The sequence below is a fragment of the Periophthalmus magnuspinnatus genome, chromosome 16, assembly GCF_009829125.3.
Source record: "Periophthalmus magnuspinnatus isolate fPerMag1 chromosome 16, fPerMag1.2.pri, whole genome shotgun sequence".
NCBI classification, from domain to species: domain Eukaryota; kingdom Metazoa; phylum Chordata; class Actinopteri; order Gobiiformes; family Gobiidae; genus Periophthalmus; species Periophthalmus magnuspinnatus.
This window is the reverse complement of record NC_047141.1, coordinates 1,936,413-2,080,591: the sequence shown is the minus strand read 5'-3', so window position 1 is coordinate 2,080,591 and position 144,179 is coordinate 1,936,413. Positions and strand designations below refer to the sequence as shown.

The 144,179-nt window shown below is 43.3% G+C and overlaps 1 protein-coding gene and 1 pseudogene across 1 annotated transcript in view; both read right to left on the bottom strand.

Annotated features, from left to right (window-relative positions):
• Positions 1-22,974: 22,974 nt before the first annotated feature.
• LOC117383429 (late histone H2B.L4-like) lies at positions 22,975-66,246 on the bottom strand (annotated as a pseudogene).
• Positions 66,247-87,601: 21,355 nt separating this feature from the next.
• The window catches only part of grik2 (glutamate receptor, ionotropic, kainate 2), a 280,443-nt gene continuing 223,865 nt past the window's right edge, over positions 87,602-144,179 (bottom strand). The window contains exons 14-16 of the mRNA XM_033980607.2: positions 134,791-135,016; positions 119,988-120,238; positions 87,602-87,804 (exon numbers count right to left, since the gene is read on the bottom strand). Of these exons, the coding sequence (XP_033836498.2) occupies positions 87,637-87,804; positions 119,988-120,238; positions 134,791-135,016 (645 nt within the window). The 3' untranslated portion in view covers positions 87,602-87,636. The remainder of the gene's footprint in view (positions 87,805-119,987; positions 120,239-134,790; positions 135,017-144,179) is intronic.

Below are 144,179 nucleotides of genomic sequence, written 5' to 3'. Positions count from 1 at the left end.
AGGCTATAGTCAGTAACTTCCTGCACACAGAGGCTAATGCCATATTTATCATTGTTCTGTCAAATGAAGCTAATAGCGGGTGACTGGACCGTTTCATTCACGGAGAAAACAGAAGTTAGCATCACCAGCGTTTCAACTCTCACTGAAACTGGACTAAATATATCGCCCGTCTCCGGCCGCCGTAACCTGACACCACGCTTTATGAGATATAAACAAATTGGCCCGGGGGGATTGGAGCTCCGTCTGCGAGGAGATGCTTGTTCTTAAGTAAGTAGTCCACAAAGTAGGTCATGAATCTGAAAAAGTGCAGATTACCATTTCCACTGTGAATCGCATTAATCAAAGCTAACGCCACCGCCGCAGCCGCCACCGCCGCGTCCCCGCAGAGACGACAATGAGGAACCTCAACGTTACATTACAATTAATCTATTAATCAAACCAGAAGGGGGCAGCGTCGTGAAGGCATCCGCTGGGTATTATAATGAGGAAGTACTTCAGCCTGTATGCAGTACTAGTACAAATGCTACTACTTATACTGACAGACCAATACTACTACAACAGAATGAAACTACAGTAAAGAAACTACTATTAAGACGACGAGCAGCGGCACAAGAGCTGTTTTTATGTGGAGTTTGTGTGTTCTCTCTGTGTCTGTGTGGAGTTTGTGTGTTCTCTCTGTGTCTGTGTGGAGTTTGTGTGTTCTCTGTGTGTCTGTGTGGAGTTTGTGTGTTCTCGGTGTGTCTGTGTGGAGTTTGCGTGTTCTCCCTGTGTCTGTGTGGAGTTTGTGTGTTCTCGCTGTGTCTGTGTGGAGTTTGTGTGTTCTCCCTGTGTCTGTGTGGAGTTTGTGTGTTCTCTGTGTGTCTGTGTGGAGTTTGCGTGTTCTCCCTGTGTCTGTGTGGAGTTTGCGTGTTCTCCCTGTGTCTGTGTGGAGTTTGCGTGTTCTCCCTGTGTCTGTGTGGAGTTTGTGTGTTCTCTGTGTGTCTGTGTGGAGTTTGCGTGTTCTCACTGTGTCTGTGTGGAGTTTGTGTGTTCTGCCTGTGTCTGTGTGGAGTTTGTGTGTTCTCTGTGTCTGTGTGGAGTTTGCGTGTTCTCCCTGTGTCTGTGTGGAGTTTGTGTGTTCTCTGTGTGTCTGTGTGGAGTTTGCGTATTCTCCCTGTGTCTCTGTGGAGTCTGCATATTTTCTCTGTTCTCTGTGTGGAGTTTCAATGTTCTCCCTGTGCCTGTGTGGGGTTTGTGTGTTCCATCTGTGTCTGTGTAGAGTTTGCGTGTTCTCTCTAGGTTCTAAGTGGAGTTTGCATGTTCTCCTTGTGTCTGTGTGGCGTTTTTAACCCAGAGACACTGAAGAACGGTTCAAAAGCAGAGGACAAATTTGACATGCTATTGATTCTGAGGGAGACGCAGGAGTTTATTAGTATCTGGTCAAATCCTGAAGGAGAAGCATCTGCATCTGGAAATGAAAAAGTCTTTTATATTAAATGTGTAACGGAAACTGGGCCATAAATCTGTTTAAAAATGTGAGTGAAGAGAAAAACGCAAAAGAGAAGAAATATGTAAATCCGCCCTGTTCTTCAATCTGTTCTGTTCAGATGTTTCTCCATGTTCTAGTCGTTTCTTCTCATTGAGCCTCTGAAGTTGTATTTGGAGAGATTCATGTTTGAAGAATCTTTAATCCACTATTTTCAAGACGCCATTTTGACGATTTACCCCCGTTTAATCTCCCACTGTGACACGCCCACTGTGACACGCCCACTGTGACACGCCCACTGTGACACGCCCACTGTGACACTCGTAGGTACTAATGCTACTACTGACCTTCTCAAATTATGTTTTTTGACTAAATGTAAAAATCAGCAGAATCTTTTGTTTTCTTCGTCTTCCTCGTCTTCCTCGGTCTCTTTAAATACAGGAGGAAGGTTTCAGTGCACTTTTAATTGTGAGCTAAGAATGGCTCCACCCTCAGGACTCATGTGGAGGAGTGGGCTGAGAGCTGTCAGTCAAAGCTCCGCCCGCGCGCCGTGGCATCAGGGCTAATATGAGACTCACAGCAGCAGTTACACAAATGACCAGCGAGCAGAATAACAGGATGGTAAGAGTTTTAGACCCTGGAGCGCGGCCTGGGAGCTCAAGTAAATACGTTTGAGTTGAAGCAGGAGCGACGTGGAGTTTGTGAACGGAGATAACTGACCGTGTAAACTCAAATGTTAATGATAGAACGTTTATCATCTCTGTGGGTCATTATGTTTAAATCGCAATATTCATCTAAAACGACTTAATAAAAGAAACGACTCCGCTGACTTCCCTGATAGAAAACTGTGGTGTCCAATGGGAGCTGACGTCGCCGTAAACGTCATCACAACAAAGCGCCACATGCTGTCGGCGCCCCCTATGGACAGCTGCACATCGCACTGGAGCAGCACATTTTTTTTCACAATGGGCGTGTCACAGTGGGCGTGTCACAGTGGGCGTGTCACAGTGGGCGTGTACCGGTAAAGGTGAAAACAGGGGTAGGTCTGATTTAACAGGAAGTCCGTGGACATGTTTCTTTTACTAATGTGTTTTTGGATGAATTTTGTAGTTTACAATGAGCAGAAAATAAAAGGAGGCTCTACGTAAAGTAACCAGAGAGAAAAACAAAGTGCGTCTTCTTAACATCAGCTCTGAAGTTTTCTAAGTATAGTCTTCAAACTCGGAGTGACTTTTGTCTCTGGGAGAGTTAAAGGCAGATGGAGCATACTGATGTTCAGACGTGTAATTACAGACGTGTGAGTGGATGGATCACGTCAAGACGCTCCTAAAGCCACATTAAGTCTCACTGTGAAAAACAATGGCACTCTGAGAAACGGAAAGGAGAGAGAGAGAGGGGAGAGAGGGAAGAGCGGGGGGGGAGAGAGGGAGAGCGGGAAGAGAAAAGAAAGAGGGAAGAGAGAGGGAAGAGAGGGCAAAGAGGGGGGAGAGAGGGAGAAGAGAGAGGGCAGAGAGAGGGAAAAGAGGGAAGAGAGGGGGACGAGAGAGGGAAGAGAGAAGGAAGAAAGAGGACAGAGAGGGGGAAGAGAGAAGGAAGAGGGAAGAGAGAGGGAAGAAAGAGGGCAGAGAGAGGAAAGGGAGAGTGAGGGGAGAGAAAAGAGTGGGAAGAAAGATGGAAGAGAGGGAGGAGAGAGGGATAAGAAAGGGAAGAGAGAAGAGAGAGGGCAGGGAGAGGGAAGAGGGAGGGTTGAGAGAGGGGAGAGAGAGGGAATCGAAAGAGAGGGTAGAGAGAGAAAAGAGAGAGGGCAGAGAGATGTAAGAGAGAGAAGACAGAGGGATTCAAGAGAGGGAAGTGAGAGGGCAAAACAATGTCATTCTGAGAAATGGAAAGAAACAGAGAGGTGAGAGAGAGGGAAGAAATAGGGCAGAGAGAGGGAAAAGAGAGAGAGTTGAGAGAAAGAAGACAGGGAAACAAAGGAGAGGGCAGAGAGAGGGAAGAGAGAGGGGAGAGAGAAGAGAGAGGGAATCAAAAGAGAGGGAAGAGAGAGGGCAGAGAGAGAGGGCAGAGAGAGGGAAGATGGAAGAGAGATAAGACAGAAGGATTCAAAAGAGAGGGAAGTGAGAGAGCAAAACAATGCCATTCTGAGAAATGGAAAGAAACAGAGGTGAGAGAGAGGGAAGAAATAGGGCAGAGAGAGGGAAAAGAGAGGGCAGAGAGGGAAAAGAGAGGGGAGAGAGGGGGAAGAGAGAGGAAATGAAAAGAGAGGGAAGAGTGAGGGCAGAGAGTGAAAAGAGTGGGAGAGAGGTGGGGACAGAAGAGAGAGAAGACAGAGGGAATCAAAAGAGAGGGAAGAGAGAGGTGGAGAGAGAGGTCAGAGAGAGGGAAGGGAGAAAATGAAGATAGAAGAAAGAGAGAGGGGAGAGAGAGGGCGAGGAGGGGGAAGAGAGGGAAGAGAGAAGGGGCAGAGAGAGGGAAAAGAGGGGCAGAAAGGAAAGAGAGAAGAAAGATAGAGAGAGGGAAGAGTGAGGAAAGAAAGGAAAAAGAGATGTGAAAAGAGAGGGGGAAGAGAGAGGGAAGAAGGGTAAGAGAGGGGGAAGAGAGAGAGATGAAACAAGAGGGAGGAAGGAGAGAAGGAAGAGAAAAGAATGAGAGGGAAGAGAGAGGGCAGGGAGAGGGAAGAGAAAGAGAAGAGAGAAGGGGTAGACAGAGGGTAAAGAGAGGGAAGAGAGAGACGAGAGAGGGAATCAAAAGAGATGGAAAGAAGAGAGAGGGAAGCAAGAGGAAAGAGAGAGGGTAGAGAGACAGAAGAGAGAGGAGAGAAGGGAGAGAGGGGGAAGAGAGAGAGAATAGAAAGGGAATTAAAAGAGAGGGAGGAGAGAGGGAAGAGAGAGTGAAGACAGAAGGAATCAAAAGAGAGAGCAGAGAGAGGGAAGAGAGAGAGAAAAGAAGTGGATGAGACGAGGAAGAGAGAGGGAGGAGACAGGGGAGAGAGGGTGAAACAAGACAGAGGGATGAGAGAGACAACACAGACAAACATAGCCCCTGTATCTGACCCCACATGGCTCCTCTTCCTCTTCTTCCTCTTCTCCCTTCAGCTCGAATAAGCCCCAAACACCCTCCTCCCCTTCTTCTCCCCCACCCCTCCCCCGCAGTCCAAAGATAGCATTGATCCGAGCATGTGGGGCCTTATGCCATCACCGTCGAACCGGAGACCAGAATGTTAAAGAGAGAGACGTGTGTACTAGTACGACCTGATGTTCTGAACAAAGAGAGAGACCTGAGCCCTGTCGGACCTGGTGTTCTGAACAAATGGAGAGACAGAGAGAAAGACCTGTCGAACCTGGTTTTCTGAACAAAGAGAGGGAGACCTGAGCCCTGTCGGACCTGATGTTCTGAACAAAGAGAGAGAGAGAGAGAGAGGCCTGAGCCAATTTTGACCTGGTGTTCTGAACAAAGAGAAAGAGAGAGAGAGATCTGAGCTCATTTGGACCTGGTGTTCTGAACAAAGAGAGAGAGAGACCTGAGCCCTGTTGGACCTGGTGTTCTGAACAAAGAGAAAGAGAGAGACCTGAGCCCTGTCAGACCTGGTGTTCTGAACAAAGAGAGAGAGACCTGAGTCCTGTCGGACCTGGTGTTCTGAACAAAGAGAGAGAGACCTGAGCCCTGTCAGACCTGGTGTTCTGAACAATGAGAGAGAGACCTGAGCCCTTCGGACCTGGTGTTCTGAACAGAGCCACTCTGAGGCTGTTAAATGAGATTAATGACAAAAACACGTCCGTTTTCACAGCGCTGCCATAATGAGCTTATTTACGCCGACACCAGAGGAGACAAACAGAACAAGGTGAGATGGGACCAGACCTGCCTCCAAATCATATTAACTTGTTTTTAGAGTGTGGACAGAAGCCGCGAGGGGTCATAAGGCCGGTACAGCGTTCAGTCAGTGCACAGCCCACGGGTAAATGTAGAAGGTGCACTGAGGTAGGGCATCTGGCATAAAAAACTAAAACTTAAACATGCATGAAAAAGATGCATTGAGAACTAAACATCAAATGGAAATAGTGACCACTGAAGCGTCAGTGACAAAGTAAAAGAAGTGAAGTACTGGAGTATATTTGTACTTTACTTAATTACATCCCTCACCCGGGGTGTGGGAAGTCTGGGAGTCCCTGCTTAGACTGCTGCCCCCGCGACCCGGCTCCGGATAAGCGGAAGAAAATGGATGGATGGATGGACTTAATTACATTTTGAACAGGACTGCAATTTTTTTTTTTTTTATTATTGTGTGAGACCTGCTGAAAAGGCTGAGAGAAGACAGAGGGAAGAGAGAGAGGAGTGACGGCAGAGAGAGGGAAGAGAGAGGGGAGAGAGGATAGAGAGAGGGCAGAGAGGAAAGAGAGAGGACAGAGAGAGGGAAGAGAGAGAGCAGAGAGGACAGAGAGAGGGAAGAGAGAGGGCAGAGAGGATAGAGAGAGGGCAGAGAGGAAAGAGAGAGGACAGAGAGAGGGAAGAGAGAGGACAGAGAGAGGGAAGAGAGAGGGCAGAGAGGATAGAGAGAGGGCAGAGGGGAAAGAGAGAGGGAAGAGAAAGGGCAGGGAGAGGGAAGAGAGAGGGTAGAGAGGGAAGAAAGAGGGCAGAGAGAGGGAAGTGAGAAAGCAAAGAGAAAAGAGAGGGAACAGAGAGAGGGGCAGAGAGAAAAGAGAGTGAAGAGAGGGAATAGCAAGAGGGGGCAGAGAGAGGGTAGAGAGTGGGAAGAGAGAGGGCAGAGAGAGGGCAAAGAGAGGGAAGTGAGAGCACAGAGAGAGAAGAGAGAGGGGAGAAAGAGGGAACAGAGAGGGCAGCGAGAAAAGAGAGAGGGAAGAGAGGAAACAGAGAGAGGAGGCAGAGAGAGAAGAGAGAGGGCAAAGAGGGAAGAGAGAGGGTAGAGAGAGGGGAGGGGACCTGTTGCAAAAGGCTGAGGGTTTATTTTGAACACATTCATAATTTGAACAAACAAAAATATACAAATAAAAATCCTGGGGTTTTTATTTAACTATTTTGTCTCTCAATCAAGGTGAACATTAATACCCTTCATTCCCAGAGGTCGCTAACACTAGCGTTAGCAACAGGTTTGATTGATAGCATTGCCAAGTGCCCGCCCCTTGCCAAACCAGCTGTGTGGGCAAGGAGGAGCGTTACCGTCAACAGCCTCGCTCCAGATTGACTCTTTGGTTACTATGATACATCCAAATATGGAACTCTGCTCCAATTTGGCCTCTATAACTGCTCTGGCCTCAGTGAGCTTCATTTGGAGCTGAACGCTGTGGGTGACGTCACACTCACTTAGTCCACTTCTTCATACAGTCTGTATTTTGGTTTCCTATGGTAGCTCCACGTAAACATACCTACTTAGCTCTTTTGCCATTCTGTATTGTCATGGTTACAGACACTATTTTAAGCCTAACTTCGCCCCTGAGTGTCTGCACCGCCTCTCTCGTGGGACTCTGGATCACTGCGTCTTGTGCCTGTGATGGTGGGACTGTCTTTGCATCGTCCCGTTCGGAGATGACAGTTATATAAATACGCTTTTCCACAGGGACCTAAGACTGTGAACCCGTCCCAGTGCGGAATGATCCCGCGATCCTTGTCCTCGGGCGGCTTCTACGCTCTGAACGTTCTGAATGTTCTGAACGCTCCAAACGCTCCAAACGCTCCAAACGCTCCTAACGCTCCTAACGCTCCTAACGCTCCTAACGCTCCTAACGCTCCTAATGCTCAAATGTCAAAGAAAACAGCACTGGATGTTCGGGACATTAGCCATGACATTAGCGCTAATGATGTTAGCGAGACAGCATCAGAAATCACTCCTCAAATGCGATTGTCTTTGTGTTGCTCGTTCAGATGATAAAAGACGCCAAATATTTGAATCCACAAAGACATTTAAGCTTTTAATAGCTCTTTTCTCCAAGATTATAATGACGTCCTCAGAGCTGACGGATGGAGAACTTCAGGCAGATTCAGATGTGTCCTCTGCATTCAGACCATTTTTAAATATTTGTTTGGAGGCAGATATAGAAGCTTGAGGAAGGGACGCAAGAGAGAGTATTTTACTTCTATGGGGTATTAACACATAACATTTAGATCACCATGTTTCTTTTTATTGTTTTGAAGGCAAAACAAGTTTATTTGTATAACACATTCACAATACATCAAATCAAAATATAAATAATCACAAATAATCATCATGAAAGAGAAGAGAAGAAGTTGAATAAAACACTCACTTCACTCACATGCAGCTAAACAACCGTTTTGAGCTTGGATTTAAACATTGTCAAAGTAGAGGCCTGTCTCACATCTTCAGGAAGACTGTTCCAGGTTTTAGCTGCATAAAACTGAAATGCAGACTCCACATGTTTAGCTTTGGTTTAGTCCTGGCTTATTCCTGGTTTAGTTCTGGTGTAGTCCCGGTTTAGGTTTAGTCCTGGTATAATCCTGATGTAAACCTGGTTTAGTCCTGGGTTAGTTAAGTGTGAGATGGGTCATGTGGCTCTGTGGGAGATGTTCTTTGGTGCTGGTTCATGGAGAGACTCGTTCACAAGCAGAGCGGCTTTAAAGTCTATTCTCTGAGCCATAGGAGCCAGAGACCTGAGCCACAGGACTTATGTGCTCGTACTTCCTGGTTCTAGTCAGGACCTGAGCAGCAGTGTTCTGGATGTACTGTTCTGTCTTAAGGCTCGTTTGGAGAGGCCAGTGAGCAGGACGTCACAGTAGTCTAACCTACTGGAGACAAATGCAGGATAAGTCTCTCTAAGTCTGAGTTTGACAGTTTACCTTTGATTTTTCTGTTTTTAGATAGTAATAACTGCAGATGTAATTGATCTGATGTTACTGTTAAAATTCAAGTCTGAGTCCATTATTACCCCTAGATTTCTAGCTTGATTTGAAGATTTTAGAGAGAGAGAGAGAGAGAGACTGGAGGTGACTGCTGACACTTTCTCTGTGTTTCTGTGGCCAAAGATGATGACTTCAGTCTTGTCTGAGTTTGGCAGAAGAAAGTTGTTTTTCCTCCACACACTGATCTGTTGATGCAGTGAGTGAATCCACTGGTCCATATTCACCTGCTGCAGTGAGACATAGATCTGAGTGTCATCTGCAGAGTTGTGGTAAGACACATTATTGCTGTGTATTAGATGACGTAACGGCAGCATGTAGAGATTGAACAACAGGGGTCCCAGGTTGACCCCTGGGGCACCCCACAGGTCAGAGACATTTTTATCTGAGACACATTTTCCAATTTCAACAAAGTACTCCCTGTTTTCTACATACGTCTTGAACCAGTTTAGTGCCGTACCAGAGATGCCCTCCCAGTCCTCTAGTTTCTCTTAGACGATCCCGTGATCCACAGTGTCAAAAGCAGCACTCAGATCTAACAGGATCAAGACTGAGACTTTGCCTGAATCAGTGTTCAAGCGGATGTCATTTGTCGCCTTGATAAGAGCAGTCTCAGTGCTGTGGTGGGCCTAAAACCAGACTGGAAAACATCAAAGGAGTCTCCTCTCCCTTTGCTCTCTGTTCTAAGTCACTCCCCCTTGTACAGAATCTTACAGCTAATCGTAAGAAGGGTTTGAATAAGGCCTGGGAAAGATCACTAGATTACTCAAACATGCATGGATGACATCTAGAACCTCTTCAGGTGTGTTCTTGATGAGGGAACAGTGTTAGAAGATGGGAAAGAGGAAAAAAAAAGAATAGATGTTGCTTTATACTGTCTCTCTAAAATATTGAAAAGGATACGTCCCAGTTAGAGCAGCTGTATTTATTTTTATCTTCATTCTTTAAAGCACATGTGTCAAACTCAAGGCCCGTGGGCCAAATGCGGCCCGCCATGTCATTTTATGTGGCCCGCGACAAAGTAAATTAAAAGGTATGACTGTTTTAAAATGTCAGTTTATCATTAGATACACAGTTAAACAGCCATTTTTCATATCTATACAAATCCATATGCAATATTTGTAACTGGAATAGATAATAAATATAGAAATGGTTATTTAACAAGATTCAAAAGTAGTTGCATTTATTTTACATTAAATTTGGTTACATTTAGTGACATTTATCTTACAGTTGGTTACATCTGGCCCTTTGAGAGAGACCATTTTGTTGATGTGGCCCTTTGGGAAAATGAGTTTGACACCGCTGCTTTAAAGGGTAAATTACATTTTATTATCCTCATAAGGAAATTTGTCCCCTGTATTTGACCCATACTAAAAAGCCCGGATCCCTGGGGGCCATCTTCAGGTCTTGAGCTGGTGCTGGTCAGGTCTACCGGAGCTGGAGATAGTACCTGTGGAGAGTGAGGTTTGAATCAGGTCGATGTGTTAATAGAGACTCAGATATTTTGTGTACAGTGGTCTCTCGCTATATTGAGGTGCAGTTTTCCATGCTATTTACAGCGTCTGAACGTGCATTGTGTTCTGCGTCCTGATTGGTTAAGGGACTGTAGACCATTGTCAATCAGTCTCCTCTGTGCCTTGTTCCTGTACAGTACAGAATTCACTTCCAAATTTACACTACAGCAGAGTGGCACCAGGACGAAGAGGCACTGTCAGAGGAACTGTGGAAAGTGCTTATAAACTCATCATGGTGAATAATTAGGCCAGTGAGAAGTAACTCTGGACCAAAGCAAACTGTTTAACATGAAGTAGTTATGTATTTCAGATGGTAAAAACCCGGTACGGCGCCTTTAAATCTCAGTCTATCCTGAGCAGACGCACATTTGAGCATTATCGTCTTTAGAAGCACATGAAAGTCTTGGCAGTGAAGAGCTGTGACTTTGAGCTGACTGTGACCAGGGCACAGTCATAATTGGACCCGTTTCCTCTCTCTGCGTTTGGACTGAAACCTCTCCAGCTCCTTCTCCCCGTCTCCGCCTGATCAAACCACCGTCCTACTCAAACGCCTAATGACTGTGATAATGGTGAACCCAGAGCTCTGCCTCACCTCTGCCTCTGGTTTATGAAACAGAAGGATTCATGATGGAGACAGACAGGAGATAATTGGCGGTAGAGTTCTCATATCTGCTGATGTTGTTTTGGTTGTTGCTGTTGGTTGGATGCAGTTTTGATTTTGAAGTGTAAATGTTTATAACGAGCGAATGTGTTGGGCTAAACCTGAGTATGCTGAGCAGGTTTGTATATTATTTTATATGTGATTATTAAAAATATATGGCAAATATCCACTTCTCCATGTTGGTAAGTCCCACCCAAGTGACGGGCCTAAACATGTCTGCCGATTGAAAACGATGGACTGTGGTCAATGGCGCATGTCGCGAGATTTGTCTGTTGTTAATGTTCAGATTTTGCGTTACGGACACAGTGGTGAAGTAAAAATACAACAATCATGTAGAGCGGGTTAATACAAAAAACATTTAAGACCAAAATGACGAGTCTGACAGCAGCAGTTACAGAGAGAGGGGACACAGTTTTTACACAAAAAGTGAATTGGAGCCAGAGTCGATGGAGCCGGACGTGCGCCCATGATCACTTTCTGTTTGGAACACGCCAGCTAGCAGGTTAGCTATGCCCATTTAAATATACAGTGGTCCCTCGCTACATCACGGTTCACATTTCGTGGTCTTGCTGTTTTGTGGATTTTTTTTTTTTTTTTGTGCACATCATGTCAAACTCAAGGCCCGCAGACCAAATGTGGCCCTCCACATCATTTTATGTGGCCCTCAACAGGGTAAATTTAAAGGTATGATGGTCTCAAAATGTCATTTTATCAGGAGATACGTAGTTACACAGCCATATTTTTACATCTAGGCAAATGCATATGCAATATTTGTAACTTGAATAAGTAATAAATACAGAAACAGTTAATTAACAAGTTTAAAAAGTAGATTTAAGATCGATTTAACTAGCTTTTTTACAGTGTATGAACGTGCATTGTGTCCTGCGTCCTGATTGGTTAAGGGACTGTAGACCATTGTCCATCAGTCTCCTCCGTGCCGTGTCTCCTGTACAGTACAGAATGTGTTCAGACAAATGTACATAAACGTTGGATCTCAGTGTGACTCTGAAGTGCTGTGTGTTTGCAAGTTTTCTCCCCGACAAAACCCACAATGTCGATGAAACGTTCAAAACTGACAAATTTTAGAAATGCTTTGGACTTAAGTGTTTCTCTGTGGATACCACTGGAGCAGAGACACATGAACAACACATTTATAGAGATCATCGAGGAAGAGGAATATAATCTATTAAGGTTTGAACTTTGAGAGGGTTTAATCAAGAGAGAAATGTGAGAAATTGTTAATGCCTGTGTGAGAAAAGTGTATAAAGTGTGTGGAGAGGGTTTTTATAGCCTTAAAACATATGTAATAACTGTAAAAAATAAAGCTGACAACTTCACGGATTTTGCCTATTGCGGGTTATTTTTAAAACTTAACTCCCACGATAAACGAGGGACCACTGTATCTAGTTTTGATACAAGTTTCAGTATTAATTAGTGTCTGATTTTTGATACAACCCTGGCTCAGAAAACAAATCACACTTCTAAATCCATCTGCAGTGTGGCTCAGTGGGTAGAGAAACAGCACATATGCAACACTGTCCTGTCTTCTCATTTGTACAGTTCATATTTCGTATTTTCTCGTCCATCTTGTGACAGATCGATTCGTGTCTGATGTCTCTGCAGAGTCCGAGGAGGTCCACTCTAATCCAAAGCCTGTGTGAGCGACTTGATGACAGCGGAGACAAACCGGGCCAAAGGGTAAGTGGTTTCAAATCGAACTCCGGACTCAGCACAATGTAATTATCAAATCAGAAATCAGATTATCTCTTATTATATTGAGTCTGTGGCTTTCACTCTGAGCTAACGGCTAAATGAGCCTTAATTACATTTGTGCGAGGAGCTGATGGGACCGTTTCAATGTAAATGTGTATATTGATAGTTTGCAGTGACGTCACTTTGGGGGGTGTTCCACATGGATCTCTATGGGGGAATGTTCAACAGTTATCATAGAGATACAATCAAGCCCCATCAAAATCAATGAGCCGTGCTCAATGCCGCATGTCGCTAGTTTAGCCTTTAGCCGCTCATGTTGTATCACGTGAGCGGTCTAATCAATCAGAGCTTGAGCTTAGCCAGAGGAGACGGAGAGTGAGGACGAGGAGACAACAGATGGATTTTGAGCTCAGAAAAAGTTTATGATCTGAAAATAGGTAAAAGTCGCCACAAAATGTGACCTTTGTGAAAGCTGTAGGGGCACTGTCAGTCCCTGTCAGCCAAACATAAGCAGGTTGTGGTTACTCTGCGCTCTATGAGAAAAATCCTTTCTGGGCAGGAGGGTTTTTTTCGTTGTAGTACCAATGAGACACTAGTCCAACTGGAGAGTACTCTAAGCAGCAGGACCCTCCAATAATTTGAATAGATCCATGGACATGATATATACATTAGCAAACACAGTCAAAACACTTTTAAGATTGTCTGAAAACTCAAGAAAAAAAGTTTTCATTTTCCTGTGATCAACCTGAGCGTTCATTGTCCTGTTTAGGAGTTTGATTTTCAGCAAAAAGATGAGAGTGGCTAACTGAAAAACTGTTGGCTAATGCTAATACTAATGCTATCTAGCTTGTGACTGTAATGTTGTTTGAGAGGGAGTTGTTTAACAGCACACATCACCTGTCGTAGTTCAGCTCTTTATGGTCAGATTGTGTTAAAACAAAGCTCAGATTAAAGTCGAATAACAGAACTTCAGACAGAGCAGTGCTTACAGTTAGCATCACACCCCCAGAGAATGTTGAATATTTTTACAGACTAAAGTGTATCATAATATTCATGTGCTTCAGCTTCTTGTTTATGCAACATTTTGAGGACTTTTTCCCATTCAAAAGATAGAATATTTTGTTTTATATTGTTAATTACTATAGCAACAGTCCTCACTTTTCACTATTCTGGATCCAGAGAATGTTCCACCAGTATGGCATTAAAGTTATCCATCTCCATGAAGCCAAGCAGGCGACTCCAGTTACAGGTCAGGTCTGTGGAGAGAGAACCTTATTTTTAGCATTACAAATATATGGAAGTGAATAACAACATGCAAGGCAGAAAGTTTAAAGCCATACTCTGGAACATCTCAGGAAAAGTAAAGAACATCACGGACAAGCAGGTGGCACCGGAAATGTTACATAATGGATGTTTAAATTTAGAGTATTAATCTCTAGCTTCACTTTGTGGCTTCTCTCATATGAAATTCTGAAACTCTGTGTTCAAAAAGGTGAAAATACGGTTCAGTGTTATAGTGAGAAACAACTGTGTTTATTTTTCACAGGTATCGATACTAAAACAGTATAAAACCACATACGTTTTACACTGATACATTTATATTCGAGTGGGTCCAAGTGGGTCCCCAAATTTCTGTCGACGGGCCTGTATAGACTTGATTGGGTCCTGTTTAGTCGTAGTCCTGGTCTAGGTTCAGTCCAGTTCAGTCCGAGTTTCGATGTGGTGTGTGCGTAAGTGCAAACTCGTAAGATTGATATTCTGAAGTCAAGTCATTCAATTTGTCAACTCATTTTGATGGATTTATTTTGTGCCGTATTAGCAGAACAGTAGTCACACACGCGAGGCCGTTAGCATGCTAAACGCCACCGTAGCTCCACTCCGCTCCTCCTGTCGCGAGCCTATAATTCACCCGGGTTAATACAAGACCACGGCTCGTCCTCCCAGCGCCTTTTTAATCAAGGACTGAGGAGGACGAGCACACATCGCAGGGCCATCAAAATATTAAGCCTCCCAGGACAACCTTGGCTTAACTTTGGTCTGAAAACGATGGGTTGTTGGCTGTTATGAGCGCTCCATTTAACGCTGTCTGGATGAGTGGAGGAGGAAAAACGCCTGATGACAGATAGGAGACGGGGGACTGGACCGAAAAACAACGGATTTTTGGACAAGGTTTGAATGAATAAAAAGGGAAGAATGACAAAGATGGAAATTATGAGCAATAAAGAGATATAACTGACCACACAGGGGTTTAAATGTGTATATCACTGGGTTTCAGATGACATCACAACAAAAATAAAATTAATATTAAATGAAGATTGTTGTTGTATAAAGAAGTGGAAGTGTGCCCATGATTACTTCCTGCGTGGAAGGCGGGATTCGAACCACCAACCTTCAGATCAGTGGACAAATATTACAAAATGAGCTGCTGTCACCCTCTGAACTATCTTGGTAAAAGATCACTAGAGACGTTACTGAGGTTGGGGAAGTGTTTTGGGAGAGGGAAGATTTCAAATGAAGGACTAGAGTTTGGGATTAAATCAAAAACTTGAAAATGATGGGAAAAATCCTCCATGTTTGTTATAAATGTCTGTTGAGATGCAGCACTTTGTTCCATCTTGTCATATTATGAAGTGGTAGTTTTGTTTTTTTTTTTATTTTAGAAATGAAGGTGTATGGAGTTTAAAAACACAGTGGAGCACTTCTTGTATTACCACATGATGACATCACAAGGTGGAACAGAGTGTTTTCAGTTTGAAAGAAGAACTAAATATGCAGAGTTTGTGTGTTAAACATGTGTGAATGAAACAAAACACAACTCCAGGTCTGTTTGTGATGAGGAAACAACATTAGAAGACAGATAATAGTGTAACATGTAACCCTTTAAGTTTCTTTGGCGCTGACGACACAATCCCGACAGAATGAAAATTAAGAACCAGTGATTTGTGAGAATTCTCTTACATTTATTAACTCTTGGAATCTGTGCTGGAGTTCTGACATCTTTCCATGTGGAGATAATAACGTCACTGTGTTCTGTAAACAGTGTGACAAGCCCCGCCCCCTGATCTGCTGCTGTCTCTGTAAACTGAACCTCGGATGTATCGTGGCTTTTCTTCTTCTTCTTCTCTTTGATTCTCTGCGTTCTGTGGAAACCCGCTGTGTCGCCGCGGCAACTCTTCAAACCCTGCTCTGAAGCTGAACAAGTCGTACTCCATAAATCCTCCGCTCAGCCGCTTCGAGTCCTGAGTCCTGTTTTATATGAGCTCAATGTTTTCCCAGATGCTACAGAAGATGGAGATTACAGAGGCAACACTAGAGGGCGACAGCGGCTTTGTTGGTACAGTTTTGGAGTGAGGTTGGTGGTGCGATTCCAGCTCCCACAAACAAACGCTGCCATTGGTAAACGGTCATGTTTTCATTTAGACGTCTTTGTTGTTGGGAGTCTGTGGCTAAAATACAGAGACGTTTCGTGTCCCCCTGATTCATTTGTTTGGATGATTTTATTCGAGGGAGGTTGTAGAAAATTGTTGGTTTCCAGGATTTGACATTGGCCGGTGATGAGTCTTCAACAAAATGGCGTCTCTTTTGTTGTGGTAAAATGGTAAATGGTCACGTTTTTACACCGCACTTTTCCACCTTCAAGGCTCAAAGGTGTTACATCAAGAACTGATTCACACACAAATACACCAGTGCACACAGACACTGGGGGCGAGGGGAGTGAAGTGTCTTGCCTAAGGACACAACAACAACAGTATTCATCTGTCACTGGATCTGACCACTCAACTGATGATATTTTATGTCAAAAGTGGGATTTGAACTGCCAACCTTCAGATCACTGGACAAACACTCAACCAACTGAGCAAGACACTCAACCCCACTCACCCCATGTGTGTGTAAATGTGTGTGAATGTGTGACCTTTTACTCTGTCAAGTATCACAATATCGATTTGACACTAATGTGATTCATATTAAAAGACATTTAAAGTCCTCCACCCGCACGGGCCTTTATGTGATCTTAACTCCACCTAACTAAATGTGTCCTGCCCCAGAACAGATGTGTGTACGAGCGGCTCTGAGGTCAAAATAAGTCCACTGTGTGCTGTCTGCATCTGAATATAAAGCTTTTTATTGTCTAAGAATGAGGAAGTGTGCAGTTAGCATGCTAGTTGTTCACAGTATAATTCTGGTCCGTGAGAGTGTGAAAAGACACTCCAGAATTAAAGGGCCCATATCACACTATTCTCTGATCTGTTCTAATGTTGTTTCCTCATCACAAACAGACCTGGAGTTGTGTTCTGTTTCATTCACACATGTTTAACACACAAACCTGCATATTTAAGTTGAGTTCTTCTCTCAAACTCATGTGGTAATACAGGAAGTGCTCCACTGTGTTTTTAAACTCCACACACCTTCACTGGAATCATTTGGATCATTTCAGACCTGGAATTGGCCAATCTACTACTGAACTAAAGGTAAAGGACCTGTTGACTTGAAAACTACAACTTGATGACATCACAAGGTGGAACAGAGCATTTTCTCATGTAGCGGTGGCAGACGTGCCTCTGGAGCGGGGGCAGACAGGGGCAGACATAGCTGTGGGTGGGGTAGTCCCTCCTCTGGAGTGATGCCAGCGTGGACACAGGGCCATCTGCTCATCACAGCAGCACAGACCAGGGCCGTTATGACGGGACCGGAGCCAAAAACACAACCTCTGCAAAAGGGAAATATTTCTGTTTCAGTTTGAAAGCTGCTGTTTGGGACTTTTTTTAAAAACTTTTTCACTTTGGATGAACTTTCCTACTTGTCTAATATGGTACAGCAGCTGTTATTAAATAAACATAGATTAGTTTAAAGGCACACTGCGGAGCATTCAGGCAGAGGAGAGTATGTTCTGTTGCTTTGCAGTTTTGATCTAAACAGAGAGAGCAGCTTTACCTGTGAATATCTTCCTCTTATTGAACAGAAATGTGACATCTGCTGCAAATACATCCTTGTTTGTTTATTACCACGGGAACACAAACTTCTCCAATACTTTATGAAAATAAGAGAAAGTGAATCTCCTAGAGGGGCGTGATTGACAGATGGATCAGCCAATCAGAGACATGCATGGTCTGTCTGTATCAAAACAAACATGGCGGCTAATGACCCCTGACCCTGGGGACCCAAAACTTTAGAGTCATATTTTATACTGTCTAACACGTCCAGGTCATAGACTGTCTATATAAATGGACATAGTTAGCCTGCTATCCACCACGTTCCAAACAGGAAGTGATCATGGACACACTTCCGGCTCCATCGACTCTGGCTCCAATTCACTTTCTGTGTAAAAACTGTGTCCTCTCTCTCTGTAACTGCTGCTGTCAGACTCATCATTTTGGTCTTAAATGTTTGTATTAACCCTCTACATGATCCTGGGGTTTTTATTTCACTATTGTGTCTGTAAATCAAGATATGAACATTAATAACAGACAAATCAGGTGCCTTCTTTCCCCGAGGTCCTTAGCAACAGGTTTGATTGACAGTGTTGCCAAGCGTCCGCTCTGTGCTAAACCAGCGAGGCATGAAGGGGGGCGTTCCCTTCAGGAGCATCACTTCTGACTGGTTCTTTGGTCCAAATTTGCCGCTATAAGTGTTAGCCTCGATGAGCTTCATCTAACCAAAATATTGACTGTATTTTCCAGACTACAAGTCACACTTTTTTTTCTTTTCATGGTTTGTCCGGAGGTGTGACTTAAATTCAAGTGAATATAATTTGCATGTGAGTATATAATTTCACATCTTGGTTACACCGACAACCTCACAACATTTGTTTTCTTCATTATTATACATTTATTGACTTATACTCCAGAGCGACTTATAGTCCAGAAAATACAGTATATCATTTTACAAAGTTATCCAAAATGGGAAATTTTACGAAAATGAAATGAAACGTTCAACAAAAACATAAATTATCTATCACGCAGCTATCATTAAGCTGAGTTTTAAAATGAGTAACACATTTAGACCCAAACACCTCGTGAAAAAACATCACAACATGGAGGATTTCTGCAGAATCTCTAAGTGAAGCTGAACTGTTAATAAGAGAAATGTGATTTTATTTGTAAAAGATTATGACCAATGAGTTGCTTCGTTTCACACGTGTCACTGGAATGACCTTGAGCGTGTTTGTGGCTCGCCGCAGAGAGCGTGTGTCTCTGTCCTCATCTGTCTGGATTTGCAAAGTTTTGGTATAGATGGAAACTCAAAATAGGAAAAACACATCATTTTTTAAAGTTGCACAGTGTTTGTGAGATTCTTGTGGAGCTGTTTTCTTTGCATTAAATGTATTTTTCGAGCTTCAAATCGGCATCTGCCAGACTCGCTTTGTGACGTCCGTCCTCAGAATCTCGATGGGAGTTTGGGCTCAGACAGATGGCTCTGTTAAGTTTAACTGATTATCTCTAAATGAGATAAACGTCATGACTCTGAATCAGTGAATGGAGCCCATCAACACAAAGGTTCTGGAAACCGCATGTTGTGTCATTGGGCAAGACACTTTATATCTATTCACTTGAATTGTTTTGAAGCTGTGCAATTGCATAAACGTCATTACTTTTAAAGTGAGTCTGAATAAGTGATTAAGTCCCATCAAAACGAAGGTTCAAGCAGCGGTGTGTGTGAATGTGTGTATGTGTATCTATGTGGGTGTGTGTGTGTGTGTATATAGATAGATAGATAGATAGATAGATAGATAGATAGATAGATAGATAGATAGATAGATAGATAGATAGATATTAATTTAAACACTGCACAAAAACTTTGAACAAGGTTTACCCTTACCTATTTTAATAGAATTTGTTCACGTTCCGTGAACCGTATTAAGAAGCCCCGTGTGTGGCCCCCGGGCCGTAGTTTGCCCATGTCTACCACAGACTGTGTAAAGAAGTGGACTAAGTCAGTGTGACGTCACCCATCGGCTCCAAATGAAGCTTGTCAAGGCTAGCTGTTATAGCGGCTAATTTGGAGCCAAGTTCAATATTTGGAATTTTGACCACAAGTGTCATAGTGACCAAAGAGTCAACCCTTTATTAATGTGTCTGTTATTAATGTTCATATCTTGATTTACAGACACAATAGTGAAATAAAAACCCCAGGATCATGTAGAGGGTTAATACGAACATTTAAGACCAAAATGATGAGTCTGACAGCAGCAGGTACAGAGAGAGGGGACACAGTTTTTACACAGAAAGTGAATTGGAGCCAGAGTCGATGGAACAGGAAGTGCACCCATGATCACTTCCTGTTTGGCAGCTAGCAGTCATTCATATAAAAAGTCTATGGAAAAGACACTTCACACACGTTGTCTACATGAGTGTGGTCTGAGTGACGGGTCAGAGGGGACTGACAGTCACACTTCATCATGTCATCTTGCCCCAGGGCAGTTGTGGCTATAGCACTAGATAACCACCATCACTAGTGTGTAGCGCTGGAGCAGCTTGTCAACTTTGTAAATCTATCTGTTTCAAATGTATTTATTTATTTAAAAGAGACAGTGCATATTAATGAACACCTGTACTTAAAGTGTGAGTATGCTACCTTATAGAAAAGATGCTAATGTCCATCTGCTGTCCTTATAGTTAACATAATCAAAAAACACAACCACTGGCGACAGGAGCTCAGGCGGTAGAGCGTTTGCAAACTGATCCAAAGGTTGGCGGTTCAAATCCCTGTTCTTGATATAAATACCATTGGTAGAGCGGTCAGATCAACTGACCTACAGGTTGGTGGTGTGATTCCAGCTCCCTCTATCAGTAAATGAATGCACATTAGTCCTGCACACATCTGCAGCTGCCTGTCCTGGTTTAGGTCTGGTTTAGCCCTGGTTTAGACCTGGTTAAGTCCTGGTTTAGTGCTGCTTAGTCCTGGTTTAGGCCTGGTTTAGACTTGGTTTAGACCTGGTTTAGTCCTGCTTTAGTTCTGGTTTAGCCTTGGTTTAGTCTTAGTTTAGACCTGGTTTAGTCCATGGGAGTGGATCTCTCCTTCACTGTGGTGCTCCTCAAGGTTTCTCTTTTTTCCACTGGGTTTTTTTGTTTTTCCTTGCTGAGAAGGAGGGTCTAAGGACAGGGGGCGCTCTGGGACACTTCTCCATTTGATTGTTTTTTCTTGATTAATTTGTTTGTCTGCTTCTGTTTCATTGTTGATTTTCCAACTTTCTGTTCGATAATTCAATTCTCAAGTTCAGCCCAAAAAGAGGTGACTGCTGTTGTGAATTGAATTGAATCAAACTGAATGCTGTTGTTGTGTCCATGGGCAAGACACTTCACTCCCCTCGCCCCCAGTGTCTGTGTGCACTGGTGTATTTGTGTGTGAATCGGTTCTTGATATAATGCCTTTGAGCCTTGAAGGTGGAAAAGTGCTGTGTAAAAACGTGACCATTTACCATTTTACCACAACAAAAGAGACGCCATTTTGTCGAAGACTCATCAGCGGGCAATGTCAAATCCTGGAAACCAACAATTTTCTACAACCTCCCTCAAAGAAAAACATCCAAACAAATGAATCAGGAGGACACGAAACACCTCTGTATTTTAGCCACAGACTCCCAACAACAAAGACGTCTTCTGGGCAAATACGAGCAGATAGCATCAAAGTCACTCCAGGAGAGACACGCCGGCTCTGTGGAGTAAGACGCCATAAATCACAGGACATTTTCAGTTTGGGCTGCTTAGACTGTGTTTTAAAAGCATCCATCGCGGCTCAGAGCGCAGCGCGTTTCTCGGGCTCGTTGTTTAATCACTTCTCCTGACACCTCGCTTCCATTTGGGGACTTAAAATTGCAGATGCGCTCTGCGTTTGTTATGAATCTCTCCTGTTCTCTCTTTCTTTGTGGAGTGATGATGATGGAGGGATGCTGCTCTCGTTCAGTCCCGTTCAGACTCATTCATCTCCGGGGCCGAGGGGAGAGGAAGAGGCGGGACGCGACCACAAAACGCCAGTCCCTCCCAACTGTACATTTATTATAACGGCCGGAGGGTTTGTACAAAGGCAGCTGAAATGTGATAATAGTTGTCTGGGTTTAGACTTGGTTTAGTCCTGGTTTAGACCTTTTTTAGACCTGGTTTTGCCATGGTTTAGTCCTGGTTTAGCCCTGGTTTAGTCCTGGTTTAGTCCTGGTTTAGCCCTGGTTTAGTCCTGGTTTAGTCCTGGTTTAGATCTGGTTTAGTCCTGGTTTAGCCCTGGTTTAGACCTAGTTTAGTACTGGTTTAGATCTGGTTTAGCCCTGGTTTAGTTCTGGTTTAGTCCTGGTTTAGCCCTGGTTTAGCCCTGGTTTAGCCCTGGTTTAGACCTGGTTTAGCCCTGGTTTAGATCTGGTTTAGCCCTGGTTTAGTTCTGGTTTAGCCCTGGTTTAGTCCTGGTTTAGTCCTGGTTTAGTCCTGGTTTAGATCTGGTTTAGCCCTGGTTTAGTCCTGGTTTAGTCCTGGTTTAGCCCTGGTTTAGTCCTGGTTTAGTTCTGGTATGACACGTCACACACTATGTCTCTGTGACAAATAAAACTGTTGCTCGTTGAAAGCCAAAGTTGACAGATTTAACGTTGGCTTTTACGATGGATCAGACCTGGATGACTGAGGGATTACGCCGACAGTGTTACTAGTTACCGTATTTTTTGGACTATAAAGCGCACTGGATTACAAGGCGCACTGAACGCTGTAGGTGACATCTCACTCCTTTATACAGACTAAGCACACCTGGATCTCTCTCGTCAGTATCCGGGTCAGGCTCGTCTGTTACTTAGCTGTTCAGTGATGATTCTGGCCTTCCCGAAAGCTCGGACGACACTTGAGCTGCTCACTCATCTTCACCTCGTCCATCCATCTTTTTGCATTAGCCTTGATGATGACGCTGGCCAGCAACTTTTCTTTTGGCAAAGTCTTCCTCTTGAAAATGACCATGGGTTGTAGTTTCAGTGATATTCTTCTTGCCATTTTGGTCTAACTACACACATATTACTCTGCGAGGCTCTTGACTACGGTAGCTGTAATACTCCAACAATCCATCAAGTGGTGTGGCTTCGTAGCTTATACATAATGCACTGCCTGGCCAAAAAAAAGTCAGCACCTGGATTTAACTCAGCAAATAGGTCTGAGCCTCCTGCAGTTGGTCAGGTCTAGGTTCAGCAACAGTCTGTGCTCAAAGAATGAGGTCAGCTGACACCTGAATATACTGAATGACCAGGTTATTCCATCAGTGGATTTTTTCTTCCCTGATGGCACAGGCAGATTCCAAGATGACAATGCCAGGATTCATCGGGCTCAAACTGTGAAAGAGTGGTTCAGGAGCATGAGACATCATTTTCACACATGGATTGTCCACCACAGAGTCCAGACCTTAAGCCCATTGAGAATCTTTGGGATGTGCTGGAGAAGCTTTGTGCAGCGTCAGACTCGACCATCATCAATGCAACATCTTGGTGAGAAATTAATGCAACACTGGATGGAAATAAATCTTGTGACATTGCAGAATCTTATTGAAACGATGCCACAGCAACTGCATGCAATAGCTAAATGCGGTCCAGCCAAATATTAAGGTGTGTGACCTTTTTTTTGGCCAGGCAGTGTACATAAGGTGCACCGGATTATAAAGCACACAGTCGATTTTTGAGAAAATTAAAGGATTTTAAGTGCACCTTATAGCCCGAAACATACAGTAGGTTTATAGCTAATTGTAGACATGTTCAATCACTTACTGGAAAGTTAGTGGTTTAATTCTTCAGGAGCACTTTACTTGGAGCTGGTGTACTTGGTGATGGCCTTGGTGCCCTCGGACAAGACGTGCTTAGCCAGCTCTCCGGGCAGCAGGAGGCACACAGTGGTGTTGATCTCCCTGGAGGTGATGGTGGAGAGCTTGTTGTAGTGCTCCAGGCGGGAGGCCTCTCAGCCAATGCACTCAAAGATGCCGTTGAGAAAGAGTTCATGATGCTCATGGAGATGGCGGTATCGGGTTGGACCTGCGTCAGCACCTTGTACACGTAGATGGCATAGCTCTCCTTCGGACTTAGCGGGTTCAGGCATATTTCTGATGGAGATCAGCACACACTGTACCTGTTATATATGCATTGTTATGGTAAAAATACGGTTTGTGCTGAGATTAACTGTTACGTCAGCCAGTGTGGCATTTATGCATACGACTTTTCCATTGAAACAAGCAGGACAAATTATTGATCATCACGATTATATAAAAAACAACAATTATTGTCAACTCTTAATAATAAATGATATTTTTTATCATCCCATAGTACACGCCCACTGTGATGTAACGCCCACTGTGACGTACACGCCCACTGTGACACGCCCACTGTGACGTACACGCCCACTGTGACACGCCCACTGTGACACGCCCACTGTGACGTACACGCCCACTGTGACACACCCACTGTGATGTACACACTTCCTTTTCCAGTTTTATTTTGGTCATACTCGACTCAGCAGTGTTGCGTTGTTATTTTGTTACAAATGAAAAAAAAAAGTGCTGCTCTAGTGTGATGTGCAGCTGTCCATAGGGGGCGCCGACAGCATACGACACTTTGTTGTGATGACGTTTATGGCAATGTCAGCTCCCTTTGGACTTGTATCTTTTATTAAGTGGTTTTAGATGAATATCGTGATTTAAAATGTGTAAATTATAACATAATGATCCACAAGTGTCAGAGATGAGGACCATAGAGACACAAGCACAACGGGGCACATTTAAACCCTGTTGTTGAGTTAGTAATAAAGGCTTTACTTCATAGGGACCTGGTCCCCATGATGCGAGTGTGTGTACAGATTATAGTCCCCACATTGTGATGAAGACCCGTCCACACACATGTACACGTTCGCCTGTCTAACGAGCTCGCCAGTGTCAGAGGAAACGCCACCGCTGTTCTGACGATGACAAACTGAGGAGCAGTCTGTCACCATCACTGAGGCCAGAGCAGGAGCAGCAGGAGCAGCAGGAGCGGCAGGAGCAGCAGAAGCGTCAGGAGCGACAGGAGCAGCAGGAGCGACAGGAGCGGCAGGAGCAGCAGACATGTAGTTTTCCCAGATCCCAATGATGACGGATGTGTGGGAAAATTGCTGAATGGTCACACAGTTAAAGGAGAAGCAGACAAGACAAGTACTCTGGGGAGCGGCGATGAAGAGGAGGAGGAGGAGGAGAGGAAGAGGAGACAGAGGAACTAATGTAAAGGCAGAAGAGGACAGGAGCAGGGGAGGGGGGGGAAAGAAGATGTGTCACTTTGAGGAGACAGAGGAAAAAATGCGAGGCTTGTACAAAGGAAGAGAGGAGAAGAGGATGGAGAGAGGAGAGGAGGATGGAGAGAGGAGGATGAGGAGAGAGGAGAGGAGGATGGAGAGGAGGATGGAGAGGAGGATGGAGAGAGAGGAGGATGGAGAGAGAGGAGGATGGAGAGATGAGGATGGAAAGAGGAGAGGGCAGAGGAGGATGTAGAGAGAAGAGAGAGGAGGATGGAGAAAGAAGGGAAAGGAGAGGAGGATGGAGAAAGGAGAATGGAGAGAGGAGGATGAGAAAGAGAGGGGAAGAGGATGAGAGAAACAGAGAGAAAGAGAGAGGGAGAGAGAGGTTGGGGGGGAAGAGGAAGAGGAGATGTGTCGCGTAGAGGAGAGGAACAAATGTGAAGCTTGTAGAGAAGAAGAGAGAGGGGGAGAAGGTTCTTTGATGCTTATCTTTGGCTGGACTAGACCAGGACTAAACCAGGACTAAACCAGGAGCAGCCAGCAGGGAGTGTCTTGTCTGCAATTCAGCATTTTAATGTAAGTGAAAGAGTATGTATCACACATGTGAATTATGTGTGTTGTTTTTGTTTGCATTTACACATGTCATACCTAAAAGTCAGCTGTTAAAGCTCCTCTATCACACAAAATGGACTCCTGTGAGTTTTAAGTCATATTCTAATGCTGTTTCCTCCTCAAAAACAGACCTGGAGTTGTGTTTTGTTTCATTCACACATGTTTGAGTAACACTTTATTATTAGTCTGTTACATCTCCAAAGCTCTAAATTCTCTATTCCACCTTGTGATGTCTCAAAGTGGTAGTTTTACAGTTCCTTTTACCTTTAGTTCAGTAGAGATTGGCAATTCCAGATCTGAAATGATCCAAATGATTATAGTGAAGGTGTATGGAGTTTAAAAATGCAGTGGAGCACTTCCTGTATTACCACATGATGACATCACAAGGTGGAGCAGAGTGTTTTCTCAGCCTAAATATGCAGGCTTTGTGTGTTAAACATGTGTTAATGAAACAAAACACAGCTCCAGGTCTGTTTGTGATGAGGAAACAACATTAGAACAAGCAAACCTCCAATGACTCTTTCAAATGTTTCTCATCTGGTTTTGTAAATGAACTCTTCAGGTATAAACCAGTGCTTCAATATCCTTCTCTTCCTGCTCCTTCACCTTTTTCCCCATCGCAGCTCAAGTCTCAGATCTATGAATCATCCCCGCACACACATACACAGACTCCCAAACAGACTAAATGACTCTAAACACACACACACACACACACAACAAAAGCTTTGAAACAACAGCTCGGCGTCGTGCTCCTCGCTCTCCTATCAGACGCCATCCATCAAACCCACTGCGCGTTTCTATCAATAAGGATCTTCATACATTTTTCAGTATTCAAATACCTGTGGGCTCTGGGGAGAAGGAGGCCCCGTCTGTCTCCCGTCTCTCCCACAACAAAAGCTCCATTCATAAATATTCCATGTTCTGCTCTTCTGACGCGCATTGATCTCGCTGATTTACTCTAGGACTTTGGCGAAGGCGGCCATTTTTCACGCTAGGATGTGTTAGCGTTTATGAACTGTCTCTCCCCCTGTCTCGTTGTTTTTCCCCCGGGAGTGGATGGGCTTTTCTTGGTCATTAGTTCAACACAGGTTTATCTATTTAAGGCGGCAGAGCTCGTTTTGTGTCGTATTGACGCTGTTGTGTTTGAGAGAGACGGAGATGTCAAAACAGAACGTCAGGAGGAGGAGGAGGAGGGAGCGCTGTCAGGAGAGCACCATCGATTTATAAACATTCTGTCATTCGGGGGTCATTTGCTTTTGTCGTTCTCTGTTACAGATCGTGTTTGTCATTGTCATAGTTGAGCGCTTAATAAAGACGAGGCTGGATTTACAGAAACCCACAGACTGTGTGGACTCCAAATGAAGCTCATGGAGGCTAGCAATTATAGCGGCCAATTTGGAGCCCAATTCCACGTTTTGAATTCCGACCAGGAGTATCATAGCAACAAAAGAGCCAATCTGGAACCTTTTTGTTCAAGGTAAAGCCTATTCCCGTCCACACCTCAGGTTTAGCAACGCTGTCAATCAAACCTGTTGCTAACGCTAGCAGGAACAACCTCGGGGAAAGAAGGCACCTGATTTGTCTGTTATTAATGTTCATATGTTGATTTATAGACACAATAGTGAGTATTAATCCTCAGCCTCTTAATACCTGAGGAGTATTAAGAGGCTGAGGATTTCTACACTCACCGCCAGATCGTCAGTGTATCCTCATTTTCCTCTCATTTTTTGTACCACGTTTTTTGTACTCAGTTGGACTTTCTTGTTCTTTGCCAGATTTTGCTCCTTGAGCTACCCGTGCACCGCAGCCTCCGATCCAGCTCACTTTAACCCATGATAGAACGCCCACCCCCGACCCACTTGCTCCAATAACTACTTTTCACATTTTGTATTGTAAATAAACTCTGTTGAACTGTTTTTTTCCAAGTCTACATCTTTGGTCCCTCCAGACGTTACAACACAGGGTTAACAAAAATGAATGAAACAGGTAAATATTATTATTACTGTTATTATTATTATTATTATCCATCATCCATTTTCTTCCTCTTATCCGGGGCCGGGTCACAGGGGCAGCAGTCTAAGCAGGGACTCCCAGACTTCCCTCACCCCGGACACTTCCTCCAGCTCCTCCGATGGGACCCCAGGGTATTCCCAGGCCAGCCAAGAGACATAGTCCCTCCAGTGTGTCCTGGGTCTTCCCCGGGGCCTCCTCTCGGTGGGACATGCCCCGAACACCTCCCTAGGGAGGCGTCCAGGAGGCATCCTGAGCAGATCCTCAATCTGTAGGAGCAGCGGCTCTACTTCGAGTTCCTCCCGTGTGACCGAGCTCCTCACCCTATCCCTAAGGGTGCGCCGGGGCACCCTACGGAGGAAACCCATTTCGGCCGACTGTACCCCTCCCTGAACAGCCACCTTAATGTGGTGGAGGGGTTTGAGCACCCGAATGATCCTGGGAGCTATGTTGTCAGGGGCTTCATGCCTCTGGTAGGGTCACCTATGGCAAACAGGTCCTGGGAGACGGGTCTGACTAAGAGCGGTTCAGAAGCTCCACATGAGGAGAAAAACAACAAGACCAGTTACGTTGCCCGGACTGGCGTTACCAGGGCCCCACCCTGGAGCCAGGCCTGGGGTGGGTGCTCGGCAGCGAGTGCCTGGTGGCCGGGCCTTTCCCCACGGGGCCTGGCCAGGCCAAGCCCGAAGCAGCAACGTGGGGCCGTCCTCCCATGGACCCACCACCTGCGAGATGAGCCATGAGGGGCAGGTATAGAGAGATCCGGACATGGAGACTAGCTCTGGGGACATGGAATTATTATTATTATTATTATTAGTAGTAGTAGTAGTAGTAGTAGCAGTAGTAGTATTAAATTTCTTTATAAAGTCCATTCACTGGTTTTGATGGATCTTAAGCTGGTTCCTTGGTTAAAAAGGTTCATTTTCATTAGGAGATAGGACGTCCAGAACCCTGAGGTCATGTCTGGACTTAATTAAAGATTCTTTATTAAAAATGTGATTGACTGATGAGATACTTTACTGATCTGAACAGACATCAGGACTAAAATGTCACCTACAGAAAGGCCTGTAGTGGCTCTTACAGCTGAAGAAATAACGGCTCTGTCTGTCACGTGACCGGTCGAGTCCAGTCGAGTCAAGTCCACAGAATCAAACAGGTTCTGAGGGATTGTAACAACTGTTAAATCCACATATAAACCTAAAATCCTCTTTATACTAACAACTGTAGTGTTTCAGTCGAGTCACATGGGTTTTAATCCCAGATCACACTTAAGTCTGGATTGAGACCAGTCTCTCAGGAACTTGTTCAAGTCTAGTCTGAGTCCTTATGATTAAAGTCATAGTCATTAAATTAAAGGGTACATTATATATATATATATATATATATATATATATATATATATATTTATATTTATTTTTTTTTTTTTTTTTTTTTTTTTTTTACATAATTACAGTTCAAACCAGACGTTTACATAGACTTTATAAAAAGACACATGTTTTTGTTTCTCTTAATGTCTGACATGAAATCAGAAACCAGATGAATGAATGACGTCTGGACATTCTAATGATGTTTATATTTATGTATAATTGTTGGAACAGATGAACGTGAACCTTCAGGCATCTGGAAACTGCACCAAGGGTAAATCAGACATGTGCAAGTCCACAATTCTCCTTCTGATATCTTGGCTGATTTCTTTTGACTTTCCCATGATGTTATACAAAGAAGCAGTGTGTTTCAGGTGTATTTCTGATGAACTCAAATATTGTCAATAAACCAATCAGAAGCGTCCAAAGACATGACATCATCATCTGGGTTTTCTCAACTTGTTTAAAGTCATAGTAAACTTACTGTATGTAAACTTTAGATTTTGAAGAAAGTAAATTGTCTAAAAAAAAAATCTTTCTTTCATTATTCTGGCACTTATCAATGGAAATAATTTTGTTAATCCTAATTGACCTAAAACAGGAAAAGTTTAATCTGATTTTGTGTCAGACAGTTAGAAAAAAAAAGCATGTGTCTTTTCATATCGTGTATATAAACACTTTTTACAAGCTTATTTTCACAGGCTCATCGAGGCGTCTCAAAGCGCCACCACCGACACTCACGCACTGCATTCATATTAGGTCATATGGGTGAAGTGTCTTGCCTAAGGACACAATAACAGAACTTGGTGCGAACTTTGCCTCACAGTCTGACCATAACCCTCTAACCCAGGCACGAGGCAATCATCTTTTTATTCAAATATAATTCAATTTCACCTTTCATTTTTGATCTGTAACCATTCCAGCTGGTCTCTCATCCTTTTGCCTTATCTAGCATCTTTTAACTTGAGCCTATGACATCGCTTTAGCTCCGCCTCCGCTGCTCTCCCGCCCCAAAGCTTACTGATGGTCTGGAGGCGTTGACATGGCGACCGGCGTTATGAATCAGAGCGGTTAAAGTGGTGCTCCATCAGCGGCTCTGCTCGGCCTCGTGTCAGCACCGTGCAGAGGGACGCAGACGCAGTGACTGTAATGACCTGAGGAGGGCGCTGTCACCGGGCACAGACGGGCCGGAGACAATAGGGATTAATGAGAAGTGAAGGAGTGAGGACAAGGACTCCAGACGGATGTGGTGAGGCTGCCAGCGCCAAGAGGGACACATGAGAAAGTAAAGGGAAGGCAGACCAAATACATTTTATATGCCATATTTTCTGGACTATATGTCGCTTTGGAGTATCAGTCGCACCAGCCAAAAAATGCATAATAATGAAGGAAAAAAGACATATATAAGTGGCACTGGACTATAAGCCGCATTTTTGGGGGAAATTTATTTTAGAGGCATTTTTGTTCAGTTTTTCTCAGTTGTCTTTTAAATGACCGTAATGATGAAATTTTACATTTTCAGTGGTACAGGAGTAGTAGATACTGGTACACAACCCTGGAGTGCCCTCGTGCGGTCGTCAGTGTGACATTAATCAAAATGTGAAATTATATATTGAATAATTTCTCATATAAGTCGCATCTGAGTATAAGTCGCACCCCCGGACAAACTATGAAAAAAGTGACACTTATAGTCCAGAAAATACAGTATATATTAAAATAACTAAATATATAACTTCTTTTACTTGAGATAAATAACAGTTTGGTATTCCACGTATTGATTTTTAACTTAAGTGGCCATATTTGTTTTTTTGCCAGAACAGTGTATGCGTCTCTGTGATTGGTTAATCCGTCTGTCATTCACATCCACAGTCTGTATAAAGAAGTGACTGAGTGTGACGTCACCACAGCGTTCGGCTCAGAATGAAGCTCATCGAGGCTAGAGCAGTTATAGGGGCCGACAGCAAGTATCATAGCAACCAAAAAGCCAATCCAGAGCCAGGCTGTTGAAGGTAAAGACCCTTCCCGCCTGCAGGATGAGGCGCCTTCTTTCCCTGGGGTCGCCCCTGCTAGCATTAGCAACAGGTTTGACTGACAGCCTTGCTAAGTGCCTGGTGCCTGCGAAACCATTATTGTGAGCTAGAAGGAGTGTTACCTTCAACAGCCTCGCTCCGGATTGGCTCTTTGATTTTATTGCTATGATACTTTCGGTCAGAATTCCAAATATAGAATCTGGCTCGAAATTGGCTCCTACACAGTTTTCCCTCGCTATATCGTGGTTCACCTTTCGTGGTATCGTTGTTTTGCGGATTGTTTTTAGTGCAATTTTGTATGTTTTTTTTTTACAGTGTATGAACGTGCATTGTATTCTGCGTCCTGATTGGCTGTTGGACTGTAGACCATTGTCCATCAGTCTCCTCCGTGCCGTGTCTCCTGTACAGTACAGAATGTGTTCAGACAAGTTTACATAAATGTTGGATCGCAGTGTGACTCTGAAGTGCTGTATGTTTGCAATTTGTTTTCTCCCCGACAAAACCCACAATGTCAATGAAACGTTCTGCACCGACAAAGACGCCTACGAAGGTTTGAACTTTGAAAGAGTTTAAACAAGAGAGAAATGTGAGAAAATGTTAATGCCTGTGTGAGAAAAGTGTATAAAGTGTGTGGTGAGGGGTTTTACAGACAAAAAACATAGAGAATAATTGTAAAAAATAAAGCTGATACTTCACGGATTTTGCCTATTGCGGGTTATATTTAGAACGTAACCCTCACGATAAACGAGTGACTCACTAAGTGAGTGACTAAGTGCTCTGGCCTCATTGAGCTTCATTTGGAGCTGAACACTGTGGTGACGTCACACTCACTCAGTCCACGTTTTTACACAGTCTGTGGACAAGACTCATTTAGCTCAGATACATGTGAAAAACAGGTAGAGTGCTTTTAAAAACTTCAGAAGTGAGTTTTGCAGAACGTCGTCCTGTTTGCATATGGTCCGATTACATTTACTGCAGAGCCACACTGATAGAATGTTTGATCGAGCGTTCTCCCCGCTCACCTGCAGAGCCCAGCACGGAGGAAAAGTTTGATGTGATATTTTCAGTGAAAGTGAGAAGGATTAGCCGCTCCTCGGATCGATTCCGCCGGCTTTGATTGGCCGATGTGAGTTTTAATTAATCATTGGGGTAATCAAAATGGCTGCCATATTCGGGCCTCAGTGCGGAGTTTTGGGAGTCGTCCGAGAGTCTATCGATTTACAAGCTCTGCCTCTTTCCTCTAAGAAGCATCACATTGACCTTTGAGCGGCACAAACACACCCAGAGCCCGGGTTTATCTCTTTCACCGAGAGGTTCAAACTGATCTAATGTACGACATCATAAGGTCAAACTACAGCCACATTGAGGGCAGTGTTCTGGACAGGGATTTACAGATATATATATATATATATATTATGTAAACTTCACTCCTGTGAGCTTTAAGGCATGTTCTAACGCTGTTTCCTCCTCAAAAACACACCTGAGTTGTGTTTTGTTTCATTCACACATATTTGAGTAACACTTTATTATTAGTCTGTTACATCTCCAAAGCTCAAAATGCTCTGTTCCACCTTGTGATGTCATCAAGTGGTAGTTTTCAAGTTAACAGCTCAGCCTAAAGAGGGAGGAGACGAGGAGGAGACGGGACAAGAGAAGGAGAGGAGACAAGAGGAGGAGAGACAAGAGGAGAAGAGGGGAAGAGGGGCAGTGGGGGAGAGGAGACAAGAGGAGGAGAAGAGATAAGAGTAGAAGATGGGCAGTGGAGACAAGAGGAGGAGAGGCAAAAAAAGGAGGAGGAGACAAGAGGAGGAGAAGATACAAGAAGAGGAGAGGAGAGAAGAGGAAAGGAGGGGAAGAGAAAGAGAGGAGAGGAGGACAAGAGACAAGAGGAGGAGAGGGGGAGAAGAGGACAGGAATCAAGAGGAGGAGAGGAGAAAAGGGGAGGAGGAGGCGAAGGAGGAGAGGAGACGGAGAGGAGACAAAAGGAGGAGAGGAGACAAGAGGGGGACAAGAGACAAAAGGAGGAGAGGGGGAGAGGAGGAGAGGAATCAAGAGGAGGAGAGGAGACAAGAGGAGGGGAGGAATCAGGGGGAGGAGAGAAGAGAAGGAGTGGAGAGGGGGAGAGGAGACAAGAGGGGGAGAGACAAGAGGAGAAGAGGGGGAGAGGAGACAAGAGGAGGAGAAGAGACAAGAGGAGGAGAGGAGACAAGAGGAGGAGGGGGGAGAGAAAGAGAGGAGAGGGGGACAAGAGGATGACAAGAGACAAGAGGAGAAGAGGGGCAGAGGGGGAGAGGAGACAAGAGGAGGAGAAGGGGAGAGGAGAAGAGGGGGAGAGGAGAAGAGGGGGAGAGGAGACAAGAGGAGGAGAGGAGTTTTCAAGTGAACAGCCCCTTTTACCTTTAGTACAGTAGAGATTGCCAATTCCAGGTTTGAAATGATCCAAATGATTCAAGTGAAGATGTGTGGAGTTTAAAAACTTGAGAGTGGAAAGACGCTGTATAAAAATGTCTTGAACATGTGTTTTTCTTGCTCCTTCAGACACAATGTAGTTTATCTAATTTATGAGTTTATAGTTGGAAAAAAATAAAAAATAAATAAATCAATAAAATTCTGCATTATTTAAATGTTTTGTACTTTAAATTACATTCATTTCAAATTATAAATCAGATGTTATGTTTCAACAGTTACTCTTTAAATTGTCATCGTAAACGTCATCACAACAAAGCGCCCCCTATGGACAGCTGCATGTTACTCCTACTTGAGTCATTTCTTGGACTACTTTGTACTTGTACTTTTAGGTTACTCTTACTCACGTACACTTTTCGTCTTCTCCACCACCTCTGCTCCAGATGCTAACAGTCCCTCCCTCCTCCACTGTCAGAAGAGCGCGTCCTACCCCCCGCCGCCGCCCTCGCTGCCCTCGCCTCTGTGTCCCTGATAATAAGTCCAAAAACACCACATCAAAGGCCTTTCAGAGCCACTTTGGGTCATTTAACTGCAGCTTTCATCTGCGGCACCAGCAGCTCCATCAACGCCGGACAAAATGTGCCCCTAATCACACCACTATCCCTGCCGCTGTCCCCGCCGCTGTCCTCGCCGCTGTCCCCGCTGTCTGGGAGGCTCCATTACACGTGTGCCTCTGGATTTACTAGAGATATTACAGAAATAAAGTTCTGATGCTGTGAAAATGAAATGATATATTCACCCAGAGATAAAAGAAGTGTATGAACATGAGATGAGCTCTACAGTTCAAATCTGTGACAATTCTGTTATAATTTACGCATTTTAAATCACAATATTCATCTAAAACGACTTAATAAAAGAAACAAGTCCAGTGTCTTTCTGACGTCTCCGTAAACGTCATCACAACAAAGCGCCTCATGCTGTTAGTGCCCCCTGTGGATAGCTGCACATCACACTACAGCTTTTACCTTTTTTTTTTGTTTGTACCAAAATGACGACGTGATGCTGCCGAATCCTACGAGTGTCACAGTGGGCGTGTACCACTGGAGGTTAAATGGGGTCAGATCGAAAATAGTGGATTAAAGATTCCTCAAACATGAATCACTACAAATACAACTTCACAGGCTCAATGAGAAGAAACGACTAGAACATGGAGAAACATCTGAACAGAACAGATTGAAGAACAGATCTGATTTGAAAGACTAAAGTATATTCATGTATTTTCAAACTGTATTCTTCTATTCTGAATGATTCAAAGTGATGGTTCCAGTAAAGGGAGGAGGAGGGAAGAGGGTAAAAACAATAGCCGCTAATATCACTCACTCAAGCCTGTCCTAGATTAGCAACTACACAAATCAAAAATAGATTCTGTAAAGAGAACAAAAGTGAATATGTTCTTCCACTTATGCAAACTGCTTGTTATATCTGTTTGAAGGGAGGAGCTAACTACCCTGAAGCTAACACATGCTAGTCGTTTACAATATAAGGGTCATGTCTCAATTCGCCAAAATACCCTTAGATGCACCATTTGAAGTGTGCGTCAAAGGGCAGTTACGTAACTTCAATGAATGAGCCCAACGAATGCGCCCTGCGTTTTCAGCGTTTCCACGGAGATCGGCTGTAACCGAAGCATGCATCCATGCAGACATCACACACTGCTATATCCCATCATGCACCGTGCCTATGCAAAAAAAACAGAAGAAAATGTAGTCCACTGCGCAATATACGTTCAAATGTTCGTACTGATGTAACTCACCTACAACAACGTGACATGAAACTGTTAAATCTGAATAAAGATCTGTACAGTGTGTGAGTTTGAGGATTGAAAAGGAGGGGAGTTACATTGAATAAAGGAATGTGCAGTTATTGCTAAACAATAATGATAATGTGTATGTGGGGAGGTTCCTTCTTCTAATCCGCATGGCATCTTCATAAGGCTCACACTGGTCTGCACAACATCTTCATGAGTTCCGGTACATTCCATAGGTCTGTGCCCCCTGGTGGACACGTGTCATTTACCTTAGCCTTAGTAAAGGTAGATACCAGTTTGATGTCGTGCTGCAAAGCTAGAAAATACTGGAACAGCATAGACGATAAAGAGCGCCCTCTACTGGTATGAAAGTGGTTTAGCCACAGATCAAATTAAACCTGGCCCAAATACAGAATTGTTAATCTGCAATATCCCACTTTGTGTACAACTACTCGAAGTGTTCTCTGGTTTATAGACTATGAATGTTTAAATGATCTTGGTTACCTCAGTCTCTGTTACTCACAAGGTAAGGTCCGTGGTCTAGGCCTGTTCCATTTCGGCAAGATGGCGGCTACACTGAGGACTACCTATTCTTAGCCGGGTACTTCGAACAATACTTCGAGGAGTACTTCGAATGGTACCTTTGAATAGTGCATTTGACGAATTGGGACATGGTGAAGGTCTGTTTGAAGGGAGGAAGCTAAAGCTAACACACGCTAGTTGTTTACAATATAAGGTCCTTTATCACACAAAGTTGACTCTTATAAACTTTTAGCCATGTTATAATGTCAGTCGAACCTGTTGCTAACACTAGCAGGAGCGACTTTGGGGGAAAGATGGTGCCTGATTTGTCTGTTATTAATGTTCATATCTTGATTTGCAGACACAATTGTGAAATAAACTGTCACTACTTGTTTGGAACACGGTGGTGACCAGGTTCTCTATGTCCATTCATAAATACAGTCTTTGTACCTATGTCTCCTTATCGACTCAGATTTGATCTGTTACCAGGACAGATTTTAAACACCAGCCTCACTCATGTTTAGCTCGTTTTAAGAAACTCTGCGGCTTCTATTAATATTTGAAGTAGGTCAGGCTCAGTGTTTGTGCGAGTGATGAGAACAAATTGGCGCACGGCTCAGTGATGATTCTCCTCGCTTTTAAAAGGAGCCACAGGAGCTGCCAAGTGCTGTGTGCATGTGGAGCCCGACCAATGCACAAATATACAAACATGATGGAGAGGGTCGGGGGGAGGCGGGGGAAGGTGCAGGGGAGGCATGGGGGAGGCGCGGGGGAGAAACAGGGACGGATATATAGGGTCATGTCCAACTGAGTCAAATTAAGACTTCAAACTTCTATGAGGTATTAAAGAAGGGGTATTACACTTGTATGGGGTATTAAAAATGGGATATTTACTTCTATTGAGTATTAAAGAGACGGTATTTACTTATATGGGGTTTTAAAGAGGGGGTATTTACTTATATGGGGTTTTAAAGAGGGGGTATTTACTTATATGGGGTTTTAAAGAGGGGGTATTTTCTTCTATGGGGTAATAAAGAGGAGGTATTTACTTCTATGAGTATTAAAGAGAGGGATTTACTTCTATATGGTATTGAAGAGGGGTATTTTACTTCTATAGGGTATTAAAGAGAAGTATTTACTTCTATGGGGTATTAAAGAAGAGGTATTTACTTCTATGGGGTATTAAAGAGGGGGTATTTACTTCTATGGGGTATTAAAGAGGGGGTATTTACTTCTATGGGGTATTAAAGAGGGGGTATTTACTTCTATGGGGTATTAAAGAGGGGGTATTTACTTCTATGGGGTATTAAAGAGGGGGTATTTACTTCTATGGGGTATTAAAGAGGGGGTATTTACTTCTATAGTGCATTAAAGAGAGGGATTTACTTCTATGGGGTATTAAAGAGGAGGTATTTACTTCTATGGAGTATTTAAGAGTGGATATTTACTTCTATGGGGTATTAAAGAGAATTTCGTTTTTGACGCTCTGATTCTCCCCTCCCTTTGCTCTCAGCACCAAGTCACTCCCCCTTCAGAGCACTATCACAACACAATCAGCTGCATCCCCCTAATGAAACAACTGCACATCACATCAGGTTTGTGAAGTCATATTGTACAGTTTTGTATCATTTTTTTTTATTTTTATTTTTATTTAATTTTTTTGTATTTATGTAGGATTATTGTGTGGGAGCATGGGTGATGTTGGCTTGTGGGCGGAGACTTGTACAGAATTTTACAGCAGGGTTTGAATAGGGCCTGGGAGACATCTCTGGATTACTCAAAAATGCATGGATGACTTCAAGGACTTCTTCAGACATTGAAAAGTACATTTTGCGTATCACCCATCTGTAATAAGAGCCTGTGTGTGTCCCTCAGTCGTCCAGGTCGGGTCCACCGCAGACGGACATTGAATTCACTCAACTGGACAAACGTTTACGACTCTGGGACAGTTCACACCTGAGTAATTCAAAATAATAGGTCCACCTCATTGTAAAGAACTTGTGTGTGTTAGCGTCCGTGTTGTTAGCTCCTCCCATCACACAGATATGAAGCACAAACCTGGTCTGATCTGAAGAAGCGTCTGAGGTGAGGAGTAAAACGGTTCCCTCTTAAAGACAAGACGATTCTAGACGAGACAAATACAAGTTCTTATTGTCAACTCAGTCCTGTTGTCCTTGTGTCTCTGTAGGTATCATCTCGGACCCCTATGGATCATTATTCATTTACACATTTGAATCACAATTTCACAGTGGGCGTGTCACAGTGGGCGTGTCACAGTGGGCGTGTCACCGTGGGCGTGTCACAGTGGGCGTGTCACAGTGGGCGTGTCACAGTGGATTTGTATGTGTCACTCTAAATATAACTGTGACTCCATCAAACTTGTTTATAACGTGGCTGTTAATGTCGTCGTTAAATGTTTAAACTCATCTGTTCCAGTATCTCTGAATCCTATTATCTGAGTCTATTTTGATTTCATTCCTCCGCTCCTCCCTCGCTCTGTCTCTCTCCTTCGCTCATCCCTCCATCTCTGTGTGAACAAAGCACTTCCATCACAAACAATGCATATGTAATGAGAGGAGCTGCTCTGAGGCGCCATCTTCATCTCACCTTCCTCTTTCTTTGCTCTCTCTTTTCTTCCTTCCTTACATCTATTTTCATCTCTCTTTTTCCTATCACTTTCCCCCCCTCTTCTGTCCTGAACCTCTTTTTCTCTCCCTTCCCATCCTTCTCCCTCTTTCTCTCTGTCCCCTCCTTCTCTCATCTAAACCTCTTCTTCTTCTCTCACTCCTCCCTACTTCTATCTCTCTCCCATCATTACTCCCCTCCTCTCTCTTTATTATTTTTCTTTCTCTCACCCTTCTTGTCTCTTGCCCCCACCCCTCACCTCTTGGTCTCCCTCTCACTCTTTACCCTCTCTATCCCTCATCACTCTCTCCTCTACTTGCTCTCATTCTCTCTCTCCCTCTATCCTCACCTCCCCCCCTCTCTCTTTTTGCTTCATAGTGTTCTCACTCTCCCCTTCTCTCCTCCCACTCTCCTCTCCTCCCTGTCCCATCTCCTCCCTCTCTCCTCCCCTCCCTGTCCCTTCTCCTCCCCCTCTCCTCCCTCTCTTCTTCTCTCCTCTTTCTATCAGAGCATTCCCAATCTCCTCTCCTCCCCCTCTCTCTCCTTTCCTCCTCCTCTCCTCTACTCTCTTTTCTCTCCTTCAGAGCATGCCCCCTCTCCTCCTCTCCTCTCCTCTCCTCTCTCTCCTTCAGAGCGTTCCCTCTCTCCCCTCCGCCTCGTCTCTGCTTGTCTCTCCTTCAGAGCGTTCCCTTTCTCCTCTCCTCCTCCTCTCCTCTTCTCTCTCCTTCAGAGCGTTCCCCCTCTCCTCCTCTCCTCTACTCTCCTCTCTCTCCTTCAGAGCGTTCCCCCTCTCCTCCTCTCCTCTCCTCTCTCTCCTTCAGAGCATTCCCCCCTCTCCTCCCCCTCTTCTTCTCTCTTCTTTCTATCAGAGCATTCCCACTCTCCTCTCCTCTCCCTCTCTCCTCCTCTCCTCTACTCTCTTCTCTCTCCTTCAGAGCATTCCCTCTCTCCTCTCCTCCTCTTCTCTCTCGTGGAGCTGTCAGTTTTTCTTCTAATTACTGTAGATCTGTTTCGCTCTGGTGCTGCTGCTCTCCAGGCACAACTCCTCAAACTTTGTGTAAATGCAGTGAGGGCTGTCTCCTCTCTCTCTCCTCTCTCCTCTACCTCTCCTCTGCCTCTCCCTATCTTCCTCGTTCTCTTATACTTTCTCTCTCTCCCTCATTCTCTTATACTTTCTCTCTATCTTCTACCTTTGCCTCCTCTCTCTCTCCTAACTCATTTCATTTTTCTCCATCTCTATTTTGCTCCCGTTTCTTGCTCTCTGTTTATCTTTCCTTCTCTCTCTCTTAACTCCTCTACCCCTCTGCACTTTATTGCCATCCTTCTTCAATCTTTGCTCTCTCCTCTTAAAGCGCTCTCTCTCTCTTTCACTCTTTCTCCCTCCCTTACTCATCTCTCACGTCTCCTTGTCTCTCTCCTCTCTTTCTGTTTCTCTTTTTTCTTATTTCTCCCCCCTCCCTCCTCCTCCCTCCCTCTCTGTCATTCTCTGTCTCCCTCCCTCTTTCCTTTTCTCCCTCCCTCCCTTTCCCTCCTTCCCTCTCTCTCCCTTCCACCCTCTCCCGCTTCCTCCCTCCCCCTCCATCTCTCTCTCCCTCATCCCCTCTCTTTGTCCTTCCCTATTTCCTTCTCTCCCTCCTTCCCTCTTTCTTTTTCTCCCTCCCTCACTCCCACCCTCCCTCTTTCCTTCTTTCCCTCCCTCACTCCCATCCTCCCTTCCTCCCTCCCTCTTTCCTTCTCTCCCTCCTTCCCTCCCTTCCTCCCTCCCTCTTTCCTTCTCTCCCTCCTTCCCTCTTTCCCTCTCTCCCTCCCTCTTTCCTTCTCTCCCTCTTTCCCTCTCTCCCTCTTTCTCTCTCTCCCTCTTTCCTCCTCTCCCTCCTTCCCTCTCTCCCTCCCTCCCTCTCTCCCTCCCTCTTTCCTTCTCTCCCTCTTTCCCTCTCTCTCTCCCTCACTCCCACCCTCCCTCTTTCCTTCTCTCCCTCCTTCCCTCTTTTCCTCCCTCCCTCTTTCTTTCTCTCCCTCTTTCCCTCTCTCCCTCCCTCTTTCTCTCCCTCCTTCTCCAGTTCTTTTCTCCGGGGATGAGGAGATTGCCAAATAAAAGTCTTCCTCATTTCTTTCTGGTGGTGGGTAAACAATCCAGGTCTGCTCCTCTCTGTCGCTCGCTGCCTGACTGAAGAGGAGGAGGGAGCGATGAAGAGGAGGAGGGAGTGATGAAGACGCCGTGTGCCGTTTCATAAACACTTTAGACACACACACTGAGGATTGGCTAAAACAGCTAAAGAGGAAACTTTGCACAATAGTTTTTGTTTATAAAAATAAATGTTTTGTGAGCGTGAGCAGCGCGGCTCATAACCATGAACCTATGTGCGCTAGCTAGCTCAGCGCGTCAAAGCTAATACACACTTTTATTGAAATTAGAAAACTGAAAAAACGGATTAAAATTCAGATTAATTAAATAAACACTACACAGTTATTTTTATATGGAGAATAGTTTCAGTTTGTGCCTCAATATTAGCATTAGCGTTAGCATTAGCGTTAGCACTGATACACAGACGTGTCTCTTTCTAAACATGCGTGTCCTCTTTTCAAGTGTAATTTTACTTGTGTGTTTGTGTGTTGGTGTGTTTGTGTGTTGGTGTGTTTGTGTGTTTGAGTGTTGGTGTGTTAGTGTGTTTGTGTGTTGTGTTTGTGTGTTGGTGTGTTTGTGTGTTGGTGTGTTAGTGTGTTTGAGTGTTGGTGTGTTAGTGTGTTTGTGTGTTGGTGTGTTTGTGTGTTGGTGTGTTAGTGTGTTTGTGTGTTGGTGTGTGTGTGTTTGTATGTATGTTTGTGTGTTGGTGTGTTTGTGTGTTGGTGTGTTTGTGTGTTGGTGTGTTTGTGTGTTGGTGTGTTTGTGTGTTGGTGTTTATAACGTTGGTCTCCACCAGGGCTGCCCTTTACCACCGGTTCTGTTCATTCCCCCTTGATCCCTCCCTGGGGAGGTGTTCCGGGCATGTCCCACCAGAAGGAGGCTCTGGATGAGACCCAGGACACTCTGGAGGGACTATGTCTCTCATCTGGCCTGGAAACACCTTGATGTCCCACCGGAGGAGCTGGAGAACATGTCTGGGGTGAGTGAAGTCCCGGAATCCTTGCCTAGACTGCTGCCCCAGTGACCCGACCCCAGATAAGAGGAACAACATGGATGGATGGATGGATGGATGGAGACTGCTCTAGACGTGTTTTATTACAAAGAGACTGCTGCTTCACCAAACTACTGCACTGAAGAAGAACAGCCTCTGCACTTCAGAGCTGGAAGAGTGTAAAAGATACTCTGTTAATGAGGATTAGACGGACCAAGATCTTTTGTTTTTAGCTCAGACCCCACAAATGAGGCTAGTGCAGTGATGCTAACTGAACTGTTCCTCTCTGCAGGATTTTGGGCCAACAACCACCACCATGATGGGATTATTTTGGCTGTGTCCTTCCCCTGTGTCCATCCCCTGTGTCCATCCCCTGTGTCCATCTTCTGTATCCATCCCCTGTGTCCATCCCGTGTCCATCCCCTGTGTCCATCCCCTGTGTCCATCTTCTGTGTCCTTCCCCTGTGTCCATCTTCTGTGTCCATCCCCTGTGTCCTTCCCCTGTGTCCATCTTCTGTGTCCATCCCCTGTGTCCATCTTCTCTGTCCATCCCCTGTGTTCTTCCCCTGTGTCCATCCCCTGTGTCCATCTCCTGTGTCCTTCCCTGCGTCCATCACCACTCCACTCCGGTCAGGTGAGTCAGGTGACTTTTATGAGTTTATTTGGCTGAATATGTTTCCACTTTAACTGTTTAAGTCAAAATCCACCTGAAGCGAATACACGTTTATGTTTATTAAAGTTCTAAATGTAATATTTGGAGTTTCCAGATCCAGAAAAAGTTCCACACTAGTGCATTACATGAAAATGAATGCTCCCCAAACATATCGCTCCAGCTCCATTTCCTCCCCAGTCTGTTGCTATAGTAACTGTCATGACAGGCCTGTATCTGCAGTATTCTGTTTCTTATGTAAATACTGCTCAGTCCAGAGTCCCGTTTCCGTTCTAGCTGCGTGTCTGTGTCCGTCTCTCTCCAAACTTCTCCTTGTGTAACGGCAGAAGCTTCAGAGCCGTGTTTGCTTCCATCTGCTGCTAAACAGGAATTATGGGAAAATCTGGCAGGATTTAAAGTTTTTGTTTGTTTACCGACGCCAAATGAGCAGAGCGAAGAGAAGATGGTGGAGGGAGTTTAAACTAGCGGTGAAGCGATGTGTTTATAATGCTTCAGACGGGCTTCCTCCTGCTCTTTGTTTATTATATGTTTATTAAAGAGGAAGTAGAGTCGTCTTTGTTGAGGTGACGTCTGTGAGTTTGACACGTCGTTACTGGACCTGTACTGGATTTTATTTTGATGTTTTTGTTTTGAGCAAACAATCAGATCAGGATTACGTTGGATTATGAAACGAGCTTTATGTAGGTCATTCATGAATATTCTGGTTCTGTTTAACAAAATGGCGTTTGACAAAGAGCCTATATCACACAAATGAGGTTTAATCCATGTTCTAACGCTGTGCCCTCCTCAGAAACAGACATGGAGTTGTGTTTTGTTTCATTCACATGTTTCAGTAACACTTTATTATTAGGTCTGAAATGATGATTTAAAAACACAGTGGAGCACTTCCTCTATTACCACATGATGACAGAGAAAGGAGAGGGAGGAGAGAGAGAGGAGAGAAGAGAGAAAGAAGAGAGAGAGGGAGGAGAGAGAGGGATAGACAGAGAGAGAGAGGAGAGAATAGAGAGAGGAGAGAGGGAGAGAGGAGTGAGGGGAGAAAGAGAGAGAGACAGAGTGGAGAGAGAGAGGAGAGAATAGAGAGAGAAGAGAGAGAGGAGAGAGAGGGAGAGGAGAGAGAGAGGAGTGAGGGGTGAGAGAGAGAAGAGAGAGAGGGAGGAGAGAGAGGAGGGAGACAGAGTGGAAAGAGAGAGGAGAGAATAGAGAGAGAAGACAGAGAGAGAGGAGAGGAAGGAGATGAGATAAATAAGAGAGAGAGGACAGAAAGAGAGAGCGAGAAAGACAGGAGAGGGAGGAGATACAGAGGAGAGAGAGAGGGAAAGACAGAGAGAGACAGGAGGGAGGAGAGAGAGGAGACAAAAAGGAGAGAGGAGAGGATGGAGAAAGAGGAAAGAGATGAGAGGGAGGAGAGAGAAGAGAGAAAAAGAGAGAAGATAGAGGAGAGAGAAATAAACAGAGGTGAGGGAGGAGAGAGCGAGCAGAGAGAGAAAGTGGAGAGAGAGGAGAGAGAAGAGGGGGAAAGAAAGAAAGAGAAGAAAGGGAGAAGAAAGGAAGGAGAGAAGAGGGGAGAGAAAGAAAAGAGATAGAGGGGGGAAAGAGAGAGGAGAGAAGGGAGAGAGAAAAGAGACAGAAAGAAGAGCGATAAGAGACAGAAGAGAAAGAGGAGGGGGAGAGAGAAAGAGAGGAGAAGGAGGAGAGATAGAGACAAAAGATCGGCAATTCCAGATTATCTGAAATTATCCAAATGATTTTAGTGAAGGTGTGTGGAGTTTAAAAACACAGAGGAGCACTTCCTGTATTACCACATGATGACATCACAAGGTGGAACAGAGTGTTTTCAGTTTGAGAGAAGAACTCGGTGTAAATATGCAGGGTTTGTGTGTTAAACATGTGTGAATGAAACAAAACACAACTACAGGCTGTTTGGGATAAGGAAACTACATTATATATTACATTATATATATTATACAGATCCTCACAGTCGCCTGTTTATTTTCATGTTTCAGTTTTGTCCCAAAAATGCTCCATTTTGTGTTCACACATAAAATGCTTTATTTTTATTTGAAAACACCACATGACAAAAAATGTGTAGTACATTTTGTTCTTACTTTTATGTGACTGAATGTCTGTGTAAACTCTCAGTCGTCCAGGTCTGATCCAGAGCAAAAGACAAAGTTTAAATCTGTCAACTGGTCAAATCATTGTAGGAGTGAAGACGTTTCTCTGCTCATCCAAGCCACTTCTTCAGTTCTGGTCAGAATGCTGGTGAACACTGCCTTAAATCTATCTGAAGGGAGGGGCCACCCTGAAACTGTAAATATCTATTTTCTCCAGTTTCAGTGGAACTACCCTAGTCAGCCCTTAATGACCCTGCTATTGTTCTCTTTGTTCTGGGTCTGAGGATGGAGTTGTAGATGGGGGAGAGATTATTTCTCAGGCCTCCATTCCTGTTTTCTGAATTTCTTCTTTCTTTCTTTAACCTTCCTTTCAAACCATTTCTTTTCTCTGGCTCAGATCTGTACCTCACTATCTTCAGAGGAGTGGTCAGTGTCTTTGAGATGTAGATGGACAGCAGACTGTGGTCCTGAGCTGCTCTTGTGCCTTGTTGGTTCATTCTCTTATGGAGTGTCTGTTCAGTTTCTCCAGTGTCACTGCACTCTTCACTACACTGAATGGAGTAGACACATTACTTTCTTTATGGCTCGGGGTTTTGTTTTTTAAACTAAACAGCTACTCCATAAGAGGATGTACCAACACCGGCGTGAGAGCTGCTCTGGACCCCAGTCCGCCGTACATCTCCATTTCAAAGACACTAACCACTCCTTTGAAGATAGTGAGGTTCAGATCATATTAAGCCGCTCTACATGATCCTGGGTTTTTTATTTCACTATTGTGTCTGTAAATCAAGATATGAACATTAATAACAGACAAATCAGGCGCCTTCTTTCCCCAAGGTCACTCCCACTAGCATTAGCAACAGGTTTGATTGACAGTGTTGCTAAGCACCTGCTCCCTGCTAAACCAAAGGTGCACGCTCATAGGTGAAATGCGATATAGTGAGGGACAAATGTACCTTCAACAGCTTTATTCTAAATTGCCTCTTTGGTTGCTATGATACTCGTGGTTGGAATTCCAAATATGGGACTCTGCTCCAAATTATCCGCTATAACTGTTAGCCTCCATGAGCTTCATATTTAGCTGAACGCTGTGGTGACGTCAGACTCTGTCTGTGATAAATCCACAGATGTTGAACCTGATCGTTTATATCACATTTGAACAATATGACTTTTACCTGTCTCCATCTGTTTTAAAGTTGATGTCATCTGAAACCAGCTCGTTCTCTAAATTGAATCCTTCAGTGGAGTCGTGAGCGAATGACAAAGCCGTCGTTCTAATCTCCGAACGGCTCCGTGTTCTGTTTAAAATGCACGGCTCCATTTCACATCCAGACTGACGCTCTTTCAGCAGCCTCTATCTCCCGGAGTAACGAGGGGAAATGATTTGAATTAATCAATTAAAATTCTCCAGTGATGGATTAGATTTAGGTTGCTTATCATAATTAAGGCTCCCCCGCTCGATGGCGTCCCGCTCGCCGTCTTTTCGCGGTGTTGCGGGCGATTATTGAAAGCTAAATGAGAGATGTGGGCCTGGATTGGCTTTGTGTGGGATCCTCTGAGGCCTCTGCTGTAGTTAAAGTAAAGCCTGTTTCATTGTGAATACAAAAGATCTGAGGACTGAGCAGCGGCTACAGTGACTGTTTCAGTGTTCAGCTGTCAGAGGTTTGATACATGGATGAGTCAAACACTGACTTCTTTTTCTGGGTTTTAAACGGTAAATATTCACATTTTTATGCAACATTTTTCCACCTTCAAACCAATTTATATCAAGGAACCGCTCACATGTTCATACACGCGAGTGTCGTGCCCAAGGACACAACAACAGCATTCGTCTGTGAGAGCAGGAATCACCCTGCCAACCTGTGGGTCAGTTCTGGTCAGATTGCTGGTGGACACTGCTTTACACACTGCCTGGCCAAAAAAAGTCGCCACCTGGATTTAACTAAGTAAATATGTTGGGGTTGCTGCAGTTGGTCAGGTCTAGGTTCAGCAACAGTCTGTGCTCAAAGAATGAGGTCAGCTGACACCTGAATATACTGAATGACCAGGTTATTCCATCAGTGGATTTTTTCTTCCCTGATGGCACAGGCAGATTCCAAGATGACAATGCCAGGATTCATCAGGCTCAAATTGTAACAGAGTGGATCAGGAGCATGAGACATCATTTTCACACATGGATTGTCCACCACAGAGTCCAGACCTTAACCCCATTGAGAATCTTTGGGATGTGCTGGAGAAGCTTTGTGCAGCGTCAGACTCGACCAGCATCAATGCAACATCTCGGTGAGAAATTAATGCAACACTGGATGGAAATAAATTTTGTGTGACCTTTTTTTTGGTGGCAACTTTTTATGCCAGGCAGTGTATTTGAGTGAACTACACTCAGCCCCACTGACAAAACAACACATACCACATTCAGACCACAGACTGTATGCAGTAGTCCCAGTGGTTTATCGCAGAAGTTACATTCTAAAAATAACCCGCAATAGGCGAAATCCACAAAGTATTTTTTACAATTATTCTGTATGTTTTTTGCTGTAAAACTCCTCTCCACACACTTTATACACTTTTCTCACACAGGCATTAACATTTTCTCACATTTCTCTCTTGTTTAAACTCTCTCAAAGTTCAAACCTTCGTATATTATATCCCTCTTCCTCGATGTTCTCTTTAAATGTGTTGTTCTCGTGCCTCTGCTCCAGCGGTATCCACAGAGGCGCCTCTCTGTGCAGAGAACTGTACAGGAGACACGACACGAAGGAGACTGACAGTCCCTTAGCCAATCAGGACGCAGAACACAATGCACGTTCATACACTGTAAAAAAAAAACAACAACTTCCAACTGCTAGCTCCAATTCACTTTCTAGTGAAAAACTGTGTCCCCTTTGTCTGTATCTACTGCTGTCAAATTTATGATTTTGGTCTTAAATGTTTGTATTAACCCGCTCTACGTGATCCTGGGTTTTTTTTATTTCACTATTGTGTCTGTAAATCAAGATATGAACATTAAGAACAGACATCTAGCATTAGCAACAGGGTTGACTTGGCACTTTGTTTGCTATGATACTCGCACTCACTCAGTCCACTTCTTTACACAGACTGTGATTTATACTCGGCGAGTTGAGTGAAGTGTCATGCCTATGGACACAAAGGCAGAATGCGCTGACACAATTAACCCTTAAACCAGGGGTGTCAAACTCATTTTCACTGAGGGCCACATCAACAAAATGGTTGCTCTCAAAGGGCCGGATGTAACTGTAAGATAAATGTCACTACGTTTTAATCGTGTTAATTAACCATTTCTATATTTATTACTTATTCAAGTTACAAATATTGCATATGGATTTGCATAGATATGAAAAAATGGCTGTTTAACTGTGTATCTAATGATAAACTGACATTATAAGACAGTCATACCTTTTAATTTACTTTGTCACGGGCCACATAAAATGATTTTGCGGGCCGAATTTGGCCCACGGGCCTTGACGTCAGGGACGACAGATGGAAGCTAACTTCAGCTATAATCTGTTTTAAAGCATCTTTAATGTTTTTGCACATTGTCCCTGTCAAATAAACTAATAAAGAAAGAAAGAAAGAAAGAGTTTGACACATGTGCCTTAAACCAACACGGACCAGCTCCTGAATACACTTACATATTTGTGCTTTTAACATGGATGCAGATGCTTTCAGTTGCCGTGGTTTCCTCTCTCTCTAACATGATGATGATGATGCTGATGGTGCTCATGATGAAGGCTTGGATGCAGAGGCTCTGGGGGAAGTCTTGGCTGAGTCTTGTAGGAGGGAGGGCGCTTGGCATTTGAGGGGCAGAGTAGGTCCAAGTACATGAGGGAGACGGAGACGGAGCAGAGTGTGAATAAAAGTGAATAGCCCCTGGACAAAACTCAATCATTTGTTTGTAACATAAAAAGTTACAGTATATGACTTTAAATACAAATTACAGATTCATTTTCAACATCTTTGTCCTCTCCTCCTCCCCTCCTCTCATCTCCTCCTCTCCTTCCGTCCTCCTCTCCTCTTCTCATCTCTTCCTCTCCTCCTCCCCTCCTCCTCTCATTTTCTCCTCTCCTTTTCCTCCCCTCCTCCCCTCGCACCTCTTCCTCTCATCTACTCCTCTCATCCTCATCTCCTCCTTATCTCCCCCTCTCCTCCTCTCAACCCCCCCCCCCCCCCCCCCCCCTCATTTTCTCCTCTCCTTCAGTCCTTATCTTATTTATTATTATTTATTTATTTCACCTCACTTATTTGGGAAAAAGTTACATAACATGGCTTTAAATATTTTCAGTTTGAATGTTTTAAACGTTTGATCCAGACTTCATGTTCTCTCCGTTTTCCTGTGAGTCTCTCCATTCTGTCTCTGGAGAGATGGCCTCACAGCGGGAAGGGCATCCGGCTTAAAAGCTTTGCCAGACGGAGTGAATTGTTGCATTCTGGTAGATAGATTCCGTCAAAGGTGAGCTCTTACTTTTTTGGTAGAGGGTAGATCTCCATGAAGATCAAGTGATGGTATCAGGCCAGATCTGTGGAGAGGCGAGCTCACTTCTTTCAGTGCGTGTGAGTCTCCTGTAGAGTCACACACAGACTCGCGAATCCTGCTTGGGGAATCCGCCTCTTGTGCCTGAACACACACCTCACATAACCCCTTTTCCCCGGGAGCCTCCTCCGTTTCTCAGCACGATGAACAGACCCAGCGTGACTCCGCCCCTGCCGTACCCCAGGCCTCCCTCCGCTCCTGTTGTGCTAATGCTACTGCTAATGCTACCTGGCTGTAGAAAACATGTGCTGTCATCTGAGCGGAGCGCGTATGCCATCCACCCCCCCGAGCGCGAGCTTTAGCGCTGAGATCAATGCTCGCGCTAACAGGAGCTGGCCTCGGATCGCTCTGAAGATAACGCCGTGGAACGATTACGCCGAGCTGTTGTTCTTTTGACGAGCGGCGTCTGATCAAAGCACAGCGCGGGGAAGAGGCGGCCATATTGTCTCCAATGAAATGGAGAAGAAAGAGGTTGAACAAAAGGCTGTGGGAGGTCCGTCAGATCCACACGGAGGAGTTTGAGTTTGAGGCTAAAGTTTACAAAAGGATGACATCATCTGCTCTTAGTGACATCACAGTGTGAAACGTGCTAACTTTTGAATGTAGCTAATTGGCTACAAAGAACAGCTGTGGCAGAGTGGTTAGCATCCTCTGTTCCTTCCTCTCCCTCTCCTCCTCCTGCCTTCCTCTCATTTTCTCCTCTCCTCCTGTCCTCCTCTGCTCCTCCCTTCCTCTGCTCCTCCTCTTTCTCTCTTCCTCCTCATCTCCTCTTCCTCACCTCCTCTGCTCTGCTCTCCTTCTCCTCTCCTCCTCTGCTCCTCTCCTCCTCCTCAGTGTGAATGTGTCAAACACTCCTCCTCTCCTCTCTTCCTCCTCCTCTCCTCTCCTCCTGCCTTCCTCCTCTCCTCCTCCCCTCCTCCTCCTCAGTGTGAATGTGTCAAATGCTCTCCTCCTCTCCTTCTCCTCCTCCCCTTCTCATCGCCTCCTCCTCTCCTCAGTGTGAATGTGTCAAATGCTCTCCTCCTCTCCTCCTCTCGTTCTCCTCCTCCCCTTCTCCTCGCCTCCTCCTCCTCTCCTCCTCCTCTCCTCAGTGTGAATGTGTCAAACACTCTCCTCCTTTTGTCCTCTCCCCTCTTCCTCCTCCTCCTCTCCTCTCCTCATCCCCTCCTCCTCTCCTCTTCCCCTCCTCCTCCTCAGTGTGAATGTGTAAAACACTCCTCCTTTTGTCCTCTCCTCTCTTCCTCCTCCTCTCCTCTCCTCCTGCCCTCCTCCTCTCCTCTTCCCTCCTCCTCCTCCTCAGTGTGAATGTTTCAAACGCTCCTCCGTCTCAGTGGGGATCCTGAGGTTCAGGGAAAGAGGCAGGAGCGGTGGTCCCATCACATCAGGCCTGTTCCAGCAGCAATTTTGAGCCCCGGCGTCGGAGCGGAGCGGGAAAATTACAGTAGTCAGAGGCGAGATGGGCCTGGGATAATGGCGCAGAGGAGCCGGACACACCCACAACGCCACCGAGAGCGAGCGCACGGACTACACACAGGCTGGAGACGAGAAAATACACAATGATAGTCCTCATTTTAAGCCTGTTAAAATGTTGTTTTCTCATCAAAAACAAACCTGAGCAGTGTTTGATTCAGTTACATGAACAGATCCGGCTAATTTAGATCAGATCAGCCACCACCTCATGACATCATCAAGTGGCAATCCCGATGTCCATTCAACTTCAATGAGCAGCAGAAAAACAAAAATACTACAGTTTTTTTAAAGGGGCACTATGCAACTTTTATATCTGAGAGTCGGCCACGTGCTTGTCTCCATGGAGATGTTGAATGATCAGCACTATGGGTTTTACAATTATTATATAGAGTTTAATTGTATCAGTTCTGCTAAAGACAGAACAAAAAAGTTCTTAAATTATTTCAAAGTGTTTGTCCACTGACCCACAGGTTGGCAGTGGGATTCCAGCTTTCACAGATGAATGCTGTCATCGTGTCCTTGGGCAAGACACAATTTAATTTGTGATAACCCAATGCCTAAGTGGACGGGTCAAATACAGACGTTCCCCACAGGGACAGTAATCTACAAACAACTTACAAATGTCTGTCTCTTTTTTTTCTTTTTCCCCATAGACTGTATATATAAATGGACATAGCTAATCTGCTAATCGCCACGTTCCAAACAGGAAGTGATCATGGACGCACTTCTTGCTCCATCTACTCCAATTCACTTTCTGTGTAAAAACTGTCCCCTCTCTCTGTACCTGCTGCTGTCAGACTCATCATTTTGGTCTTAAATGTTCATATTAACCCTCTACATGATCCTGGGGTTTTTATTTCACTATTGTGTCTGTACATCAAGATATGAACATTAATCACAGACAAATCAGGTGCCTTCTTTCCCCAAGGTCAATCTTGTTAGCATTAGCAACAGGTTTGATTGACAGTGTTGCTAAGTGTCCGCTCCCTGCTGAATCATTGCTGTGGGCGGGAAGAGGTGTCCCCTTCAACAACCTCACTCCAGATTGGCTGCAATGATACTCGCGGTCGGAATTCCAAATATAGAATGCAAAGGGAATTAACATGCGGAAAAATCCCTAATGCTACTGAAACATGCCCTGATATGTTTCTGTAAGCATACAGTAGTAATGAATGTGATCTTACTGCAGGAATGCATATGGAGTTTCTGCCTGTGACGCAACAATCCTGGGAAAAAGTGTTTTGTAACGGCTCAAGGGGGATTCATCAGTCATCAATGAAGCGAAGCACAACTCCAGCTACGTGTTTGATGAGGGAGCAATGGTATAACATGGTTGACAGTTCAGAAATATATATATATATATATTAAGTTAAAAAATAATAATCTTACTGTGAGCTGGGTTGCCTCTTCATAGATCTGACCTGTAGCTTGCCCTGCTTAACTCCATGGAGATAAGTTGAAAGCAATATGCATTTTTTTTTAACTAATTTTATCCACCTGAGCCATGGTATTTTATATTTACACATTAAAGTTTAGTTGTTTCATCACGTAGCCATTCTTAAAAGGTTTATGCCAGATGCCCTTCCTCTCCCAACCCGCCTCATGTTTCAGTGTTTTCCATCCGTGCAGTCACTGGCAGTGGCCTTGATGCAGTCTTTTTTTTTTTTTTTTTTTTGTTACTGTGGTTACCAATTTCCCATGTCCCTCCTCTGTCAGCGATGGATGTGTAATAGTGCAGTTCAGGTACAGCTCTGAGGAAAAAACAACTGGTGATGTTTGCAGCGATCGGAGGGGACACTGAGGGGGGCTGGTGGAGTGGAGCGTCTGAGTGAGTGGGACCAAAGCAATCACAGAAGAGGAGAGGAGTTATAGTTAGCTCAGTGTAGCATAAGAGGATTTACAGAGGTGAAGAGAATAGATACAAGCTGCAGAGGAGAAAAGGGAAAACACACAGACAGTATAATGAAGTGGACTGAGTGAGTGTGACGTCACCGCAGCGCCACCGAGGCTAGCAGTTATAGCGGCCAATTTGGAGCAGAGTTACATATTTTTATTCTGACTGCAAGTATCATAGCGACCAAAGAGCCAATCAGGTGCAAGGCTGTTGAAGGTAACGCCCCTTCCTGCCTGCACCACTGGTTTAGCAGGGAACAGGTGCTTAGCAACGCTGTCAATCAAACCTGTTGCTAATGCTAACAAGATTTACCTCGGGGAAAGAAGGCGCCTGATTTGTCTGTTATTAATGTTCATATCTTGATTTACAGACACAATAGTGAAAAAAGCCAGGATCATGTAGAGGGTTAATACGAACATTTAAGACCAAAATGAGTCTGACAGCAGCAGTAACAGAGAAAGCGGACACAGTTTTTTGATCATTTCCTGCTTGGAACGCAGCAACTAGCAGGTTAGCTACGGTATGTCCATTTATATTTAAAGTCTGCGGTTCTAAAACATGAGATGCCAAAGCAAAAGTAGTGAAGAGCACGTTTAAAGGTCAAGAACAACAGAAATAATAAATGTGTTCTTTAAATACTTGCTAGATGCCGTACTGTGGAACATCACTCCAGGCACAGCAACAGTCCTCTCTCTGTCCCAGTTGTACCTGAACTGCACTGCTTCTATTTACACATCCATCGCAAAGTGCTGACAGAGGAGGCACGCAGGAAATTGGTAACCACAGTAACAAAAAAAAAAAAAAAAAAGAAAAGTATTTGATGAAGGCAGCGGTGTCGGTGGCTCAAGTGAAGCACCTCTCTGGGTCAAACAATTTACTGTTGTGAGGTTTTTCTCCAGCGCTTTATGTCCTGATACGTTACATGTGGAAATTACAAACTCAAGGGCCGATGCTGGAGACAGATGAACCAGAACACACCTCGAGGAGAAACACAAAGATGAACCAGAACACACCTCGAGGAGAAACACAACGATGAACCAGAACACACCTCGAGGAGAAACACAAAGAGGAACCAGAACACACCTCGAGGAGAAACACAAAGATGAACCAGAACACACCTCGAGGAGAAACACAACGATGAACCAGAACACACCTCGAGGAGAAACACAACGATGAACCAGAACACACCTCGAGGAAGAAACACAACGATGAACCAGAACACACCTCGAGGAGAAACACAACGATGAACCAGAACACACCTTGAGGAGAAACACAAAGAGGAACCAGAACACACCTCGAGGAGAAACACAGAGGAACCAGAACACATCTCGAGATGTGATTGGACTCCTCCTCTGCCCTGACTCTGAGGCTACAGGGACGACACAATATCTGTGAAGGACTGTGACTCCTGAGCGTGGAAATGACTAAAGAAATTGACTCTATACTCGTGATAATAAAAAGCCTCTTTCTTTTGACAGTAGAATGTTGTTTTCCACATTAAATGCTTGTACTTACTTTTATATTCCCTTATATTTTAAACCATAGAAATATCCAAGATCCGTCACTCATTTGTCTCCATGGAGTATCTAGTTTCAATACTAGTTTTAGTATCGATTAGGATCTGATTTTTGATATTTTCTATATAAAGTATTTTTCCCAAATGCAAACAGTCTGACCGGCCACTAGGGAGATTCAACAAATAAATAATCAAAAATAAATAACCAATAAACCCTCTTGTTTTCAGTGTTACAGTAAACTTAGGACTGAAGTGATTTTGTAGGTTTTATGCCAGATGCCCTTCCGCTACATCTCTGGAGCAATGTGACTAGATAAAGCTTGTAGTGATGGGAGGGCATCTGGCAGAATCAGCATGAAACTGGTCACCATGGCAATGTCTCTCAGCTGATGAGAACCAAATTTTAAGGGAGAAACACAAAATTGCTTTAGACTAGAATGTTCCAAAGTACAACATTAAACCTATCTACCTCCCTGGAGATAAAACATCAGGCCAAGCTACAGGTCAGATCTGTGGAAGGGCCCACTCACTGCACAAATGCTTTTAAATGTATTTAAAGAAATCTCAGATAGGTTCAACGCCATAATGTGGAACCTTCAGGGCAAAGCAATAACATCTCCATGGAGATGGTCAGTTCTGGACCCTCCATTTACAGTGGATCACACCTGGACGACGACTACACAGACCCCAATAGAAAAGTTACACATTGCACCTTTTTTCTTTCTCATTCCCAGCCTCTCCACACTGACCTGTGTAATTCCCAGGGGCAGCAGAGGCAGTGGAGGCGGCGGAGGCGGTGGAGGTGGTGGAGGTGGTGTTGGACTTTCCCGAGTGCAGTGAAGGCGTCGCGTGTATATTTCATGTGCTGCTTACTCAGACCAGGTTAATTTTGAATGTGCTCCTGTGGGAGCGCTAAGTGCTCTCCAGATGTCACTTAAAGCTCCATTAGCAGCACCGCCCAGTTCTCAACTACGACTAAAACAGCCACGCTTTAAACCTGCTGCAAATACGAGCAGACAGGCTGTAAACATGAGACTTTTTATAAATAAAGACACTGTAAACACAAGAGTGTGGCAGATAAACCTCTGTTTGGCTTCATCAGCTCAAAAATGAGGACCATGGAAACGCTCAGTTTTGTGTTTTGTCTCTTTAATTGGCTGTAAAAGTAATAAAGCACTGTACTCGAGTATACATTTGGGATCCAGAACACACTTTACAAGGATGTGAGTCTGGTCATTGGTCAGATTGCCGTGAATGACAGTTGGATTAGCCAATCAGGGACAAGTATGGTCAGTTTTTATCTGAAAAAAAAAAAAAAATGAAAAAAATCTCACAGAGGCTGAAAAACATGGCAGGTTTCTGCAGAATCACTGAGCGAAGCCTAAACTGTTAATCTGAGGTGAAAAAAATGTGTTTTTATTTGTAAGTCACAGGTGACCAATGAGCTCCTTTGTTTCCCCTTTGTCACTGGAGTGGTCCCTCACTATATCACAGTTCACCTTTTGCATTTTTGCTGTTTCACAGATTTTTTTATTTATTTATTTATTTTTTTGGTGCTATTTCACATGCTTTTTTATAGTGTATGAGCATGCATTATGTTCTGTGGGACTGTAGACCAGGGGTCACCAATGTTTTTGAAACTGAGAGCTACTTCACAGACACTTTGCCTAATGAAGGGGGACCAGTTTGATACACTCTGCTGAACATTTAGTCAGTTTGCCTGTAGTTATATATTATTAATAATGATAAATGATAATCATCTATTTGAAGACACTGATCATGGCAATGATTTCTCACAATTGTCAACAATGAACAAGGTGAGAAACAGATATCAATATTCAGCAATTGTTACATTTTCAGATGACATTTACATCCCTACATCTCATAGGAAAAGTGTCCCATTTTCACGAACCACTGACAAAAACATAAACTATGTTGCACCATGTTTTACAAACATTTTCAATTATGTAATGTTAAAGAAAAATCAACTTACATATTTTAAATAAATCTCAGTTGCTTTTTGTGATTTTTTATTTATTTATTTTTTCTGCCCGTAGTGCGCCTCCTGCTGGGGAGTTAGCATGGAGCTTTTGAGAGTGTCCCTCCACATTGTGCTGCTTTGCCGTCGCCACAGTCGCCGCAGATGAGACACACGCAGGTTTCTTTTACAGTCATAAAATTTGTTGTGTTATTTCTGCCATGTTTTTGGGATAAACTGTATTCAGCACATCTTCACAGCGCTCGCTAGTGGAGCACTGGTTTTGTCACGCGCACAATACTGACCTTTGAACTGAGTAGGTCAGAGTTCACCTTAACTTTTCTAAACTTCATTTAAAATAAACATATTTTTAAGGTATTGTTATTTTTAAATCTATATAAATGCAAGGTAGATAAAAAAAAAAAAAGCAGAATAAAATTTAATTTTAAATGCTGCTCATTAGCGAGTTGTGCTGTTTTTAAAAATGGCCTGCGGGCGACTCATGTAGGGCTTGGGGGTGACCTGGTGCCTGCAGGCACTGTGTTGGTGACTTCTGCTGTAGACCATTGTCCATCAGTCTCCTCCGTGCCGTGTCTCCTGTACAGTACAGAATGTGTTCAGACAAATTTACATAAATGTTGGATCTCAGTGTGACTCTGAAGTGCTGTATGTTTGCAAGTTTTCTCCCAACAAAACCCACAATGTTGAAGAAACGTTCATCTCCAACAAATTTCAGAAATGCTTTGGACTTCAGTGTTTCTCTGCACGGAGAGACACCTCTGTGGATACCACTGGAGCAGAGGCACAAGAACAACACATTTAAAGAGAACATCGAGGAAGAGGGATATAATATACGAAGGTTTGAACTTTGAGAGTGTTTAAACAGGAGAGAAATGTGAAAAAATGTTAATGCCTGTGTGAGAAAAGTGTATAAAGTGTGTGGTGAGGGGTAACCAGGGACCACTGTATTGTCCATTTATCCTATACTTGAAAAAAAGTTCACCCAAAGCCCTGAAATGTTCTGGTGACGACAACGAGACAAAATGGTTGTCTTGTTCTAATGCAGGGGTCTCCAGCCATAGCCTAAGAGCTGCCAGTCGCTCTCCACCTCCTTCCAGGTAACTCAGCAAGGGATTTCTGGATTATACGTGTTGTGTTGAATAACACAAATGTGGTTAATTACAAGACTGGTATCGCACTAATATATGGATAATAGTTCGTCTTGTATGGACATCTAACTGTACTCCATCTAAGGCTTGATGTGCCTCTTATATTTACTCAATATCTTGTGAAAGCTAAAATTAGTAGCTCTCATCATTTTGGTTTTGTAAAAGTAGCTCTCTGGAGGAAAAAGGTTGGAGGCCCATGTTCTAATGTTTATAAGTTGGCATCATTTCTCTGTAAACCTGGAAGAAACGAGTCCGTTGGTGTTTGTAACTCATGTCTGGCAGCTGGCCTATTGGATTTTATTGTATTTTGTTAATAGTGTCTTATAAACCCATTAAAGGGCTTGGCATTTTTGGCATGCAAGACACAATAATAAAATAGATTCATTCATTCATGTATTTTATTAACATCATCTACGCACATGGAAGGGATGCACAGTAAGTGGTCACCACCACTTCAGCTATGGACAAAATTGGTAATTGGCTCCGACACTAAATATTAATAAAACAATTGGTATGTATTTTACCAAAACTCACAGAATTAAAGATATGCACAGCATCCTTGTTAACTGAGTAAAAATAAAAAAACAATAATGTGGCCCACGACAAAGTAAAGGTATGACTGTTTTAAAATGTCAGTTTATCATCAGATACACAGTTAAACAGCCATTTTTTCATATCTATGCAAATCCATATGCAATATTTGTAACTGGAATAGATAATAAATATAGAAACGGTTATTTAACAAGATTCAAAAGTAGTTGCATTTATTTTACATTAAATTTGGTTACATTTAGTGACATTTATCTTACAGTTGGTTACATCTGGCCCTTTGAGAGCAACTATTTTGTTGATGTGGCCCTTTCTGAAAATGAGTTTGACACCTTGGACCAGACTTTGTCTTTCAAAAAGCATATATAGAAAGTACGCTACTCAATCTGATACAACATCTCATCCCTAAGACACTCGAGGAACAGCCTGACAGTAGAGGGCGCTCTCACATATTTCAATGCCATGATGATCTCACACACTTAAACCTCTCAGATCCATCTACATCAGGCATGTCCAAACTGTGGCTCGGGGGCCAAATACGGCCCTCAGACCAATTTTTCTTGGCCCTCAAGCTTTCAGGTGAATTGGCCCATATTACCTTAAACAGTACATTTTACTGTATATTTCTGAAAATCTACTCTAACAAGCCCATATCAAATATTTAATGTGTCCTGTGAGGATGTAAACATGAATAAAGGTCTAGTGGTTCAGTTTAACTTGTAATAAACACACATATTTGAAGTATTCACTGTACTGGCGACCAGTCTGTGGCCCTCAATCGGCCCTCAGCTTTGTCTGTGTTTTTATATGTGGCCCTTAATGAGAAAGGTTTGGACACCCCTGATCTACATCCATCTTTGCTCAGTCGCCTTTTCATTTCAAACCATCAGACAGAGAATCAGCTCCAGACTCCAGAAATGTTTTAGATAATCAAACTTGTCCACATCAGTCTAGTGCATTTGTAATATTCTGTCTCACTGTAAAAACCTGCACATAATTAATATTTTTAATTGGTTTGGACTGTGGGAAACATACTGTACTGGACATGAGGACATTTATTGTGTTTTCCTGCTAATGTGAATGATGAACTGTTTGTCTTATAAAGTAAATAATCATATTGAAATGTGTATTTTAATGTGTGTTCACCTGCACAGGGACTGCAGAGGGAAAGCAGCAGCAGCTAAATCAGGTGTCAATTATCTCTTCTTTTGTAAGATGAATGAATTTTTACATGGTTCCTGACAAACAAAGAATAAAGAAAGAAGAAAGAAAGAACTTTGCTAAAGTTTTTTATTCTATATTTCATGATTTTGTAATAAACTAAACCAAAAGAACATGCAGAGTTGTTTTTCTCCGGTGTGACCGCAGACACATCTTTCCCATATCAGTCTGAATGCTACGTGTGTTAGCAGAGTTAGCACATTGTCGCGGCTCATGTACAAAGCGCTAACCGTTCAGGGAGAGCAGTGGATTTCACAGTTGCCGTGGCACTTAAACGCTCGCCGTGTGGGAGGGAGCTTTTAATAATTCCTGGCATTGATTCTGAAACAGCTTTGAATCACGGCTTCATGTTTTCAGGGAATAACAATTAATTTTCCGAGTTGATTGATGTCGGCAAAAAACTCATTTCGCCCCACAGGAAAACGGAAATATCTCCAGCATGTTTCTGCGGCAACCTACATTTTACACTGGTTCTAATCCAATTAGAAGCTGCCTGTGTGCTGCCTGCGCGAGGATAAGGCTCTGCTGTTGGATCAGGGAACATCTAATGCTCCAAATGACAAACGCTGCTAAAAATATGGAGAAGAAACAGCAGGCTTCATATAGAGGATGGGCTCACACACGAGGCTCTGCTGGAGGATTTTGAATGTTTAAGAACCAGAACGTACAACAGAAATATGAAGAATTATGACATTTTTAGAGAGTTCCTCATTGGATCAGTTGTAGTCGCTCTGGAATGTTCTGCTAATGCGGATAACTCCAGACCACAGACTGTACAGTATTTATGAATGGACAGAGCTAACCTGTTAGCCGCAGTAATCCAAATAAGAAATGATCATGGGCGCACTTCTGCCTCCATCAACTCTGGCTCCAATTCTCTTTCTGTGTAAAATCTGTGTCCCCTCTCTGTAACTGCTGCTGTCAGACTCGTCATTTTGGTCTTAAATGTTCGTATTAACCCGCTTTACGTGATCCTGGGGTTTTTATTTCACTATTGTGTCTGTAAATCAAGATATGAACATTGATAACAGACAAATCAAGCGCCTCCTTTCCCTGAGGTCACTCCCACTCACGTTAGCAACAGGTTTGACTGACAGTGTTGCTAAGCGTTGTGGGCGAGAAGGGGCGTTACCTTCAACAGCCTCGCTCCAGAGAGGAGAGGAGGGAGACAGAGGAGGGAGGGAGGAAGAGAGGAGGGAGGGAGAAGAAGGGAGGGAGAGGGAGGAGGAAGAAGGAAGAGAAGCAGTGAGGGGAGTCATTTTGGACAAGGTCAGAACTGCAGACTCAGAGACAGAATGAGAAAAAAAAACATCCAGAAAATCACATAGTCTGATTTTTTATTAATTTAATTGCAAATTTTGGTGGAAAATAAGTATTTGGTTGATAACAAAAGTTCATCTCAATACTTTGTTACATACCATTTGTGGGCAATGACAGAGGTCAAATGTTTTCTGTGAGTCTCCACAAGGTTTTCACACACTGTTTCTTGTAGTTTGGTCCATTCCTCCTGCAGATCTCCTCTAGAGCAGTGATGTTTTGGGGCTGTCACTGGGCAACACGGACTTTCAACTCCCTCCAAAGATTTTCTATGGGGTTGAGATCTGGAGACTGGCTAGGCCACTCCGGGACCTTTAAATGCTTCTTACAAAGTCACTCCTTCATAGCCCAGGTGGGGTGTTTGGGATCATTTTCATGCTGAAAGACCCAGCCACGTTTAATCTTCAATGCCCTTGATGATGGAAGGAGGTTTTCACTCAAAATCTCATGATAGATGGTCCCATTCATTCTTTCCTTTACACGCATCAGTCATCCTGGTCCCTTTGCAGAAAAACAGCTCCAAAGCATTATGTTTCCACCCCCATGCTTCACAGTAGGTATGGTGTTCTTTGGATGAAACTCAGCATTCTTTCTCCTCCAAAGAGGACAAGTTGCGTTTTATCAAAAAGTTCTATTTTGGTTTCATCTGACCATATGACATTCTCCCAATCCTCTTCTGGATCATCCAAATGCTCTCTAGCAAACTTCAGACGGGCCTGGACATGTACTGGCTTAAGCAGGGGGACACGTCTGGCACTGGCGTCATTGTGTGTTACTGATGGTAGCCTTTGTGACTTTGGTCCCAGCTCTCTGCAGGTCATTCGCTAGTCCCCCCCGTGTGGTTCTGGGCTTTTTGCTCATCGTTCTTGTGATCATTTTGACCCCACGGGGTGAGATCTTGAGTGGAGCCCCAGATCGAGGGAGATTATCAGTGGTCTTGTATGTTTTCCATTTTCTAGTAATTGCTCCCACAGTTGATTCCTTCACACCAAGCTGCACCTATTGCAGATTCAGCCTTCGGGGCCTGGTGCAGGTCTGCAGTTTTGTCTCTGGTGTCCTTTGACAGGTCTTTGGTCTTGGCCATAGTGGAGTTTGGAGTCTGACTGTTTGAGGTTGTGGACAGGTGTCTTTTATACTGATAACGAGTTCAAACAGGTGCCACAGGCAACGAGTGGAGGACAGAGCAGCCTCTGAGAAAAGAAGTTACAGGTCTGTGAGAGACACAAATCTTGTTTGTTTGTAGATGACCAAAGATTTATTTTACCAAGGAATTTACCTATTAATTCATTAAAAATGCTACAATGTGATTTCCTGGATTCTTTCTCCCCATTCTGTCTCTCTGAGTGTATCTATGATGAAAATTACAGGCCTCTCTCATCTTTTTAAGTTGGACAACTTGCATAATTGGTGGCTGAATAAATGCTGGGCCTGGCTGCTCCTGGATCACTCCTCTCCTCGCAGATGTTTTTGGCTCCTCTTGTTGTTGCAGATGTGTGTGGCTCTTCTTGTGGTTCTTTTTGTGGCTCCTTTTGTGGCTCCTCTTGTTGTGTGTGGGCCTGGTTGCTCCTGGATCACTCTTCTCGCAGATGTTTTTGGCTCCTCTTGTTGTTGCAGATGTGTGTGGCTCCTCTTGTGGCTGCTGTTGTGGCTCCTCTTGTGTGGCTCCTCTTGTCGTGTGTGGGCCTGGTTGCTCCTGGATCACTCCTGTCCTTCTTGCAGATGTTTTTGGCTCCTCTTGTTCTTGCAGATGTGTGTGGCTCCTCTTGTAGCTGCTCTTGTGGCTCCTCTTGTGGCTCCTCTTGTCGTGTGTGGGCCTGGTTGCTCCTGGATCACTCCTGTCCTTCTTGCAGATGTTTTTGGCTCCTCTTGTTGTTGCAGATGTGTGTGGCTCTTCTTGTGGTTCTTTTTGTGGCTCCTCTTGTGGCTCCTCTTGTCGTGTGTGGGCCTGGTTGCTCCTGGATCACTCCTCTCCTTCTCGCAGACGTGACTGATCCTCTTTCTCGCTCTAGCAGTTTTATTATGCTGATGAGCTGTGCCTCCTAATGGAAAACCCATTAGAGTAAATATATGCAAATAAAATGCCCCATTCTTCGCCGTGTTTGTGGCCCAAGGCTCAGATAAAGAGCTGTGATGTTTTCACACAGGCCATTACGGCTCCGCACACATTACGGCTCCACGCACATTACGGCTCCGCACACACAGGTTCACGAGGTGTTTATGAGGAACTTTCAAACTCAGCGTCGTCTCAACTTCCGATGCCTCAAACGTGTGCCATCTCGAGAATGAGCCGTAACCTGCCGTCTGGAGATAAACCTGTTCTTTTATTTGATGTTTTAAATGGGGATGTTCGATATATCGGTCTCTGTGACGCCCAGGGGTTTTCACAAATGCCCCAGATTGAAACTTTATCAGATATTTGAAAACAATATTATTTCCTCTGGAGCATTTCTGGCGTTGGGCCTAGCGTCTGCTCTTCTTCATGGAGATGTTGCTTTGTTCCACAGTATGGCATGAATCTTAACATTACAGTGTTCTCTGGTTTATCGCAGGGGTTACATTGAAGAAAATTAACCCGCAGTTGGCGAAATACGCAAAGTAGTCAGCTTTATTTTTTACAATTATTAAATATGTTTTAAGTCTGTAAAACCCCTCAACACACACTTTATACACTTTTCTCAGACAGGCATTAACATTTTCTCACATTTCACGTAAAACATTCTCAAAGTTCAAACCTTTGTAGATTTAAAAAAATAAGCACATTATTATAGAACAAAACAAAATACTATACTGTATTGAAAATAAAAATGGCAGCATTTAGAAATATTGTAACAAATTAAATTTTAATGATCACCCTACGAGTTTGGACACATAAGAAATGATTAATAGGCATATTTCACAGTTCCTCTGACCACACCTCTTCATCCCGGCGCCTCTCCACTGTAGTGTCTTGTGGAGGTGTCTTTTTCCGAGTGAAGAACATAGTTAGTCTCCGTGCAGAGAAACACTTTTGAGTCCAAAGCGTTTCTGAAATTTGTCAAACCAGCCCTTACTGGTTAAATGGGCTTGGTACTGAGTGAAAAGGATTCGTCGATGGCCTGGGCTCCACATCATCCTGCTCCTCGTCGTGAATGTCATTGCTGTCAGGAAAGGTTTCATAAAGTGTTTTAGCTTTTGTGCAGATGATGTTGGTGTCCAGCATAATGTTCTTTTTCCTGCAGTCACTGATCCACAAAGCTGAAGCAGACTCCATCCTTACGATGGTCTTGTTGTAGTTACACGCTTTTTTCATCCTTGTTAAAACTTATTGCTGCTGTTGTACTTATGTCATTTTCCTCCTTCTTTATGTGACGAACCGAAGATTCATTTATTCCGTAATGGCGCCCCCTACAGTCGCAGAACTTCTACCTTCCCTCAACACGCCCAGAAGTCCAACTTTTTCTGTGATGGTTAGCATCTTCCTCGGCTTTTGGGCGTAGGCGTAGGCGCCTTTGTCGGTGCAGAACGTTTCATCGACATTGTGGGTTTTGTCGGAGAGAAAGCTTGCAAATATACAGCACTTCAGAGTCACACTGTGATCCAACATTTATGTAAATTTGTCTGGACACATTCTGTACTGTACAGGAGACACGGCACGGAGGAGACTGAGGGACAGTGGTCTACTTAGCCAATCAGGACGCAGAACACAATGCACGTTCACACACTAAAAAAGCATGCAAAATTGCACACACAAAAAATCCACGAAACAGAGAGGCCCCAAAAAGGTGAAACGCAATATAGCAAGAGAACCAATGTAATTGCAGACAAGACTTGAAAAACATGTATTTTTACTGTGATCTGATTTGCCTCTCCACAGACCTGACCTGTAACTTGGCTTAATGTCATCACTTACTTGTCACCATGTTTAATGCTGTGCCACCTATGTTTCTGAGGAGGTAACAGCGTTAGAACGTGAATTAAAGCTCATAAAGAGCTCTTTTGTGTAATATCGGACCTTTAAGAATAATCTTGAGGTCCCTGTAAAACTCCGCGCACTTCGCTGACTGTGGAGAGCAGGAGCCATCGTGTCAGAGTTATAACATGAGCCAAGCTAGCGCTAAATGTTGCATCAGACTGTACTGGAGCGTGCAGGAATCAGGTTTAAAGATGGAGCAGGTAATGTTTGAAGAGCCTCACACTCTGGTCTCTGATGCATTATTAATATCACTGTCCATGTGTCAGGACGCCATTTTAGCCTGCGCCAAAAACCTCACAACGTCTGGCCTTTTCAAGGACTTCTGAGAGGAACCGGATCAAATAAACCTGAAGAAAAGAATGCTCTGGACTGAGACGTTGGGTGAGAGGTGGAGGGTTTTAAAAGTACACTATGTAACTTTTCTAGAGGAGGTAAAAGTGAAATTTATTTATGTATTTATTTTTTATCTTTATTTATACAGGGGGACCCAAAGAGACAGTTGAGCTCTCTTTTTCATGGCCCTGTTTAAAATACAACACAAACCGAAAAAACAGTCAATACAAATAAGTCCATATAAAACATCAATAACAAGTGCAGGTGTGTGTATAAAAGTTTGTTATCAGATTATTAAATTGCAATTGTGTCACCAATGTGTCCAGTTTTGCTTTTCCTTGGAGCATATTCCATATTTGTGAAGCAAAACAGCTAAAAGCCTCTTTCCCATCTCAACGTGAACATTGTAGGAGTGAAAACGTTTGGCTGCTCATCCAAGCCATCGTCTTTGCTCCTTACAACTACGACCATGAGTTGTGTTTTGTTTCATTCACACATGTTTGAGTAACACTTTATTATTAGTCTGTTACATCTCCAAACCTCAAAATGCTCTGTTCCACCTTGTGATGTCATGAAGTGTTTGTTTTCAAGTTAACAGCTCCTTTTACCTTTAGATCAGTAGAGATTGGCAATTCCAGAACATGCAAACTCCCAGGGACCTTCTTGCTGTGAGGTGAAAGTGCTAGCCTCGTAGTTTCTGCACTTGTGGAGAGGTGACTCTGCTTACAAGCACAATTTAGCTTTTTTTTTGAACCAATAAAACACTTGAATAAATGCAAGATTAATACATTTAATTTCAAACTGTGGAACATTCACGGCAAAGCACCAACATCTCACAGCAGGTGGCAAACCCTCCACTAGAAAAGTTACATAATGCACTTTTAAATCCTGATTCTGTGGCTAAACACACAGCTGTACTCAAACAAATGCACTTTTACATCTCTTTAAACCACTCCACTAGAAAAGTTACATAATACACCTTTAAATTTGGAGAACGTGATGATTTTGTGGCTGAAATGAACCTCTGACTCTAAAACCACATGTGCACAGCTGCTCTTAAACAAACATCTCTGAGACTGGCCTCTGACAGACGAGCCGCTCGCTCTCAACACTCAATGTATTTACACATTAGAGATCCCGCTGTGGCGATTCCCATCATGCACCTGGCTCGGCACCCCATTACGGAGGGGCGGCCGGTCCAATCCCCCAAGGACAAGGCAAATGTTAGCTTGATGACGGCCACGTGCTGTGCTGTTTGCATTCTGATAGTGTAATGAAGGCTAGGCGCTGTTAGCGTTGTTGGCGTTGTTGGCGTTGTTAGCGTTCCATTAGCCTGATGGAGTTTAGCAGCTGTGGAGACGCTTGTGTCGTGTGAGAAGACCAGAGCCAGAGAGGGCAGAGTGGGCACAAATCACTCACAACATCTTTAGGCCAATTAAAGCTTAAAGACGGGTTATTATCTGCCGTCAGCGCCAACCTCTGAGCCTGATCCTGCTCCAAGACCCATCGCTGCCATTTGGACTCGTTTTGTGCCAACATGGATCCCGCTCCAAGTAAATCCTCCAGCGGAGAGTCTGCAGGATACTCATGTCGTCTTTATATGAAGTGACTGAACCAGCGGAGGGTGAAAGTCTGACTCCAGCCTCTAAGTGGCGCTGTGCTTGAGATCTCTACATTACTTCAGATGGTTTACGTGTGTTTATGAAATGTGATGTATAAAGTGGATTTACAATGTAAATCCACTTTATGTGCGTAGAATAAAGGTCAAAGCACTAAGCCTCACAAACCACATTCATACAAAGGCAAGGCTGGTCTGAATGTCTTGCTAAAGGGCACAGCAGCAGGATGAGCTCAGAGTAGAGCTACTGCTCCTCCAGGTTGAGAGGAGGAGGGAGGAGGCCCCGGGGAAGACCCAGGACATGCTGGAGGGACTATGTCTTTCGACTGGCCTGGGAACACTTTGGGGTGAGGGGAGTCTGGGAGTCCCTGCTTAGATTGATGCCCCCGTGACCTGGACCTGGATAAGAGGAAGAACATGGATGAATGGATGTTTGTGAAGAGATGCTCACAGGAAGAACATGGTTTTCAAGGCTTTTAGTGAAGCCTGATGTAACACCATGATCATCTGAATAAATGAAATGAATAGCTCTCATTGAGTCAAGCAGGAGCCACCCACACAAGAAAAGAAACAGACACAACTACGGACTGTATATATAAATGAGCATGATTATGAACATTAAACATTAATAACAGACAAATCAGGCGCCTTCTTTCCCTGAGATCACTCATGCTAACGTTAGCAACAGGTTTGAGTGACAGCGTTGCTAAGCACAAAAAAAGGCACCGCTGGTTAAGCAGAGAGGGGGCGGGAAGGGGCGTTACCTTCAACAGCCTTGCTCTGGATTGGCTCTTTTGTTTATATGATACTTGCCACTATAACTGTTCCGAACGCTGCCACCACGGTCCACACCTCTGCCGCCGCCGCCCACATCTCTGTCGCCGCCGCCCACATCTCTGTCGCCGCCGCCCACTTTTCTGCCGCCGCCTCCCACACCTCTGCCGCCGTCACCCACTCCTCTGCCGCCATCGCCCACTTCTCTGCCGTCGCCACCCGCACCTCAGCTGCCGCCTACACCTCTGCCACTGCGTTCTCTGCAGTTTGTTTTATTTTTATTGTAATAAACATCGGGTCAAACAGTTCCATCTCATTCATATTTAGAAGATTCTTTTAGAAGAAACTTGGATCAAAAGTCAAATGAAAGTTCAAATATAGAAAGTATTCACAGAGATGTGTATTTCACTTGAATATCCACTCACATAAATGTCTGTGAACATCTCTGTCGGCTCCAGGTCTTTTACGATCTAATTACTGCTCGTCACAACACGCCACTCTCACCCATAAAAGGTGAACTATGTCACTTTTCTAGAGCCGGGTCTGCTTGTTACCATGGAGATGTTATTGCAGTGGGATGTAAAGTAACATGGAAGAACAAGAAGGTAAATGCTTTGTGGTAATAAAGAGGAGGTATTTACTTCTATGGAGTATTAAAGAGGTAGTATTTTACTTCTATGGGGTATTAACTGTAACACATAACACATTTAGATCTCCATGTTTTGAAAATTTGCCCAAAACAACGTATTAACATGTTTCATTTTTGTTTTTGACCCTCTGAGTCTCCCCTCCCTTTTCTCTCTGAGCTAAGTCCCTCCCCCTTCATCACAAGACAATCAGCTGTATCCCGCCAACGAAACTACTGCACATCACATCAGGTTTGTGAAGTCGTATTGTACAGTTTTGCATCATGTTTTCATATATTTATGGAGAATTGTCGTGCGAGAGCATGGGTGATGTAGGCTTGTGGGCGGAGCCTCGTACAGAATCTTACAGCTAATTGTAACAAAGGTTTGAATAGGGCCCGGGAGAGGTTGCTAGAATACCCATCTCTTTAGATATGTTTCTGATGAGGGAACAGCGTTAGAACATGGAAGAAAGCTGCAAAAAGTCCATTTTCCAGAATATATCCTTTTTACATTTACCAATAATTTACAAATCAGGAGAATTTGTTGAGTCATTTGGTTGTTTGGATTTTGTTTCTCTCTAAAAAACTCATCTTTGTGTCTGAAATAATAAAAACTTAAAACCCTTTAAAAGAGAATGAAGCACACACTTCAAACGCTCCACTCAAATATATAAACTGCAATAATAAGACTTCTCCAGTAGATCAAATATGCTAGCCCGCAGCGCTGACCAGGGTCAAAGGTTATGGGAGATGTTTCTGAGCGTGATATGGAGCGTGCGGAGCAGAGAGGAGAGCGTTCAGAGCTCACACGAGTCCAGATAAGCCAGCCACACAAGTCAAAAGAACGTTATTTTTTCCCTCTTCACCGCAGTCCGAAAACGGCGGGCAGATCGTCTCAAGGTCAGGTCCGTGTCACTGCAGCGATAAACGCCGCCTCCACCGTGAATGCGAAAAAATATTTATATCACAAAACGTAAACAAACGCCAAAGCCGCAGTGAATTTGAATGAGGGAGATTGAGTCGGACACAAAGCTGTAGTTTGAAATGGCTTCTCTCTGTTGTTTCTCTGCTGGGGGAGCTGTTTATCTACAAGAGAAATACGGCTTTTTACAGAGTGAACGCCGCACGAGCTCAAGCCCTAAACCTACAGGGACGGTGCAGACTTTAATAGAAGCCTGGACAGGGACAGAAGTTTGGGAGGGTTTGATTTCTACAGATACTTTTGGAACTAAACGAAATATAAAATAAATGTCTGTACAGCTGAGACCACCAGCCGACTGTGATGGAAGAATCTGACAACATGAGCCAAAGACACATTCTGAATTCTGATTATTATTATTTTTTGTTTTTCATGATTTTTATTTTTTTTTATTAAAGTTATTTGGCATAATAGTTGGTAATACAGTAACCTTATATATGTTATCAATACAAAAAAAATATATAAAACAAATACATAAGTAAGACAACAGACAAATATAATAAAATAAAATAAAATAAATAAAAATATATAAAATAAAATAAAAAATAAATTTTAAAAAATTTAATTAAAATAATACAGAATAAAAAAGGGGCGAGGGTCTGAATACTAATTTAAACTGTTTTCTAGTCCAGTTATTTTTTGTTTGGTAAAAATCACAAAACCGTTTTCTCAATTAAAAAGACACATAACAGAAATTAATCAAGTCATTTTGTCTTTAAACCACAGACTATGTGAAGTGAGTGTGTCGTCACCCTCAGCGTTCGGCCCCAAAAGAAGCTCATCGAGGCTAGAGCAGTTATAGCGGCTAATTTGGAGCAGAGTTACATATTTGGAATTCCGACTGTGAGTATCATAGCAACCAAAGAGTCAATCAGGAACGAAGCTAGTGAAGGTAACGCCCCTCCATGCCCACAACGCTGGTTTAGCAGGGAGTCGGCACTTAGCAACACTGTCAATTAAACCTGTTGCTAACGCTAGCGGGAGCAACCTCGGGGAAAGAAGGCGCCTGATTTGTCTGTTATTAATGTTCATATCTTGATTTACAGACACAATAGTGAAATAAAAACCCCAGGATCATGTAGAGGGTTAATGCGAACATTTAAGACCAAAATGATGAGTCTGACACCAGCAGTTACAGAGAGAGAGGACACAGTTTTTAGTCGATGGAGCCTGAAGTGCACCCATGTTCACTTTCTGTTTGGAACGTGGCAGCTAGCAGGTTAGCTATGTGCATTTATATACAGTGTATGAGCTCATGTAATAAACATTGTACAATCCTATTTATTAGCTTTGAAGAAACATGAGAAATCAGTTTTTTCATAAATATGTAAAAAAAAAAAAAAAAAAAGTTATCAAGTGGGCATGACACGGAGTCAGTTGTCATGGTAATATGATCTGGGAGCATCTGGAACAAACAAAACACAACTCCAGGTCTGTTTGTGATGAGGAAATAGCATTATAAAACACAATTAGATAGCTCCATTTAATGCCTTATTGCGGAACATTCCAGGAGAAACAATAACACAGAGACGAGAAGGTGCTGTTTCTCCACCGGAAAAATTCCATAGTACAGCTTTAAAATAAGGCTTTATTTGAATGAATTTGAATGGTTAATGTTATGCTCGGTCTGTGAATCTCTTCCATCTTGTCGTGTTCAGGTAAAGACAGCAGTTGACCTTTGACCCGGTTGTACTATGACACCATTTCTTTGTGCTGAGCCGCCGGAGCCGGAGCTAAACCTGTTCTTTTCACTTAGTAACAAAAGCAGAGCGGCGTTAATATGCCGGGAGTGTGCTGGCCTCATAATAAAGGAGAGCGATGGTCCACGAGGAGCAGGGGGTTGAGTTTGGGGGAGGAGAGGAGGAGGAGGTGAGGGGGGAGGGTGACACCGCTGCTGGGCCCAATGATAGAGCTGTAATTTCCTCCTCAGAAATGATAAGAGCGGATACCTGCCAGAGCGCGCGGGCCTTAGATAATGGGCCAACCCGGGGAATATTAGCCGAGCTTTAGCCCGATGCTGATATGAGCCGCAGAGCGAATGCACGGGGAGGGTGGGGGGTACGGGGGGTTTGTGGAGGTACAGGGGGCATTGGGGGCATTGGGGGCATCGGGGGGCATTGGGGCCGGCTCGCTTTGATTATGAGCAGCCGTACAGCCTTTTTATAATGTCGGGAGATTTAAGAAGAACTGCTACTCGCTGCTGCGGCCCTCGCTAGAGAAAATCTAGTCTGCGTTTAATAAATGTGAGGAAAAAGACAAGTCTGTGTGAAACTATGGACTGTTTGTACTTTCGGCTGTAAGGAGAACGTGTGCTGGTTCTAATCCCACACAGTGCGAGGTGTGGAGTTTGCATGTTTGTTGTACGCATAGACTGTAAATATATAAATGCACATAGCTAACACACTAGCCACCGCGTTCCACACAGGAAATGATCATGGCTTTAATTCACTTTCCGTGTAAAAACTGTGTCCTCTCTCTGTAACTGCTGCTGTCAGACTCATCATTTTGGTCTTAAATGTTCATATTAACCCTCTACATGATCCTGGGTTTTTATTTCACTACTGTGTCTGTAAATCAAGATATGAACATTAAAAACCGACAGCTAACATTAGCAACAGGTTTGACTTTGCACTTTGGTTACTATGATACTCGTAAACATTGTGGGTCACTCAGTCCACTTCTTTACACAGACTGTGATTCTGTTGAGTTGAGTGAAGTGTCTTGCCTATGGACACAAAGGCAGAATGCGCTGACACGATTAACCCTTAAATCGAGAAGGGCCGGCGCCTGAATACACTGTTTGCAGCGGCTGAATGCAATGTGATAAAAACAACAAAAATACAACGAAAATACAATGAAAATACAAAAAAGATACAACAAAAATACAATAAAAATACCATAAAGATAGAATGAAAACACTACTAAAATATAATGAAATTACAACAAAAATCTTATGAAAATATTACAAAAATACAACAAAAATCCAAACAAAATATTACAAATATACTACGAAAATGCAACCCAAATACAACAAAGATATCAAATAAAAATAAATATCAATTTTTTTAGGTTAAAAGGTTTGAACTGAACATCACAAGCTATTTACTACAATTTTTTTTTTTCTCATTGCTGCGACCTTTTACCTTCTACAGCCTGACTCTGGATTGGCTCTTTGGTTGCTATGATACACGTGGTCAGAATTCCCAATATGGAACTCGACTCCAAATTAGCCGCTATAACTGCTAGCCTTGATGAGCTTCGTTTGGAGCTGAACGCTGTGGGTGACGTCACACTCACTCAGTCACTTCTTTATAGTCTATGCATGAGGTGACTGAACCGCTCTCTCTCTCGTCAACTCATGAACACAGCGCCCCCTGTCACCAGCGCCTGACAGTGACATGATCTCACGTTCTCCTGTCGTTTCAGATGTTTCCTTGGTTTTGTGCCGAGGTCGACACCGGAGCAGATACAGACGCTTTACGCTGTCGTCTCCATTAGACTCAGAACAAGCTCCGAGCTGATGTAGTGATCACAGAGCTGACAGGGCCATTTCAGTGTCAAACGGTTTCCAGGCAACAAACACCTTCCACACGTTACATCTCACCTTACAAGAAATACAGAAATACAGAAATACAGGGATTTTGTTCAAACGGTTTAAACCTGATGCTCCGCAGCTCAATACAATTAAATAAAACACAGAAGCGCTTGCAGCAAACTCCTGAGTATTTTAAAAGCTGCTGTTTGGGCAGAATAAACACAGACTGATAATGGATGTACATTTAAAAGAGATTTTTGTTGGATGAGAACCATACGGGAGCAACTGACAGAGGCAGACAGTTTTATCCAATCAGCAGAGGTGGATGAAGTACAGTTGTCCCTCACAATATTGTGGTTCACCTTTTGAGGTCTCGCTGTTTTGTGGATTTTTTTGTGCAATTTCACATGCTTTTTTTACAGTGTATGAACGTGCATTGTGTTCTGCGTCCTGATTGGTTAAGAGACTGTAGACCATTGTCCATCAGTCTCCTCCATGCTGTGTCCACTGGAGCAGAGGCACGAGAACAACACATTTAAAGAGAACATTGAGGAAGAGGGATATAATATAGGTTTGGACTTTGAGAGAGTTTAAACAAGAGAGAAATGTGAGAAAATGTTAATGCCTGTGTGAGAAAAGTGTATAAAGTGTGTGGTGAGGGGTTTTACAGCAAAAAACATATAGAATAATTGTACAAAATAAAGCTGACGACTTGTCAGGATTAGGGTTGTTTGTGTGTTTTTGTGCTGTCTGGAGCTGGGTGGAGACTCTGGCACCACCTCCGCACACCTGGATCTGATCAAGCCTTCACCTGGGGAGTATTAAGAGGCTGAGGATTCCTACACTCGTGGCCAGATTGTCAGTGTATCCTCATGATTTTGCTCCTTGGACTATCAGTGCACCCCGGCCTCCGACCCAGTTCGCCTCGACCAGTACAAACACCCCAGCACCCGACCCCGCTATCAACGACCTGTGCTCGAACACCCACCGCCAACCCAGCCTTCCACCACTGGCTCTGACAACTATCTTTCACATTTTTGTATTGTTAATAAACTCTGTTGAACCCGAGTCTGTATCTTTCACACTACTTCATGGATTTCACCTACTACGGGTTATTTTTAGAACCTAACCCCCTTGATAAATGAGGGACCACTGTACTCCTTTTTGTTAAGGTAAAAAGGTACTCAGGTAAAAGTAAAAGTGCCATGTGGAAAATTCTACTTAAGTAAAAGTATTTAAGTAAAAAATGTATTTTAACAGTAAAAACTAAAAGTATTTTCAGTCCAGTTAAAAAATGTAGTGGAGTAAAAGTAAAAAGTATCCACTGTAAAATGTACTTAAGTAAAGTATAAATACTTAAAAAGTACAGAACAGGGATTATTCTAATGCTTCTGAAATATTTTTCACTCATAGTTCAAACTGGCAGACACTTTAAAAGTCATTGTTATATAGTAAATGAATACAGTCTGTGTGGATGCAAACCAAATCTGAAGTGTGTTGTTTGTTTTAGATACCAGCAGGGGGCGCAATGACTGCTACAGACATGGAGGGTGGAGCTATTTGACATGGGCTAAAAAGAGCAGCTGCCAATGAGGTGGAGGAAAATGAGGAATGTGAATTGACTTGAGTGTCTCCATCTAATTATAAAGTGTTTTTGGATTAAGTGCAAGTTAGCATGCTAGTTATTGTTAGCTTTAGTGTGTAGTCTTTAAGTGCTTATAAACTCATCTTGGTGAATAATTAAGAGAGGAATAACTTTGGACCAAACCGTTTCAAATGCTTTTTTTATTCATACATTTAAAAATCAGCTCCTTTATTATGTAACATAAATAAAAACACTGAAATAAAACACGAGGGTCAGTGTTCTGTTCACTTCTGTTCAAACACAACCCACTTAAAACACTTGATTTTCTGCTACTGACGTTAAGTTTAAATAAATAATGCTGCTCCCAGAGAAAGTTTAATGGAGACAAGTTTAATGGAGATGACGTCACCTTTGATTGGATGTGGAGGGGGGCACTGGAGGTGGAGGGGGGCACTGGAGGTGGAGGTGGAGGGAGGCACTGGAGGTGGAGGGGGCGCTGGAGGTGGATGTGTGGGGGGGCACTGGAGGTGGAGGGGGGTGCTGGATGTGGAGGGGGGTGCTGGATGTGGAGGTGGAGAGGGGGCGCTGGAGGTGGATGTGGAGGGGGAGAGCTGGAGGTGGATGTGGAGGGAAGCACTGGAGGTGGAGGGGGCGCTGGAGGTGGAGGAGGGGGCACTGGAGGTGGACTGGGGACTGGAGGTGGAGGTGGAGGGGGACGCTGGATATGGAGAGAAGCACTGGAGGTGGAGGTGGAGCGCTGAAGGTGGAGGAGGGGGCACTGGAGGTGGACTGGGGACTGGAGGTGGAGGTGGAGGGGGGAGCTGGAGGCCTCCAAACACACCTCCACCCGAGCCTCCACACTCATGAAGCTGATTCTTCTTATTAACAGTAAAATGAGGCTCTCCATCTCGCTCTGTGACAGTGAGCGCCGCTGCAGCTAATGAGGGTGAAGCCGCCACATCCATCAGAGCCAAACACCACCCTCTCAGAACGGCTCTATTATGAAGCGACGGCTCGTTATGAAGCGACGGCTCGTTATGAAGGTTTGTAGTGTTTTAAGAACAAGACGAATACTTGAATGTGATTGGTCAACAGCGGGACAAGCCAAATATCAAACTTTTGTTAAATTCAGTTTGACTTTCTACATTTTATACACACAGGAGCAGACCCGTCCACAGAAATTTGGGGCCCCGGAGTAACAAGCCTCACATGGGCCCCCCTCTAATTTAAATGAATAGGAAGAGAGTTCATTCTGAGCCCTTAAGACCCTGGTGCCCGGGACAACAGACCCTTTTGTCCCCCTCTGTCGACTCCCCTGTACAGAAGACATCAAATATATGAAGTACGAAGAACACTGGGCCCCCGAGCAGCAGGTTAGAGAGGATGAGGAAGTGTGAGAGAGGATGACAGAGAGAGAGAGAGACAGGGGGTCATAAAGGAAGAGAGGGAGAGAGGGAGCAGGGTTTGAAGAAGAGATGGCAAAAGAGTGAGACCACAGACTATGTAAAGGAGTGACCCCCGCAGCATTCAGCCCATGATCACTTCCTGTTTGGAACCCTCCTCCCCCTCTCTCTCCTCCTCCTCCCCCTCTCTCTCCTCCTCCTCCCCCTCTCTCTCCACCTCCTCTCTCTTCCTCTCTCCTCCTCCTCCTGCGCAGCGTGCTCTTCATGGATAAATCATGTTCATTCATAAAACATGATCAGAGTTGTGGACTTGTCTGGAGCCTGTCACTGGGTTTGGGGCTGTGTTTATCCAAGAGGCTCGAGAGGCTCGAGAGGCCTCCACGTCTGAAGAGCAGCGCCGCACTATCCCCGAAGACGAGTGTGTGAGGAGTGCAGAGAGAGGGGGGAATACAGGCAGAGGTGTGGAGGAGGTGGAGGTGTGTGGAGGATGAGCTGATCTCATGAGATATTAAAGATAAACATACTTCATTAAAGGGCCAATAAACAAAACAAAACAAATAAATAAATACATGTTTTGTAGTTTTGATCTCTGTTTCTTTATGCTGTTTCTGTCGACTCTGGCTCCAATTCACTTTCTGTGTAAAAACTGTGTCCTCTCTGTAACTGCTGCTGTCAGACTCATCATTTTGGTCTTAAATGTTTGTATTAACCCGCTCTACATGATCCTGCGTTTTTTTATTTTGCTATATTGTCCAAAACTCAAATTATTATTATTATCATTATTAATAACAAACATATCAGGCACCGTTTTTCCCTGAGGTCGCTCCCACTAGCGTTAGCAACAGGTTTGAATGACAGCATTACCAAGCTCCTGTTCCCTGCTAAACCAGTGGTGCACGCGAGAAGGGGCGTTACCTTCAACAGCTTCGCTCCTGATTGGCTCTTTGGTCGCTATGATACTCGCGGTCGAAATTCCAAATATGGAACTCTGCTCCAGATTACCCTCTATAACGGCTAGCCTAGATGAGCTTCATATGGAGACGATCGTGTGGGTGATGTCACATTTTCTTAGTCCACTTCTTTACACAGTCTGTGTGCAGGAGGCAAAGAGCCCAAACGAACCAAAACACACAGGACTGGACCAGGACACACACAGGACTGGACCAGGTCACACACAGGACTGGACCAGGACACACACAGGACTGGACCAGGACACACACAGGACTGGACCAGGACACACACAGGACTGGACCAGGACACACACAGGACTGGACCAGGACACACAGAGGACTGGACCAGGACACACACAGGACTGGACACACACAGGACTGGACCAGACTCTTGTTTTACGCAACGTTTTGGGGACACATTCAAAAGATAGAATATTTAGCTTTAAATTGTTAATTGCTATGGTAACAGTGCTAATTTTGAATAGTTCTGAAGCCCGTGGACAGACCATGTCCAAGTCCAGTTCACTTCAAGTCCAGTTCACTTCTAGTAGCGCCCCCTGCTGATCATTACTGTACTGTTTATTGAAGCTACCCGCACCTCAGTCAAGTTTATGAATATTTTTATTTTTATTTATTTATTTTTCTGTGATCTGTGTTTGTTTGGCTCAGGTACAAACAAAAGGGATGTTATGTCATTAAAGGTGTGTCATTATGTCATTAAAGGTGCAGCTCTTCTGGGGGCTCTCCTGCTTGACTCCATGGAGATGTGACTTACCACACGATGCTTTGGGATTATTATGAGTGATGCATAGACTGTGTATATATAAATGGACAGAGCTAACCTGCTAGCTGCTGTGTTCCACACAGGAATGGACTCTGGCTCCAATTCACTTTCTATTGAAAAACCCCTGCCCCCTGTCTCTGTATCCACTGCTGTCAGACTCGTCATTCTGTCATTCTTGCTTAGTGCTAACAAGGTTTTGAATGCGACAGACAGTGTAGGTTGCGATAAGATGCTAGGCTAAGCTAAGCAAGTGTTAGCGGTGACAGGCAGTGAGATATACACGCTAACTGCTGGAAATTGGTCATTATCTCTGTTTGATGAATGAAGAATAAAAACAGAGGGATAATTGAGCTGTGAGGTCCCCGGCTGTGACATCATCACTTAATCCCATTAAATGTATCTGTCTCCATGGAAATGTGTTTATTTTGATTTATGTATAGAAGGGACAGTAGACATACATATTCATGAATTTATGTAAATAAGTATGACTTTAGCTCCAGGGTTTTCATCTGTTTCTCTGGACATTAAAGTCACATTTAACATAAAACACTTAAATAATTCACAACAACACTGGGACCACACACTTCAGAGCTTCACTTCAGAGCTTCACTTTAGAGTTTCACTTCAGAGCTTCACTTTAGTTTCACTTCAGAGCTTCACTTTAGTTTCACTTCAGAGCTTCACTTTAGAGTTTCACTTCAGAGCTTCACTTTAGAGTTTCACTTCAGAGCTTCACTTTAGAGCTTCACTTTAGAGTTTCACTTCAGAGCTTCACTTTAGAGCTTCACTTTAGAGTTTCACTTCAGAGCTTCACTTTAGAGCTTCACTTCAGAGCTTCACTTCAGAGCTTCACTTCAGAGCTTCACTTCAGGGCTTCACTTTAGACCTTCACTTTAGAGTTTCACTTCAGGGTTTCACTTCAGAGCTTCACTTCAGAGCCTCACATCAGAGTTTCACTTCAGAGCTTCACTTCAGAGCTTCACTTCAGAGCTTCACTTCAGAGTTTCACTTCAGAGCCTCACATCAGAGCTTCACTTCAGAGCTTCACTTCAGAGTTTCACTTCAGAGCCTCACATCAGAGCTTCACTTCAGAGCTTCACTTCAGCTTTACTTTAGGTGGTGGTGCCACCAGGCCAAGCTACAAAGATATGTTTCAGACAGCAACATGTTTTTCAAAGTGTCTTTCCACAATAAAAACAGCTCTAACTGAAGAAATGAAAGACAAACAGGTTTAAAGCCACACTGAGAAACATTTCAGGTAAAGTAACCACATCATGTATTAAGGTTTGAATAATGGCTTCTAAAGCAGGTGTAATCTAGGTCTAAACCAGGACTAAATCAGGTCTAAACCAGATCTAAACCAGGTCTAAACCAGGACTAAACCAGATCTAAACCAGGACTAACCCAGAACTAAACCAGATCTAAACCAGGACTAACCCAGAACTAAACCAGGTCTAAACCAGGACTAAACCAGGACTAAACCAGGACCAGGACTAAATCATGTCTAAACCAGGTCTAAACCAGGTCTAAACCGGGACTAAACCAGATCTAAACCAGGACTAACCCAGGACTAAACCAGGTCTAAACCAGGACTAAACCAGGACTAAACCAGGACTTAACCAGGACCAGGACTAAACCAGGTCTAAACCAGGAATAAGTCAGATTTAAACCAGGACTAAACCAGGTCTGAAGCTGTGGAATAAAAATGAAACATTGGAACAGTTTAGTTTCCTGTGGATAAGCCCAGTAAACACACAGATATAAGTAGAGTACACACCTGTCTCAGCTGCATTATGGGATTGTTGATGATGATGTCACTTCCGGATCCCACCAGAAACTTCAAAACTTCTGTCTTTGTTTCTCATCAGATGTTTACCTTTCAGAAGTGTAAGTTTAACCTCAACCTTGTCCACTTTCTGTCAACCTTAAAACCTTGTTAGCATTAAACTACTGCAGTCTGTGTTTGACGTTGTTCCCGAAAAAAGCGGAAATTGTGACATGTCCAATATTTTCAGTTCATTCACCTTTGACCCAGAAGTGACATCGCAGATAACGAACCCACAGGGAAATTAGAAAACTGTGATGTCAAGTGAACGCAGCCTATTCACCTGCTGTTGTAAATATGTCATAAAGCTCCTATATCACACAAAATGGACTCCTGTGAGATTGAATCCATGTTCTAAGACTGTTGCCTCCCCAAAACAGACCTGGAGTTGTGTTTTGTTTCATTCACACATGTTTGAGTAGCACAAAAGACAAAATTAAATCTGTCAATTGGACGAATCATTGTAGGAGTGAAGACCTTTGGCTGCTCATCCAAGCCACTTCTTCAGTTCTGGTCAAATTGCTGGTGAACACTGCACGTATATCTATCTGTGTGTGAACGGAGGGGCTAACCACACTGAAACTGTAAACAGCTATAGTCTACAGTTTCAGCTTAAACAACCCTATTCAACGTTCAACTTTGTTTTGGGTCTGAGGATGGAGTTATAGATGGGGGAGAGATTATGTCTCAGGCCTCCATTAATGTTTAAGGAAGGATTGTCTTTCCTAACAAAATAGCTTCTTTATATGTCCTCTCAAACCATTTCTTTTCTCTGGCTCAGACCTGTACCTCACTCTCTTCAGAGGAGTGGTCAGTGTCTTTCAGATGTAGATGCACAGCAGACTGGGGTCCTGAGCTGCTCTTGTGCCTTGTTGGTTCATTCTGTTGTGCAGTGTCTGTTCAGTTTCTCCAGTGTCACTGCACTCTGCACTACACTGAATGGAGTAGACACATTACTTTGTTTATGGTTCAGGGTTTTGTCCTTTGGGTGAACAGTTTTTGTCTTAAAATGTTTGTAGTTTTGAAATAGACTGGAATCTCAAACTGTCTGAAAATTCTCTGAAGTGTTTCAGACATACCAGCTGTGTGAGGAATGGTTACACCTTTCCTTGTAGGTTCAGATTTCTTGTTGTCCTGTTTTTTAGCTCTCTTAGATCTATGGAAAGCCCATTTTGAATAACCACAAGCACGTTTGAGTAACCCTGTATTATTAGTCTGTCTAAAACACAGTTCTGTATCACCCCATGACATCACAAGGTGGAACAGAGTGTTTTCAGTTTGAGAGAAGAACTCAGCCTAAATATTCATGGTTTGTGTGTTAAACATGTGTGAATGAAACAAAACACAACTCCAGGTCTGTTTGTGATGAGGAAACAACATAAGAACAGATCAGAGAACTTTTCTGACTGAGTGACCTCCGCTTGCTTGTAGCCATGGAGACGTTATTGATATGTCAAAAATGTTCCACACTATAGAGTAAATTGATAATAATAATAATAATAATAATAATAATAATAATAATAATAATAATAATAATACTTCTGAGTTATACATTACCTCGTGTAGGCGACCAAAACGCTGTAATGTGTTTTAGTGTTTTTAAAGGTGCACTATGGAACTTTTGTGATAAAGTGTCCTCCATTTGCTTGTTACCATGGAGACGTTATTGCTATGTCTAAAATGTACCACAATATGGTATCAAACTTATGTAGCACGATAGAGATGTGCGGCTGATGCTACCAGGTTACAGTCAGATCTGTGGAGAGGCAGCCACGCTTACTATAAGATTTAGTTTAGTTGCAGAATTTTTTATCAAAATTTGAAGCTTTATTAGATCTAAAAAAGCTGCATGAAATACTTTTACTTTTTACTTTTTAAGTAGAGTTTTAAATAAGTTCTTTAACGCTTTTACTTAAGTACATTTTTGCATGTGATACCTTTACTTTTACTTGAGTATTTTTTGGCTCCAGTATCCGTACTTTTGCATAAGCAACATGATCGAGTACTTCTTCCACCACTGTTTGTTTCAGATCCAAAAAGCAGGGCCATAATGAACATAAAAAGATAGAATTATTTATTATATCAAAATCACCCACAGCATTCCATATTTTGAATTGTGACCGCAAGTATCATAGCAACCAAAGAGCCAATCCGGTGTGAGGCTGTAGGCTGTAGAACATTAGACAACACTAAAACATAGATAATAGTGTCATACCGCCCCTTTAAATGTTTGTTTTTCACTTTGAGCAATCATTTTCTTATTTTTAAAAACTCACAAACTGCAAAGCCAAAGGTGTCCAGATGCTCTTTGCCTGAAAAAAAACCATAAAACCCACTTGTCTCTCACAAACATTTGAAATCCACAGGCTCCACTCATAACGATGCTCACAATCGCCTTCATATTGGCCCTGTGTATCTGTGTCTGCGCCCCCTGCTGTTTGTCTGCTGTCCTGCGGGCCGCTTTCAAACGGCATTTTTGATTTCTTTTTCATCAGGAAGCTTCTGGTTTGTCTATTGTTTGGCCACCTTTAGGCTGGATGCCGCCTCACGCTGCTCCGGTGCTCTTAGCCGTGTTTTGGTGGAGGCTTTGAACATTTGAAGCTGGACATTAATAGTGTATGAGCGGGTCAGGGGGACGTGGAGGCAAAGGGCGATGTCAGGCTGCAAACTGCGCTCTGATTGGTCGATGAATATCACATAGATTTCGGTAAAACAACAGCTAAAGGCTAAAGCTAAGTCCCTAGCTCAGGTGCGTATCGCTGGAGCTGAGGCTGCTTGTTATAAAAGTGGTTTTAGGCCAGGATTTAAACCGGATTTTTCTTCGGGAAAAGCATTTGTGAGTTGGACAATTTGACCTTATTTTCAGTACAGGTCCCTGCCTCAGTGTTCTGCAGGTGCACACTGCCCTCTGCACAAAAGTGGCTATATGAGGCCAAGTAATCCATCTAAATTACACGGAAATAACATAAGCTTGAGTTAGCCTGCAGCAATCCGATGTAAAATGGCAGAGTGGTTAGTCCTCTTGCCTCATAACTGGAAGCTCTTGGGTTTAAATAATAGACTGTGTAAAGACGTGGACTGAGTGAGTGTGACGTCACCACAGCGTTCAGATCCAAATGAAGCTCATCGAGGCTAACAGTTATAGGGGCAAATTTGGAGTTTCATATTTGGAATTCTGACCACGAGTATCATAGCAACCAAAGAGCCAATCTAGAGCCCCTTAGCAAAGGTGTCAATCAAACCTGTAGCTAACGCTAGTGTGGGGCAAGGCAAGTTTATTTGTATTGCACAATTTGTACATAAGGTAATTCAAAGTGCTTTACAGAATAAGAAGGACATTAAAGTGCGCCCATGATCACTTACTGTTTTGAACGTTAGCTATGTACATTTACATGTATATGTATGGTCCAAACTCACATTTGTAAATTTTACACATCATAATACAGAATATTTAGGTTTTTGACATAAATGCAATCCTTTGTCCTAATTGTGACCATTCAGATCGTGATATATCTTGCAGCCACTTATCCCTTTAGGGAAATGGGTCATCTGCATTTGACCCAACTTGTGGCACTGGGCCTGAGCAGTGCAGCACCCAGGAACTCATCACCAAACCTTCACCAAACCTTTGACCTCTATGAAGGTTAAAGGGCCCATATTACACTATTCTCTGATCTCTGTTCTAATGTTGTTTCCTCATCACAAACAGACCTGGAGTTGTGTTTTGTTTCATTCACACATGTTTAACACACAAAACCTGCATATGTAGGCTGAGTTCTTCTCTCAAACTGAAAAGACTATGTTCCACCTTGTGATGTCATCATGTGGTGATACAGGAAGTGCTCCTCTGTGTTTTTAAACTCCACACACCTTCACTAAAATCATTTGGATTGTTTTCCTGGAATTGCCAATCTCTACTGAACTAACGGTAAAAGGAGCTGTTAAGCCAGTTGAAAACTACCACTTGATGACATCACAAGGTGGAACAGAGCATTTTGAGGTTTGGAGATGTAGACAGACTAATAATAAAGTGTTACTCAAACATGTGTGAATGAAACAAGACACAATTCCAGGGCTGTTTTTCAAGGGCACCATTAAAACATGACAGATGTGTTTGATACCATACAGTGATATCTCCATGGAAACCAGCAGATATAAGACCCTGAACCTGAAAAGTTCCACAGTGGCCTTGTAAAGAGGACGTATTTACAGTCTCATATTAATCTTTAATACACCCGTCTATTAATTAAGTTTTAACGACGTCTTTGGCTGCATTCTCTCTCTGTTCAGCTCAGACACATTCCTCCTGAGTCTGTTTATCGTGAGCATAACAAGATCCACTCCGACTTTATCATCTGAGTGTTTACAGTTCACAAACGTCCCATCTGAGGCCCGCCGCTCCGCAGATATAATGAGCCGAACCGCGCACTAAACTAACAGGTGCCACTAGGGGGCGCTAGGCAGATCGCTCACACCGGTCTCGTTGTGGACCTCTGCGGAGTCACATATCTGCTGTTTATTTCACACTAAGAGATTCTGTATAGAGACAGGTTAAAGAGAGAGGAGGAGGAGGAGGAGGAGGAGGAGGAAGAGAGAGGAGGAAGAGGAGAGACAAGGAGGAGGAGGAGGAGGAGAGAGGAGGAAGAGAGAGGAGGAAGAGGAGAGACAAGGAGGAGGAGGAGGAGGAAGAGGTGGAGGAGTAGGATGAAGAGGAGAGACAAAGAGGAAGAGAGAGGAGGAAGAGGAGAGACAAGGAGGAAGAGAGAGGAGGAAGAGGAGAGACAAGGAGGAGGAGAGAGGAGGAAGAGGAGGAGATACAGGAGGAAGAGGAAAGAGGAGGAGGAGAGACAGGAGGAGAAGAAGGAGGAGAGAGAGGAGGAGGAGAGAGGAGGAAGAGGTGGAGGAGTAGGAGGAAGAGAGAGGAGGAAGAGGAGAGACAAGGAGGAAGAGAGAGAAGGAAGAGGAGAGACATGGAGGAAGAGAGAGGAGGAAGAGGAGAGACAAGGAGGAAGAGAGAGGAGGAAGAGGAGAGACAAGGAGGAGGAGGAGGAGATACAGGAGGAAGAGGAAAGAGGAGGAGGAGAAGAAGGAGGAGAGAGGAGGAAGAGGTGGAGGAGTAGGAGGAAGAGAGAGGAGGAAGAGGAGAGACAAGGAGGAAGAGAGAGGAGGAAGAGGAGAGACAAGGAGGAGGAGGAGAGAGAGGAGGAAGAGGAGGAGATACAGGAGGAAGAGGAAAGAGGAGGAGGAGAGACAGGAGGAGATTAAATGAGTGGAGTTTTAACAACAACTAAGGACTACCAGGACTAAACCAGGTCTAAATCGGGACTATGACATAGACTAGACTAAATTAGGAAAGGGAGGAGGAGAGGGAGAAAGGGGAGTGATAGTGAGAGAGGAAGGAGGTAAAAGAATGGGGATAAAGAGAGAGGAGGGAGGAAGAGGAGAGGAAAGAGGAGGAATAGAGGGATGATGAGGAGAGGGGGAGGAAAGAAAGAGGGTAAAGGAATGTAGGGAGAGAAAAGAGAGAGCGAGACGGGGAGAGAGAGGGAGAAACAAAGAGAGAGAGCAGTGGTCAGGTTCATAGTGGTCCATGGGTGTGTTCTAGTCTATGTGTCTTATACTTGTGAAACTGTCATCTCCCCCCCTTCTGTGTCAGAGCCTGGAGCTGGGTGGAGGTTTGGGCTCCTCCCGTGCACACCTGCAACTAATCAGCAATCAACTGGGCAGGACAGAAGGAGCCAGGACCTGACACTGAGCACCAGATCGTCCATGTATCCATTGTGGTACAGCTCCGCTTGGCTTCATGTTTTTACTCTTTGTGACACATTCAAAGTTGGATATTTTTGCTCCTTGTCAGATCCCGCTCCCTGGACCCACACCTCTGTCTCTGACCCAGCTCTGCATGACCGGTACAAACCTCACCTCTAACGGTACTGCTCACCTCGTCTCAGGCCTCGCTGCTCACGATCTACTCCTGGACCACGGCAAACACCCCGCTCTCACCTCCCTGATCGGTCTACCTTCATTTACACATTTAAAACTGTTAATAAACATTGTTAAACTTTTCTCCGAGTTCTGTCTCTTTTGGATCTGTCAGTCGTTTCAGGAAAGATTCATTTCTGTCCTGTCAATGGGACTTTTTTAGTATTGATACCTGCTCAAACATGAGTATTTACTTTCAATACTAGTTTTAGTATCAATTAGTATCTGATTTTCGATGCTTTTGACAGTGCACCTGCCCAGAGACAAAACAACACACTGCATGAACCACAGACTGTCCTCACCTCATTCCGGAGGTTTCCGTGGGCGCCGCCGTCGTCATTCCGGTTGTATTATTTTGTGCGGGGCTGTTTATCTTCACAGTGGATCAGTTCTTTAGGGACAGAGCTGTTTTAAAGCCTCAGAGACTCGCTGCAGTGTGGACTCGTTGGTCACATGATCATAGAACGTTTTACACAAATGAACCTCCTTTATATCAGATTTTAGCCACAAAACTTGTCTCAAATTCTCCATCGAAATGAACGGGATTCCCACTCCAACCGGAAGACCACAAAGAAAGTGAGGTTCAGGAGCATTTAGAGGCAAAAGTGGGCGGGGCCGGATAAGGTCAGTGAAGAAGTGGACTAAGTGAGTGTGACATCATCCACAACCTTTGGCATTAAATGAAGCTTATCAAGGCTAGCAGTTATAGCGGCTAATTTGGAAGAGAGTTACATATTTGGAATTTCAACGGCGAGTATCATAGCAACCAAAGAGCCAATCTGGTGTGAGGCTACTGAAGGTAAACAACCTACCAGCCCAGTAGGTTCCAGCCTATTGGTTTAGCAGGGAGCGGGCGCTTAGCAACACTGTCACTCAAACTTGTTGCTAACGCTAGTGGGAGCGATCTCAGGGAAAAAAGGTGCATGATTTGTCTGTTATTAATGTTCATACCTTGATTTACAGACACAATAGTGAAATAAAAACCCCAGGATCATGTAGAGGGTTAATACGAACATTTAAGACCAAAATGATGAGTCTGACAGCAGCAGGTACAGAGAGAGGACACAGATTTTACACAGAAAGTTAAATGGAGCCAGAGTTGATGAAGCTGGAGCTGTGGTGAGCACGTGCGGGGTTACATTCTAAAACTAACACCTACAATTATTCTATATGTTTTAAGGCTGTAAAACCCCTCACCACACACTTTATACACTTTTCTCAGACAGACATTAACATTTTCTCACATTTCTCTCTTGTTTAATTCATTAATAGTGACTCACGTGTATTTCACAGTTCCTCTGACTGTGCCTCTTTGTCCTGGCGCCGCTCCACTGTAGTGTCGATCAAATATTTACGTAAATTTGTCTGAACACATTCTGTACTGAGACACAGCACGGAGGAGACTGATGGACAATGGTCTACAGTCCCTTAGCCAATCAGGACGCACAACACAGCAGGTTCATACACTAAAAATTCCAGTATGTAAATTCCAGTAGAGTTGTGGTGAGGACGTGAGCCGTTGTGATGGTCAAAGTTGAATCCCTGACTGTTCTGACCGCTCTGACCAGCGCGGCTCCTCTTCTCATCTCTTCTCGTCTCTTCTCGCCTCTTCTCGTCGTTTTATTTAAATGTATTCAGAATTAGCATAAATCTATTTGTTAGTTTACCCCATGGTGCCATTCATTAGGCCGTCCTTTGCAGAGAATAAACCAAGCCAATTAGAGCTGGGAGGAGGGCGCTATTAGCCACAAGAGCAACAGGAGCCATAAGAGCAACAGGAGCCACAGGAGCACAGCAAATCAGGTTTAATATAAGTCAACTATGGCGGCGTTACTATGGAGACTTTTAATTTACAGCAAGTGGCTCTCATTCTGAGTTTTTAGTTCAGTTTAATCCCTGATGGATTTAAAACAATGGGAATAAGAGCGCGCGCGTGTGTGTGTGTGTGTGTGTGTGTCTATATGTGTGTATATATGTGTATGTGTATATGTGTGTCTGTGTAATTCTAGATTAATATCTTCATTGTGATGACAGTTGGTTTGTGACTTGTTTTGGATTTGGTGATTTGTAGTTTGAAATTGAAACACAAATCTTCATCCATTTACCGGACATAGCTAACCTGCTAGTCGCCGCGTTCCAAACAGGAAGTGATCGTGGGTGCACTTCCAGCTCCATCAACTTTGGCTCCAATTCGTATTAACCCTCTACATGATCCTGGGGTTTTTATTTCACTATTGTGTCTGTAAATCAAGACATGAACATTAATAACAGAGAAATGAGGCTAGCGTTAGCAACAGGTTTGACTGAAGCTGTGATAACTAGCCAAAGCATCCATCGCTGAGTTAGAAGTGGGTTAGAAGTTGTTAAGTTATAATTAGAAAAAGCTTAAAAGTTAAAACAAGTTAAAAGGATTAAAAAGCAAAGGCAAAACGTGTGAATACATTTTTTATTTTCTTTAAACTTGTGCATCATCTTCAAAGGGTAAACTGTGTGCACGTCCATTTTGTTTTTCACAACAAGTTCAAAATTAGTTAAATGTTCTGTATTTTTTATGCTTTTAAATACATCTTTTTGTCCATTTGAAAACCATTTACACACGATTCCTCGGTTGTACGTTCTACCTGTGTCGCCGGGGCGTGGAACCTGCGACCTCCCGCTTCCGCGTCTCGTTTTTATACAAGGCTTTTAATGCAAGCTCTAACCAGGCGCCCTAAATTCTCCCAAGTGAAGTAAAAATATCTTTCTTTAAATAGATACATGATAAAAATAGTCTTATTACTCTCTCCGCCGTCACTGCCGCTATCCCAGAATGCCTTGTGTCTCCCCCTACAGGAGAAACACAACTGGTGCACTCCTTGCTCCATGGAGAATGTTTGTCTTGGTGTAGGTATTTGATAAAAATTATTACAAAATTGTTCTATTTGTCTTCGTACAAAAACACATTTTTATATAAATTGCATTTGCACACTTAAAATATGAAGCTGATCAAATTAATTTAAAAATAAAAATTGCCACAGGGACACAAAACGACACAGATGGATTGAATGTAAAATGTGGCTTAATCAAACGGTGTAGTGTTACGTGTCGTTACTGCGTGAGAATCCTGTTTTTGATATAAATATGTCCATAATTTAACAAAAAGAATAAATATTTTTGAATAAATAGTTTGCGATTGCTGTGAAATTTCATCCTGATCGTGTCGTCCTCCATCTTGTTTTGTTTGTCCCTTTGCAAAATCCCATTGGAAAAATTTGAAATAACTGAATAATCTTGTAATAACTTTACTTTTGAACCTTAACATCGTTCAAATCCAACATGTCCGATCTAAAACACAAAGAAAACACTTCACTTATTGCCTGATGGATGGAGAGAATATATCTTTTCAACATGGATCAGTAATATAATGTACATTTGGGGCACGCGCCAAGGCTGTCCACTCTCCCCTGGGGTTTTTACATTTATAATTACTTTAAAAGCCTCGGTTTCTATTCACAATTTTTGAAAATAAACTATCCTTTTTAAAAATCTAGTGAGTGCTGCCCGTGTCGTTGGCGTGCGCTGCCCGTGTCGTTGGCGTGCGCGGGGGCAGAGCGGCGCTGTTGGCCAAACTCTATAGGTCCACTTTCATATACTTATATTTTTAAATGAACTTTTCTTTCAGCACTTTTCAACTCCTGGGTTTCAAAGTCCTGGCACTGAGTAATGAGGTAACTCTTGGAAAATTGTACACCCAGGTATGTATTTCCACAGGAAACAGTGTTGAACCCCTAGCTAATTTAAAGACATACAGTGTAACTCCTCCCCCCAAGCACAACGCAAGTCCAGTGTCAAAAGAACAGTAGTCCATGGTGTCCCAGTGTCTCCCAAGCGCTCCCGGCGTGTCAGGTGGGAACGCCGGGATATGATTGGTCCGTTTAAGCCATGGTCTCTTTTCCGGGCAGTCTGCGGTCGTTAAACGTGTGCATGTTGATGACTTCTTCAGTTTTGACCAGAACAGGAGCCTGTGGCTTGGTGTGTTTGAGGCGACGCTGGCACTTTAAGGAGACGCGCAACTCGTCCACCATCGCACTGCAGAAAGATCTCTGTGGAGGGGGGAAAGAAAGAGAGAGGGACGGACAGAGGGAGAGAGAGAAGGAGAGAGAGAGGGAGAGGGCGAGGAGAGAGAGAGCGAGAGAGGAAAAGAAGAGGGGCAAAGATGGCAGGGGGTTGTAAAGAGAAACATCAAGGTACAAGCGAAAGAGGGAAGGAAGAGAGGGAGAGAAAGAAAAGTACAAGAAATAGTTTTAGTTTCACATTCTCAAACTTTAGACATGACAGAATGCATTATGGGTGTAAATACAATGTAAGTCTGTGACTGTAATGTTTTTTGCCCCCTGTGGTGAGAGAGAGGAACAGCAGCACATGTCCACAGGCTGCAGAGTCAACTGAAGCGTGGAGCTGAGCAGGTGAAGTCACATTGTCTGCGAGCGAGAGCCGTGAGCGAGAGCCGTGAGCGAGAGCCGTGAGCGAGAGCCGTGAGCGAGAGCCGCAAGCTGGAGAGCCATGAGCGGGATAGCCGCAAGGGAGAGCTGCGTGCATGAGCTAGATCAAGAGCCACAAGGGAGAGCCGTAAGGGAAAACTGCAAGGGAGAGTCGTAAGCCGTAAATGAGAGCTGCGAGTAAGAGCTGTGAGTGAGAGCCGCAGAGCGAGTCAGACACTCACACTCTCTCATTATTTTTGTTTTATTCAGAAATGAACTTCACTCACACACAGAGTCATGGGGGTTAAGCGTTCATGTGTGGGAGCTGGAATCGCACTGCCAACCTGTGGGTCACTGGATCTAACGCTCAAACTGTCATGTTTATCTGGAATCTTAGAGCCAAAAACAGCACTTCTCCAGGACAAGTGTCATGTTTGTTAGCATGTTCCGTACAATAAAAAACTGTGAAAAAAAACCCCAAAAACTATTGTTAGGCTAATCCATCTGTGAGTATCATAGCAACCAAAGAGCCAATCTGGAGCGTGGCTGAACGTAACGGTTCTGCTGTTCCTTCATCTTGGTTCTGTTTCATTTTGTTCATAATCTAATCAAGTTTAAATGACTCCAGTGGATTTTCTACTTTTCAGACTCCAGTCAATTCAATTTCCTGTAGCTAATGTGTGTAATATCATGAACAAACACGATCCCACACAGAGAGGAGGAGAGGAAGAGAGGAGAGAAGGAATGGAGGAGAGAAAGAGAAGAGCAGAGGAGAGGAGGAGAGGAAGAGAGGAGAGGAGAGGAGGAGAGAAAGAGAAGAGCAGAGGAGAGGAGAGGAGAGGAGAGGAGGAGAGAAAGAGAGGAGAGAAGGAATGGAGGAGAGGAGGAGAGAAAGAGAGGAGAGAAGGAATGGAGGAGAGAAAGAGAGGAGAGAAGGAATGGAGGAGAGAAAGAGAAGAGGAGAGGAGGAGAGAAAGAGAAGGAATGGAGGAGAGAAAGAGAAGAGCAGAGGAGAGGAGAGGAGGAGAGAAAGAGAGGAGAGAAGGAATGGAGGAGAGAAAGAGAGGAGGAGAGAAAGAGAGGAGAGAAGGAATGGAGGAGAGAAAGAGAGGAGGAGAGAAAGAGAGGAGAGAAGGAATGGAGGAGAGAAAGAAAGGAGGAGAGAAAGAGAGGAGAGAAGGAATGGAGGAGAGAGAAGGAGAGAGGAGGAAGAAAGGGAGACGGAAAGAGAGGAGAGAAGGCAAGGAGACAAGAAGAGAGAAAGAGAGGAGGAGAGAAGGAGAGAATAAGAGAGAAGGAGAAGAAAGAGAGGAGAGAAGAATAGAAGAGGAGAGAGGGAGAGAGGAGGAAAAAAGGGAGATGGAAAGAGAGGAGAGAAGGAGTTGAGACAAGAGGAGAGAAAGAGAGGAGAGTTGAGAGGGGAGAAGGAAAGGGAGGAGAGAATGCTAAGTTCATAGACTCTATAAAGAAGTGACTGAGTGAGTCTGACGTCCCACAGCGTTCAGCTCCAAATGAAGCTCATCGAGACTAGCAGTTATAGTGGCCAATCTGTTCCAGCCATGAGTATCATAGCAACCAAAGAGCCAATCCGGAGTGAGGCTGTTGAAGGTAGAGACCCTTCACAGCTGGTTTAGGAGGGAAGGGGAGTTTAGCAACACTGTCAATAAAACCTGTTGCTAACGCTAGTGGGAACAAGCTCGGGGAAAGAATTCACCAGATTTGTCTGTTAATGTTCAAATCTTGATTTACAGACACAATAGTGTCATATATATATATATATATATATATATATATATATATATATATATATATATATATATATATATATATATATATATATATACACACATACGGACACAGCTAACCTGCTAACTGCTCCGCTAATGTGTCCTTAATTAATAACATTAATAACAGACAAATCAGGCGCCTTCTTTTGCTGAGGTCACTCCTGCTAGCGTTAGCAACATGTTTGATTGACAGTGTTGCTAAGCTATAACTGTTAGCCTCGATGAGCTTCATTTGAGTGGAGCCAAACGTGTCTTTATGCAGTTTTGTTATATAAAGTGTGGTGTATAAACAGTCCCACACACAGAGCAGAGCGACATCACTTTCCTAAACTCGGCTCTGGGGACAAGGCGTTTTCTCTCTGCCGAGTCACGTCTGCGATGTGGGGGCTTCATTTGAATAAAGCCCAGTGATTATGACAGTGCAGCGCAACATCTGGACACCGTGGCAATCTCCCTCTCCGTATCTGCTTTACTCTCTCTCTCTTCCTCTACCTTCTCTCTCCTCTCTCTCTTCACACAGTCTGTCATGCTCTCTCTCGCTTTACACAGTGCGTCACTTTCTCTCTCTTTCTCTACCTCCTCTCTCTCTTCACACAGTCTGTCGCTCTCTCTCTTCCTCTACCTCCGCTCTCTTCTCTCTCTTCACACAGTCTGTCGTGCTCTCTCCTCTATTCTCTTTCTTTCTCTACCTCCTCTCTCCTCTCTCTTCACATAGTCTATCCCTCTCTCTTTCTTTCTCTACCTCCTCTCTCCTCTCTCTCTTTACACAGTCTGTCACTCTCTCTCTTTCTCTACCTCCACTCTCCTCTCTCTCTTCACACAGTCTCTCTCTCTCTCTCTCTTTCTCTCTCTACGTTCACTCCTCCTCTATTCCGCCTTATTGTCTCCAATACCAAACCAGGACTAAACAAAAAATAAACCAGGACTAAACCAGGACTAAACAAGGACTAAACCAGGAATGAACCAGGACTAAACCAGGACTAAACAAGGACTAAAACAGGAACGAATCAGGACCAAACCAGAACTAAACCAGGACTAAACCAGGAACAAACCAGGACTAAACCAGGACTAAACCAGGACTAAACCAGGAACAAACCAGGACCAAACCAGGACTAAACCAGGACTAAACCAGGACTAAACCAGGACTAAACCAGGAATGAACCTGGACCAAACCAAAACTAAACCATGACTAAACCAGGGCCAAACCAGTATTAAACCAGGACTAATCCAGGACTAAACCAGGACTAAACCTGGACTAAACCAGGTCTAAACCAGGACTAAACCAGGAATGAACCAGGACTAAACAAGGACTAAACCAGGAACGAATCAGGACCAAACCAGGAACGAATCAGGACCAAACCAGAACTAAACCAGGACTAAACCAGGAACAAACCAGGACTAAACCAGGACTAAACCAGGACTAAACTAGGAATGAACCTGGACCAAACCAGAACTAAACCAGGCCTAAACCAGAGCCAAACCAGGACTGAACCATGACTAAACCAGGGCCAAACCAGTATTAAACCAGGACTAATCCAGGACTAAACCAGGACTAAACCTGAACTAAGGTCACAGCTCTGCACAGTACCAGCTCCTCCTACTGACAGCTTTGTGTGTAAACAAAGAGTGTTTTACAAAATGGCCGCCGCAGACACATTTGGCGGTGTGATTTATTCATGTGCATTATCTCCCGTCTGACTGGAGCCCGTGTCGCCACATGCACAATTACACCGATGCTTTATGCTAACGTCTGTGTTAGCCTGACAGCGCGCGCTCATGTGTGAAACAGAGACTCAACCGTCGGACTTCTATAGGTGAGAAAGTCAAATCTAAACTATCCAATTTACATCCAAATGACTGCTTAAAAGGGGCAATATGGAACTTTTCTGGTGGGCAGTCAGCCACCTGCTCATTGCCATGGAGATGTTGCTTACATATTTGCCTGGAATGTTTAAAAATATAGCAACCTGTCTTGTAACTGTTCAATTACAACAGTTTTTATTGCAAAAGAAACAAAACAAGAAAAACAAGGTAATGGCACCATGGCATTACCTTGCTTGTCTCCATGGAGATAAATGAGTTTAATGCCATACTGTGGAACATTCCAGGGAAACCAAAAACATCTCCATCAGAAAAGTTACAAGTTAAGCGGAGATCTAGCCTGTTTGTCTCCATGGAAATATTGTGGAACATTTCAGGCAAAGCAAAATTATCTCCATGGAGACAAGCAAATATAATGTACATTACAAGATCCCTAAACGAGAGTAACTGAAGTTGTACTCAAGTAAAAGTACAATTAAAATTGTGAAGTTGGTGGGTCGGTTCATAAATGGTATGTATAAATAGACATAGCTAACATGCTAGCCGCCGCGTTCCAAACAAGTGCTACTGTCAAACTTGTTATTTTGGTCTTAAATGTTTGTATTAACCCCCTCTACATGATCCTGTTTTTTTTGTTTTTTTTTATTTCACTATTTTGTCTAAATCAATCAAGATATGAACATTAATACTCACACTTCCACTTCTTTATACACTCAATTCATTTTTGACAGCTTTACAAACTGTATTCCAGCCTCTTTCTCTCCGCTGCTGCAGAAGCTTCTATGGATTTACTTGACCGCGCTAAAGCTAACCCTTTGTGATGAGTGTGAAGCTATCCATGTGTGTATAGATCTATCACCAACATTTAGCTAAAGGCCAGTCCTGCCCTCTCCATCTATCTGTGTGTCTGTGGCTAATGCTAATGCTAATGCTCACACTATTCATGAGGAGGCAGGAATCATAAATGCCGCTGAAAACACACACTTTTCCCTCATGTCAAACGCCATCGACCCGAGCGACTATCCGAGTGTTTGAGCTGTATAGGATCCATATGGCATCGATCGTCTCACATTAGTACAACTACTGTAAACACCATCGGACGCTCTGATTGGTCGATTGGCTGCCCCGCGCTCATACTTGGACGTATTAGCATCTAAATCACAGATATAGCAGTAGAATCGATGAGGACAGTGAGCAGAAGGGACGGACGCTCAGAGCTTTCACGGCTTATTGCACCGCTAATATCATTGCGAGGCGGTGATAAAGGGGCAGTGCTTAGCTAAACTGGGTGTTTTGTGTCTTTAAATCAGTTATAATAACGACAATAGTTTAATTTGACTGTGTTTTAACTGTTAGATCTGAATCATTGACTCCTGCACTGGAGGTGTCTGATCACTGACCACACAGCAGAGGAAACAACCGATGACCTTTGGATTGGAGGACTCGTTGTGTCCTTAGGCAAGACACTTAACCACCTCCTCTCTCCTCTGCTCCTCTCTCCTCTTGTCTGCTCCTTCCTCATCTGCTCCTCTCTCCTCCCCTGTTCTGCTCCCCTCTTCCGCCAGATTGCCCCGTCCCTCTCTCTCTCTATATTTGCCCTTTTCTTCACATCGATTTCGCTGTAAAAACCAAATGGCACAGCTCTGTTTCCTCCAGATTAGAGCAGAGGAGGAAGAGCAGAAGGAAGAGCAGGGAGGGGAGGGGGAGGAGGGAGAGGAGAAGAGGGAGGGTGAGGAGGAGGTGGAAGAGGAGAAGGTGGAGGAGAAAGAGGAGGGAGAGGCGGGGGAGGAGAAAGAGGAGGGGGGAGGAGGAGGTAGAGGAGGAGATGGAGGGTGAGGAGGAAAAGGGAAAGGAGGAAGAGGAGCAGGAGAAGAAGGAAGGCGAGGGAGAGGTGGGTGGGGGAAGAGGGAGAGGAGGAGGAGACGGCTGCAGTGCCATGTTGCCTGCTGCCTGCACTGGGACCTGCCTGTCCTGGGACCTGTCTGCGCTGGGACCTGTCTGTCCTGGGACCTGTCTGCACTGGGACCTGACTAGACCCTAATATTTCCAATTGAAACAAAACATCTGCATTTAAACTATATACAATTCAGCCTCCCATTTCTGTATTAAATAATTCTGGCTTATATTGATACTTTGCAGTGACGTCACATTGGGGGTGTTCTACATGGATCTCTATGGTGGAATGTTTGGCAGTTACCATAGTGACACAATGCATACATTAAGAAACATTGCCAAAACTGTTTTAAGATTGTTTGAAAAGCATCCATGGTCCTGTTGAGGAGTTGAGAGTGACTGAAAAAAACTGTTGGCTAATGCTAATGCTAATGCTAATGCTAGCTTATGACTGTAATGTTATTTGAGAGGGACTTGTTTAACAGCACAAATCCGCTCACCTGTTGGAGTTCAGATAAGTTAAGAGATTGTCTTAAAATAAAGCTCAGGTTAAAGTCTAACAGAGCTTCAGATAGAGCAGTGCTTCTAGTTAGCATCACAATTCGCTAACTGGAGGCACTGTTGACGACATCAGCTGAAAAGTATCAAAAATGTTGCGATGTCATTTTATGGTTTCAGATTTTAATAAAAGTGAATGTTAGCTTTGAGACATGTGAGCTAGCTAGCAGGCACAGGCTATTGAAGCTAATCAACATGAAAGAGCTCAAATCACTTTACATACGACCAGGCTCCCTCTCATTCTGTGTTTTCTTTATTTTTACTACTTTCTACATGTTATAAACAAACAGAAGACCTCAAATATATGAAATAAGATACATGGAATTAAGTAATAAAGATAAGCACGTTAAAATACTCTGTGTTTTTACATTTCATATTCAAACCCTCTTTTTGCTTTACGGAGCTCAAACCGTGGTCCTTCTCTCAATGAACTTCATGACGTCCTGAGATGGTTTTCCCTTGACAGCTGAGCCTCAGAGTTCAGGGGTCAAAAGATCAAAAGGTCACAGGGTCAAAGGGTAAAGGCGATTTACTTTGTTTTGGTGATTTGGTTCTGAACGCGTTTCAGCTCTTGTGTTCATATCTCTCTCTCTTTGACAGTGCTCGCTGTAAATCTGTCTGTGGAGCAGACGGAGATAAAACTGGAGCGTTTAGAGTTGAGTGAGGTTTATTCAGGCGGAGGTGAGTGATCGTCATGACGGCAGAGGTGTACAGGTTCAGCTGGTGCTCGTTTGACTGACTAATGCTGCGTTTGAAAGGTCCTACATGACACAAAATGGACTCTTATGAGTTTTAAGTCATGTTCTAATGCTGTTCCTCCTCAAAAACAGACCTGGAGTTGTGTTTTGTTTCATTCACACATGTTTGAGTAACACTTTATTATTAGTCTGTTGCATCTCTAAAGCTCTAAATGCTCTGTTCCACGTTGTGATGTCATGACGTGGTAGTTTTCAAGTGAACAGCTCCTTTTACCTTTAGTTCAGTAGAGATTGGCAATTCCAGGATTCCTGAAATGATCCAAATGATTCTATAAATGAAGTTGTATGAAGTTTAAAAACACAGTGGAGCACTTCCTGTATTAGCACATGATGACATCACAAGGTGGAAGAGAGTATTTTCAGTTTGAGAGAAGAACTCAGCCTAAATATACAGAGTTTGTGAGTTAAACATGTGTGAATGAAGCAAAACACAACTCCAGGTCTGTTTGTGATGAGGAAACGACACTAGTGAAATATGGGCTCAAAAAGACCCAACTCTACTGTTTAATTAACACCAATGTAACGTTGACTAGCTAAAATAAACAATAAAACGTTTAGCTTTGGAGAAGGCTAACAACTGAGAAATGAAGCTGCCGATCTGCACCATCATCCCTCCAACCAACAGCAAAGCAAGGCAAAGTGGGTGAAGTGTCTTGCTTAAGGACGCAGCATCAGTTTTTACCAACTCCGGCCCACAGTGGCACCTGGTATTCCCTGTGGTTTTGGTCCAAATAATGACGGGTTTCAGCCTTTGTGGATGGTGAGTTTGGACACGAGTTTTTTCTTCTAAAACCGTAAATCCCTGCGGAGCGGCACAACCCCTCCATCTCCACACCGTAATCCTCGCCGCGCTGTACTCGATTGCATATTTGAACGACTCTCTTCTTCTCTTCTTAACTGTAAATCTTGTGTTTTAGTGCCGACGAGCGTTCAAACCTCCATCTATCTGCGTGATGGTCCGATGAGTATGTGGACCCCATAAATCAGCCCATACGTCAGGCTGTCCGCTCTACATCACCGCCAGCCCGTCCAGTGCCAGCCAAACCTGCACGCTCCTGTCCTCACGCTGCGTTCACGGGAATCTCGGAAACTCAGGATTCCAAGATGAGACATGGGGATTCCGATCGGTCGTGTTTGTGTGTTTTTGCCTCAGAAAGGTGGGAATTTGGATGTCACTGAATTCTCAAAAACAGACCTGGAGTTGTGTTTTGTTTGAGTAACACTTTATTATTAGTCTGACTAAAGCTCAAAATGCTCTGTTCCACCTTGTGATGTCATGAAGTGGTGGTTTTCAAGTTGACACCTCCTTTTACCTTTAGTTCAGTAGAGATCTGGAAATGTATAAGGAGAAAGGAAATACTCTGCCATATTAATTTAAAGTACGTGCTACATGTATAGTTCATGGAGCATGGCTTTGGTGTGGACAACGGAGTGAACCATTTCTGAGACAAGGAGGGGGGAACAATTATCGTGAGGAGAGGTGAATCATTATCTAGAGGCAGAGGAGTGAACCATTACTGAGAGGAGCGCTTTTCTCAAAAAAGAAATACTATCAAATATTAATTATTTTATCAGAAAGTGCTGCAAATGAAAGTTAATATTAAAACCCCATTGAAACCAGGACTAAACCAAAACTAAACCAGGACTAAACCAAGACCAAACCAAGACTAAACCAGGACTAAACCGGGACCAAACCAAGACTAAACCAGGACTAAACCAGGACCAAACCAGGACTAAACCAGGACCAAACCAAGACTAAACCAGGACTAAACCAGGTTTAACCCACTCTATCATCAGAGGTTTAATACTCCCTACAATGACCTGGTGAGGTGTGAACAGACTCTTGTGTAAATCCATGTGGAGTGCTACACATCAGACCTCAGAGTCTCCTCCACAACGCCACTCGTAGACCTGACTCGTTCTACACCAGATGTCTCGTAAAAGCGGAGTGTGAAATATAAATGAAGCATTTGGCTCAGGCTCTTGACCTGTTTGACAGTAAAACTCTGACGGAGGAAGAGATGGAGAGAACACAAAAGAAAAGTGTGTCTGTGCAAGGTTTGATCTGGAAATGTCTCAGTGAGTTTAAACCCATCACTGCCCACTGTCTCATTATCGCCCCATGACAGAAGAACTACACAGTACAAATGTATCTATAAATGAATTTATATACACATCTGAACTACAACCACAGATGTGAACTACAACCACACATGTGAACTACAACCACACATGTGAACTACAACCACACATGTGAACTACAACCACACATGTGAACTACAACCATCTAAACTACACCCAGACATATGAGCTACACCCACGCCTGAACTATAAACATACCTGAATTACAACCAGATCTGAACTACCACCACATATCTGAACTACAGACACACACCTGAACTACAACCACAAATTTGAACTACACCCACAATCCACATCTGAACAACAACCATATATATGAACTACAACCATCTGAACTACACGCAGACATATGAACTACACCCATGGCTGAACTATAAACATACCTGAATTACAACCACATCTGAACTACAACCACACATCAGTACTAAAACAACACATCTGAACTACAATTGCACATCTGAACTACACCCACACATCTGGACTACAACCACACATCTGAACTACACCCACACATCTGAACTACCACCACACAGCTGAACTACACCCACACATGTGAACTACACCCACACATGTGAACTACAACCACACATGTGAACTACAACCATCTGAACTACACCTACATATATGTACTACACCCACACATCTGAACTACACCCACACATCTGAACTACCACCACACATCTGTACTACAACCATACATCTAAACTACAACCACACCTGAACTACAACCACAGATCTGAATTACAACCACACACCTGAACTACAACCATCTGAACTACACTCCCACACCTGAACTACAAAGACATCTGAACTACAACCACACATCTGAACTACAACAACACATCTGAACTACACCCATGCCTGAACTGTAAACACACCTGAATTACAACCACATCTGAACTACATCCACACATCTGAACCACACCCACACATCTGAACTGCAGCCACACACCTGTACTACGAAATCTCACCTGAACTACAACCATAAATGTGAACTACACCCACAATCCACATCTGAAATACAACCACATATCTGAAGTACAACCATCTGAACCACACCCACACATCTGAACTACACCCACGCGTGAACTCTAAACACGCTTGAATTACAACCACATCTGAACTACAACAACACACCTGAACTACAATCGCACATGTGAACTACACCCACATCTGAACTACAACCACACATCTCAACTATAAGCACACATCTGTACTACACCCACACATATGTACTACACCCACACATATGAACTACAACCAAACATCTAAACTGCAACCACAGATCTGAATTACAGCAACACATCTGAACTACAACCGTCTGAACTACATCCCCACACCTGAACTACAATGACATCTGAAATACAGCCACACATCTGAAATACATCCACATCTAAACTAAAACCACATATCTAAACTACCTAACCCTAACCCTAACCCTAACCACACCCACACATCTGAACTACACCCACGCCTGAACTATAAACACACCTGAATTACAACCACATCTGAACTACAACGACACACCTGAACTACAATCGCACATGTGAACTACACCCACATCTGAACTACAACCACACATATCAACTATAAGCACACATCTGAACTACACCCACACATCTGAACTTCACCCACACATATGTACTACAACCAAACATCTAAACTACAACCACAGATCTGAATTACAACCTCATCTGAACTGCGACCCCATCTGAACCACAATCGTACCTGAAATACAACCACACATTTGAACTACACCCACACATCTGAACTACATCCACGCCTGAACTGTAAACACACCTGAACTACAACCACACATCTGCACTACACCCACACATCTGTACTACAACCACACAATTGAACTACAATCACACTTCTGAACTACAACCTCATCTGAACTGCGACCCTATCTGAACTACAATCATACCTGAAATACAACCACACATCTGAACTACACCCACATATCTGAACTACACCCACACCTGAACTGTAAACACACCTGAATTACAACCACATCTGAACTACATCCACACATCTGAACCGCACCTACACATCTGAACTACAGCCACACACCTGAACTACAGCCACACACTTGAACTACAGCCATAAATGTGAACTACACCCACAAACTACTATCTGAAATACAACCACATATCTGAAGTACAACCATCTGAACCACACCCACACATCTGAACTACACCCACGCCTGAACTATAAACACACCTGAATTACAACCACATCTGAACTACAACAACACACCTGAACTACAATCACACATGTGAACTACACCCACATATATGTATTACACCCACACATCTGAACTACAACCACACATCTGAACAAAAAGCACACCTGAACTACAACCACACATCTGAACTACACCCACACATCTGTAATACAACCAAACATCTAAACTACAACCACAAATCTGAATTACACCCCCACACCTGAACTACAACGACATCTGAACTACAACCACACATCTGAAATCCATCCACATCTAAACTACAACCACACAATTGAACTACAATCACACATCTGAACTATACCCACACATCTGAATTACTACAACCACATCTGAACTGTAACCACACATCTGAACTACAACCACACATCCGAACTACACCCACAGATCTGAACTACTACAACATCTGAACTGTTACCACACATCTGAACTACAAGCACATCTGAACTACAACCATCTGAACAACACCCACACATGTGAATTACAAGCACACATCTGAACTACAACTAAACATCTAAACTACAACCACACCTGAACTACAACCACAAATCTGAACTACAACCACACATGTGGACTACAAGAACACATATGAAATACACCCACACATCTGAACTACACCCCCACATCTGAAGTACAGCCACACATCTGAACTACACCCACACATCTGTACTACAACCAAACATCTGAACTACAACCACATTTGAACTACAACCACACATCTGAACTACACCCACACATCTGAACTGCAACCACATCTGAACTACAGCTAGACAATTGAACTACTAACACACACCTGAACTACACCCACATCTGAACTATAACCACACATCTGAACTACAAGCACATCTGAACTACACCCACACCTGTACTATAAAAACACCTGAACTACAACCACAGATCTGAACTACAAGCACATCTGAACTACAACCACACATCTGAAATACAACCACATCCAAACTGCAACCACACACCTGAAGTACAATTACGCATTTGAACTACAACCACAAATCTGAACTACAACCACCCATCTGAACTACAAGCACGTCTAAACTACAACCATATGAACTAAAACCATACATGAACTACAACCACATCTGAACTACACAAACACATCTGAACAATGGCTATGAGTCTCTATAAGAGACTCATAGCCAGGACTAAACCAGAACTAGACCAGATCTAAATTAGAACTAACTCATAACTCAGCCACGCAAAACAATAAATCACCTGAGATAGACTGGAAATACACAAGAGTGGCACACACATATAGCAGGACTGAACCAGGACTAAACGAGGACTCAACCACGACTAAACAGGACTAAATTAGGACTACATCACATCCGATAGATAGGCTGGAAAAGACCACAAGAGGTGCACTAAACCAGAGCTAACCCAGGACAAATCCAGGACTAAACCAGTACTAAACCAGGACTAAACCATGACTCAGCCAAGACAAAGCAAGTTCTAACCCAGAATCAAACCAGGTCTAAATCCCCTCTGATAGACTGGAAATACACAAGAGTGGCACTAAACTAAGACCAAATCAGGTCTAAACTTGGGCTGGACCTAAACCAGGATTAAGTTAAGTCTAACCAAGGACAAGACCAGGACTAAAGTAAGCCTGAACCAGGTCTAACCCAGGACAAAACCAGGAAAGTCAGACAAAAGTCAGACTAAACAAGGTATAGACAAGTCTAAACCTGATCTAAACCCGATCTAACCCGGAACTAAACCAGGACTAACCAGGACTAAACCAGGATTAAATCAAGTCTAACCCAGGACAAAACCAGGAAAGGACTAAAGGTATAAACAGGTCTAAACCTGGTCTAACACAGGACAAAACGAGATGGACTAAACCAGGTTTAAAACCTCATGTGAAGCAGCACTGAGATAGTAACAAAACCAGGACTATGGCAGATCCAAACTGGGATTAAGCAAAACTAATCCAGATCTAAACCAAGACTAAACCAGGACTAAACCAGGACTAAACCAGGTCTAAACCGGGCTTAAATCAGGTCTAAACCAGATAAAAAACAGGTCTAAATCAGGACTAAACCAGGACTGAACATGGTCTTCTCTGCATGGATCTAAAGCACCTCTAAAAATGGGACTTGGTCAATCTGTCCTGAACCAAACCAATGAATCATTCTCACATTTCATCAATTTTTTCCAGGTTGGTCCATGTTCTTTGTGTTAAAATTTCGATATATTTTTAAATATTTTTTTAGCTTTTAGTTTGACAAATGGGAACATCTTTCACAGACCCAAGTAGAGTCTAAAAATGTAATCTTCTGAAATGGCGTGCTCTCAGTCGTAAATCGCTGGTTTCGCTCATCTCCTTCGCCTTGTCCTTGCCTCTCTGTCTGCTCTCTGCTGCCCCCGTCTGCAGCCGTGGCCTCTCCCACATCAAACTCTCAAACATGACGTGTCCGGGCCGAAGCCAGATGCCCTTCTCCAAATCACAAAGTCAACACGAGTTATGGAGCTCAGCCTTCACAGGTCCAGCTCAGTGATTTGTGTTAGAGTTTAACAGGAAAAAGGATCAGAACTAGAAATATACCAGGATGTTTGGGCTGCATTCACACCTGCACATCAGTGCATCGAAACATCAAAACATCAAACGTCGAAACTGGGACCAAACTGGGGCTGAACCATAGACTGTGTAAAGAAGTGGACTGAGTGAGTGTGATGTCACCCACAGTGTTTGGCTCCAAATGAAGCTCATCGAGGCTAGAGCAGTTATAGTGGCCAATTTGGAGCTGAGTTCCATATTTGGAATTCCAGCTGTGAGTATCGTAGCAACCAAAGAGCCAATCCGGAGCAAGACTGTTGAAGGTAACACCCCTTTCTGCCCGTGTCACTGGTTTAGCAGGAAGCAGGGGCTTAGCAACTCTGTCAATCACACTTATTGTTAACACTAGTGGGAGTGACCTTGGGAAAGAAGGCGCCTGATGTGGCTCTTATTAATGTTCATGTCTTGATTTACAGACACAATAGTGAAATAAAAACCCCAGGATCATGTAGAGGGTTAATACGAACATTTAAAACCAAAATGATGAGTCTGACAGCAGCAGGTACAGAGAGAGGGGACAGTTTTTACACAGAAAGTGAATTGGAGCCAGAAGTGCACCTATGCTCAATTCTCGTTTGGAACGTGGTGGCTAGCAGGTTAGCTATGTCCGTTGATATATACAGTCTATGGCATGGGTGTCCAAACAATTTTGAAGTGGAGGGCCACAGTCTGGTGGGCAACACTTCAGATAGGTGCATTTCACATAGTTGTGGCAACACTACTGTGCCTTTAATAAGACTTGGAACATTAATTGTAGGTCTGAAACGTAGAACTAAACCTAAACTAGACATGACTAAACCAAGACTGGAATGGGACCAAACCAATCTACTTTAGGACTCAGACCGGTCCCAAACAAAGACCAAACCAAGATGGCTGTTTTAATAAGAGTGTTTTAAGCTCGGACAAGGAAACAGGAGGATTCTGATCTAATTCCAATGAAGATGTGTTAATATGTGAATTCTATGCTCAGTTGTAGACTCTTTCCTTCCGCCCACTCTTCCCTTTGGTCAGATTCTGTCATATCAAGTGAATGACAGTTGGAATTAACCTGTCACAGTGAAGCGTGAACATTCAGAAGAACCACATGTCTGTAATAAAAGGCAACATCAACATACTAGACGTACTGAAAATGAGATCTTGGTTTTTAAAATGAGCCAAATTTTTATTGTTGTAATTAAAAACATAATTCTGAATGCATTATAAACAGATATATGTGTATGAGTGGCACTGGCATCTCTGTAAATGTACAGTATCCCACAGTGAGCCAAGAGTCTAGGTTTATCTGGTTTAGCCCTGGTTTAGACTGACTCTCCTGACCATGACACTGTGTCAGGAGTGAAGCTGGTGTAAAGACAGACAGAGAAGTATCATGAGTGAAGTGGAGACGATGGCCGCTGTGCACAAACAAACACACACACAAACACACACACACAGACACCGTATTTTCTGGACTATACGTTTTTTTATAGTTTGGTAAGGGGTGCGACTAGTGAAATGTTTTTGTTTTTTTTCATACATTATTATGCATTTTTTGGCTGGCGTGACTTATACTCCTGAAAATATGGTACAAATACACATACACATACATATACACACAAACACACATACACATACATATACACAGACGCATACAAACACACATATACACAGATACACACTTATACACACCTACATATGCATATACTGAAACACACACACATATATACACATAAACACACACACACACACACACACACATACACAGATGTTGCTGAGTTATGGTAGCAGATGAGGAACACTTTTCTCTCTGATTGCATTATCATAAAGAGGAGCCTGTATCTGAATCTGTATGTGTCTATAGATAACTGTCAGTTAGAGGAGATGTGCTAATGCTAATGCTGTCATGATGGAACCAAATGAGAGCCTCCAATCAGTGGGAGGTCCACGGTGCATCCAGACCAAATCAAATGAACATACAGAGGAGGAGGACAGACGGTATGGCTCCTAGTCTGAGTTTAAATAATATATATCACACAAAATGGACCTCTGTGAGCTTTAACCCATGTTCTAATGCTGTTACCTCCTCAAAAACAGACCTGGAGTTGTGTTTTGTTTCATTCACACGTATTTTAGTAACAGTTTATTATTAGTCTGTCTTCATCTCCAAAGCTCAAAATGCTCTGTTCCACCTTGTGATGTCATGAAGTGGTAGGTTTCAAGTAAACAGCTCCTTTTACCTTTAGTTCAGTAGAGATTGGCAATTCTAGACTGAAATGATCCAAATGATTTTAGTGAAGGTGTATGGAGTTTAAAAACACAGTGGAGAACTTCCTGTATTACCACATGATGACATCACAAGGTAGAACAGAGTGTTTTGAGTTTGAGAGAAGAACTCAGTCTAAATATGCAGGTTTGTGTGTTAAACATGTGTGAATGAAACACAACTCAATTTCTGTTTGTGATGAGGAAACTTTAGTTAGTTGCATAAAATGAGTGTGTGCTTGTGTGGATGGGATGGGTCCTCACACAGGCGGCGGGCGGTCCGTGGGTCAGAGCGCCCCCTTCAGGCGGGTTAGTCAGCAGCAGCCACAGCAGAAGCCTCGGCCATGGGCAGGAAGCGAGGGAAGAGCAGGAGGAGAAGCAAAACAGGAAGGAGCATGGACGGAGGCAAGAGACTGAAAACCAGCTACAGGAGCAGGGAGGGAGCGGGGGTCAGGGAGAGAGAAGAGGAGGAGGAGGAGCAGGGAGGGAGCAGGGGTCAGGTCAGGGAGAGAGAAGAGGAGGAGGAGCAGGGAGGGAGTGGGGGGTCAGGGAGAGAAAAGAGGAGGAGGAGCAGGGTTCAGGGAGAGAGAAGAGGAGGAGGAGCAGGGAGGGAGTGGGGGTCAGGGAGAGAGAAGAGGAGGAGGAGGAGCAGGGAGGGAGCAGGGGTCAGGTCAGGGAGAGAGAAGAGGAGGAGGAGCAGGGAGGGAGTGGGGGGTCAGGGAGAGAAAAGAGGAGGAGGAGCAGGGTTCAGGGAGAGAGAAGAGGAGGAGGAGCAGGGAGGGAGTGGGGGTCAGGGAGAGAGAAGAGGAGGAGGAGGAGCAGGGAGGGAGCAGGGGTCAGGTCAGGGAGAGAGAAGAGGAGGAGGAGCAGGGAGGGAGCGGGGGGTCAGGGAGAGAAAAGAGGAGGAGGAGCAGGGTTCAGGGAGAGAGAAGAGGAGGAGGAGCAGGGAGGGAGTGGGGGTCAGGGAGAGAGAAGAGGAGGAGGGGAGGAGCAGAGAGGGAGCAGGGGTCAGGGAGAGAGAAGAGAGAGGGAGCAGAGAGAGGGAGAGAAGAGGATGAGCAGAGAGAGAGAGGGAGAAGAGGAGAAGCAGAGAGGGAGCAGAGCTCAGACAGGAGGAGGAGCAGAAAGAGGGAGAGAAGAGGAGGAGCAGGTGTCAGGGAAAGAGAGAAGAGGAGGAAAAGGGAGAGAGAGCAGTGGAGGAGAGGAGGAGCAGAGGAGACAGGAAGGAAGAGGGGAGGGTGGACAACCATGGCAAACGTCAGCCCCTTTTACACAGAAACTTACGGTAATTTCACTTAAAGCTACAGAACCTTCTATGTCTGTGTCAGCCTCATTTACATAAAGGGGAGGGGTTAGGTGGTGACATCATCTGTATGTAAAACAGGCTCAGACATAGAGGGGTATAACAGCAAAAACATCTTCATAATAAAACAATGTAAATGTTTCACACCTTGTGAGGCCTGAGGTTTGGAAGTTTTTAATGACTTTAGTTCAAAATGGTCAAAGCGGCGACGAGCTTCGGTTTGAAACGTCACTGAAATGCCACCGTCGCAGGTAAAGAGAGTTAGTCTGACCAAAGAAAAGTTTTCTTAATAAAATTATATGTCATAAAATCAAAAAGACTTTTCATTAGCTGCAGAAAAGTAGGATCAGAGTGAACCTGGAGACCCGTGAGCGTCTGGTGTTTATGGATTTATATGATTTACAGTGAGTACAGAAAGTATTCAGACCCCCATTAAATGTTTCACTCTTTGTTATATTGCAGCCATTTGCTAAAATCATTTAAGTTCATGTTTTCCTCATTAATGTGCACACAGCACACCATATTGACTGAGAAACATGAAAGTGTAGAATTTTTTGCAGCTTTATTAAAAAAGAAAAACTGAAATATCACACACCCGTAAGTATTCAGACCCTTTGCTCAGTATTTAGTAGAAGCACCTTTTGAGCTAATACAGACATGAGTCTTTTTGGGAATGATGCAGCAAGTGTTTCACACCTGGATTTGGGGATCATTGGGGGCCATTTTCAGGTCTCTGCAGAGATACTCAATTGAGTTTAAGTTTGGTTTTAGCTGTGTGCTTAGGGTCATTGCCTGGTTGGAAGGTGAAGCTTTGGCCCAGTCTGAGGTCCTGAGCACTTTGGAGAAGGTTTTTGTCCAGGATATCCCCGTACTTGGCCACATTCATCTTTCTTCGATTGTAACCAGTCGTCCTGTCTCTGCAGCTGGAAAACACCCCCGCAGCATGATGCTGGCACCACCGTGCTTCACTGTTGGGACTGTGTTGGACAGGTGATGAGCAGTGCCTGGTTTTTTCCTCACATACCACTTAGAATTAAGGCCAAAAAGTTTTACCTTGGTCTCATCAGACCAGAGAATCTTATTGCTCACCGTCTTGGAGTCCTTCAGGTGTTTTTTAGCAAACTCCGTGCAGGCTTTCTTGGGTCTTGCCCTGAGGAGAGGCTTCCGTCGGGCCACTCTGCCCCGACTGGTGAAGGGCTGTAGTGATGGTTGACATTCTAGAACTTTCTCCCATTTCCCGACTGCATGTCTGGAGCTCAGCCACAGTGATCTTTGGGTTCTTCTTTACCTCTCTCAACAAGGCTCTTCTCCCCGACTGCACAGTTTGGCCGGATGCCCAGCTCTAGGAAGGGTTCTGGTCGTCCTAAACATCTTCCATTTAAGGATTTTGGAGGTCAAGGAACCTTAAGTGCAGCAGAGATTTTCTTGTAAACTTGGCCAGATCTGTGCCTTGCCACAGTTCTGCCTCTGAGCTCTTCAGGCGGTTCCTTTGACCTTTAATGAAACACAGCTGGACTCCAAAGAAGGAGTAGAACCATCTCAAGGAGGATCAGAAGAAACGGACAGCACCCAGCAGTTACATATATGAGGGTGACAGCAAAGGGTCTGAATACTTATGGCCGTGTGATATTTCTTTTTTTTTTTTATATATCTGCAGAAATTTCAACAATTTCATGTTTCTCAGTCAATATGGGGTGCTGTGTGCACATTAATGAGGAAAACATGAACTTAAATGATTTTAGCAAATGGCTGCAATATAACAAAGAGTGAAACATTTAATGGGAGTCTGAATACTTTCTGTACCCACTTGGCACTTTTCACAGGTTAAAAAAACTGTACAAACATTATGTTTGTCAGAGTCCAACAGGGGTCAGACTGTAGGTCAGACTGTGGGTCAGTGGGTCAGACTGTGAGTCAGTGGGTCAGACTGTGGGTCAGACTGTGGGTCAGTGGGTCAGTGGATCAGACTGTGGGTCAGACTGTGGGTCAGTGGGTCAGTGGATCAGACTGTGGGTCAGACTGTGGGTCAGTGGGTCAGACTGTGGATCAGACTGTGGGTCAGACTGTGGGTCAGACTGTGGGTCAATGGGTCAGACTGTGGATCAGACTGTGGGTCAGACTGTGGGTCAGTGGGTCAGTGGATCAGACTGTGGGTCAGTGGGTCAGACTGTGGGTCAGACAGTGGGTCAGACTGTGGGTCAGACTGTGGGTCAGACTGTGGGTCAGTAGGTCAGACTGTGGGTCAGACTGTGGGTCAGTGGGTCAGACTGTGGGTCAGACTGTGGGTCAGAGTGTGGGTCAGTGGGTCAGACTGTGGATCAGACAGTAGGTCAGACTGTGGGTCAGTGGGTCAGACTGTGGGTCAGTGGGTCAGACTGTGTAAAAGAGGCTGTGCTGAAGCATGAGGATTACACACTCTCGATGTGTGAGGCGTTTTGGGACTGAACACAGAGTGGGAAATATTTCACTTCACTAAAAAAGTGAAAGTGCATCTTAAAGCCACAGTATGGAACTTTTTAGCCAACAAAAAAGAAACAATTAAAGCATGTTTTATTATGTTTTTGTTTTTTTCTTTTTTTTCTTTCATTTTGGTTGTTTATTGCACTAAACTTAGGACAACGGGTGTAAAGTAGCTATTGTGCTAATTCCGGCATATTTACATTGATGCTATTTGTTGACATGTTGATTAATATGCACTGTCCTAATTAAAATAAATAAATAAATAAAAATAAATAAAAATAAAAAACATTCTTGATCTTAGTATGGGCTCGCATCTCCACAAACCTGACTCTTACTTGGCCTGGAGGAGGGCCTACACCTGCTTGTTTACATGGCAATGTTGTTCCTTGTTGTTAGAATATTCCACAGTATGGAGCAAAATATATATCTGTCTCCGTGAAGAATGCTCCTACGTGTGGTTTAACTTTGTATTTCCATGGAAACGTACACCTCCAGAAAGTTATATACTGTAGCTTTAATTGAAATATGTTTGGAATCAGAAATAACGACAGGTGAGATTGTTTCTTCTTGTACGTGCTGGTGGCTACAGCTTAAACTGATACTGATTCACAGACTATATACATGTATGCACATAGCTAACGTGCTAGCCGCTACATTCCAAACAGGAAGTGATCATGGGAGCGCTTCTGGCTCCATCGACTTTGAACATTTTAAAACCAAAATGACGAGTCTGACAGCAGCAGGTACAGAGAGAGGGGACACAGTTTTTTCAATAGAAAGTTAATTGGAGCCAGAGTTGATGGAGCTGGAAGTACGCCCATGATCACTTCCTGTTTGGAACGCGACGGCTAGCAGGTTAGCTATGTCCATTTATATATGGCACAAACATAATCTTTCTCTTCATGAATCTGCAGTCTTCAAACTGTTCCTGTTTAAATAATAGTAATGTGACGTTTGTGAAGAAATCGGCTCTTTTGAACGGTTCCTTAATGTGAACGGGGGAACCGGATCTCAGTTTTGAAAAGAATCAAATCTTTTTCTTCCAAATATTTATGAATTTTAACACAAGAATCAGAAGAGAAACAGAACAGGCGGCACGAGTGAGAGCTTTGGGCACAGGACATACAGAAAAAACACATTTCGCTTCATTATATCATATTAATATTGTGGTATAACTTTAATTGTTTTTAATTCTGATTCAAAAGGTAAACTCACTCCCCTCCCACTCTCAAAAACTCAATACTTCAGATCCCATAAAAGAGACGATCGCAGCCCCATCACTATTAAATACCTTGTTTTGAATAGATAAAACTAACAAAACTCACAGCGACTTGTTCAAATCAAAATGGAGGCTCACAAGTGTGAATAAGTCTTTTATTAAAACGATGACAGTGTTTTTAAATATATCTCCATGTGACATAATCATTCGTTGTTTTACTCGTACAATCTGGCTTCAGTGAAACGCATTCATCTCCAAAACACACTCCAAACGACGCTGTTACAACACTATTACCAGTCTCACAGCTCATCCCATTAGCCACTAAGCTAGCTGCTACTTTAGGTCCCTTCTAATGTTACAGAGCACAAATTATTATAAAATGCAAATTACAGCGTGTGCAGCCTCGGCACGGCAACAACAAAGAGGTGCTCAGGACGCCAAGTTTGACCGTGACGCGACGAGCAAAAGTGAAAGAAAAAAAAAAGAGAAAGAGAAGGTGCCGTTTAATTACTCGGAGCTGTGCCCGCAAGCTGTGGAAACACAAAAGGCTAGCGTGTTTGTCGCATTACGCTAATTATACAACCATTAGCACCGGACTGTGGGAGCGCCAATTATAAAAGATGGTAACCGTGGAAGCCTTCGTCACGGCAACTGAAGACATGCACGTTTAGCTTTGTATCGGAAAAGTTAACATTACACGGGCCTAGCTTTAATCACGCTAAAGTGCGAACAAAATGCATCATGTTGTGTAGGTTAAAGGGGCGCCCAGTCACTTTTCTTGCATCCGTCACAGGCTTGTCTCCATGGAAATGTTATTGCTTTGCCTGGAATGTTACACAGTATGGAGTTAATTGTATGTCTCTATGGAGAGAAGCAAGTGATGTAGCAGGTCAAGTAAAAGGTCAGATCTGTGGAGCAGGGAGCCAGCTCATGTTTGTAAAGCTCCTATATCACACAAAATGGACTCCTGTAAGTTTTAAGTCATGGAGTTGTGTTTTGTTTCATTCGCACAAGTCTGTCTACATCTCCAAAACTCAAAATACTCTGTTCCTCCTTGTTATGTCATGAAGTGGTAGTTTTCAAGCTAACAGCTCCTTTTACCTTTAGCTCAGTAGAGATTGGCAATTCCAGGTCTGAAATCATCCAAATCATTTTAGAAATGAAGGTGTGTGGAGTTTAAAAACACAGTGGAGCATTTCCTGTATTACCACATGATGACATCACAAGGTGGGACAGAATGAACCAAAAGGTTTGAAAGAAGAACTCAGCTTAAATATGCAGGTTTTATGTGTTAAACATGTATGAATGAAACAAAACACAACTCCAGGTCTGTTTGTGATACAGAAACATTAGAACCACAGATCAGAAAATAGAGTCATATGGCCCCTTTAAGTTTTGTATGCAATGTTATTATTATTATTATTATTATTATTATTTTTTTTTTTTTTTTTTTTTTTTTTTTACATATTGGTGCCAATCATTCAATCATTTTTCTCTGTATTTTTGTCTCTTTTATCAGTCTGATATTACGCCTGTTCATTTCATGGGGTCAAAAATGTTTGTATTTTCACCCTCACAGTCCAGTGTAGCTGTGATCATGTGACCAACAGTAAACAGTGAGTGAATCTCTGGATATTTGTGCGTTTTGTGCCATTTGATAAAAGAGTGAACAGTCCATCGTCTTCTGCAACATTCTCACAACAAAATGGTTTAAATGACAAATCAGAATGTGGAGAGTTGTTTATATAAGTGTCAAATATGAAAGAAGAGTGAGGGGGACAGAACAGAACCTTGTGGGTTGCACTTTAAAAAGGGTTTTAAAGCTGCACTACGTAACTTTTCAGGTGTGATTCGCCTGCATGGTTATTGGCATTAAGCTTTTCTATCTCCGTAGAGACCGCTAGTCAGTGCCTCTAGGTGAAGTTACAGTACATGTTAGATCTGTGGAGAGGCGAGAGTCCGGCACGGTAAAGCACTCTTAATCACATAAATGGAAGACACTTTTAATGCTGTACTGTGGAACATTCCAGGCAATGCACTAACATCTCCATGGAGACGAGCACCAGAAAAGAGATCATGTCTAAAATGTTGTGTAATGCAAAATTAGAATAAGACTATTGTCTTTAAGGAAACTGTCAAAATGTGTCTAGTATGTTCCACGTTATGGCATTGAATTTATCTATCTCCATAGCGGAGGTGATGCCACCAGACTGGCATGATTTAAAATAGAATGAATAAAAACTGCATTAATCAAATGAATGTAAGACACTTTAATGCCACACTGCAGAACATCTCCCTGGAGATGAGTTGGCAGGGTGCACTTTACTGGAGATATTACGCAGTGCTGCTTTAAAGAGATGGTTTGCAGTGACATTTATATCACAATTATTCAAGTACACTGTTTTTATTGTTCAAAATACTTTGAAAAACATGAACTGTGAGCAGGGTCACCTCTTCACAGATCTGACTTGTAACTTAACCCGGAGGTGCCACTTGCGTGTCTCTATGGAGTAATACCACACTGTAGACCGTTCCTGACCACACAATAACATCTCCATGGAGGCAAGCAACAGCTGGACCCTACACCAGAAAGTTACATATTGTACCTTGAAATCTCCGATGTTTACACAAGCGTTTTAGCTCATTTTTCAAGATGGTTTCCAAAAAAAAAAAGAAAAAAAAACAAAAACAAATTATTGTTGGAAGATTGAAAATATACAGATAAAACAGAGTAATGTGTTTTGTTGTGGCCCTGCTGCAGCGTGCTATATACAGCCGTGTTTGTGTTTCTTACAGTAATGGATCTAACAGCGCCTTTAACCTGCCTCCGGCTCCGGCTTACATCTTTCTTTATCCCGGTTTTCCTGGAGGTGGGAGCAGAGGCTGTTTCTATTATTACCAAACAGTGATGTGATTCTCATTCAGAGGCAGAGGCAACAGATCCTGATTCAGAACACACCCTTTGGGCAGAGCGCATTTTTACCGAGTGCCAGCGAACGCCACGTGGACTCCTGCCCTGCGCTGATGGAGGAGCTGTGTGGAGATCATAATTATGCATAATCGTAGTATTCATAACGAGCGCGTCATGAGTAAGAACATATTTAACTTCAGGTTCAGAGTACTTATGTGTTCACAGCACATTTAGAAACGAATGTGTGTGTGGTGTTTGTGACGAGACAGCTCATGTTCTGTGTTTATCTCCTCAATGTAAGATACACAAATAATATGAACTATGAGGACGCACACTTTTGGTGGAGTTGTGTACATTACAAAAAGCGGTGTTTTTAAAGGCACTGTACCAATTATTTCTAATGTATATGAGCCTAAAACTGACCCAGTTTTAACAGTGCTATATCACACAAAATGGACTCCTGTGAGCTGTAAGTCATGTTCTAATGCTGCTCCCTCCTCAAAAACAGACATGGAGTTGTGTTTTGTTTCATTCACCTATGTTTGAGTAACACTTTATTATTAGTCTGTTACATCTCCAAAGCTCAAAATGCTCAGTTCCACCTTGTGACGTCATGAATTGTTAGTTTTAGAACTACTATCCCGATTCCTCTACAACCAGTTCATATTGATACTTTGGCATCATGCTGGGGGGGTTCTACTTGTAAGTCTATGGCGGAATGTTCAGCAGTTAAACAAAGCTCGGATTAAAGTCTTACTGAAATCAAACCTTCCACCTTGTGACGTCATGAATTGTTAGTTTTCAAGTTAACAACTCCTTTTACCTTTATTTTAGTAGAGATTAAAAATTCCAGGACTGAAATGATCCAAATTATTTTAGTGAAGGTGTGTGGAGTTTAAAAACACATGATGACATCACAAGGTGGAACTGGGTGTTTTCCTCTCCTCCCTCTCACTCCCTCTCTCCTCCTTGAGACAGTCTATCATCGTACATCGTTCCTTATAAATACATTTTATAAATATATTTTATACAGTGTAGTTCTTCATGCTAGCATCTTGTGCTAGCATGCTGTGTTAGCATGAGTGTTTGTGCACAGAGCTGATGTGTTTATCAGGGATGTGGCTCTTAAGTCCAGGATCATTAGGGTTGTTGAAAACACTGGTCTTGGTCAATAAACTCAATAGAACCAGATGTAAAAACAGCGTAATGATGTGTCTGGAGAAACAACCTGAAAACACACATCTGACCTACATCCGACCCCACATCCACACCCACATCCGAGCCTACATCTACACTCACATCCACACTCACATCCACACTCACATCCAACCCCACATCCACACTCACATCCAACCCCACATCCACACTCACATCCACATTCACATCCACACCCGCATCCACACTAACATTCACACTCTCACCCACACCCACATCCACACTCACATCCACATTCACATCCACACCCGCATCCAACCCCACATCCACACTCACATCCAACCCCACATCCAACCCCACATCCACACTCACATCCACACCCACATCCACATCCAACCCCACATCCACACTCACATCCACACTAACATCCACACTCTCATCCACACCCACATCCACACTCACATCCACACTAACATCCACATTCATATCCACACCCGCATCCAACCCCACATCCACACTCACATCCAACCCCACATCCACACTCACATCCACACTAACATCCACATTCATATCCACACCCGCATCCAACCCCACATCCACACCCACATCCCAACCCACATCTGATCCACATCCACGCTCACATCCATACCCACATCAAAACCCACATATGAACCCACATCCGAACCCACATCCACACTCACATCCAACCCCACATCCATACTCACATCCACACTAACATCCACATTCATATCCACACCTGCATCCAACCCCACATCCACACTCACATCCAACCCCACATCCACACTCACATCCAACCCCACATCCACACTCACATCCACACTAACATCCACACTCACATCCAACCCCACATCCACACCCACATCCCAACTCACATCTGATCCACATCCACGCTCACATCCATACCCACATCAAAACCCACATATGAACCCACATCTGACCCCACATCTGACCCCACATCTGACCCCACATCTGACCCCACATCCACAACCACATCCAACCCCACATTCACATTCAAACCCACATCCAAACTGAGCTGCATGGGGGACACACAGACCATTTTCAACGCGAAATGTCGAGGTGTTTGTAGCGAGTGCTAACTCTGTCAATGTTTATGCAAACATGCGAGGCTAACTGTGTCAATGCTAACCCAGACAAGCGAGACTAACTCCGTTGAAGTTACTCCAGACGAGGCAATTTCTGTCAATGCTAATGGATAACTTTGTCAATGCTAATCCAAACGAGCAAGGCTAACTTTGTCAATGCTAATGGCCAACTCTGTTGATGCTAATCCAAACGAGTGATTACTATTTACAATACTACATACATAAAGTTACACTGTGGAACTTTTCTCTCTATGGAAATGTTTTAGCTTTGCCTGGAATGTTCCATAGTATGTATCTATCTCCACAGAGATAGCGAGGCAAATTTACAGGTCAGATCTGTGGAGAGGCAACGCAGCTCACAGTGAGAAGGCATGTTATGTTGTTCAAGGAATGTTTGAGCAAAAAAAGAAACAAAACAATGCCTTATTGTGGAACATTCCCAGCAAAGCAATAACATCGCCATGGAGACAAGCAGCAGATTAACAAAGGAATACCAATGATAACATATAATTTTTCTTGTTGAGGATCTGCACCTGCTTGTGTCCATGGAGATGTTCTAGCTTTGCCAGGAATGTTCCACAGTACTTCAATGTATGTATCTCCATGGAGACAAACAGGTGGCACTACCAGGTCATGTTACAGGTCAGATCTGTGGAGAGGTGACCCAGCAAACAGTGAGAAAGCACGACTTTCAATAAAAACAATGCCATAATGTGGAACATTGCAGGAAAAGCAACATCACCATGGAGATAAGCAGGTGGTGGACCCCTCTCGAGAAGAAATACACAGAGCACCTTTAATGTATTGGAAAAATAAAATAAAAAATACTTGTAGATAGATTACGCATTAAAATATAATTTACATGTTTTTATACACGTTTTTATATTTACACGTCAGGACAGAGGTTTGAAATCCAAATATATTTTCAAAATGGCTTCCTGTTCTAATCGAGGTAGACTACACTGTAAATAAACTTTAAGTAGCACCAAGAGAGTTTGAATAATTTATGACATAACTATATACGTATAGTTCATAATGGAGGGCAGTGGAGAGGTGGAAACGCCGCAGACCTGACTTGTATTTCTAAAGTATTTACACCCGTGACTCTGAGTGTGAGCTCACGTATCAGAGCAAACTGGATTTTTTTTTTTTACTTTCAATTATGTCTTCATGTTGTTTCCTTTCAAAACCACACGGTCATATGTGAGTAATAGGCTCTGTGTGCAGTAGCACACTCGCTAGCTCACTGCATCTCAAAGCTAACAGTCACTTTTATTGAAATCAGAAAACATAAAATAAACAATCTGTTAAAATTCAAGTTCTTTAAAATAAAGACTACCCAGTTATTTTATATGTAGAATACTTCAGTTCGTGGTGTTGTTTTAATACTAATTATGCCTCCAAATTTGCGTTAGCATTAGCATTAGCATTAGCATTGAGACACAAACATGTCTCTTTCTAAACACAGAAGTGTCTGAAGTGTCTCTGGTGAAGTATTCATTTTATTTGTGTCGTGTTTAACATGTTGTCAGTGACATCCACCAAATTTCTATTAAAATGGACACAATTAGCAAATCTCAAAGGCGGACATATTTAAAGTACCATCATTTTCTCTACAAGTAACAAAATCTCCTGTTTCATTCTGCATAAAACGTCTAACCCTGTAGTTAAGATCTGTGCAGACATATGCTCAAATGTCCCTGTGTGTCAGATGCCCTCCCTGTGTGTCAGATGCCTTCTCTGTGTGTCAGATGCCCTCCCTGTGTGTCAGATGCCCTCCCTGTGTGTCAGATGCCCTCCCTGTGTGTCAGATGCCCTTCCTGTGTGTCAGATGCCCTCCCTGTGTGTCAGATGCCTTCTCTGTGTGTCAGATGCCCTCCCTGTATCTCCGTGGGGTCGTGTAACCCTGTAGTTCGGATCTGTTCAGTTCATTTTTCTATTTTCCTGTAAATTGTTCTCCCATCACTTGTTTTAAAAGTAAATTTTGACCATAATTCTATTTTTAAAACATAAATCATAATTAGATTTTTTTTTTAACCAGCCCCACATACAGATTCACACTTAAACCTGCAGTAGAACTACTATCCCGATTCCTCTACAACCAGTTCATATTGATACTTTGGCATCATGCTGGGGGGGTTCTACTTGTAAGTCTATGGCGGAATGTTCAGCAGTTAAACAAAGCTCGGATTAAAGTCTTACTGAAATCAAACTTGAGGAACAGAGATTCAGACAGAGCAGTGCCTCTAGTTAGCATCACACCCCCAGGAAATATTGATGACATCAGCTGCAGTGTATTGTTTTGTAAATTGTAAAGTTACCTTCTCAAAAACAGACCTGGAGTTGTGTTTTGTTTCATTCACACATGTTTGAGTAACACTTTATTATTAGTCTGTTACATCTACAAAGCTCAAAATGCTCTGTTCCACCTTGTGATGTCATGAAGTGGTAGTTTCCAAGTTAACAGCTCAGCCTAAAGAGGAAGGAGACGAGGAGGAGAGGAGGAGAAGAGACAAAAGAAGGAGAGGAGACAAGAGGAGGAGAGGAAACAAGAGGAGGAGATGAGGAGAGGAGACAAGAGGAGGAGAGGAAGGGAGACAAGAGGAGGAGAGAAGAGAAGAGGAGACGAGGAGGAGAGGAGGAGAGGAGGAGAAGAGACAAAAGAAGGAGAGGAGACAAGAGGAGGAGAGAAGACAAGAGGAGAAGAGACAAGAGGAGGAGAGAAGACAAGAGGAGGAGAAGAGACAAGAGGAGAAGAGACAAGAGGAGGAGAGAAGACAAGAGGAGAAGAGGAGACGAGGAGGAGAAGAGGAGACAAGAGGAGGAGAGGAGCCAAAAGGAGAAGAGACAAGAGTAGGAGAGGAGTTTTCAAGTTAACCTTTTTACCTTTAGTTCAGTAGAGACAATTCCAGACTGAAATGATCCAAATGATTCTAGTGAAGTTGTGTGGAGTTTAAAAACACAATGGAGCACTTCCTGCATTACCACATGATGACATCACAAGGTGGAACAGAGTGTTTTCAGTTTGAGCGAAGAACCTAAATATGCAGGGTTTGTCTGTTAAACATGTGTGAATGAAACAAAACACAACTCCAGGTCTGTTTGTGATGAGGAAACTACATTACGACAGTGTAATATGGGCCGTTTAAAGTTGTATTTTTTTGTGTTCCATGTACAGTACTGGATCCTGTAGTGTAGTATTCATACGTATTTTCATATTTACATGTCAATAACTCCACATTTTTGCATTAGAAAATATATTGCGTCTTTGGTTGTACTAAAATACCGTCTAAACTTCAAATTTACACGCACTTTCTGTCAAACGTAAAGACGTCCATCAGCCCTCCATTACGCAGGCGTTTACAACAGGAGTTCACTGATGTTTGCTGGCTTCGGATTCACATTAGCTCCTTAACGTATCCCCCAAAAATGATGAGATTTGTGCAGAGAAATAAAAAAAAAAAAAGACAAAAAAAAAGACAAAACCAGGTGCAAGCAGATGGGGCAGGTTGCAGAGTGGGATGGCGGTAGGAGCAGGAGGTGGGAGCGGTTGTGATCGCCATGCGCCAATGCAAAACGGTGGCTCTTCTCACAGAATGATATCTTTAGTTTGTTTTAAAGTGTTCCCAGGCCCTCGGAGCCGTTAGCCGTTAGCCAGTGTTTCAGTTTGTGTGCGTTAAAAACAGTTAGCCTCCTGCTCGTCATTTGAGCTGGTGGTTAAAGTCTAGCTTGGTTCCATGGTGACAGCAGAATTCCTCACGTTTCTTATCTCGTTGTCGCCATTGGGCCTAAGTGATAAAAACCAAAACACGGACTTATTTAACTGCAAAAGTACAGCATTTGTATTGATTCACTGCAAATTTGGCAGCACTACGTTAGCAATTAGCATCTTTGTTAGCGGGCCATGAGATTGTGGTTCCATGGCTTTCAAAGTGGTAAGAAATTCTGCTATCATGCAATGCATTGTGGGAGGGGATGTAACAATATACAAGTATTTGAAGTAGTAAGATTTATGTGTGTACTTGTCTTTAGACCCAACATAAGGACAACACTAAAAAGGAGCAAAGGATCATGGTCCTTGTAGTTTGCTCTGCTTTTATTATTTTTGTCAGAAGCATTTCAGGTTGTGTTCATGTTTTAGAATTTGATTTGAGGTCAAACAGGGTCAGACTGTGAAAAAAAATATACAATAAAATAAAATAAAATAAAAAAAGTTGGACCTGTCATGTTTTGTTTCGTCTTGATTTAAAGTCTGCAGTCAAACCCAGTACTCAATCAGGACTAAACCAAGACTAAACCAGGACTAAACCAGGACTAAACCAGGAATAAACCAAGACTAAACCAGGACTAGATCAGGTCTAAACCAGGACTAAACCAGGACTAGATCAGGACTAGATCAGGTCTAAACCAGGACTAAACCAGGACTAAAGCAGGACTAGATCAGGACTAGATCAGGACTAAGCCAGGACTAAACCAGGACTAAACCAAGACTAAACCAGGACTAAACCAGGACAAAACCAAGACTAAACCAGGACTAAACCAGCACTAGATCAGGACTAGATCAGGCCTAAACCAGGACTAAACCAGGACTAAACCAGGACTAGATCAGGACTAGATCGGGTCTAAACCAGGACTAAAGCAGGATTAAACCAAGGCTAAACCAGGACTAAACCAGGACTAGATTAAACCCTGTGTTCTTACTTGCACACATCACGCCAAATTGGGACTAAAGGGACTAAATCCAGTGCTCAGCAAGGACTAGAACAGGACCAAACCAAGATTAAATTAGGACTAAACCAGGACCAATCCAGGACAAATGTGAACGCCGCCTAAAACACTCAGGTTTGTCATCTTTAGATGTTTAATCTTTGCAAAAACATTTTATAATCTCAGAGTATGACTTTTATCTTCGTTTCAAACACGTCACATTTTCCAGCTCAGATTATACAAGCTAGATTTTATTTTTTTTTAGCTTTTTCCCATATTATATGTAGTTTCATTATCCATTAATCCAAAGTCATCATCTCTGAGCTCTCAAAAATGCTCTGTTCGAAATTTGCTCAGATTGTTGCGTCGTATGTAAAGATCCAGATGTCTTCTATGCAGTTATTAAGACCATAAACCATCATAGGACTCATTCTGTGGTCAAATTGTGTTAGAACAAATATATAGCTCTATTAGCATAGCATTCACGTCATAGCATAACAACTTCATTTGTGTATTTCTTGGTTGTTCATTCCCGTTGCTGACAACAGAGGGAGCTCCAATACCGAAATGCCTTATTGGAAACAGAGATGTGGCTTATAAAGTATATTTCCAAATGTAGACAATTATTTTAAGTGATAACAAAACCACAAAACCAAGATAGAGGAACAGCAGAAACAGAACCAAGAAATGAAGATGGAGGAGAGAGAGCGAGACACAGAGAGAGGGAGAGAGAGAGACAGAGGGAGAGAGACCTGGTTTAGTCCTGGTTTAGTCCTGGTTTAGTCCTGGTTTCCAGTCCACAATAAGACTCCAGAGGCATTTTACATCTTTTTTTGTTCAGTAAGAGTCACATATTGTTACATCCCCTGTTGTGGTTCAATGTTTTTGAATACAGGGACGTCGGCTTACTTTTTCGAGTTGCGCGTTCTGTTTGGACTTGTACAGGAACTCGCCCACGGCCACAAACACGGACAGGACCAGCCCCGCGGCGAGGACGATGAAGATGCCGCCGATGTTCTGGACTCCCAAAGCGCTGGCCTCTTTGCTCTCCTCCTCCGGACAACCGTTTCCTCTCCACCACTTTTCCTTCATCATGTGCAGCTTCCCCTCCTCCTGGAGCTGCAAGATAGCGATGGTCATCTTGTCCCGGTATGGAGAGCCTGAGGGGACAAAATACACCATGAGCTGTAGGGCCGCACTGTATGTCGCAAATCGAAATCTTAATTTGACATGATGTTATACTGGAGTCATTTAGATTATACAATTTCCTCTGCAAAATGCTTAAGCCATGGAACCTTTTAGTTGAAAATTCTTGTTGTAACTGTAGTCTCCAAACCAGTTTTGATACCGATTTCTACACTATGCCAATCCCCGATATCAACTGATACAAGAGCACATACTAAAAACTGCATTTATTTCCTAAAAGGTCTTAAATTACACAGAACTGACTCTTGTGAGCTTCAAGTCATGTTCTAACGCTGCTCCCTCCTTAAAAACAAACCTGGAGTTGTGTTTTGTTTCATTCACACATGTTTAAGTAACATTTTATTATTAGTCTGTTACATCTCCAAAGCTCAAAATGCTCTGTTCCACCTTGTGATGTCATGAAGTGGTAGTTTTCAAGTTAACAGCTCAGCCTAAAGAGGGAGGAGATGAGGAGGAGGAGAGACAAGAGGACAAGAGGGGAAAAGGGAGCAGAGAAGTTTTTAAGTTAACAGCTCCATTTACCTTTAGTTCAGTAGTAGATTGGCCAACTCCAGGTGTGAAATGATCCAAATGATTCTAGTGAAGGTGTGTGCAGTTTAAAAACACAGTGAAGCACTTCCTGTATCACCACATGATGACATCACAAGGTGGAACAGAGTGTTTTCTGAACTCAGCCTAAATATGTAGCGTTTATGTGAAAGAAACAAAACACAACTCCAGGTCTGTTTGTGATGAGGAAACTACATTAGAACAGAGGTCAGACAATAGTGTGATATGGGCCCTTTAAAACTGAAATAAAATAGAACAAAACTTATCCAAATGTGATACGCAGGTTGTTATTTATCCCTCAAGTAATGACAGAACAACTTTTTTTTTAGCCAAATACGCACAGTTAATATTATTATTATATCAATGTCCCAGCATCGACTGAACCGATATTTGGAAGCTGATATATAAATGGACATAGCTAACCTGTTAGCCGCCGCATTCCAAACAGGAAGTGGTCATGGGCGCACTTCCTGCTCCATCGACTCTGGCTCCAATTAACTTTCTGTGTAAAAACTGTGTGTCCTCTCTCTGTAACTGCTGCTGTCAGACTCATCATTTTGGACTTAAATGTTCAAAGTCAATGGAGCCAGAAGTGCTCCCATGATCACTTCCTGTTTGGTACATAGTGTCTAGCTTCAACAGCCTCGCTTAGGCTCTTTGGTTGCCATGACATTCATGGTCAAGACTTGGCTCCAATTCAGCCGCTATGACTGCTAGCCTCGATGAGTTTCATTTGACTGAACGCTGTGGTGACGTCACACTCACTTCTTTACACAGTCTGTGGTCCCATCTCTATTTCTAACTGAAGCTGAATCGCTGTAACTGTTATAAACAATGTCACACAACCAAAATATGTGTTTTTCCATTAATGTTTCTGTCACAGCACAACGCAGATGAAAACAAACTCCATTAGACCCTTCGCTTATGATACTGCGGATGTCAACCTGATGCTAAAGCCTTTTTTCGCTAAATGAATAAACGAGTTCTGCTGTCCTCAGGTGACTTCCACAAAGAGAAGTGCTGTATATTTTCCGTCTTGTGTTTTGCTAATATGCTAACAGCGTATTCAGTGTGATGGCAGCTTCAGTCACACTTTCACCTCTGCCCCTCGTCACAACCAGAACATCAGAAGAACAGCACAAACGACTCATTAGCGTTAGCGTCGTTAGCACATCATTAGCACGAGCACAAATGTGCAGCTCGAGTGTGCACCTCGGAGCGCCCGTGTTACAGCAGGTGTTTGTTATTATTTATACATCTTTAAAGGTGCAGTAAGTAACTTTTCTAGCTGTTTTTCTTAAATTGCCAGAAATGTTCAACGGTATGGCATTAAAGTTGTTGTTTTTTTATGATTTACATATTCAATTACAGATGTTTTTATTACTCAAAAATATATTGAAAAACAAAAGGATTCTTACTGTGCAGAGAATGGCCTCTCCACAGATGTGACCTGTAATTTGTTTTGATGGTACTGATGGAGTTCTTCTCTCAAACTCAAACTGTTCCACCTTGTGATGTCATCATGTGGTGATACAGGAAGTACTTCACTGTGTTTTTTAAACTCCACACACCTTCATTTATAGAATCATTTGGATCATTTCAGGAATCCTGGAATTGGCCAGTCTCTACTGAATTAAAGGTAAAAGGAGCTGTTAACTTGAAAACTAGCACTTGATGACATCACAAGGTGGAACAGAGCATTTTGAGCTTTGGAGATGTAACAGACTAATAATAAAGTGTTACTCAAACATGTGTGAATGAAACACAACTTTAGATCTCTTTTTGAGGAGGGAACAGTGTTCTAACATGGCAAAAAGCTCACAGAAGTCCATTTTGTATAATATAGGAGCTTTAAAGCTACACTGTGGAACATTTGAGGAAAACAATAAAGAAAACTTACAGAGTACACCTTTAATTGGTGAATGTCAGATTACATTCTATGTGACAATACTCAACAGATAGAAAGCAATGTGATAGGTAACCCAGTCAGTACAGCGTCAGACCAGAACTGAAGCAGGACTAAACCAGGACTGAAGCAGGACTAGACCAGGACTGAAGCAGGACTGAAGCAGGACTGAAGCAGGACTAGACCAGGACTGAAGCAGGACTAAACCAGGACTGAAGCAGGACTAAACCAGGACTGAAGCAGGACTAGACCAGGACTGAAGCAGGACTAAACCAGGACTGAAGCAGGACTGAAGCAGGACTAGACCAGGACTGAAGCAGGACTAAACCAGGACTGAAGCAGGACTAAACCAGGATTCAAGCGAGACTAAACCAGGACTGAAGCAGGACTAAACCAGGATTCAAGCGAGACTAAACCAGGACTGAAGGAGGACTAAACCAGGATTCAAGCGAGACTACACCAGGACTGAAGGAGGAGTTGACCAGAACTAAACCTGGACTAGACCAAGTTAGACTTGAAGCTGGACTAAACCAGGACACGACTGCCGTGGAGGAGTTATAAACAGTTTTAAACATCATTAGTCACACAGTCAGGTCCACTGCCCCACAGGTTGGCAGTGCAATTCCAGCTCTCACAGATGATTGATGATGTTGTTGTGTCCTTGGGCAAGACACTCAACCCCCGTCACCCCCAGTATGTGTGATTGTATGTGTGAATGTGTGAGTGTTTACCAGTTAGCCAAACAATATGATCAAATATTATTGCTAGCAAAGATTAGCAAAACTCCTGATTATCCTAGGGATAACTTTTTTTCGCACACAGTTCTAGATTTGCTGTTTTAATTGACTCGCTAAGTCAAATTTAAGCTAAGAAAATGTTGTTTTTGTAAAAGTAGAAGGCTTTTAACTTAGCCAGTAAGTGCGTGTCATCCATCCTCCACTGTGGCACTGCTAACTTAATCTCATAGACAAACAGCGTTAGCATTAGCACACATGAGTACACAGCAATTAGCAGCTAATTAACAGAGTAATTATACACAACACAATATGATAATAGGATGTAATTATGTCTGTTTAATATTCTCTCTGCATAAGGCTTAACTGTGGCGGAGGTGATATAAATAGACTTTACTTTGAAATACTTTAATTACCAAAGTATAGAGAGATTTAAATGTGTTTTGTGTCAGTTTATTGTGAACGCTGCATGAGAGAAAAAGGTTTTTAATCAAACCAAACCAAAGAGTGAGAACACCGAGGAAACCAGATTAAAGCTGGGAAATCTGAAAAAAATGTGCTTCTCACAACATTACACATATAAGACTGTGAAGTTTAGAGCATGCAGGAGCTACATTAAAGCCACAGTATGGAACTTTTTAGCCAAAATATAGACTAAAATTAAAGCTTTTTTTCATTTTGGTTGTTTGTAGCACATTGGCAAACTTGTAAAACTTGTCCTCACGGTGAGTGGGCTTGCATCTCCACAAACCTGACGTTTATTTGACCTGGAGGAGGAGATGTTCCTTTGACTATAATCTCCCACAGTTTGGCATAAATATATAACTATCTCCATGAAGAATGTTCCGAAGTGTGGTTTTAATGTTCTGTTCCCATGGAAACGTGCAGGTGACATCTAGAAAGTGACTTTACCTTAATGAGAAAACCAGAACTAAACCAGGTCTAAACCAGGACTAAACCAGAACTAAACAAGGACTAAACCAGGTCTAAACCAGGACTAAACCAGAACTAAACCGGAACTAAACCAGGACTAAACCAGGACTAAACCAGGTCTAAACCAGGACTAAACCGGAACTAAACCAGGACTAAACCAGGACTAAACAAGGACTAAACCAGGACTAAACCAGGACTAAACCGAAACTAAACCAGGACTAAACTGGAACTAAACCAGGACTAAACCAGGACTAAACCGGAACTAAACCAGGACTAAACTAGGACTAAACCATAACTAAACCAGGACTAAACCAGGACTAAACCGGAACTAAACCAGGACTAAACCAGGACTACATCATGACTGAAAAGGGATCAAGATGTACTATGGAACTTTTTAGATGGAGCCTGGTGGCTGGTGGCTTGTCTCCATGGAGATAAACAGGTTTATTGCCATACTGTGGAACGTTTCAGGCAAAGCAATAACATTTCCATGGAAGAATATAGGCCCGCCAGAAATGTTATTGTAGCTTGGAAAAAAAAAAAAAAAAACAACTGATAAAAGGTCCTCAAAATGGCGGCTACAAACAGGACGCTGACCCATGAGTAAAGCACTGTGATCACAGTTCACAAAGCACAAAGCGTTTAGTCCATGAACAGAAACAGCAGCTGTGTTTTACATGTCGGCGTGATCCACAAGGCCAACTGCCCTCCTCTCTACTCTCTCTCATCTCTCTCTCCTCTCCCTCCTCTCTCCTCTCACTCTCTCCTCCCGCTCATCTCTCTCCTCTCCCTCTTTCTCTCCTCTCTCTCCCCTCTCCTCTCTCTCTCCTCACTCTCCTATCTCTCTCCTCTCTTTCTCTCTTCTCTCTCTCCTCTCCCTCCTCTCTCTCCTCTCTCTTTCCTCTCCCCTCTTTCTCTCCTCTCTTTCGCTCTTCTCCTCTCCTTTCCCTCTCTCCTCTGTCTGCTCTCTTTCTCCTCTCTGTTGCCTCTCTTTCTCTCTCTCCTCTTTGTTTCTTCTCTCTCTCCTCTCTTTCTCCTCTGTCTGCTCTCTCTCTCCTCTCTGTATCCTCTCTTTCTTTCTTCTCTCTCTCCTCTCTTTCTCCTCTGTCTCCTCTCTCCTCTCTGTCTCCTCTCTTTCTTTCTTCTCTCTCTCCTCTCTTTCTCCTCTGTCTCCTCTCTCCTCTCTGTCTCCTCTCTTTCTTTCTTCTCTCTCTCCTCTCTTTCTCCTCTGTCTGCTCTCTGTCTCCTCTCTTTCACTCCTCTCTCTCCTCTCTTTCTCCTCTCCTTTCTCTTGACTCTGCCTGATCTCTCTCCCCTCTCTGTCTCCTCTCTCTCTCCTCTCTCCTCTTTCTCCTCTTGCTCCTGTTTCTCCTCTGGAGCTAACTTGAGGCACTACTCTGTCTGAAGCTGTTACTTAAGTTAGACTATAATCTGAGCTTTGTTTTAACACGATCTAACCATAAAGAGCTCCAACAGGTGATCTGATTTGTGCTGTTAAACAAGTCCCTCTCAAATAACATTACAGTCACAAGCTAGCTAGCACTGGTGTTAGCCAACAGTTTTTCAGTTAGTCACGCTTACCTTTTTGTTCAAAATCGCTCAGATTGAACATAGGCTCTTGAAAACGTGCTCTTTAAATTGCATTGTGTCTCCATGGTAACTTCTGAACATTCCTCCCATAGACATACATACAGTACCTCCACTGCGTGATGCTACTCCACGGTCTCTTTGCATATGCAGAATAGTGAAGGTGTCGCGAAGGCCATTTTTCTCAGAGGTAAACACTTAACGTCTATCTAAAGGCGCCGCTCTCGTATCGTCATGGCGTCCTGCCTTTGTGAGCTTTACAAAGAGGAGAAGAAGAACAGCTCTGGGGTTGTTTACACTGACACAGACACAGAGAGCCACAAAGAGCCACAGCTCAACAATGGCTCTCACTGCCTCATTTCAAACTCAATAGTCTCCTGCATAAAGTCAGCTATATGTAAGGGACTGCCAAACGATTCACGGCAAGAAAGAACTGAGAGGGGAAAATGGTGGAGTGGAGTCCTGGAGCATGGAGCAGGATAAGCAGGACAAGATGAGGACTAAACCAGGACTAAACCAGGACTAAACCAGGACTAAACCAGAACAAAAGCAGGACTAAACCAGGACTAAATCTGGACTAAACCAAGACTAAACCAGGACTAAACATGGGGCATTAGTGTTTCAGTTTTGTGCAGTTAAAACCTGGAACATTTTCCTGAAGATGTGAGACAGGCCTCAACTTTGACAATGTTTAAATCCAGGCTCTGGTTCTGTTTAGCTGCATGTGTGTGTGGGGTTTTTTTTTGTATTGTGATTTTAATGCTTTTCTTATTCTGTAAAGCACTTTGAATTACTTTGTGTACAATTTGTGACTGGTCTTGCCTTGCCAGCGTTGCTAAGTGCCCACACAACTGGTTTAGCAGGGAGCAAGAAGGGGCGTTAGCTTCAACAGCCTCGCTCTGGATTGGCTCTTTGGTTGCTTTGATATTCGCAGTTGGAATTCCAAATGTGGAATTCAGCTCCAGATTAGCCGTTACAACTGCTAGCCTCAAGCTTCATTGGGAGCTGAACGCTGTGGGTGATGTCACACTCACTCAGTCCACATCTTTACACAGTCCACAGAACCAGGACTAGACCAGGACTAAACCAGGACTAAACTAAGACTAAACCAGGACTAGACCAGGTCTGGCTGGGTGTTTATTCCTTGTGGCACACAGGAGGATTATTAGCAGCAAACGCAGATGGAGGTTTGTGATGAAATGATCAAAATGAGTCCAGTGAACAAGTGTGAATGTGACAGGCGTGACTCCCTCTCCAGCACACGATGAAAAGCCCATAACACACACGGGCCCTGAACGCCTCACGGAGAGCCAGAATTATAACAGGGATTCAAATGAGCTGCTTTGACTGACACTCGAAACGTGGGTATTTTTAGCTCCGCTGCACAAATTCCTCCGATGTCCAATGATTTGTTTTCATGTTTTGACACAAAATAAACACAAAAACAGGAAGTACTACACGTGCGCTCATTATCTCCTGGAGACTTTGAGACGCCGCGAGACAAAAGAGATTGTATTTAAAGCGGGCTACTGGGCCATCACTTTACCACAGCCAAAACAGTGATCGAAACACAACCGTTTCAGTGGGTCTATAGCCACAGTCGTCTGGGGCAGATTTAGACAAACACGACTCCCAATCTGTGCATACTAGGACTGTCACAATATCAAAAATCTGATACTAATCGATACTAAGACTAGTTTTGAAACTATAGAGTGGTTTAAGCTGGTTTCAATATTAAAATAAACGTCAGGACATAAATGAACCTTTGCTGAATCTGTTTATACTGATGTGTCTCTGTTTCACAAGTATAAGACACATAGACAAGTACACACCCATGGACCACTATGACCCTACTGGACACTGAGGGTATTACACACATATAACACATATAACACACATATAACACACATATAACACACATATAACACACATATAACACATATAACACATATAACACACATATAACACACATATAACACATATAACACACATATAACACACATATAACACACATGGGAATAGATCACAAAGTACAACATATTCTCTGATCGATGCTCTCATGTTTCCTCATCACACACAGACCTGGAGCTGTGTTTTGTTTCATTCACACATGTTTAACACACAAACCCTGCATATTTAGGCTGAGTTCTTCTCTCAAACTGATAACACTCTGTTCCACCTTGTGATGTCATCACGTGGTAATACAGAAAGTGCTCCACTGTGTTTTTAATCTCCACACACCTTCACTAGAATCATTTCAATCTTGGAATTGCCAATCTCTACTGAACTAAAGGTAAAAGGAGCTGTAAAACTACCACTTGATGACATCACGAGGTGGAACAGAGCATTTTGAGCTTTGGATATGTAGACAAACTAATAACAAAGTTTTACTCAAACATGGGTGAATGAAACAAAACACTACTCCAGGTGTGTTTTGAGGAGGTGACAGTGTTAGAACATGGCTTAAGTCGATGTTATTTTCCCGCGTGAATCAGTGATGTGTGCGTAAAACATGACAAACGATGTGATCTCGCCCAAACGCTGCGTCTGTGCTCTGTTTTAAAAATATGACTGATTGGAGCCGTCTCGGGGCAGGAGGTTAATGGACTTAATTGGCGCGTCTCTGCACCTTATTGTGATGACGGGAGTTGATTAAGCACATCGTTTACTCCCACACTGAGGCTTTAAACGTGAGCACGTCTCTGTGAGGAACTGAACCCAAACACCAAACACAAAACACGAGACAAGCACAGCCTGTTCTCATCACGATTATCGCGACGAGGTGGAACGTTTGAGCTCCGTTTGGTATAAGGAGGAGATAACCCTTCTCAACACTGAAATGAAAAATGATTTGACTGTTTCCAGTGACCTGAAGGTTACCGGTTCGAATCCCGCTCTCGACATAAGCATCAGTATTTCGTGGTTGCAGCATGTTCTTATATTAAACTCTATACATGTGTTGATATAGTATAAAATATACCTTTTCATCCATGGCTGACTGTTGCCATAGTGATTAACAAGATTAAAGTGTCCTTTGATTGCTCCTAAGTCCTCAAAATGGCGCCTAATGAAGAAACCCAGAGCCCCAGAGCTGCAGGACGTAAAGACAATGAGACGTAGAGGAGACAGAGGAGAGGAGATGGAGGAGAAGAGAGGAGGAGAGGAGGAGAGGAGATGGAGGAGAGATGGAGACGGAGGAGAGGAGACAGAGGAGATGGAGGAGAGGAGGAGAAGAGATGGAGGTGAGGAGGAGATGGAGGAGAGGAGGAGAAGAGATGGAGGAGAGGGGGAGACGGAGGAGGAGATGGAGGAGAGATGGAGACGGAGGAGAGGAGACAGAGGAGATGGAGGAGAGGAGGAGAAGAGATGGGGAGAGGGGGAGACGGAGGAGAGATGGAGATGGAGGAGAGGGGGAGACGGAGGAGGAGAGGAGACGGAGGAGAGATGGAGACGGAGGAGAGGAGACAGAGGAGATGGAGGAGAGGAGGAGTCGGAGTCGGAGAGGAGATGGAGGAGAGGAGACGGAGGAGAGATGGAGATGGAGGAGAGGAGAAGAAGAGATGGAGGAGAGGAGGAGACGCAGGAGGAGAGGAGACGGAGGAGAGATGGAGACGGAGGAGAGGAGACAGAGGAGATGGAGGAGAGGAGGAGTCGGAGAGGAGATGGAGGAGAGGAGACGGAGGAGAGATGGAGATGGAGGAGAGGAGAAGAAGAGATGGAGGAGAGGAGGAGACGGAGGAGGAGAGGAGACGGAGGAGAGATGGAGACGGAGGAGAGGAGACAGAGGAGACGGAGGAGGAGAGGAGATGGAGGAGAGGAGACAGACAGAAGCTGCTGACAGAGCTCAGACACTTCCTCTTGGATCATTTGATTAACACAGTGAACTGGTCCAAACAACACAAATGAAGCTTAATGAAGATGGAGAGACTGAGGGAGGAGAAGAGCCTCCAGAGACCAGGACTTAACCAGGATTAAACCAGGACTAAACCAAGAGTAAACCAGGACTAAACCAAGACTAAACCAGGACTGAACCAGAACTAAACCAGGATTAAACCAGGACTAAACAAGGACTAAACCAGGTCTACACCAGGACTGAATTAGGACTAAGTCAGGACTGAACCGGGACTAAACCGGGACTAAACTCTCTCTATGTTTCTCTCTCTCTCTGTTTTTCTCTCTGTTTCTCTCTCTCTCTCTGTTTCTCTCTCTGTTCCTCCCTCTCTGTTTCTCTCTCTCTCTGTATGTTTCTCTGTTTCTCTCTCTCTTTCTCCCCCTCCCTGTTTCTCCCTCTCTGTTTCCCCCTCTGTGATTCTCTCTTTGTTTCTCTCTTCTCTGTTTCTCGCTCTCTCTTTTTCTCTCTCTCTGTGTTTCTCTCTCTCTCCGTTTCTCTCTCTATTTATCCCCCTTTGTTTTCTCTCTCTCTCTGTTTCTCTCTCTGTTTCTCTCTCTCTCTGTTTCTCTCTTTTCCTCCCTCTCTGTTTCTCTCTCTCTTTGTCCCCCTCCGTTTCTCCCTCTCTGTTTTTCCCTCCCTGTTTCTCCCTCTCTGTTTCCCCCCTCTCTTTCTCTCTCTCTGTTCCTGTCTTTTTCTTTCTCTCTTTTCATCTGTTTAAGTGGCGTCCGGAGCCTCGTCAGGATTTAGCGGCAGCGGAGGTGTCAGGTGCTGTAGTAAACACTCTATTAGGATGAGCTATGGCTAACAGCTGCGCGGGGAGCTCCGTGAGTCCATTTGAAAACACAGGGCCCCAGCGCTAATGCTAATGCTACGCGGCGTCTACTCTGTGTTCAACTCGATGAGGTATAAGCCAAATGACCGGAGCGTGTGGGGAATACAGGGCACATATGGGGAAGGTGGCTAAGAGGCTACGATTAGCAATTTAAATGGACTCTCCTCAGTCTGAAGGAAACAGGAGGGACTACGCAAGCTAGCTTATTTTATATTTATATACCTTTTATCAGAGGTTTTAGCGATACACGTATAGTGACGCTATATGTTTTAAATCTTTTTTACTGATCAGAACTAAAGCAGTGCTGTGACAGGCTCTGTTCCACCTTGTGATGTCATCAAGTGGTGATACAGGAAGTGGTCCACTATGTTTTTAAACTCCACACACCTTCACTAGAATCATTTGGTTCATTTCAGTCCTGGAATTGCCGATCTCTACTGAACTAAAGGTAAAAGGAGCTGTTAACTTGAGAACTACCACTTCATGACATCACAAGGTGGAACAAATAAAGCTCCACATGCTGTCGGTGCCCCCTATGGACAGCAGCCCATTTTTGTTTTGTTTTTTCATTTGTACCAAAATGACGACGCAACGCTGCCGAATCCTACGAGTATCACCGAATAAGAAAATAAAACTGGAGGAGGAAGTGCATACACCGCAGTGGGCGTGTCACAGTGGGCGTGTCACAGTGGGCATGTCACAGTGGGCGTGTACTGATGGAGGTTAAACGGGGGTAGATCGGCAAAATGACGTCTTGAAAATAGTCGATTAAAGATTCCTCAAACATGAATCACTCCAAATACAACTTCAGCTCAATGAGAAGAACATGGATAAACATCTGAAAAGCTGATTTTGCAGAACAGGTCTGATTTTAATTTCTGTTTCCATGGAATCATACAGGTGATGTGCCACCTCCAGAAAGTTACATACTGTACCTTTACGATGGAGACATACTGGATGGATGGAGACTTATGGCTACTATTATTAAACAAGGTGCTGTTTTGGAGGCTGTAAAGCAGGAGTGTCCAAACCTTTCTCATGAAGGGCCCAATATAAAAACACAGACAAAGCTGAGGGCCAATTGAGGGCCATAGAGTGCTCACCAGTACAGTGAATACTTCAAATCTGCATTATTATTACAAGTTAGACTGAACCACTAGACCTTTATTCATACTTACATCCTCAATGGGACATATTCAGTATCTGAGATGGGTAGTAAATAGATTTATAGTATAAAGTACTGTTTAAGGTAATATGGGCCAATTCATCTGTAATCTTGAGGCCCAAGAAAAATTGGTCCGAGGGCCGCATATGGCCCCCGGGCCACAGTTTGGGCATGCCTGCTGTAAAGTCTCCAAATGTAGGACACAGAGACCACCTCCTTCTGTGTAATGTGGACCACTGAAAAAATACAATAGAAGGCCAGATATACAATGTAATGTAATGTCAAAGCAGAACTAAACCATGTTAACATGTGTATCCCTTTAAAGATCGCCATAAAAACATAAAAACATCTATCCCAGCGCACAAACGCACACACACACACCTCCTTTCACCTTTATGACTCCACACACTGTGTAAATTCATCATATGTGAATGGGTTATTACAGTACGCGCTTAGCTAGTGTTTCATTCACGGCTAACGCTTTGTTCCCCTGCGCCGACAAAAGCCATAATATCAATAAATATATCCAACATAAAGTCTGGGAGCGTGATCGTAAATGTCCCGAACAGGTTTACGCTCCAGTCAAGTGGAGTACACACAGCAAAACAGACCTCCGCCAGGCGCCCATCATTCACCCAACGCAATCACCAAAAGCAAACATCAACTGTTTTCTCAACCAGGAAAAAAAACTCCCTGAAATGACTCTGTGGCAGCGCGGCGGAGCATGCACAAACAGGCACGGCAAATGACCTTGGCAGCACTACGATTCCCAGAAGGCAACGGGGCACAGCGCTTTAGATCAACACCGCAGATCGTTGGTCAAATATAACAAGGCGAGCGCCGGCCGGGTTTGGGACGCACTCAAATGTTGTGGTCATTTGTTCAGAGGCGAGCGGAGGACATGCATCACCTCAAATGAGCGAGATGTAAGAGTCCAGAGAGAGGGCCGACTGACCGCGGACTGACCGCTGCGAAGGCAACGCTGGAATAATAACAATACAACACAATACATCGTCCGTTAAGTCTTAAGAGCAAGCTCAGCCGAAATTCACAACCGCAGACTGTGTAAAGAAGTGGACAGAGTGAGTGTGACGTCACCCACAGTGTTCAGGTATAAATGAAGCTCATCGAGGCCAGCAGTTATAGCGGCCATGTTCCATATTTGGAATTCTGACCACGAGTATCACAGCAACCAAAGGGGCGATCCGGAGCGAGAATATAATATAGCAGGACTTAGGAACGCTGTCGATCAAACCTGTTCCTAACGCTAAATCAAATCAATCTCATCAAGGCTAGCAGTTATAGAGGCCAATCTGGAGCCAAGTTCTGTATTTGGAATTCCGACCACGAGTATTCCGAGTATCATAGCAAACAAAGAGCTAATCTGGAGCGAGGCTATTGAAGGTAACATCCCATTCTGCCCGCATCACTGGTTTAGCAATCAAACCTGTTGCTAATGCTAGCTGGAGCGGCCTCGCGAAAGAAGGCACCTGATTTGTCTGTTATTAATGTTCATATCTTGATTTACAGACACAATAGTGAAATAAAAAAAAAAAAAATTAAAAACAGGATCATGTAGAGCGGGTTAATATGAACATTTAAGACCAAAATGATGAGTCTGACAGCAGTAGATACAGAGAGAGAGGACACAGTTTTTACACAGAAAGTGAACTGGAGCCAAAGGAGCTGGAAGTGTGTCCATGATCACTTCCTGTTTGGAACGTTGTGGCAGTTGTGTGTAGCAGATTAGCTAGGTCAATTTATATAAACAGACTATGTTCGCAACGATTACTCAGATTCAGAAAAAAATATCAACCATAAAAAATCACATCTGTTCCTTCCGATAGAACATTCTAGTTGCATTTGTCTGGTTCAAACACATACAACGATAGTACAGCCCAAGATACAGCTGTCCCTCACTATATCGTGGTTCACCTTTCGTAGTCTCGCTGTTTTGTGGATTTTTTTTGTGCAGTTTTGCATGTTTTTTTTACAGAGTATGAATGTGCATTCTGTTCTGCGTCTTGATCGGTTTGATTTTGAGTAAGTGTATTCCCGTACAGGTTCATTCCTAAATTAAAAGGAAAACATGGAGGTATTTCATCATGTACTTTTGGCTTTGAACTGCACAGGATTAGTGAGAAAATATAAAACACAGCTCTTACAGTGTGTGTGTGTGTGTGTGTGTGTGTGTGTTATTTTTTTCTTCTCTAATTGGTCTTAAATAAACACAGAACAAACACACCAACAAAAATAAAGCTGTTTGTAATTCCATCTTATGTTTTTACTCTATAATTTAAATGGAACTTAGTGTAAAAGTATTTTAAGTATTCAGAACACAGTAATCTGATTTGTGTGTGTGTGTGTGTGTGCTTTGTGTGTCTGTGTGTACATATATGTGTGTGTGTATTTGTGCGTGTGTGTTTATCAGTGTGTGCAAGTGTCTATGTGTTTATATGTGTCTCTGTGTGTGTATGTGTATGTGTGTGTCTGTGTGTATGTGTATATGTGTGTGTGTGGTGTGTGAGTGTGTATATGTATGTATGTATATGTGTGTATATGTGTGTGTGTGTTTGTGTGGCTGTGTGTGTATATGTGTGTGTATATGTCTGTGTGTGTGCGTGTGTATATGTTGGTGCGTGTGTGTGTCTGTGTGTGTATATGCATGTAGGGGTGTGTGTGTATGTGTGTCTATATGTGTGTACATGTGTTTGTGCGTATGTGTGTGTGTGTATGTGTGTATGTGTGTTTGTGCGTATATGTGTGTGTGTATGTGTGTATGTGTGTGTGTGTGTGTCTGTGTCCTCTGATTGGCCCATGTAACAGAACACATTTGAAAATATATCTTAGTGCACTATTCCCTTTTCTGTCATCAAACACATTTTCACAGTATTCTTCTGTCTCTTACCCATAGGAGTGCCGACGCCGTACGCCCTGGAGTCGATGAGGCCGCCAATCTGGGTGAGGTTGCAGTTCCTCTGGGTGACATACTCGATGGTGGTGGACTCCATGAGGAAGGCGTAGTCCGAGGTGAGGACGCGGTGGATGCCCTCGTCCACGTTCTTCACCATCACAGAGTGTCGTCTGCTGCTCATGAACTCCCACATCTTATCGTACGTCGAGATCTTGGTTTTCTGCAACAACAAATGAACGCAGCTCGGTAAAACATGTGAAACGCAGGTGACTGTGTAAAGACGTGGACTTCTGATCGCAAATTTCATAGCAACCAAAGAACCAATGTTAACGGTAATGCCTCTTCTGCTTAGCAACACTGTCAATCAAACCTGTTGCTAACACTAGCGGGTTATTAATGTTCATATCTTGATTTACAGACACAAAAGTGAAATAAAAACATGTAGAGAGCGGGTTAATACGAACATTTAAAGTGGACTGGAGCCAGAGTCAATAGAGCACTAAGTGCACCCACGATCAGTTCCTGTTTGGAACCCGGCAGCTAGCACATTAGCTATGTGCATTTATATATACAGTCTATGGTTCAAAACAAAGGGTTAAGGCTTTTAAACAAAATCTAGAACAAGTTTTGAGGTAATTTGAGTTTTTTGATGTATTCAGTGAGATTCTTCAGTGTCATGGAATGTCGTTGTCATGGATATAAAAAAAATAAAAAAAATAAATAAAAATGTGTTTCCAAAGTTTTAACTGGTCATGTTTATTTATTTATTTTTTTAGAAAAACTGAAGGATGTTGAGCTAAGAAATTATTTACAATCTGAAAAACGGAGATAATCATGACAAATGTGGCCTTTGCTACAGGTTCCCAGTCGTCTGAACATGAGCCGTTTGTTTTTACGTCGCCCTCTATGGGACAAATTCTTTCTGAGCTGGACGGGATCTTTGTTTTGGCTGCAGCACCAATGGATTGGCCACGAGACCAAGCCCCGACGTGTTTGAGGAGATTAAAAAAATTTTAAAAATACATCCATCCTTCCTCCGTCTCCCTCCAACATTAGCATGTGAGCTCTGAGATGACGGGCGACATGCTAATAGCATGCTAACTCTATGCTAATGGTATGAACAGTAGTGATTGTGAAGTGAAGTGGGCTCTTGTTCACGTAGAAAGCATTTGTCCAGGGTCATAAAGGTGTTGATTGTTTAAAGTGCACTTTGGAACGTTTCTAGTTGAGGGGTTCACTACCTGCTAGTCCCATGAAGACTGGGACTAGCAGGTCGTGCATTGTTTAGAATGATCCGCAATGTGGGATTAGACTTTTAGCATCATTATTGAGACCAGCAGGTGTCAATGGCATTTTTAGTTTTTTTAGTCAAACACCTTAAATCAGGAACGTCAAACACATTTTCACCGAAGGCCACATCAGCAAAATGGCTGCACTCAAAGGGTCTGAAAAATAAATACTTAATTTTTAAACTTTTTAATTAACTGCTTCTGTATGTATTACTTACAGAAACAGTACTTAGTTGTCAAGTTACAAATATTGCATATTCATTTGCAGGGACGTAAAAAATATGGCTGTGTATTGCCGTATCTCTTGATAAAATGACATGACATACTTAATTTACCCTGTCGAGGGCCACATAAAATCAAGTAGAGGGCCTCATTTGGCTCGCAGGCCTTGAGTTTGACACGTGCCTTATATGTAAGATACATTTAATGCCATACTGTGGAACATTCCAGACAAAGCAAGAACATATGCATGGAAAAAAGCTGGAGATTCATAATTCAAAATGAAAGCATACAAATGTAAAATGTATTTATTAATCTTAGGACGAGAATAAACTTGAAAAACATTAACAACATTTTTAAAACAAAATTCACATCAAATACAGGAACGTTTAAACATAACAATCCAACTGAATAAATCACAAACTACGTCAAACCATTTGACCTGTTCCAAATGTTGATATTTAAGAATAAAAGACTGACATTTATACCCCGATTTCTCTAAACAATATGAGTTAAATGTTTAGCCTTGGAATGCAACAACGTGTGCATTACATGGGATTTTAACCCGCAACCTACCTCTACCAACACCTTTACTGTACTAAATGTCACATTTTATACAACGCTTTTCTTCAAGTCTCTCAAAGCACTTTACAAAAAGGAACTACTCGCCCATTCACACACACATTCACACACACATTCACACACACACCCCCACACACATTCACACACTCATTCACACACACATTCACACACACCCCCACACACTCATTCACACACACATTCACACACACATTCACACACACATTCACACACACACCCCCACACACATTCACACACTCATTCACACACACATTCACACACACCCCCACACACTCATTCACACACACATTCACACACACATTCACACACACATTCACACACACATTCACACACACACCCCCACATACATTCACACACACATTCACACACACATTCACACACTCATTCACACACACATTCACACACACATTCACACACTCATTCACACACACATTCACACACACACCCCCACACACATTCACACACACATTCACACACTCATTCACACACACATTCACACACACACCCCCACACACATTCACACACACATTCACACACTCATTCAAACACCAGCGTCCTTGGGCAAGACACTTAAAGTGTCTTGCCCAAGGACACAATGGCAGCATTCACCTTTGGGAGCTGGAATGGATCAGTGGATTCAAACCGCCAACCGAATCACTATCATCCTGTTGAACCTCGTTTCCCAGTGGCTCAGTTTGAAGTACAGCATCAGATGTTTTGCGTGTCCATGTCGTTATCAAATGTGAACACCTGTCCTCACAATGCAGTACCGCGTCGGCACCACTCGAGGCAGCAGCACATTTTGGTCCATTTCAAACTTAATTAAGTCACATCTTGAAGGTCCTGGCCTGCCATTATTGTGCGTAATGACTTTCTGTGGCCGCTCGATATTTTAGATCAACTGCCTGATTTGCCCAAGTGCCTATCAAGAATGTGAGAGTCAGCGTGGACACAGCGGAGCATGGCGGCGCTCAGGGGCGGCGCTCGGGGGCCGCGTGGACCCTGCAGCTGTTCAGACTGCTGATAAGGCCGAGATGGAGCGATGCGAGTGGAGATAAGCACAAAGAGAGGGAAAGGGAGGGAGATGCTGACAACATGAATATACCTACTTTTTTGTGTGAGTATAATGATAATAATATTCAGACAATATTGTACCAATCCAACTAAAATGTGTTAAATCTGTCTTTAGATCAGATGTGTTCTTCAAACTGTTCTGTTCAGATCTATATCCATGTTCTAGTCGTTTCTTCTCTGTATTGTTCACTGTAAGTTGTATTTGGAGTGATTCATGTTTGAGGAATATTTAATCGACTATTTTCAAGATGCCATTTACCCGATCTACCCCGTTTAACCTCTACGGTACACGGCCACTGTGACACGCCCACTGTGACACGCCCACTGTGACACGTCCACTGTGATGTAGTTTTATTTTCTTAATCGGTGATACTCGTAGGATTCGGCAGTGTGGCATCATCATTTTGGTACAAGACTTGTTTCTTTTATTAAGTGGTTTTAGATGTATATTGTGATTTAAATAACATAATGATCCAGTGTCAGAGATGAGAACTATAGAGACACAAACACAATAGGGCAGATTTAAAATTGGTGTAAATATCCAAGCTGGCGTTAGTTTAGTTTAGAGGATTTTGCCAACACAGAAACAAGGAGAACATGCAAACTCCTCTGGCTCGTTCTTGATACTATTGCTAACCTGCTAACCGCTGCCTTATTCTAGGTCACACAAACAGTATTTCATTTAACTTTCTCATTTGATATTGTTGTTTTGGCTGGTTTCAGTAATTCATAAAAAACAAACCCAGTTGCTTCATGATTGCAGTTTGAAATTGGCTCCTCCAAATGTGTAATTTTGACTTTGACTTTGAGTTTTGACAACGTTATTATTCCAGGAGCTTCCCAAACACCAGGCCTCGACGCCGCAGCCTCTTTTCCATCGGATTCACAAAACAAACATTGAAATTCCTCCAGCAAACTCGGTGTCAGCGCGAGATCCAGAGTTCCTCCCAAGGGTCCGAACTCAAACCGAGTCTATCCAGCTGTCTCCCTACAATCTGTTAATTATTGCATTTGGAACATAAAGCTACGTACGGCACGAGTCTATTTCTGACCGTTAGTGCAGACTCGACAACTCAAAACACACTGCAAAGACTTCTGGGAAAACAAAAGTGCATTGTAATCACGGCGTACGTTTGAAATAAAGAGGGCAGATTCATTTAACATAATAATGGTGTATCGCAGACTCAAGACTGCATTTACGTGTGTTCAGCAGCGGGACACACGGACGTTTAAAGCGGCTGCTGTGCTGCTGTGTCAACTTTTTAGAGCTTTGGCTGTTTTAAAGTTTCAACGTGAAAAATGCGTTTTGTTCCAGTTTTTTCCCTCTCCAGAGCTTAAAATACTCAGTTCCAACTTGTGATGTCATTAGGTGGTAACCCAGGAAGTGCCCCTACATCTTTATCCTGCAAGGAGGGTTCAAATAAGACCCCGGGCGAGATCGCTAGATTACTCAAAAATGCACAGAAGACATCTAAGACATTCTTCAAGCATGTTTTTGATGAGGAAGCTACTTTGCGGATTTCGTCTATTGCGGGTTATTTTTTAGAACCTCCGCGATAAAAGAGGGACCACTGTAATATGGTATAGTATGGATCAAACAGGGTGAAATACACATGGACACGAGGTGAGCGGCGGACGTTTTCATGCACTTTGGAACCGGGACCTGATAAAAAGTCTAAGCAGAACTGGTCCAACACACAAGAAGTGACACAAGAAGCATCACTGAGAAGGCGCTCTGCTCGGGCCTCGCCTTCTCAAACTTAAAGGGAGTAAACTGGCTTTAAAATTGGCTAAATATTCATGTATAGGTGGGTGGAGTGTCTTGCAGTACACAATAGATAGGGATTAGAACCGTCAACCTTCTAAGGGTATACAAATCAGTCACAAAACAGAACTGCTCAAACAACACACACTTTTTGAACTCATCTTTTTGGACTTGTCATTGGATATATTTACATACAGTTGTTTTGGTCTATTTTGAGATTTAGGTTAGCATTAGCAATAGCATTAGCGCTAGTTTTGAGGCACAAATACCTACTTTATAAACACAAAACAGAAATACTTAAACAAGACACACATTCTGAACTTGTGTTTTTGGACTTATCGTTAGATGTATTTTCATAAAGTTATTTTGTTCTATTTTGAGATTTTGTTTAGCATTAGCATTAGCTTTGGAACACAAATGCCTGCTTTATAAACACATAAGTATTCAAATCAGAATCAAATCAGTCAAAAAAAAGAGAACTACTAATGCACATTCTGAACTTGTCTCTTTGGACTTGTCATTAGATGTATTTACATAAAGTTGTTTTGTTCTATTTTGAGGTTTAGGTTAGCATTAGCATTAGTTTAGCTAACTACTTTATAAACACAAAACAGAAATACTAATTCAAATCAAATCAGTCAGAAAACAGAGCTACTCAAACACATCCTGAACCTGTCTTTTTGGACTTTTCATTGGATATATTTACATAAAGTTGTTTTGGTCAATTTTGAGATTTAGCTTAGCATTAGCGATAGGATTAGCACTAGTTTTGAGGCACAAATACCTACTTTATAAACACAAAACAGAAATACTTAAACATTGGACTTATCGTTAGATGTATTTTCATAAAGTAGTTTTGTTCTATTTTGAGATTTAGGTTAGCATTAGCATTAGCATAAGCATTAGCTCTGAGACACAAATACCTCTTTTATAAACAGACAAGTATTCAAATCAAATTCAAATCAAATCAGTCAGAAACAGAGCTACTCAAACACATTCTGAAGTTAGCATTAGCATTAGCATGATCATTTGTTTTGAGACACAAATACCTATGTTAAACACAAAACAGAACTATTCAAACAAGACACGCATTCTGAACTCGTCTTTTTGGACTTGTCATTGGATGTATTTTCATAAAGCCGTTTTGTTTGGTTTGTATTAGCATTAGCATGAGTATTAGCATTAGTTTTGAGACACAAATACCTTCTTTATAAGCACACACATTTAAATATTACTTTAAGTACACAATGATGGCATGCAATGTTCAGATCGGGGATTGAACTTCCAACCTTCTACAAGTATTTAAATCAGATTCAAATCAAATCAGAAAACTACTCAAACACGTTCTGAGACCCGTCTTTTAAGTGCTGTGTCAATCTTGTGTTATTTCTCATTTGAAATCACTCCGTTTTCTGATCCGTCATTTGCATATTACCGTTTCCATCCACCCTCGGAGCGTTCGTACTGTTCACTTGTTCTCCGCTCTGTTCTTTGTCTGTTTTTCTAATCAAACACATTTGGAGAGCGCAGTATTTTATTTTTCAAGAGAATAAAAACAACATTGTGTCGTCTTTTATGGAGAAGGCTGCCGTTTTCCTATGTTTACGATGGAGTTGAAGACTGAAGTGGAGTGGCCATAAACAGGAACAGTGCCGTGTCAGCTGAGAAACGCTCTATAAAGCACAGGTTTATATTGATTTGAATGGTTTAATCCCTCATCGCTGCATTATCTGTAACACTGTAAAGAAGGAGAGGGGGGGTTTGACCAGAGGGGGCAGTATAAACATGTACACGGCCCACTGAAGAAGACACTGGAGTAATATGTGCTGATGGGTTCAATTAAACTGCACATAAGGTTGTGTTCCTTCCTACATTGGAAATTTGGACTCTCAGTCGTCCACGTACAGTTTCCATCGCAAAAAGTAGTCCTATTGTGTTTGTGTCTCTATTGTTATCATTATGTTATAATTTACACATTTTAAATCACAATATTCATCTAAAATCACTTAATAAAAGAAACAAATCTACTGATTTCCGCGTTAGAAAACTAATGGGACTAGTGGGAGCAGCTGGGAGCATTTCAGTGAACCACTCGGGTGTGGTCGTTTCAGTGAACCACTCGGGTGTGGTCGTTTCAGTGAACCACTCGGGTGTGGTTGTTTCAGACAGATTTAAAGCGGTGACTTACAGAAGAACCCTGTCAGAGCCTCTTGGATGAGTGACACCTCTTCACTGTCAACAAAACTTGACAGAATAATACTATTTTAAATTCTTCATATGTTTCTGTCCTGAAGTAGCTGCGTCTCAGGTTGCAGGTGGTGTTGGGTGGAGGTTCTTTGAGCTATGTATTTAAAGAGGCAATATGTACCTTTTTCGGTTTGCCAACTTGTCTCCATGGAGATTTGACTGGAATGCTCCATACTATGACAATAACCATATTGATACAGCTGATGTCATCTGCATTCCCTTGGGGTGCGATGCTAACTTAAGGCACTGCTCTGTCTGAGGCTTAATTAGACTTTAATCTGTGCTTGCTTTGTTTTTACACAATCTGATCTGAAAGAGCTGACTTATCTAAACTCCAACAGTTGAGCTGATTTGTGCTGTTAAACAAGTCCCCCTCACATAACATTACAGTCACAAGCTAGCTAGCATTAGCATTAGTCAACGTTTTTTTCACGCTCACCTTTTTGTTGCAAATCAAACTGTATTTTTCCTTGAGTTTTCAGACAATCTTAAAACTTTTTTGTCAGTGTTAAAAGTGCTAAAATGTGCATTGTGTCACCTTGGTAACTGCTGAACATTCCACCGTAGAGATACACGTAGAACACCCCCAGTGTGATGTCACTGTAAAGTATCGATAGTCTCCAGGTGATGAAGCCAAGTTACAGGTGAACTCTATATTCACCCTAAGGGGCCACATTTTTCCAGGTATTTTTACCCATAAAACACCCATACACTGGAGATATTTACTGTGGAACATTTTAGGCATCTCCGTAGACACAAGTGGGCGCGGGAAATCAGAAAAGTTACAAAGGGCATCTTTAAGAGAGCAACAAGCTAAAAATAAACAAATAAAAGTTTTGCCTGTACTAAAAACATGATCTAACTTTGCTGTTTGTGAAGAGGCGGAACAAAATGGCGGAGCTTGAATTCGTCCAGGTGAAGTTCGTCTTCCTCCATTTCCTCTCCCTCCCTCCATCCCTCCATTCATCCACCACATCTGTTTATTCACACTGGTTATGCATCAGGGCTAGCGCTAACACTCAAGGCTAACGCAGGGACAGGGACAGCTAACTCCCCTGCGCACGCCACCAACACGTAGCCACAAGGTGAATGTGCCGCATTAGCTTTAATAAGATGTGATTGTGTTAGCTAACAAGCGCGCCGCGGCAACCGCACTCAATGTTTGCTTATTCAATTATTCAGTGTTTTTGTAGCGAGTCCATAGGGAGCACCCCACTAAGCTCGCTGCACAGGAAGAGGAAGAGGAGAGAATTGAGAGGGAGAGAGGAGAGGGGGAGAGTGAAGAGGAGGACAGGAGAGAGAGGAAGAGTGTGGGAGAAGAGAGGGGGAGGAAAAAGAGGAGAGAGGGGGAGATAAGCAAGCTCCGCAGGAATAGGAAGAGGAGAGGACAGACAAGGAGAGGAGAGGGGGAGGAAAAGGAGAGGAGAGAGGGGGAAATAAGCTAGCTTCACAGGAAGAGGACAGAGAAGAAGAAGAGAGGGGGAGCGAGAGGAAGAGGAGAGTGGAGAGAGGGAGAGGAAGAGGAGATGAGAGAGGAGGAGATAATTTGCTGCACAGGAAGAGGAGAGAGGTAGAGAGAGGAGGAGAGGTGAAGAAGTGAGAGGGAGAGGAGAGGGGGAGAGAAACAGAAAGAGGAGAGGAAAGAGGGGGAGAGGGGAGAGAAAGAGGAGAGGAGAAGAGGGGGAAAGAGGAGAAGAGGAGAGAGAGAGGGGGAGAGAAACAGGAAGAGGAGAGGAGAGATGGGGAGAGAGGGGAGAAACAGGAAGAGGAGAGGAAAAGGGGGGGCGGAGAAGAGGAGAGAAGGAGAGGAGAGGGGGGAGTAGAGAAACAGGAAGAGAACAGGAGAAGGGGGTTGAGGAGAAGAGGAGAGAGGGAGAGGAGAGGGGGAGAGAGGAGAGAAACAGGAAGAGGAGAGGAGAAGAGGGGGAGAGGAGAGAAACAGGAAGAGGAGAGGAGAGAGGGGAGAGAGGAGAGAAACAGGAAGAGGAGAGAGGGGGAGAGAGGAGAGAAACAGGAAGAGGAGAGGAGAAGGGAGTTGAGGAGAAGAGGAGAGAGGGAGGGGGAGAAACAGGAAGAGAAGAGGAGAGAGGGGGAGAGAGGAGAGATACAGAAAGAGGAGAGGAGAGAGGGAGAGCAGAGAGGAAGGGGGAGAGAGGAGACACAGGAAGGGGAGGGGGGAGGAGAGAGAG